This window comes from Sminthopsis crassicaudata, chromosome 1, assembly GCF_048593235.1.
Source record: "Sminthopsis crassicaudata isolate SCR6 chromosome 1, ASM4859323v1, whole genome shotgun sequence".
Classification (NCBI taxonomy): Eukaryota; Metazoa; Chordata; class Mammalia; order Dasyuromorphia; family Dasyuridae; genus Sminthopsis; species Sminthopsis crassicaudata.
Genome location: NC_133617.1, coordinates 700,325,409 through 700,457,191, shown reverse-complemented (window position 1 = coordinate 700,457,191; position 131,783 = coordinate 700,325,409). Strand labels below are relative to the sequence as shown.

The window sequence follows — 131,783 nt, the reverse complement described above, 5'->3', positions numbered from 1 at the left end:
AGAAAGAAAGGAGGAAAGAAAGAAAGGAGGAAAGAAAGAAAGAAAGGAAGGAGGAAAGAAAGAAAGAAAGAAAGAAAGAAAGAAAGAAAGAAAGAAAGAAAGAAAGAAAGAAAGAAAGAAAGAAAGAAAGAAAGAAAGAAAGAAAGAAAGAAAGGAGGAAAGAAAGAAAGGAGGAAAGAAAGAAAGAAAGGAAGGAGGAAAGAAAGAAAGAAAAGAAAGAAAGAAAGAAAGAAAGAAAGAAAGAAAGAAAGAAAGAAAGAAAGAAAGAAAGAAAGAAAGAAAGAAAGAAAGAAAGAAAGAAAGAAAGAAAGAAAGAAAGAAAGAAAGAAAGGAAGAAAAAGAAAGAAAGGAGGAAGGAAGAGAAGGAAATAAAGAATGGAGGAAAGAAAGAAAAGAGGAAGGAAGAGAAGGAAAGGAAGGAAGAAAAAAGAAGAGAAGGAAAAGAAAAAAGGAAAACAATCAATTGCTGTTACTCCCTATTACCTCCAGGATCAATCAAGGACTCTCCCATTTGGCTTTTAAAGCCCTTTATTATCTAACATTTTCCTACCTTCCCAGGTCTTCTCCTGGCCCTGTCTAGTCATCTTGCCCCCGCTAGTCAGTGCAAGCAAAGAAGATGGACTAGTTGGTCAGTATCTTACATCATTACCAGTTCAAAATTCTAGAATCCCATTACCAATGGCAGGATTAGTCTTTCTTTCCAAAGGAAATCAGTGTTCTAACAACCTTTACTTCATACATTGGAAAGAATACTACTAGCTTGCTAATAAAAAGGGGTTTCAACTCCCATCTCCTACAACTACAGTTAAGTTTCTTGTCTTGCTGTTCCTCATTTTCCCATTTGTCACAAAAGTGGATTGTACTAAATGGCAATGAAATCTCTCCAAATCCTTAGAATGTTCTCTGTTCTGTCCCTGATGTGTGTGCTTTTCACTGAGAAGGTAGAATTGATCCTTGTGAGTTACATCTTTAATATGATTTAAAAACCCTTCCTGTCTCAAAATGTCTTCTTCACCAACCTAACAATGTATCTTTAAAAAAAAGAAAAATCTCACTCAGCATCTTCTGGGGGAATGGGCATTCATGACCAGTTTGCCAACAATTATTGCTGCCTTGAGAAAGACCCTTTGACAGGGTAAGAGAGAGTGAAGGAAGGCAGGATGGAAATAATTGATTTACCTTCACATGCAACTTTTTTTTAAAAATAAAGTCATCTTATCAACAATTTTATGGGATAACTCAATGTAGCATTATTATATCTGTTTTACAGATACACTCACTGAGAGGAAGCAGATCCATACATTTTGATTTCACAAGTAAGTAAACTTGAGGCACAGCATGTGACTAAAAAGCCCCAAAGTCAAATTGAGTCTGGATTTGAATCCAAGTCACATGTCCTCCACATCAAGTATTCTTTCAATTATACCATGATGTGCCTAAGGTCACATGACTCTTTAGTATCAAAGCAGGTATACAAATCTAGTGTGTCTCATTCTCATATCAAGTGCCTTTCTCACCATGCCAAATTGCTTCTCAAGTGGAGCATGGAACTTAACCTTTGGCTTTAAGAGGTACACTTGAAAACAAGGAAATTTTTTTAAAGTGATTTCAGAAAAAGTGGGCCTATAATGCACTTACATGGTCAGTATTCCTAATCAACATTTCTATTTAACAAGAGCTATTTAACTTGACCAAAAATGCCCCATCTTTTAGCTGAAGGCCAGGGTGGGAAAAAGATAAAATTCTGTCTCACAAAAAGGGATGGGTAGAATGTAGCTCTTGACAGCTCAATCCAGTATTCTGGACCTAACACAGAAATGGAGGTTCCCAATCTCTAATTCTGCAATCTGGAAAAGGATTTCAGATGCCTGTTACCTCTTCAGTTTATGGCTAAACTAGGGCAGGCATTCACTTAAGGGCACATGGTGTACAGGATTTGGCCTGATTACTCGAGGTCCATGATAGAATACTATGAACAAAATCCAAAAATCACAGAACTTGGGTGTCAGGGAACCTATTCCAAAAACCAAAGAGGTTGAGCATCATGGGATCACAGAATCAGATTATGATAATTTTAGAATGGTTTGATCCTTAAAAGTTGGAAGAAAGCTTAAGAGGACACTTAAGACAACTTTCCATTAAGAGAAAGATCCTCCATGCGATGGGAGCAACCAGCATCTATTGGAATTTTCAGTGAAAAAGAATTCAAAGTAGAATCATGACATGAATGAAAAGTTACCTCCCTTCTCTACATGTGACATAGGGTCTTTCTACCTAGAATAGCCTCCTCTGACTTCATATCTAGGGCTAATACATTTTTCAAGACCCCATTCATGGAAAAATATGTGATATGGTATAAGAAGCTAGATTCAAATCTAGTCATTTGCCATGACCTCAAGCTTGGTGGACCTCAGTTTCCTCATCTAGCAAATAAAGGGCTTGGATTTGATGGCCTTTAAGGTATATTCCAGCTTTAAGTCTATGAGCTTAAATGCCTAACTCTTCCAATTTTTAGGCCTCATGGGAATGAGATACTTCCTCCTTAAGCTGACTCTTGGGCCAGGTGTTGCTGTTGTAAAGAGGAAAGCAGGATGGTACTGACCCTGATCCTATTAACATATGCTACCCACACCCATAACTCCCTATTTAATAGCAGATGCTCTGAAATAGAACATAAGCTTCTTTTGTTCCTTATATGCCTAAAACCTGGACCATGATAAGCATTTAATAATTGCTCGCTGAAGAGCAACTAGCTGGTGCAGTGGAATGAGCACCAGCCCTGAAGACAGGAGGACCTGAGTTCAAATCTGATCTCAGACACTTAACATTCCATATCTGTGTGACCCTAAGGAACTCACTTAACCCCAGTTGCCTCAGTAAAAAAATAAATAAATAAAAATAAATGCTTGCTGATAGATTGATTAGCTTTGGAGTTTGATTGAAAGAGTGCTACCTTGAGTCAAAAAGAGCTGCATTCAAATCCTACACTTCAGCTAATTGCTTGTTGGGCACATAATGTATTTATTCCCTTTAAGCTGCAAGCTTCATCATCTATAAATTTAAATAATAATAGCACCTACTTCATGGTATTATATGAGGATCAAATGTGAAATAATAAATGAAAATGTTCTCTTTGTTATTGTTCAATCATTTCAGACTTTTCATGACCCCTTTTGGGGTCTTCTTGGCAAAAGTACTGGAATGGTATGTCATTTCCTTTTCCAGCTCATTTTACAGATGAGGAAACTGAGGCATTCAACTGAACTAAGTTCTTCCTGACTTCATACCCAGTGCTCTATACACTTTACCACACATACCTTAAAGCTATCCAGAAATTTGAGCTATTATAAATAGGATTATTCTCTTCTGGAATGTGTTCTCCTGGAACACATTACCAAATATTGTTCTTAACCTGAGGCTTTATGGATTTAGCCACTGCTGCTCAAACACCTTAAGGGTGACATAGACTTTGAAGCCTTTCAAAGGTATTTATTTCAGTTGGAATAAAAAAAATTGATGGCAGGAGCCATCATCTCTCAAGTTGGAAGGGAAGAGGGTTATTTCTGCTTTACCATGTGCTGCTGGATCAGTAGAAAAGGGAGATATATCAGGAGCATGTAATGGTGGGAAGAGTTTAGGACCGACAATCAAATAGCCCAAGGTTCTCTAAACAGGCTTATACCAACTTATGGACTACAGGCAAGTCAAATTGTCCCCTCTGTGACTCAGTTTCCTGCTCTGCAAAATAGAATAGCTGATCTCCCTTTCTCTCAGCTCTCAAGTCCAACAGTTAATAACCATCCTTAAATGCATACAAGTAAATGGTGACTTTTCATTTTCATTGCTTCCCTAAAATATTCCAATTGACAAAGGTCAACAAAATGCCCATTTGCAAGGTTAAATATTTTGGAGCTCCACAGGATTATGGGAGGGCTGCTTCCAAAATTGATAACTGTGTGTCTGCAAATATGTATACACAAATATACAACTGCCACCTGGAATGCATAGAGAGCGTGTACTATTAAGGATGGTATGCTAAGTGTGGAGGGACTGGGAGAACTCTCCCCAGTTCTCCTCTCTGGCTGTTAGTCGTGTTGTGAGACTCTGGGCAAGCCTTAACTTTCCTAAATCTCAATTTACTCACTTTTAGCCCATAGCTGTGTTGTGAGGAACAAATGAAATGATGTGGATATATAGATTTTCCAAATTTATACATCAACTGTCATTGTCTAAGAAAGCATTGGCTTAGATGCCAGATGAAAAGTCCTATTAGATTAAATTCCTCACTAATGTGAGATTACTGTTGTCAGCTACAGAAATAACTAAGTTATGGGCAGAATCAGGCGATAACCACCCTGAATTTTCCCAATGTTCTACATTTCTCTTCCAAATCTTGATGTGACCATCCAATAAGTAGCCCTGGGTGAATTCCTTTAATCTCCCTAAATGTGCGCTAAGTGGTCCATGTGACCCGTGTATGTGTCCCAATCCTCAGGGATAAGGACTGGATTTCTATTTGTCTTTTCATGACAGACAGATTTGTCCAATCAGCAGATTGACAATACCAGCAACCAACCAACCAAGGTCACTTCTTGAGAGTCCTTAGGGATTTTATTCATACCAGAAGGCAGAACCAAGACCGCCGTCTCCTCTGTGGAATGTGCTTTATGGGGAGACTTCAGCTTCTTAATGGGATGAGATAGTTGAGCCCCACCACCCAAGAGGAGGCCATGAGTTAGGGGAGAGAGGTCACTGTTCCTGCTGTCCTTCCTAACTCCTGCTTCCTGGTATGGGGGTGCACTAGTGCCAAGTCTTTCACCCCCTTCTCTTCCACTAGCTCCCTGTCACTGAACAAGCTGCAATTTATCTCTCAAATGACTTCATTGTTTACAGTGGTTTTGTTAACTGCAGAATATTGTCTTCAGAGAGAGAGTTTATGGCAGCATCAGCCATTTATGCAGCCATAAAGCCGGCCTCATCTTCCACGTGGGTGGTTTGCTCAGACACCTCTAGAAGATAATTAAATCAAACATTTTCAACCAAAATGGATTGCAGAATCGCATATTTGGAATGGGAAGGAAACCTTCAGACTCTGTAGGATCATGGGGTTAGAACTGGAAGGGACCTTGGAATCCCATTTTACAGATGGAAAAACAGGTCCAGAGAGGTGAGTTGATTTGTCCAGCTAGGATCATACCAGCAAACAATAAAAGCTGATATTGAGGATTAAATCATCTTCTAGTTTCAAATCAGTTCTCTTTCAACTGTATCCATGCATCAGTGAGTTACTAGAGACAGATACTGCTTTTCTCATGATCTTCCAAAGAAGGGTCTATCTGTTTTTTATAGCCTTTTCCCCAATAGATTTTTGTAACAAATGAACTGTCCAGATAACTGATCTCACTAAGGGGGAGTGGTTAAAGGCCAAATAAATGGAATCACTTTTTTTGAGTTGGGGGCAGGGAAGAAGGTTGGGTGAGTGAGGATCAGGTCACAAAATTACCAAAAAAGCTTCTCTCTAGGCCTGAAAATCACTTTCCTACCTAAGAAGAGCAACACAGTATCATTGCTAATAGACTTTACTCATTTAACTGGACATTCAGGAGAGGTCATTCATGGAGCCTTTTGTAATCTGGTTAAGCTGATGCACTCCTCTTGTAATGATGTTTTAAAATGCACAACATAAAATATTTGTTTTTGCAATGAAAAAAAATGGTATACATGTGCCTGTGTGTTTATATACATATATGAATATAAAATTAGTTCATAGATCTCCGATTAAAAACCCTGTTGTTCTAGAGCACTTATCCTTAGATTGGTCAACAACAGCTGACACTTTAAAGTTAGCAATATCACCTTTGAACCTTGACAATCACCTTGGGAGTTAAATGCTATAGATTTTATCATTCCCATTTTAAAAGTGAGAAAAACTGAGGTTCTGAGAAGAGATGACTTGTCTGTAGTAATACTGCTATTAAGTTCCAAAAGCAGGATTTGAAACTGGACCTGTCTGGACCCAGATCCATTCTATCTACCACAGATCCTGATTTTCTCTTGATTCTCAGTTGTTAATGGGACTTCCAGCTCTGGGAAGGTGGTCAGTGTAACACTTGAGAATTCCACTCAACCTGAGCTTCTTGACTTGGACTAAGTGCTTTCTCAAGAGTTTTGCAGCTCACCTGGCCTCCTTTCTACCTTAGCTTCATGCTTTCTTGTCCATATCAAAGGAGCTACTATAAATTACTAACCCTGAGTCAGTCCGGATCTCAATGATCCATGTATTCATATAGCCCTTTATATATTTCAAAGGGCTCTCTTCTCTATTTTCATGTCTCATTCTCAGAAGGTGAAATGTGTCCTCTCGCACGCCCCACTGTGAGGAGCCAGGGTGGGAATTGTTATGAAAGAGAACATAACTGTTGTTGGAATTGTGAACTGATCCAAAAATATTCTGAAGAATAATTTGAAATTATGCCCAAAGGGCTGTAAAACTTCACATACTCTTTGACCCAGCAAAACCACTAGTAGGTCTGTATCCCAAAGAGATTTTTTTAAATGAGGGAAAGGATGTAAGTGTACAAGAATATTTAGAGCTGTGCTTTTTGTGATGGCAAAGAAATTGAAGGGATGCCCATTAATTGGGGAATAGCTGAACAAGTTGTGATATGTGATTGTAATAGAATACTATTATGCTTTAAGAAATGATAAGCAAAATGCTTTCAGAAAAAAAAATCGGAGACATGAATTCATGTAAAGTGAAGTAAGCAGAACCAAGAGAACAATGTATATAATAACAGCAATGCTGTACACTAATCATCTGTGAATGATTTGGCAATTCTTAGCACTACAATAATCCAAGACAATTCCAGATTAAAATGATAAAAAATGTTATCCACCTCCAGAGAAAAAAGTGATGGAGTATGAATGCAGTAGAAGCATACTATTTTTTACTTTATAAGTTTTTTTTTTTTTAATCTGTGTTTTCTTTCACAACCAATATGGAAATGACCACAGATGTAAAACCTATATTAAATTGCTCACTATCCCAAAAAGGGAAGATGGGAAGGAGAGAATTTGGAAAACAAAAATTTTTTAAATGAATAGTAAAAATTGCTTATAATTAGGAGCTAAGATTTCATTAAATAAATAAATTAAAGGGAGCGCTGTGCTATGAAAATGGTGCTAGATTTTAGAGGTAGGGTACCTGAGTTCAAATTTTATCTCTCTCATTTACTAGTTATTTTGACCTTGGGCATGGAAGTTATTTAACCTCTGTAGGTCTCATTTGCTTTCTCCTTAAAATAAAGGGACTCGACACAGAAGATTACAGATTTAGAACTAGAAGACCTTTGGATGTGCCTCAGTTTACAGATGAGGAAACTGAAGTCCAAAGAGTAAATGTCTGAGGTAGGATTCAAACTCATTTATTTTCTGACTCCAGGTCCAATAATCAATCTATTATTCTCCTCTGCCTGCCCTCTAAATAACCTCTAAAGTTCTTTCCAACTCTTAAAATAATCATTCCATGATCCAAATCTTAAAGAAGTATAAGTACTGAACTATCACAGGGCCCAGACTCCAATCCCAAATCACTAGCCCATAAAGGAAAGTATATAAACACTATTCTAAGCCACAGATCCAACAAGACATAGCTCTGTAGAAGAGAACAGAACTAGGAGTTGGGAAGCCTAGGTTCTAATTTCTGGCAGAATAATTGAGCAGATCTCTTCCTCTTTTGGGGTCTTTGTTTCCACATAGCTGTGAAATGAATGAGTTGAGTAAAATGATCACTAAAATTCCTATCCATCCTTAAGTCTATTTTCCTCTCAATGCTATCAGGGAACTCTTCCTAAGACTTTCCTAAGGTACACAGTGGTGTTCTTCAGACCCTGCTAAAACCAGAATACTCACCACTAAAAAGAGGGCAGATCTTCTCCCAGCAAGTAATTCCACCTTCAGAGGTATACTGGCCTATAACAACCTCCAGGAAAAATACAGGCAAGCCGCCTCCAAACAAGAAAATGAAGTAAGGTACAAGAAATGCACCTGTAGAGAAAACATAAAGACAGGGCGATCCCCATCAGCAGGTCACAGGAATTCTGGAAGTTGGTTTGAGCATGCCAGGGTCTCTTGATCAAGAAAAGACCACCTTACATGGAAGAGAGCCTGACATTTAGGGTTTATGAAAGAGTTATGAAGGCTAGCAAGTGGGCAGAATTGTTGAACATCCAACCAGGCCCACACTGGGGTTTGAAAGATTATGTAAGACTCTCCCTGAGGCAATCTTTTGCAAAGTTCAAGGAAGTCCCCAAAATGGGAATATTCTGCTTTTTTTTCTCCTAATTAGTCCTTGGAATACATAAAAACTCATTTCTCAATCAATAATGACCTCTGGTTTCCCAAGAGTACATCCTAGCTTGCACATCCATGGCATTTGGCGGTCTCTTACCTCAGAATAGCCAACAGTAAGTTAGTTGAGATAATTGTGAAGCATTTAACAAGGTGCCTGTCACATAGTAAATACTAGATAAATGTTAGCTATTATTACATTGCTATGATCCTCATTTTACCAATAACGAAAGCTAAATTGCCATCCCCAACACAACTGAACAAATGCCCAAATGGGTTGTTACATATATCTCACCTACGCTAACAAGGAGAAAGGCCTTTGCCTATATCAGATATGATTTAAGGTACACAAAAGATGCCCCTTGTCCCAGTATCTCTCTCTTCTTAGCATGTCTGACCTTCAATTTAAAACTCTACTATTAAAGGTCCTTTAAGTTAGCAAGCTCCTCTTTTAAAATGCTGATAACTCTAGGAAGAAATAGCACATTTAGCTGACCATTACTCATTTGTATTGTATTTTGAATTAATTTATTCTATCTTTTCTTTTCAAAAGTGAATTCATTTCTCTACTGGGAATATAAATTTTGAAGAAAAAATTAGAACATTGAGTAGTACCTCTAGAGAAATAACATTTATAATATTATCATCTCACTTTCAGATAACACAAAGTTAGAAGGAATACATAATGAAATGGATGACAAAATCCAAAAATATCTTCACAGATTAGGGCAATGAGCCAAATCGAAGATTTAATACTAACAAATATAAAGTATTCCACTTGGGTTCAGGAAATAAACTTTCTAAGTATCAGATGGGAAAGTTTTAGCCTCATCAATATTGATTTGTCAGATTACTATCTGGGGGGCTTAAGGGATTATAAACTTAGAGGGTCAACAGTGGGACAGGTCAATCAATAAAGTCGATGCAACTCATGGAGAGGTCAAGTGAATGCTGTGTTCAATCTGGCACATATTTTATTTACAAAGGCCAGTGGCTAGAAAAAAGCAGGGGAAGAGGGAAGGGAAGGGGAAGAAAGGCCTAGTTTTACACCAACATAATTTCTTTTATTTCTCTATTCTTCTTACTAAGGGATTTATTTACTACATGATACTTACCTCCGCCATTTTTATAGCAGAGATATGGGAAACGCCAGACGTTACCTAAGCCGATAAAACCACCCGCCACGGACAGCAGAAAGTCAATCTTGCTTGACCACTTTTCCCTCTGTGGTTGCTTCCCTTCAGCCTCATCCTCAGGCCGGGTTCCTGGACTCTTGCCAGGAGAAGGCTTTAAGATGTCCTTGTGAAAATCTTTCAAACACTGAAGCTTTTCCTTGGTGGCCATATTTTTATCGTCTAGAGGTGGAAAAAGAGAAAAAAAAAAGAAAGAAAAATATGTGAATTTAGCCAGAAAATGTGAAAAATACTACAGAACCTGATAATGGTATCTTCCCTCCCTCCCTACAATAGACTTCTACTCACCATATACATATATTCAAATAATTGCGAGTGATAAGGATTTTTTCAAAGAAATCTTAAGAATATATTATAGAATCCCAGAATGCAGCTCTTCTTCCCTATCTCTCACATGAACATAAAGCAGGATTTAGCCAGGACAGCTTCAGAGTGTTACGGAATTTCAGAACACCCAAGAATGCTCTCAAGCTACTAAAAATTGAAGTGGAGAAATAATATAATAAACGAATGCACATGTAAATAAATACTCTTGTCTATGTGTGTGCACACGTCTGGCTAGTTCATATAATAGTGTTCCTTGTCCAAGGTTACCAATTGTCTGCTTCCTATAGGCCTCCTATAAAATTCCATCTATACAATGTCTGCTCTATTACAGCCTTCAGGGCAGGAACTGTTTGTTTTTGTCTTTGTAAAACCTGAGTTTAGTACAAAGCTTCCTCCAGGGCCAGAGTACCAGGCACCAGGCTGCTTTCTCATCCGTAAATTCTTTCAGGGTAAGTTGGGGAGGATTTTACAGAAGGGCCCATGCTTACAGTTCCCCACAGTCCTACCATCCACCCTCCTTCCCATTCATCACAGGCAGGAGCAGGCCTTTGACCCAGAACTCTGGAACCTCAAGACCAATGGTCCTCAAACTTTTTAAATAGGGGGCCAGTTCACTGTCCCTCAGACTGTTGGAGGGCTGGACTATAGTAAAAACAAAAACTCACACTCTGTCTCCACCCCTCAGCCCATTTGCCACAACCTGGCGGGCCACATAAACATCCTCACCAAGCGCATCTGGCCTACGGGCTGTAGTTTGAGAACCCCTGCCAAGACTGTTATTCCTTCTAACATCACATGGCTTTAAGTCTCAGAGCATCCCTGCACAGTGGACTTGGTTCATGAATCTGGAGTAATAAAGGACCTCAGAGGATACTTCTAGTTTGACCCCTTTATTTCACTGAGGTCTTTTCAGCTCTAAAGTTATGATTGTGGGATGCTCTTAAATTCAGGAATGGGGAGAAAGAAATCAGTTCATTCCCTCTGGAAGGCTGGGAGTCAAAGGTTCAGAGATAAGCCTTGAGATTCACTGAATGACTGGTCAAAGGCATGAAAGATCAAACAAACATCAATTTAAAGGCCTGTGGCTCTGCAAGGGCATAAAGGAATAGAAAGAGTCATTTGGTGGGGACTGAGACTAAAGCTGTCTGTCTCTAAGGTCCATTCCTGATAATTATCTGCTGCAGCATATAAATTAACCAAGAAAATCAATTAGCTTCCCCCTTCCTTCCCAGCCCCCTTAAAATATTCCTGCATTTTATCACCCCATTTCACTGCATTTTTCTAATTTGTGAATTCTGGGCAGTTACAGCAGAGGACAATGGAAATGGGGCTATACAGAGTCACTGCTGAGAAGGCTTTGGGGAAAGACAGAAGAGCCATGTTCTAAAATGAACATTCTCCTCTGCAAACAGGGCTGAATTCAATGGGGCTAGCTCTCAATGGGCCAAAGGAGATTTTAGGATCCTGAGCAGCTTATACATCCTGGGCCATTGTGAAACGTTAGTGACATCCGAGTCATGTTCCACTGGTGGCAGCTACGTTGAAACTTGTTTGTACAGGGATCTCTAAAAAGGAAGTGAAGACCTTCACCAAGGACAGAAGGGAGCATCCTCACACATGGATAAAACTCAAAAAAAGACCCTCTTGCTTGTGAGAGTCAAGATCCAGAGGCTTTGCTGTTACACTAAATCACTCACATTCTCATTGGATTACAGAATCGGAGGTAGAAAAGTCTTAAAGACCATCTACTTCAAACCTCTCCACTTACAAGACAGCAAACAGAAACAGGAGGCTTAAGAGACAGTGACTGATTGGCCAAAGGGCACACAAGTAATGGGATTCTAAACCAGGTCTGTTTCCTCACCATACCATAATGCCTCTCAAGGCATTGAGATTTATTTTCTCTTTGAAAATATGGACTTCATTTTAAACTAGATGAGAGAAAACCAAAGCACTTGGGTGACTTTTTTATACTTACAGAATTTTAGAGTTAGTTCCTTGTCTTATTTTATAGAGCAAAAAACAGAGGTATTCTGAAGGTAATTTTTAAAGTATTGATAAAGACCAAATTTGAGTTCAGCTATTAAGTCCAGCCTTCTCTTGAAATACTTTGTTCCTTACAATTTTTTCTCCCAATCTCAATATCCCAGTTTTTCCTAGCAGCAGTGGGGATTCCCGACCCAGCACAGCGTCCCAAGCACCATACTGTCTCTTTGATTCAAGAACAGCAGTTTGTCTACAGCTCATTCTCACCAAAATTTGCCCTCCCAAATTAGTTTCTGAACCAAACTCTTGCTGAGTTGCATTACTGAAACATGAAGCCTAAGCTAATGGAGAAGAATGAGGGGTGTCTCTACTTGAGGTGATTGGGTGGGGAGAAAGAAGAAAATAGAGGTCATTCAATGAAAAACATCTTTATTATTAAGGACCTGGAGTCCCACATCCTCCAATTATACTCTATTGAGTAATGCCACAATGGTACTTAAGAGATAACAATCAAATGGTCAGAAGGAGATGTTAAAACAATGCTCCGACACCGCCCAGATCAGACCAGAAGAATGATGGGTTATTTTTACAGTATCAATTAGTGCAGGCAGAATCCAAAAGTCAAACTCCCTTGTATCCCCCCCAAGGGGATAAGGGAAAATAAAAGCCTGGGATTCCAAAGTGAAGTGATTCCAACACGGAGACACACGTCTGCCTTCCAGGAGACAAAGGTTTGGCCCCTCAACTTCAGGAAATCTTGCCTGGGTCTGCTCCACAGCAGATAGCAAAACAATCACAACCTCTATGTGCTCAAGAGAGCTTTGAAGGCAAAGGAAGAAGCCAAACTTCCCTACACAGATCCCTGAAACCCCCAGAGGAAGAAGGTGAAAGGGGGAAAATGCGATTCTTTTTTCTATTTTTCCTCTTTCCTTCTTTCTCAGTACGTACTCCCTTTTCCCTTGAGATTTTACCAAGTGTTCTTTCCTCACTTCCCATCTCCTCCCTGACTGCTCTCACTAGGGCCCAAGTCTCCTGTCTAAGAGACTTACTGCCATTACTACAGAGCCACCACCTGTGATTTCTGTACCTGGACCAGAGCAAGGGCAGGAGAGAGGGACAATGTCAGGCTTACCTAAGAGAGGTGAGGGGCTGCTAACTGGAGATGATAGAATAAATGCTGCCATTGCCGTCAGCTCCCAAGATGGTGCCATCAGCATCTCCTAAATTTTCTGCCCTAATCCCCCCACTGTTGTTCTGGCTTGATACTACCATTTCATTGAGACTCAGAGGATGCTGACTTAATCCATTGTCTCCAGAGCCATTTCCAGTGATCTTGAACTATATCTGGCCACTAGACCCAGAAGGCTCTGGAGGGGAAAATGAGGCAGGAGACCTTGCCCAGCCCTCCCTCACTTAGAACCAACTCACTTGCTTGACATGGCATCCCCTCCATGAAGTCATGGTCCTCTTCAAGAAAGAAGGACAAACAAAGATAACAATACAGGATTCTAAGATTAAAACCCTAGTGATCAAATCCCTGGAGAAGCTAGAGGGTATATTAGATAGGATGCTGGGCCTGGAATTAAGAACACATCTTATGGAGTTCAAATCTCTCAGACACTTAGTTGTGTGACCCCAGGCAAGTCACTTACCCCTGTTTATCTCAGTTTCCTCCTCTGTAAAATGAGCCGGAGAAGAAAATGACAAATCACTCTAGTACCTTTGCCAAGAATAACTTAAATGGGATTACCAAGAGTTGGACAGAACTACAAGGATGATCAAGTTCCTTCACTAATTTCATTTTTAATATAATCTTATCTTATTTTGCTTTTTTTAAACTAACAAGTATTCACTTACCCAATTCCCTCAAGTGGAAATCAAAATTTTAAATAAAATAACTCCCAAATCCTTGATATAAATATATGTAGTCGCAAGCAAAACAAATCCCCATATTGGTATTTCCAGAAATGGATGTGCTCCTTCAGTCCACTGAGTCCATGACCTCTTTCCCAGGAGGTGACCTTAACTTCATTTTAGACATGAAGTATTTAAGACCCAGTAAAGGGACTTCTCCAGTTGCACAGTAACAAAAATGCTCCTTTGACTCAAACTTCATCATTCTTTCACTAAATCAAGTTGCCTCCTTTTCTATTCTCAGCTAACAAGAAAATACAAAGCATCCACCCCTAAGATTCCCGGCCTTCAGGCCACTTCATTTTTAAGGTTCAACTTGAGACTTTCTGCTCCTCTCCTATCAGAAGATATTCAGAAAACCAGCATGCCCCTTGACCTTGGGCATGTTAAATTACCTTATTTCCCCAGGCTTCCGTTTTCTTGCCTGTAAACTCAAGCTCTAAAAAAAAAAATAAATTCAGGCTCATAAACTCCAAAGCTAAAAAGTATCTTAGGGGTCATTCAGTCCAACCATTTCTACAGTCAAAGAGAACAAAGCCCAGAGAGATTTAAATGCTTGGTCTAACTGGGATTCAAATCCAGAGGTTCCCACTCCAAGCCTTTTTCCTGTAGACAATACTGCCATTGACAAAGCGATGAAAAGAAACTGAGGCATCAGGCACACCAGCCTTCCCAAGGCTCATGGACTAACAAAACTAGCAGATACACTGGTGAGTAAATGCTAGAATTCACTGTGTTCCCCCACCCCTTAATAATGGGAAGTCATTAGGTGGTGCTGTCTGTGGATAGAACTTTAGTCCTGGGATCAGGAAGTTCCAAGTTCAAAGCCTGCCTCATATACCTACTTACTAGCTGGGGGACCCCTAAACTCTGACTGTCTCTGCTTTCTCAGTGATAAAATGAAAATAGCAGCAGCTACTTCCCAGGGTCATCATGAGGACAAAATATATTTATAAAGCACTCTGTAAATCTTACATGCTAGTTATTAATATTTACTAAAATCGAATTATTAATATTATTAAAGAGCCTGGGAAAGAATATAAATATAAAGCAAAATATAATGCTAAAATATAAAGCAAAAGAAATGCGTTCCTGTCCCAAGTGCTATGTGACTGGGCTAAGTCCCCTTTTCTCCTTTGGGATCAGTTTCTCCTTCTGAAAAGTGAGGCTCTCTAGGGACCTTACTAGGATTAACACTGATTGTATGCCATTTTTTACTTGAAAGACTTAACAAGACTTAAATTTTAAGTAATGACAGTTAAGTGGGTGCAAATTGCCAGCACCTTAGAGAATTGGAGGGAAAAAAAATGCCATCTCAATCATCCTATTTTCTGACTGCTCTCCCGTCAACACCAAAAATAGGTCCTTCTGTTACACAATGGTGGGCCCCATCATCCTCCTCCTCCTCCTCTTCCTCCCCCTCATACTCCTCCTCCTCCATGTAGTCAGAAACAAAAAGTAATTAAAAAGTCATCTTACTGCAGCTTCCCACAGCTCTGCTACTGATTTACTGATCCTCATAATCCCTGGGAAGAGAATAAAACACATGAGAGCTGGAAGGGAATTTTGAGGTCAACTAGTCTTAGCGCACTCATTCCACAAAAGTACAAATTGAGAACTTAAGGGATGTGACCCCCTTCAACGACTCAATGGCAGCACTAAGTTCCTGACTAAAAGTAATTACAGTTTACATGTAGATCACGCTTTGCAAACAGTTTATACACATGGATTACCTTGATCTTCACAATAAATGACTTTGAACAAGTTCCTTCGCCCTCTGAAGTCTAGTAAGGAAAACTGAGGCAGGCAGCAATCAAATAACTTGTCCACAATCTAAATCAGAATTTTATCTTCCCGACTCCAAACAATCCTAGCTGTTCTGCCCATTCGTTCCCCATTAACATATGCAATAGTTTCGAGAATGCGTTTTCCTTATTAATGATAGTACTGTTGTTTGCCATTGATGAGGCATGAAAAGACACAAAGTTGAAGCCATAAGTAAAATAATTTAAGCTCCCACCATTTGTAAAAATTAAAATCCTTCAGCTTTTTAATTTATTATTATTATTTTTATTTTTGTTGAGGCAATTGGAGTTAAGTAACTTGCCCACGGTCACACAGTTAGAAAGTGTTAAGTGTCTGAGACCACATTTGAACTCAAGTCCTCCTGAATTCAAGGCTAGTGCTCTATCCACTCCATCACCCAGCTGTCCCAAATCCTTCAGCTTTTTGACCAAATATCTGCATCTCAGGACAAAGTGATCCCATTGACAAAGTGACCCCATTACTAGTCCTGTTATTGCTAACAAGAATATTCATAGCCCAATCCACTTTTATTAAATGATCTATCTTGAAGTTGAAAATGGCTTCTAAAAATCTCTTCTTCAGGGTCCCACACTCCACCGTAGATGAGGATTTTTATTCTCTTTTGTAATACTAAGTTTCATATAGAAAAGGTTTTTTTTTTTTCCCCTCTTAGGAGGGGTAAAAGCCCAGGTTTCTTGGGGTTTTTGCATAACTACTACAATTCTCCAATTCACAATTTGATCTTTGGATATGTCTCTCCTTTCCATATCAGGGCCCACCTGACGAGTCCATCTGTTCGCTTCCAACTTTTCCTGCTGGTTCCTTCGACAGTATCTTACAGCAGTGTCTCTGAAATCTTGGCGAGGAAAGGCTTAGAAACAAGTACCCTTTTACACACATTCTAGAATCATGCCATTTCCCAGCTGTTCTCCAGCTAGAAACTGAGCTATTTTCCTTGGCAGAAATCCCAGAGTTACTTTGCAGTTACTAAAATATATAATTCTTCATTTTTAGAGTCTTCTCTCCATGTATTAGCATTCACAAGAAATTTTCAAAGAACCAAGAAAAAATTCAAAGGGATGGAGAGGGTAGGGAGAGCAAATCTCCTCATCCACTTAAAATCACAGTCTTTGGGCCAGGAGGGACCTTGGAACTCCTTTTGTCTAACTCTCTCATTTTAATAGAAAGGGAAATAACTAGACCCCAGAGGGATAAAGGAACTAGTTCAAAGTCACCCTGCTAGTTAATGTGAGATCCAGTTTCCTGATTCCTAAGGCAGTACTGTCTCTCTATACCAAGCTCCTAAAAAAAAAAAAGAGAGAGAGAGAGAGAGAGATCCCTCTTAATCCCTGCCCTAGAGGCTATAGCAATATTAAAAACTGCTTAATACCACTTGTCCTTTACGGTTCAGTTCAGTTGTTTTTCATTTGTGTCCAGCTCTTCATGACCCCATTTGGGTTTTTGTTGTTGTTGTTTTTGTTTTTTGGCAAAGATATTGAAGTGGCTTGCCATTTCTTTCTCCAGCTTATTTTTACAGACGAAGAAACTGAAGCAAATGGGATTAAGTGACTTGTTCAGGGTCTCACAACTAGGACGGGGGAGGTAGGATTTGAACTCAGGAAGATGAGCTTTTCTGACTCCAGGCTTGGCGCCCTGTGCACTATGGTGCACCTGGCTATCCTTACATGATACCATATAAATGGTTGGGAATGATGGAGTGAATGGAGAGTGATGTAGACTGCCTGTTTGAAGAGGTTAAGTCAAATTTATAGTGAGATAAATGAACTAAGGAATTTATAGAGTCTGGATTTATTCATTCATTCATTTATTCACTCAACAACTCTTCAATTAACATCTATGAATTGTTCTATGATTTACTGTTGCCACTAGTTGAGCTCACTGAAATAATCCTTTCCAATCTCCTTTTTTTAATAGACTAAAAAAAAAAAAAAAAACCAAAGCAAAAGAAAACCCACCAAGATTCACAGATGTAATATACATTTAGAGCTGGATGAGATCACCGAGTCCCTATATTTTATAATGAAAAAGACCCTCCCCCCTTTTTAATGAGGTAACTTTAAGTCAAAGTGATCTGCCTAAGATCATAAAAACTGATTAGTGCTGAGTCATGATTTACTTTTTCCCAGCATAGGCTGAGTTGGGTCTAGGACGCCATTCTCTTGACTCCCAACTACCTTCAATGAGCTAACTAATCCAAGCAAAGAGTGGTAGTGGTTTAGGTCTAATTTTATAGTTGGGTGCTATCTATACCAACTTGGCCACTCTGTACTTGTCCTTAATTTCAACCCAGACTTGTCTATGAGGTCTAACAAAAAAACCTGGCTTTATTTCTGGAGGAAAAAAAAATCAGTAACAAACACGTACATAAGCTAAGGATTTAGGTTTTACTGAACACCTTCACTCACTAAAGTCTCAACATTTATTGTCTATGAAATTCATCACATGTGGTCTTATGACATCTCATTCTTGAACTGCCATCTACATTTTTAAATGTTTTCTGGGTTATTTTGGTTTTTTGTGTTTTTTTTTTTAAACTTTCCACTTGTCTCAGTCACCTCTGACCAAAAAGAATGAAACTCACTAGAGAATCGGGTCTTTTTTGTACATTCTCCCAGCCCCTATAACAGATGTTTCCACATAAATAAGTGTGTATATATATATATATATGTATATGTATACATACATATATATTCATATATTTAAATATAATTTTATTATACATATATAAATTGTATATAAATTTATATATAATTTATAATTATATATATATATATATATATTTATATGCTTTATAAATAGGTATTTTGTGAAGACCTGTTCATTTGGTTTAATTATTTTAGATCACCATGGCCAGGTATCTTGAGAGTTCTTCCAGTGGAAGATTGGTTCAGCCTTCTGACTTTCGCAGAGATTCCAATAAATGCTGAGAAGGAGAGGATAACAAAGTTGGTAGTCCCCTCTTGGCTGCTGTGTGACTTCAAACAAGTCACTTCTCCATTCTTCAAGACTTAGAGCACCTACAGTGTTAGCTCCTTCAAATGAATGTCCTGGCATCTTGGGTATTTGTGGCTGAATCAAAGAGCACTGGCCAGCTCAGCTAACAATGAGTAAACAATGAGCAACTCATAGACCTGACTGCTAGAAGGGCTCTCCGTAGGCATTTAATATAACTCCTTTACTTTTTCATATGGAGAAACTGAGCCCATAGAGGAAAAATAAGTTACATAAAGTCCCACAGCTGTATATATCAGAAGCAAGATTGAATCTGACTTCTCTTGGGCCAAGATCAGTTCTCTATACTGTTCTACTACCTATCTCACAGGTAGTTAAAAAACAAAACAAAACAGGCTATAGGTCCAACGTCATTAACCCTGGAACAGTGGTTCTTATAGGAATGGTATTGTGTCCAGGGAAAGCTTTTCCAACAGAATCACTTTTTGCCTTTCATGGCTGATCTTAGTGCTCACTCAACTGAGTTCCTCTGGCAAGCAAGATTCTATAGCTATTGGGGCAGAGGGGAGAAATGCAGCTAAATCTAATAAAAAATCTGATTTTATTCAGAATTTCTTAAACAGAAATACAAAGACCTTTGCTGAACATGGGGACTGTACTCCAGAATCCACTGAAAATAGGAAATTTCACAAGTGCTGTACCATCTTGAGATTAAGATTCTCCCACACTCTCACCCCCATCTTTCAGCCCCCTCAGTCATTTACTGTACTTATATTTGTTTTTTTTTCATACATGGCACAAAAAAAGGGTGAAGATTTATATTCATCCCAAGAACTGGTTGAATGTGAGTAGCCAGGATGTGTTCTTCCACTGCCTGCCTCTCTCTTCCCTCTGGCTCTCTCAGTCTCTGCCTTACTCTCTGTCTCTCCCTTCTCTCTTTCTCTGTGTATGTGTGTCTCTCTCTCTCTTCCTCCCTCCTCCTCTTTTAGTTCTTCATTCTCTCCCTCCCTCCTGTGTTTCTCTTCTTTTCCCTCTGTTCCTGTCTCTCCTGGATTTCCTTTAATACATCTGCCTTCCTTCTGAGTTTATGTCCAGTTTTCTCTGCCTCTGTTTTGTTTATATAGAGCTGTTTACAGTGTTTCCCTCAAACTGAAAGCTCCTTGTGGGCTTTCTTTGACTTTTATGTCCCTGGCACTCAGTAGGTGACAAGCTAATGCTTGGTGATTGACAGACCCAGCTTTTTTTAAAAGGCCCCTTCTCAAGTCCAAGTACTTCCCTTTTTGAATCAGAGCTATACCTTTATTAAACATCTATTGTATGTCAGGCACTGTGCTACGCCTTGGAAATACAAAATAAAGGTGAACCAGTGCCATCTATATGGACTTTATAAGGGGAGAAAATATGACCATCAATAACTATACAAACAAGATCACTGTGGAGGGAGTGAACTACTAACCACAGGGATCTAGGAAGATTTGATGGCAAAGCTGGTATTGAAGTGAATCTAGAAAGAAAGAATTTCAGAAAATACAGGTAAGCCCACAGCAGACAAATGACTCAACCTGAATAACTGAAATTCACAGGAGCAGTCTGAAACCATAGACTCCTCCAGGAGAAAAGACATTTAAAGACACAACCTCAAGGTCGGAGCGGGCCTCGAATGACAGAATGTTAAGAACTAGAAAAAGTCCTAGTAATCTTCTTGTCCAATAGCCTTCATTTTTCAGAGATGGAAAATGGAGTCAAGAAGATATGAATCATTTGATCACTTCCTCCCGACCTTCTCCATACCTCATTTTTTATGACCTTAATCAACCTCTTCTTATTTTTCAACACTCCCATACTTTTCCTGGGGAGCCATTAGGGAATCTTCAATTCCAAAATTATATTAGATTTGCTTCATAGAAGCATTTCCCATTTCCCTTATCCCCATTCCCACTGAGTCAAGGCTATGTCTAATACCTGAAAACATGAAATAAGAAAACCCTAGAAACCCATCCTTACTTAACACACCAAGAGAAATGTACTATTTGATACTTTGGAGCAAATATGATATAGTTGATGTGAAGAGATTGTCTCATTATTGGTATTTGTAATGCTCCTCCACTTGGGATACAGTAGATGCTTAATAAATGCTTCTTGATTGTTTGCTAGTCAATGCCCTTAAAGAGTTTTGCAATACCCCCCTCAAGAGAAGCAAAGCATAAAGAGCCACTTAAATAAATAGCAGTCAAGTTAAATGACAACAGAAGTCAACAACCATAGAATATCAAGTGAGGTTCACGCCAAATAGGTGCAAATGGAATGGCAGGTGAGGGAAGGAAATGGTCAGTGAGGCTGAATAATCTGGGAAGGAGCAGGGAGAAAATGGGCTCTGAATAGGGACATACTCTTCCAGGGAAGAATGCTAGGAAGAAGATAAAAATAAATTCAGATGAGTTTCTTTTGTGACATGCAGGATAAAATTTAGGAGTATCTCAAAGTGTCTTTTCTTCAAACACACTGTAAGCCAACATTCTATGTTGACTATCTGGGGCATTTTGAGGCAAAGTTTAGGGCAAAAATATGTGGAAAATCTATAGCATGAGCCTGTCCTAGAGTAGAAACTGATTACAAAGAAAACATTCTTTGTTTTTCCAATGCTTATGAATTTATTCATTTGACATGTCAGAATTTGTGCTGAGCTCTTGGAGTGTAGTGATTGACAATAGTCTTTACCCCCACTATCCAAAGTCCAAAGAACCCACAGTTAGGGTAGGAATCTCTTTGTTTCCTCTGCAAAGAGACTTGCCCATATTAGGTATGCATTAATAAATGCTTAATTGATTTAATTTTCCTAAGTCCCACCTATTTTGTCATAAGTGAACTGAGCAACTAACAAGGATATTCAGGATTCCCTCACAGAGTTTGGATATGGTTTTATGGGGAAGATTATGTATCTTATGTATCCCACGCATGTATGGAAAGACAATTGGGCTGGGGTGCGGCAGGGATACATATTGTATATTATATATTACATTGTATATTAATAAGAACAGAATCCATGTTAATTCTCCCATGCAACCTTCCTTCTACACCCTCTTCCCCCAGAAAAGGAAAACAAAAAGCTCTAAAGGAGATGGGCTCTCAAGAAGCCATTCTTAAGAAACACTCAAGTCACAAAAATTAGATTTATTGCTGGAAAAGATCAACCTAAGCTTTCTTGTTAGAAGGGACCAACTTAGAGGTCACCTAGTCCAATAACTCTCTTTTTGCAGAAAGGGAAAACTAAAGTTCAAGTAAGTTAAATGGCAACCAAGGTCACCCACATAATTAAATGGCAATCAAGATTACTAACTAAAAAGAAATTGGAATTTAAGCCCCTTTCTAATGGACCACTCTGCTCCAGCATGAGCCCCACATGAATGCAGAAGCAAGCAGTTCTCCAAGGGATATGGCCCTGTTCCCAAAGCTACCTGGGAGTGGCCAAGGAGCCCAGGTGAAAAAGGTGTGGGGCAGCTACCGGATCAGAAGTCTCCACCAGAGGGCAGCATCACCGTGAGACAACCAAAGAGTGAGCGATTTTATTTCTGGGGGAAAATGGCAATCTATGAGCAGTCCTTCCATCAAAAGGCACTTGGACATAGGAACACGTAGATGCATGCTAACATATACAAGATACCACCTTAACCATCCTTTCCAGTCCTGTTCCCACTCATTGCAAGAAACAGTAGAAAAGCTGAATGCACCCATGAGAATGGACCAGGAAACATGGCAGCTCAAGGTCAGGGTGGTGCAAGACAGGCTTGGCTTTTGTGGGCTGTGGGGCAGTGACTTTTAATGATGAATGGTGTGACCTCAGAGCCTGTTGAAGGAGTCGATGATATGTTAGTGCTCAGTGTCCCTCACAGTTCTTGACCTTAAAATCCTCCACAAACATTTATTGGGCATCCAGTAGCCATCAAGCATACATGCAAGTTAGCAGGGTGGACACAGAGTCCTTGCTGTCAGGGAGCTGGAGAAATAGGATGAGTTTGTTCACTTCATTTCTCATCATCATTATTATTAGGCAGTTCATGAGGGATAGAGTTGCTGGGCTTGGATTCAGCAGCACTTGGGTTCAGTTACTGCTTCCGTGGCATCTTTACCAGTCATGTGATCCTGGGCAAATCACCTTAAATGCCTCAAGCAAACTCCTGGCACTACATGGAGCCAAGCTTTTGTTTTACTTTGTCTCTCCACTCCCAACCACAGTGCCAATGGGCACACATGGAATGCTTAATCACTGAAAACTGACCCTAAAATGATAGAACCATAGACCCAGGGTGTTCTAACCCTTTGAAGAAATCATTGATTCTTCACATAGTAATATTGTCTTGGGGAGAAAAGTCAAAGGAAAAGGGAGACACCAATGGATGGCAAATGAATGTCTTATGCCACATGAGGACTATTTGAAGGAACTAGGAACGGTTAGCCTGGACTGAAGGGAACACTCAAGCTTATGGGCATGAGTGACTTGGGAAGATGGTCACGGCACTTTCTCACTGGAGGATTAAAATTTTATGGAAAAAGCAAAAGCCAGTGAGATCATCTATTTTACCTTTGTTTCATACAACCTTAGGGGGAAAAAAAGTCTTCCCAAGAGCCTAAATTATCCTCACTGGGCACCTGATGGCAGCTACCCAGTAGGCATGGTGCCCAGAAGTAGTTAATCCACACCTCCACAGTGCTGGACTTGCACTCTTAAATCTATTTTGGTGATGAACACACCACATGACAAAATAAATTCTCTCCACCTCCCCAACCTTTTAGCCTCCCTTCCTCAAATAAAGCTATGGAAATACTAATATTTTCCTACTTCTATTTCCCTAAAGGATTTACAAAGTGCTTTCTTCCCAACAGCCCTATATGTTGTATAATAACATTACTTAATTATAACTATAATGATATTATTAATTATTTTTATAGTATTGTAAAGTTTGCAAAACACTTTTAAAATATTTTCTCATTTGATTCTCAGAACAACCTGTTTGCAACAATATCAGAAAGCACCTTGAGGTGATATCTTAATCCAGGTCTTCTTCCTGACCCTAAGATTATCTCTCTATCAAATATGCCCATATCTCCCTGTTCTGCCCCGACTTCTACCTCACTTTACAGATTCAGAGAGGTATAATCTCTTCTTCAAAGTGACACAGTAAATCAATGGCAAAGCTGGGATAGAATCTAGGTTTCTTGGCTTCTATTCTCCAGGGCTTTTTTCCATCACACCATGCTGAGTAAAAACTAATTCCACTTAGGGATTTCCTTTTTTGTTATTTTCCTCCTCCTCTTAGAATCTTACAGCCAGCCCATACTTGGATGGGGACACCTGGAGTGACCCAGAAGTAAGGCTTACAAATTTGCTGATCTCCCCATTCTTTGTACTGCCCATTCCCATTTCCTTTTCTCAAAATTAATCTGCCAAGTCCAGACTAATTCCCTGAGAGAGGGAGACGTGCACACTGGTGCACACTGGGAGACATTGGGCTTGTCAGGTGCAGGGACCGGATGTGGCCTCGTGTTTATGAGCTATTTAGTCTCTATGCTTAATACAGAAAGGAACAGAAACACACACATACACACACACACACACAAAACAGGAGGCCTATTAAAAGACCATTAGGGTGTTTCTAACATTTACCCGGTCCTTAAATGACCTTAAATCTAAAAGGCCAGTGGGAGTTCTAGCATGTTACTAAGCCAGGAAAAGAAATGTCTTCAATCCACTCTGCCTTTTTTATGCTTCTTGCCCCCCTTAGCATAAACTATAGTTCAGCTCAGGAGACCTTGAGGCATTAAAAGACAAACTAAGCTGTTGTTCTGTAGTCTTAGGTTTTCTTATAGTTTTAAAAAGGGGGGAGGAGGTCCTTGATTTTCTGCCTCAGAGAAATCAGGGTTCTGCCCCTTTTGTCCCTATCCTGGGGTGTGGGCCAGGATGGGAGTAGTGGATGGAGGCGGTGAAGGGAGTAACCATCAATTATTCTATAAGGAGGAAAGGGAGGAGCACAGAGGAAGTGTTGAATAAATGAAGACTTTGGGGGCTTTAAGATTTTTTTCCAGCTCTAAAAGGCCATATTCAATTTAACAAGTATAAATTCAGCAATTACAATGGAGAAGAACTGTGCTACTAATAAACATGAAAAACTATATAGTTCCTGACCTCAAGGACTTTTCGTTCTGGGAACTGGGTGAAGATAAAATAAAATGAAGGTGATTTAAGGAAAGACAACTCACTAATAATAGATATATATTTTTAAAAATTGAATCAAGGAAGGCTTCCTACAAAAAGTAATACCTAAATTGAGCTTTGGGGTTGCTAGGTATTACAGTGGATAGATAGCCAAGTCAGAAACATGAATTCAAATCCATCCTCAGATACTTACCAGCTGTGTGACCATGGGCAAGTCAATTAACTCTGTTTGCCTCAGTTTCCTCATCTGTAAAATGTGCTGGAGAAGGAAATGGCACACTGCTCCCGTATCTTTGCCAAGAAAACCCCAAATGGGGTCATAAAGAGACAGACATGACTGAAAAATGACTGAACAACAGAAATGAGCCTTGAAGGAAGTTAGATATCTATAGAGGCAGAGATGAGAACGACTTAGTGTATTTTAGGCAGGTAGGATAGCCTGTGCAAAGAAATGAAACCTCATACAAAAAGCAAAGAAGCCTCTTTGGCCAAAATGAAGAACTTATGAAGGCCTACACTATAATTCAGAAGAGGTGGGATGGACTCAGACTATTTAGGATTTGTATCTTGTCCTAGAGGCAAGGGGCAGACATTAAATACAGATTCTTAAGTTAGGCAATGGCATAGCTAAGCCTTTGCTTTAGGAAGATTATTTTAAGCAGTTATATGAATGATAAAGAGATTTGCAGAAATATGTAAGACCAAGTCATTCTTTTTCCTTTGTTTTGGAAAAGTTATTTTTCACTAAAAATATTAATTATATTAATATGATATGGATTTCTTATTTTTAATGAATTATTTTAATTATAATAATATGATTATATTATTTTAATTACTAGCACAGTAAATACTAAAAGAGATAAACAAAAGCTCTTTGGGGTATTTGAAAGTTTTTAATCACGTGGAGGGGTTTTTGGACCAAAAAGCTTAAGAACTGCTGAACCAGAGAGACTGACTATGTAAATGGGGAGTAGGAGAGAAGATTATTTGAATCCCTGCTATCTGTACTTACAGGCCTCAATTCGGTGAAGCTCAGGTACTGCAAGAGGTCTGTGACCCTATATGGCCGCCAAGCTTTGGCAATCCCCTCTTTCTTTAACTCTAATAAAATAAATGCTTGAGAATAGGCAAATTTTGCATCTAAGTTTCATATTAATTATGAAATTATTAATTTGATTAATAAGCTAAGTTTACTTAAATTTGTTACTGAATTCAGCACTTGTCACTGAGTATTTTTTCCACCACTGTATATCTACCATCCTATGTAGGTCCTCAAAAAATGTGTATATGTTAAAAAGGTCTTCATATTCAAACATCTGAGGACTATGGCTCTAGTCCCCCCCATCACACGCACATACACCTAGCCTTACAGATGAAGAAACAGATCCAAGGAATAAAATAGTCTTCTTCAAATTGCTGAAACAAGCTGGTAATAAAGTCAGCACTGTCTAAAATCTCCCGATTCCTAGCCCACTATTCTTTCCCCTTTATCCTCATGTTAATATTTTCTAACAATTATTTTGATTGTAGGAGAAAAAGAGATAATATTCCTTCTATCTCCCAGGCAGAGAGAAAGGATCAAACACACTGGGCTGGGGAGGCTGTAATTCTTGTCTGGAGAGAGGGAGAACAGTCTGTTATCCCCCAGGAACAGAGTCCACACCAGTATCATCATGGCTCTTCTGAAAAAGACCAGCAGAGTTCTGTATATAAGTCAGAGAACTGAGGTTCAAATTCCAGCCCAGCCTTTTATGATCTAGAGATTTTACGTAACTTGTTTAACTTCATGGGTTGATTAGATCTACAAAAAGATGGGGTTAGATTAGAGTTTCTTCCAGCTCTAAATCCACCAACTAATCAATAAGCATTATTAATCTGAGGGGAAAGGAGGAGAATGAGAATTTATATAATGCCTACTATGTGCCAGCACTGTGCTAAGTGCTTTATAAAGAGCTCGTTTGATCATCACAATAACCATGAGAGCTAGGTGTTATTAGTATTCCTATTTTAAAAGTTAAGGACACCGAAGCAGACCACCAGAAGCTTACATTCTAGGGAGGAGAGGCAGACACAAAGAGATAGAGAAAGACAAAGATTCTCATAATTTTATGTCATTTCTTCTATATTTTAAGTTCCTCAAAGAGTCAGGATGATGCTTTATTTTCCAAATATAAAAAAACACCAAGAATAGGGCCTCTCATACAGTAAGAATGACATGTAAGTAGGTATATACATATAGATACACAAAGAGACACACAGAAAAATAGAAAGATTGACGTGAAATGAATATTTCTGTGATCTTGAATAATTCACTTATCAGGCCTCTGAAGGCTCTCCCAGCTCCAAGACTACAGGACTGTGCAGAGTATAATAATATAATAAGTCTTCAGTAATTCTTGGTCACTTATTAAGTACTCAGGAACTAATGGGAGGTATGGCTAGGGTAAAGCAGACGATGACCGATCCAGCTATGCCCTGAGTGAGCCTTGGAAGGCCTGGGAGCAATGTGCCCAGCAGCTGCCTGGCAGGACTCTAGACTGTTCCCAAAGCCAATAAATACAAGTCATTTACTCACTACTAACAAGTCCCTCAGGACATTTCATCCCAATGCCAAGGATCATTCCCTTCCTCCTTAAGTTGCCCTCAGTGAAACCTGTTCCCCAGCAGGTAGACACTGCCCCTAATGGGAAGCTCCCAGTCACAGGCCCTTCAACCTTAGGCTAACTTAACTGGTCAGCCAGCTTCTCCCTATCCCCACCCCCTCAACCACCAACAGCTCAAACCTTCATCCCTTCTGGGCTCAGCTCAGAATTGAGCCCCATAGAACTCGAGTCTTTCTTAGTCACAGAATGAATATCAGGCCCTACACAGGGCATGTTATATCAAGACCCAGAAACTTAGGATATAAAATGTAAGAACTTGGAGGGGTTTAAGAAAATAGAATGTCATAACAAAGATCTTGAAAATACAGACTGTCAAAGATGGAAAGGATCCTAGAACATGGAATGCTGGAGCTGGAAGGGACTTAGAATATGAGCTGCCCTCCAAAAAATCATCCAGTTGAACTTCATCATGTCAGAGAAAAGGAAAATAAAGTGGGAAGTGGGAGAAGCGATGGACCTCAGGGTAACTGAAGCAGGGCTAACAATCCCAGGTGAGTGTTCTTTCCACCATCCTAGGTTCACCTCCTTATCCAACGATGATCACTCTGGTTAATAATGGGCAAATTGCTTATTGAATTGAAAACCAGCCTAATCTTTCCCAGGGATGCCCAGGACTTGGGAAGGGATCTCAGAGCCCATTTGGGCCAACTGTTTCATTTTCTTGTTGAGATAACTGAAGTCCAGGAGATGAAATGATGACTTACTAAGGTCACATTCATCTAAAGCATCAGAAAGAGATCCTCAGTCTACACAATCAATTGTCCTTCCATCCTAATATTCATCAGCCACAGGGAATAATGCAGTTTATTGGAAAACCATAGCCACAGATCCAGAAGCTTTGAATTTCAGCTTCAGTTAGGCCTCTGCTTTGTCATCCTGCTCCTGGGTGAGTACCTTCAGTTCTTTGTTGGGATGATGGCTATATCCCAGAAGCTGGAAAAGGGGGTCACAAGGAAATGCAAAAGGAATGCTGAAGTTAATGCAATATCTGATATATAGTTGGTGACTATTAAATGTTTATTAAACTGAATTTAAAGTCAGGCCTTGGGTGCTAATCCTGGTTTTATAGCTCGTGATAGGAAGCATGGCATATAAGCTAGAGTATTGACTCTGCCAGGAAGACTTCAGATTCAAATACTGCATAATCCAGCCTCTCATTCCCTTTAATAGAAAAATGTATAATTTATAATTATATACCATATAATTATATAACAAAATTAGGCAACACCAAGCAGGCACCTGGAGATTCTCAAAACTTGGGCCCACAGAAATGACATCACAAAATATGCTTTGTGTAGACAAAAAAAGACCAGGGCTTCAAGAGCTAACCAGAAACTACAGCGCACCCAAGAGAAAGGGAAAACACCTGTTGTAAGTCTGTTTGCATAATAACTTTCCAAAAACACTTTCATTCTAGTCTCCACTTAAAAGCCAGGGAGGCAGCTGTTCCTGCCCTAAATACTAACACCCACACTTTGCAAAGAAGGAGACTGAGAGTCAGAGGTCACCCAATCACAGCATTGGATCTTTGGGGACTATCTAGTCCAATCTTCCTATTTTACAGATGAGAAAACTAAGGCTCACCGGAGAGAAGGAACTTGCCTAGTCCCCTACCTCCTCTTTTCAGCTCTGACAAGGGACTTCTATGTCTCCTACCCCAGTCCTGTCTAAAAGTGTGATGTCAGGCAAGACTTTTCTAACTCTGGGCTTAATTTCCTCCTCTTTAAAATGAAGACTATGAAGTTGATGGCAGAAATAAGGGTCCCCATGACCCCAAAGAAGAAGCCAGCAACATTTCTTATGGTCACCAAGTGCCTGAAACAAAACAGTTGCCCATCGATTTGGAAATAGAGAAATGAGTTGGGCTACAAGATTGTAACAGAGAAAAAAAAGTGTAAAAAGATTCAAAGGAAAAATGTAGGGCAATATGGGAAAGCTTATTGGAACTAATGAAGAGTGAAATAAGCAAAAACCAGAAACACAATAGACCCAATAATTAGAAATGGAAAGAACGATGACAAAACAAATTGAATTTACTTATAGGACCAGTCTGGGCCCTGAAAATTAATAAAAAAAAGGTATGTACCTCCCTCACTTCCCAGCAGAAGTGAGGGACCAGGGGTACAGAACACTGCATACACTGACATGCTGGATTTATGTTAATTTTTGTAGAAATACAAACTTTGTTACAGAGATCAGCTATCTGAATAGGATAAAAAGGGATGTATATAGGTAATGAAATAAAGGTCATGGGAAAAAGTCACAGTTTAAAAAAAAAATAAGGAGAAATTAAACAATGCATGGTACTTAATAAATGCCTGCTGAGCAGTTCTTAGCTCTACTGTCCTAGGAGCTAAAATCTGGGTGGTAGACCTACCTTTGCCACCATCTAAATGGTGATACACAAGTATCACTCCTGACCCATCATTCAAATAATAGTTATCTTGACATTGCCAAAGAGTTAACCTTGGAATAGAATCCTTTTGCTCAGGTTTTATGACCAACCTTCAGCTTTTCAGAGGAAAATACATGACTAAATGGCTCAGTCTCTCCACCATACTTGCTGAAAATAACAGCCCTCAATGTCATTTTCTGGAGCTCAGATACTCATTCCACTGGATCTGCTGGTAATGATCCCAGTCCTCTTCTATGCAAGGAAATCTTTTAATCTGGGGTCCCAAGTTAAATTTATACACACAAACATACATATGTGTGTAAAATAATCGTGTCATATATGTATATATACATATATATATGTATATATATATACTCTGTAGTACACCATGAATACTATATATTTATATGTAATATGTATGTATACATGAGTATATAAATGTTTACATGTAAATATTTTATGTATAAAAATTTAACTCAGCCCCTCCTAAGCATAACGTAGATATGGATTTATGGATCTGTATACATATGCATAGAGATATATACATATATTACATTTGCTAATCTCTTAAGCCATACCAAAAGCCTCCCATTCCTTTGCTTATTTCAGGCAGGAAATGAAAGTCAAGACTGATTACTGATATGAAAACTAAAGAAAACCAGGAAATGTCTACCAAGCATCTGAAAAGCAGAAACTGATAAATCAGTAGAAGCTGGTAGTTGGAGCTGGTTAAAGGCCACTCCTCCCTTACAATCTGTTCTACTTTAAATTGCAAAGGGGGAGAAAGAAAGGAGAAAACTGTCTAAATGGCCAAGATCTGCTCATTCCATCCAAAATCAAGTGAGAGTTGTGATTTTCCTTTAGCAAAAGGTGGGGGAGGCTCCCAAAAGTCTCAGTGCAAGTTAATAATTGCTAACGTTTATATGGAGCCTACTGTGTACCGAGTACTGGGCAAAGTCCTTTTCTACAACTATTATTTCATTTCATCCATAACCCTGGGAGGTAGGTGCTATTATTATCCTCATTTTATAGATGAGGTGAGTGGTCACTACACTTCCATCCTCAAAAAGGCTAAGAGAGCCAGCCAGTCTATAAAAATAGGAGTAAGGGAGGAAAGGAAGAAGGGAGGGATGGAGAAAAGGAGAGAAGAAAAGCAGGGAGGGAAGAAGGAAGGGAAAAAAAGGAGGGATAAAGGGAAGGAGAAAGGGAGGGAGAAAGGGAGGAATGACTTTTGGACCAGTATGTAATTAATAGGAATTTCTATGAAGAACCTGTTTGATATTTAACAGAAAAATGTGCTAAGCCTCTGACAGAAATCTAGATAACATTCTAAAATACTTCCCAATTCCAAGATACTTCCCAATTTTAATCTTTATTGATTTTCCCAATTTGTAAAATGGATAAGAATACTAGAATGGTGGACCAAAAGGAGCAAAAAGATGCAAAGCACTTGGGTTATAGAAATACAAATGAACTATTATTAATATAAGGTAAATTCTGGCCTTGTTTGCCTTCTCCAAGACCAACGGGTAGTGTAACTGGAAGTGGAAGGTGACATCCTAAAATGCAGAGAAAAAAGACCTTGAGTTTTTCAACTATCTCCTTACACCCCTCTCCTGATTACTAGGCTCCTTTTCAATTCAGGTGCCTGGATTGGAACATTCTTCTGAGACCCACTCTCTCTGTGGGTGCAGGTATTTCTGGACTGTTGCAGACTGACCCTGGGAGTTCAGTCTTATTTATAATCCTAAATTTTGTGGCAGCCTCCACAAGACATATTGTACTATCACAACGGGGAAATTGGAGGCTGCTGTTCCTTTGAGCACTAGGTGGGGGACCAGTATTAAGCTTTAAAAATCTTGGCTGTGTCTTTGGAGATCCACGTGTAGTTTGCCTGTAGCTTAAAAAAAAAAAAAAGGAGGAAGGGGGGAGGATGACATCATTTCTGCCTGTGCATAAATTCATATGTGTATGAACTTGTAAAACTAACATTTCTATAGCAATTTAAATTTTGCAAAGTGCATGAAACACAATGATCTCATTTGTACCACATAAAATATCAAGATACATACCACAGGGATTATTATTATTATCATCCCCATTTTACAGATCAGAGGCTTGTATAAAATTTACCTGGAAGTTGATCTCTGACTCCTCTTTCACTATCACACTTCCCCAATTTTCTATTGGACTGCCTACTCCTCTGCCCATCTTCTCCAGGACTCCAGAAAGAAATAACACGAAAATAACAGAGACCTGACCCAATTCTTCTAACCTCCCCCCATCCTAAGAGTAAGGAGAAGATCCCAACTTAGAACAACAGGAATCCCCTGACAAGAGATGATCATCCACCTTTGTCTGCATCCTTCCAGTATGTCAATCCGTTCATAAATTTGTATTAAGGGCATCTTAATCGCATCTCTTTCATGTTCCTATAGATGCAGGATCCCTTCCTATCCTATCTGGATTTAGTCCTACTCTCTGATCCAGGTACTTTAGAACAAGAATTCAGTAGATGAATTTACATCATTGGAAAAAAAAAGAAAAGAAACAATTACCCACTCTCTCCTCCTTTCCTAACCACCACACACCTTCAGGACACCCCACTGATATCATCTGCTTCGGAATCCATTACCCAAGATAGACACAGACACAAGATAGACCATAGTACTTCCTGGGGTACATACAAGGGAGGGAGAAAGCCTCTCCAAATTAATCAAATCTAAGATGTACCCAATTCAATCCAGAAAGAATATAAGCATCTGCTGGGGGCATAGCACCTTGAAAAGAGTGGAGAAATTAAAGGATAAATGAGAAAAGGTCTCCACTCTCATGGAGATTATACTCAGATTGTGCCTTTCCCTGCCCTGATCAATATGCATTCATTAATGGATTTTGAGACAGAAATAAAATAATCACCATTGTCAGAGAGTTCACATTATATTGGGTGAAACAATTACACCATCTTACTGTTTTGTTAAGCACAGATGTGTACCAAGTTTTCTCAGAATATCTTTAAGACAGCATCAATATTTCAATACACATCCTTTATCTCCCTGACTTTTCCCTGGTATTTCCCCTCCTCCCCAGAGAAACCCCCAACGATACATTTCCCCTTTAAGAGATGTGTTTACGATGAAGATTTTTGCTGAATCTTTTCAGGACCAAGTGAGTTGTAAGGTACTTTCCACCCTATAGTCTTCCCCCTAATGGCTCCTTCCTCCTGGTTAATGGTGAATTCTGTAGGGAACTCATCTTTCCCCTTGTTAATTAACATTACAGCATAACTTTGTAATCTGTGATGGGTGTCTTGTCATGGTTGTTCCATGTCACAAACAATCTCTATCATGATATTATGATATTTTCATACAATATACTTTTTTTTCAATTTATTGCTTTCCCCAAACTATTTCTATTTACAAGTCCTGGCACCTATTCTGCCTCATCAGGTGCCTAAAGTGCTTCCAAGATGTTTGTTCAAATAATTTAGGCCTTCCTCTTTTATTATACTACAAGTCTTAGCTAATACAGATAGTGAAAGGGCTCAATTTTAACCTGACCCAGAATGAGCACAATCAGCACCAGTACGGTTTTACTATAGTGAAAATCTTTCAATTCTCTTTCTTATAATCCTCTAGTGGAAATGTTGTCAGTTAAGCTGCTTAGGAAATGGTGGAACTCAGAAGCCTCGGAACCTGATGGTGAATCAACAGCCACTAGCCATTACTGATTCAGAGCAAAATTCTGGGTAAGTCACATTTTCTGCATTGAGTTAGTTCCCCTTTTGTGAAACAGGGTCTGAGCCACTTACAGTATATAGGGTAAGGGAGGAAGGGGGAAAGGGGAAAAGGAAGATGGAAGTGGGAGGAAGGGCACACAACTTAAATCATGTCAAAATATTTGGGTGCAAGGATCAAGCTATTTTGAAAAGAACTAAATGAATGAACATAGAGCCCAGAGTTGGGAAATTTGGGTTCTAGTCCCAGCTGTGTGACTTTCCTTGTTCCTTCCTCTGTGGAAAAAAACAAAAAAACAACTTCAGTGTTCATCTTCACTCTTAAGTTCCCTCCCAAGCTGTACAAACTGTATAAAGTCTTTGCGTCTAAATAGAATTATAGTTCCGTTTCTGGCAACTTCCCCTTTGAGAAACCAAGGGCTACATCTCTCTCAATTCTAGAAAACAAACACTCTGATTCTCTATGTAGAAACTGGAAGTATAAAAGGCTCCACTGAATCCTTGACTTTGGATGCCTGGGACACATTTCAAACAATCCACCATCCAAAAAAACAATTCTTCCCAATTTTTTCTCTCACTTCTCCCCACCCAATGAGGAAATTTAGGTGAGAAGATTTGGTTTGGCTGGTTGGACTAGATTCATCATTATGGTCTTTCCCAAGCCATTCTCAAATTCTAGATTCCTAGGAACAAAGAAAATATCAAGTATCATGAACTACAGATATTCATTCTCTCAAGGCATCAACTTCTTGTCATGGTTACAGAAAATATGTTTATTAGTACCGAATGCCCTACTTCCCCAACTACCAGGCTTTTAGTAACTTTAATTATCCAGAATATAGACAAAATCCTAGAAGGAAATAGTGGGGATGAAGCTTCAGAGCATCTGAAATAGTCACAAAATTCATTAGTTATAGGAGAACCCCTCCAATATGGGGAGGGGTTCTACAGAGAAAACTCTGTAGCCAATTTTCTCATACTTCACACACAGTTCACACAATTTAAATCAATGGGATTCAGGTTATTTTTACCTTCCGAATCCAATTCTTCCTTTGCAACAACAACAACAACAAAATTCGGTTCTGCACATATATATTGTATCTAGGATATACTATAACATATTTAATATGTATGGGAATACCTGCCATCTAGGAGAGGGGGTAGAGGGAAGGAGGGGAAAATTCAGAACAGAAGGGAGTACAAGGGATAATGTTGTAAAAAATTACTGGTACAGTCAAAAAATGTCATAATTATAAAATTTAAATCAATCAATCAATGGGGTTACAGATGGTGTTTTCTTCTATTTGAATGTAAACTCCTAGAAGGCAGGGATTATAATGCTTGCTTGTCTTAAGTCTTCCTCAGGGTTAAGTACATCTATATGATGAACAGAAAAATTACCAAAGAAGGATGAAGGAAGATGAATAACAGGCATAATATCAAAAAAGAAATAGCTGATAATCTCCCACTTGAGGGAAGTGGAATAAAAACTATAAAAATCAGTCTGGGGACATTTTGTGTAGGGGCAAATTGCTTCTCATAGGCAATGAAGGGATTATTCACTGTAATTTAGCCCAATCCAGTCCTTCATTTTCATGTTGAAGGCCCCCATAAACCAAGAATAGATTCCATAGTCTTCATTACTCTGTATTTAAGAAGTCAGGAAAGTGAATGATTCACTAGGAAAATATCTTATCCAAAATGCTTAAAATTTAAACAATCTTGGCTTGAGAGAAAATGTACCTCTGTGGACCCTTCTAAGCAAGATCAGATAAATAAAATTCCTCTGGATATACTCTGATTTCCAAAATGAGTTTTTGGCCAAGAGATCTTGGATCTCATTGGTCATCTCCTCCTCTGCTAATCCTATTCCATCTTCTCCAGGAATAAATGGTACTCTCCTCCCTGGTTCTCTCCCCCCTCACTTCCCTGCTTTCCTAGAAATGTCTCCCTAAACTTGAACATCATCTTTCACTTTCATCACCAGTTTCATTTGTGCCAAACTCTAAGAGACTGAAACTGATACAGGGAACTCCCTCTACCAATATAAGATGGCACCATTACTACAACTGGTTGCCTAGAGCACCAAGAAGTGACTTGCTCTGAACCACAGATCCAAGATGCATCAAAAGGTAGGGGTCTTCTTGGTGCAGAGGTCAAATAGCTCTTTATCCATTATACTGTCAACCTCTTTTTCTTCAAGAACCCTTAAAGTCCAATTGAAATATTGGTTGATTAAACCTCCATGATACCGTCCTTCCCTTTCACTCTTGTTGCTACCACACTAGTACAGATCTTCATTAGCATCCCCTTCCTTGAACAATATGATACCATAACTTTTTAATATCCTTTGCCCTTCATGGTATTAACAATAATCTTCTTTGGCTCCCCATTGTCCACCAAATAAACTTCAAGCTCTTTTGCTTGGCATGTAAAGCCTTCCACCAATAAAGGACAATCTCTAGACTACTCTGGCTTTATTCCTATACACTTCGGCCAAATAGAATTTTTTTTGTCTGCCCTTTCATTTCTCCACACTTTTTGTAATCCACTGCTCCTTATGGCAGAAGATAGCCAACTGTCCTTTCTCTCGACTTGCTAAATTCCTGCTTACCTTGGAAAGCTCAACTTTAAAAAGCCACCTCCAAGAAGCCTTTCCTGATCTCCCCACCAAGTATCCTACTTTTGGGACAGCTCTCTATTTATCACATAAATGCTCTAATTATCGTTATTTTGGTTTTATCCTCCCCTACTAACTCCACAAGTTACAGTCTCTGTCTTAGAAGCAGTTTCTTGTCCCAGGACCCGGGACAATAGTAGCTTAATATATTTGTTGATTAGAACTGAATTACAACTGTGGTTTCAGATCTGGAGAGCTCCTAGGGGCTACTTTCCTATAAGTATTTATTGAATGCCTCTGCGTCTTCTTCTAGGTAGGAGATGGTAAGGGGTGGAAAAGTAGAGGAAGCAAGTTGACTCTCTACTCGTTAGACCAAATGCCACAATCCTTGTTGACCTTAACCTCACCATCATACACAAGTCACATAATACAGCCAGATTAAACTCTACTCAATATTGTTTTTCACAGATGGGATGCCATTGTCCAAAGAGTAAAATCTAAAGTCCCTTCATCTGACATACAAGGTATTTCTTTTGCAATCTGGTTGCCCACTCTACTCCTCTCACCTCATCTTCTAATTCTTCCCTATACTCCAAAGCCTTGAGTAGTCTCATTTATCTCTCTAACATGCCTTGTATTTTACCATCTCTGCTTTTTCTCAGAGTGATCCTTTATGCCCAGGATATTCTTACCAACTTCGAAACACAAGCTCTTGGCCTCCTGTGATGCCTTCTTGTGACCAATCCAGCCCATAGCAATCTCTTTTCAAAAGCCCCAAATTGGAATTAGAATGCCCAACTTCTACCTACTATAAGGGCTTCTTCTCAGTCACCCCGCACATGGGGACTTAGTTATTTAGTATCACACATAAATCTTATCTATGACAAGATTTGGATTCAGATATTCTTGATCTAAACTGGATAGAGCCTAGCATTTTTATACCATCTACAGCCTTGGAATACAGGACACTGTTGGAAGAAGACTTCATTTTATTTTTTATTGATGTTTTTTTATTTTCAAAACATATGGAATGACCATTTTTCAACATTGACCCTTAAAAACCCTTGTGTTCCAATTTTCCCCCTTTTCCTCCCACCCTTCCCCAAATTGCATGTAATCCAATATATGTTAAACATGGTAAAAATATGTATTAAATCCAATACAGGCATACTATTTATACAATTATCATGCTGCATAAGAAAAATCAGATCAAAAAGAAAAAAAATGAAAAAGAAAAAGAAAATTCAAACAAACCACACAAAAAAGTGAAAATACTATGTTGTGGTCCACCCTCAGTTCCCCAGTCCTCTCTCCGGGTATAGATGGCTCTCTCCATCAAAGATCATTGGAATTGGCATCAGCCAGGTCATTTTTGGAAAAAGCCATGTCCATCAGAATTTATTATCTCATAATCTTCATTATATATACAGTAACAAGATCTCCTGGTCCTGCCTTTTTCACTCAGCATCAGTTCATGTGAGTTTCTCCAGGATTTTCTGAAATCATCCTCTGGTCATTTCTTATAGAACAATAATATTCTATGACATTCATATACCTTAACTTATTCAGCCATTCTCCAATTGATGGGCAGCCACTCAGTTTCTAGTTTCTGGCCACTACAAAAAGGGCTGCCACAAACATTTTTGCACATGTGGGCCCCTTTCCCTCCTTTAACATTTCTTTGGGATACAGACCCAGTAGTAACACTGCTGAGTCAAAGGGTATGCACAGTTTGATAACTTTTTGAGAATAGTTCCAAATGGTTCTCCAGAATGGCTGGGATCTGTTCACAGGTCCACCAAAAATGTATCAGTGTTCCAGTTTTTCCACTTCCTCTCCAACATTCATCATTATCTTTTCCTGTCCTCTTAACCAATCTGAGAAGTGTGTAGTGATACCTCAGAGTTGTCTTAATTTGCATTTTTCTGATCAATAATGATTTAGAGCATCTTTTCATATGACTAGAAATGTTTTAAATTTCTTCACCCGAAAATTGTCTGTTCATATCCTTTGGCCATTTATCAATTGGAGAATAGCTTGAATTCTTATAAATTTGAGTCAATTCTCTATATATTTTTAGAAATGAGGCCTTATCAGAACCCTTGAATATAAAAATCAAACCCTTCATTTTATAGATAGAGCACCAAAGTCCTAAAACAATCATTTATCCATTGGAAGACCTGACTGATCAATTCCTGTTTAAGACAACCATTTATAGCTGTGAGACCTCTTGGTGTGCTTTAGTTTCTTCATCTGTAAAATGGGAATAATAGTACCTACCTTTAGACTTAAATGAGATTATATTTACAAACCTAAAAGGACAACAGAAATGCTAGCTATTTTGATATTAAGATCTGACATGTTACAGTTGATTCTATATTCTAAGTCCCTTCCTCTCTAACCTATTCTGTTCTAAAGTCCCTTCTCCCACATTCTCCCTGTTCTAAGGTCCCTTCCAGCTCCACATTCTAGGATTCTAAGACTAAAGCAGAAGATGTTGGCTAGCTGGGAGATACATGCCTCTGAGGACACTGGCTTCTGGTTCCTGTGGAGCTTGAGAAGCCAGTCTCCTGGCACCTTCCTTATATGGACTCCTGTGGGAAGGTGTGATTTCTCAAGCAGCTAGACTCAGGAAAGGGGGACCTGGGGGGAAGGGGAAGAGGAGGGGAGGAGAAGGCCAGCACAGAGCCCTGGACAGAAGCCTGCAGTGTCACTAACATGAGGATTGAGTAAGCTCTTGGGACTCGAGCCATTTACTGGCTGAGCCAGAGAGGGGAGAGGCAAGTTACAAAGCCCTGTCAAGGCCCAAACTTTGAAGAAGAAAAATTGATTTGGGTTTAAACTCTGGACTGATTAACAAATAGGGCAGACTGGCACCGCAGTTGCCAACAACATCCCAGCTTTTTTTTTTTTTTTTTTACTCCAGACACTGACATGTGTAACCAAACATCGGAGAGAGGTTCTTGTGAATGGAATTTTCCTTAAGTCTCTCTTGCCCGGTGCCTCAGTGACTTAAATGTGGGAGGGTTTGCCAGTTGTTGGGGTGTGTGTGTGTTTAGTATGTGAGTAAAGAGCACCTCATTGGGAATAAACACCTCATTCAGAAGCCTTACAGTCCCTTGACCCCACAGGAGACAATTATGTCTCTGTGATTTTCCCCTAACGTTGCTGCTGCTTAAGTTACATACAGGTAAATTCCAGGTGGGAACCCTATGAGGTCTTCTGTGCAGAAAAACTCCAAAGCCCCAACCCCCACAGAACAGAGCAGGTTCTTCTTAACTTACTTCCAAAGGAGATTTGGGGAGGGAGGAGTGAGGAAGGAAAAGGAAATAGACATTTCCATTGTATCTACTGTGTACGGGATGCTGTACATATATTATCTCAATAATTCCCACAACCACCCTGGGATGGAAGTGCTATTATTTTCCTGTTTTATAGTTCAGAAACTGAGGCAGATTAAGATTAAATAAACCTGATTCCAGGCTCAATACTCTATGCATTGAACCACTTAGCTTCCTCAAGCAAAGTTAATAGTGAATTTCAATCAGTAGCTGAAAGACACAGTGGGAAAAGGCTGGGCCTGAAGCCAGAAGAACTGAATTCAGATCTGCCTTCTGAAACTTCCCAGCTATGTGATCCTGAACAAGTCACTTAATTTGTATGTCTGTTTTTTGATTCTATAAAATAATCACAGCACTCATTTCCAGGTTTGCTATGAGAGTCAAATGAGATAATATATGTAAAGTGCTCAGCACAATGCCTGGCACAAAGTAGGTGCTATAAAATTGTTAGCTATTTTAACTATATGTAGAAACTACATCATTTGGCATGTGTGTATTATGGGGAGTAAATAGTCCTATTCCTGCATTGGTATAGGGGATCCCCAGTGTGGAAGCCCCTTCTACCAATTCAGATCAACAATGGCTCAGCAAGTTATTGGGGTTTGAAAAAGTTAGCTGGGGCAACTGACCTGCCCAGGGTCATACAGCAAACATATATCAGAGGCACAGTTCAAACTAACAACACTAAAGAAGGAACTTTAGAGATTATTTAATCCAATCTTCCTTCTTACACAAATAAGAAACTGAGGCTCAAAATGACTTGCCTCATCTGTAAAACAGACTGTAACCACCATTTTCCTACCTCACAATTGTTATAAGGAATGTACCTTGCAAATCACTACATAAATGTGAATTCCTGATCACCAGTAACAAGATAATTATCATTAAAGATGACAAGAATGGAATGCTAATAATAAACTCTTAAATTCTCCAACCTTTCTAAACCTTATGAGATCTGATCCTCCAAACGCCCGAGGGCTATTCTATCACTACTTTACAGATAGGGAAACTGAGGCTAGGAGAGTAAATAATGACTTATGGTAGCAGTCAAACTCATTTATTTCAAAGTAACAAGAGATTTTAGGTATTATCTAATCTGATTCCTCCACCTTATATATGCTGAAACTGAAGCCTAAATAAATTAGATGTTTTATTTAACTGGGATCTGAACCCAAAACTTCTGGTCAGAAATGGAACTCTCTCCATGCTGCCAACATTCTTTCCAATCTTTGACTTGGATGGGACATATCAGGAGATGATGAAAAATATTTGGGAATTTGGGACTAGAATAAACTCTTCTCCTTCCCAGAGCCCAGTCCCCAATCGCTACAGAGAGAAAGGATTCTTCATTCTGCCCCGATGTTTCTAAAGCCTCATTTGACACCCCCTTTGCCAACTCCCCTTTTAAATCTCACTTTGCTTCTTTTCATGCCTTCTAGTCTAGGCTTGGGGCCTGACTCCTGATTTGAGTATTTCTCTCATAAACACTATGAGGCTTCAAGGTAAAAGAAAAGGGAGAACTTTCAGCTCCCTTATTTAAAAGCTTAAGAAACTGCACTAAATCAAAGTTACTTACTCAACATCACTCAAGTAAATAAAGAACAGAATTTGAATCCAGGCCCCTTAATAACAAGCCTAGCTCCACTTCCTGGCATTACCCAGCATAACTCCCTATACCAATCCAAAGATTATTTTTAGAATGGTTCCTCTCCCTGCTGTTATAGAAAGACTGAAAAACGGCTAGCCCTTCTCTCTTTCTTCCCTAGAAGGCAAGGCTCCCTTCCTTTTCCTTTACCTCCGTTCTCCCTTCCATTCAAGACAACAATCTTGAATTATTAACATGTCGGTGCTCACTCACCCGACCTCCCTTCCTTTGGAATGCCCTCCTGGAGGTAGTGAAGCACAAACCAGCAGATTCCAGGGCATTTCTTAATCAAAAGCTCAACACAGCTTGACACCAGCCTTGTCTTCACTGCACTCAAGGAATGAACCAATTACTTCCCAATGACTCACCTTCCTTCAACTCAGAGCTTACTTCGGGCTCTATCGAGGAGACAGATGGACTTTGGACAGATGAAGCAGGAGTATCCATGGTATGGACTTGCCAAGGATTGAGTGCAAGGTGACAAAATTTTCTTAGGAGAGGGTCTCAGAATATCTCCTAAACTTTAATTAACTGAAGGGAGAATCAATTCCCAAAGCATCCATCAACAAGAGCTGGAATCCTGATTTTATTAGACCCTGGGAAAGTGAACTCAAGAAGGAAAAAAAATTTGTCTCCCCACAGAATCACTTCAGGAGCACAAGTTGTGGTTTCCAAGGTAACTATGAGGCTTATGACTTCACAGAAGTCAGAGGTCAGTTCTATAGGAAGCCCAGAGTGTTATTCATTAAGGGCATCAATCTCCAGGTGGTTTCAAGGTTATCCCTAGTTAAAAAACAGAGGAACTGAGTAATAGGCACCAAGGAACTTTACCCCAAGCCACAGGGCCTGAGTCTGTGAGGCTCAAACTCTAACCCTTAAAACAGTTCAAGCCACAGAATCATAATGCACCTTATTAATAGAATTTTATGAGGTGTGTGTGACTCTTCTGTGTATAAAAGGAGCTGGGCACCAACTGTCCTGGAGAACCCTCACTGACTGGGAATTAGTCCGAAATGATTCGGACAGGGCCAGGACTTCATCTTCAGAAGTAATCAAGGATGGGCTTCCTGGGGAAACTTGCTTACACAATTAGCATATTATAGAACAAACAGACTGCTCATGGACTCAGGCCCAGGCTGTAAATGATAAAAGAAGGAGGAGGTCATCAATAGTTCCTGACATCTTACACTTCTGGATCAGAAGGCAAGACCCTCCTTGTGGAAAAGTAGAAACATTCACAGGTATTATAGGAGAGCATTAATACCCTGTATGTTTTTGGCCAGATCATTGAGTCTCTTATAGTTCAGTGACTTCAATTAGATGATCTCTCTGGTCCTTTCCAAGGCTAAACCTGTGATTCTGAGAAGAAATTAAATAACATGGAACAGGCTAAAGCACTCAGGAGACAGTGAGCCTTCTACAAAGGCTAAACAGGTCTAACTAAGGATCACGCATGGACTTCTCATTTTATGAATAAGAAAAAGACTTGTCTCCCCAACTCTAGTCAAAGAACAGGGCTCAGATCCTGAGGTCCTTGGGGCTAAGTTCTCTAGCTCATCTCATCACTAAAACCTCCATGAAGGAGATGAGACTTGAGTGTTGGGATTTCATTCTGGCAAATAGACAAAAAGTGAAGACCCCCTAGGAAGGATGAGGAGAAAGCAGGGACCCTAATTATTACAAGGAAGACTGGGTCAAAAAAGTGCTTTTAAAAAGCAGAGAGAAAAAAAGGCAAGGCAAAGTGAGGTCAGACCCTGGAAGGCCTTTCAAGACAGGCAAGAGTTTACATTTGATACAGAGAACAAACTGTTTTCTATCACTTTCAAAGCTCCATCTACATGTAAACACTTGAAGTTGAAGTATAAGCAGAAGTCAGCGGCTTTGAGATGCTCATGAAAAATCACCTCTTCTATCTGTCAGAACATAATTTCTCCCAGGCGGCATCTTCCAATTACAATAATATGTACTTGGATACTCATGACAGCTGAAAGAGACCTTGGAGAATCCTCATGCTAGGGGATTCTGAAGTTGAGACATTGGAAGTGGCTTTTCCAGGGGAATGGCCTGTGTCTAGAACTCAGGTTTAATGACTGACTTTCCCTCCTGGGACTTTTGTGTGTACCACAGTATGGTTTAAAGAAAGGGCTTTATCTATCACTCCCCAAATAATGGGCAAGATGAAACTACCCACTTGAATGAAATCATTAAGATTATAAGATTTAAAGGAGGAACAGATTTTAGAGCTAATAATAACAACAACTGACATTCATATAGACCCTACTATATTCCAGACACTATGTTAAATATCTGCCAGGTATAATCTCATCAGATCCTCACAAGAACCCTGGGAGATGGGAATTATTATACTCATTTTACAGAGGGGAATCTGAGGCAGACAGGTCGTGATTTGCCTGTGGTTACAGTCAATGGGTGTCTAAAATTAAATTTGAACTTAGGTTCTATTGTCCTACATCCATGATCCCAACATAGAGCATAAAATAACTCTGATAGTTTGTCACTGTATTATTTCTATGAACCTTAAAGATATAAGATCTCCAGGGCAGCTAGGTGGTGTGGTGGATAGAGTACCAGTCCTGAAGTTAGGAGAACCTGAGTTCCAACACAGTTTCAGACACCTACTAGCTTCATGATCCCAAACAAGTCACTCTAATTGACCCCCCCAAAAAATCTCTAGGAGTAAAGAACAAAATATTTCAGAGACTGAATGTTGAGCTAGAATATCTGCCCTTTCCTAGCTAGGTTTCCAAAGCTGCCAATGAATAAAAATATTGGGTTTTTTGCCTCCTTTCTCATGGTGAGATTCAGTTCTTGGGTCACTTCCTCCCCTCTGCTTATGACCTTTCAATAAAGCGACAAGTCTCTCTGGAGCCCAGAAAATAATCAGATTACTTGTCTGCATCACATGTTGTCATAAGGAGATCTCTCTGGAAATCTCAAAATTCTCTCCCTCCTTACGGACAAAGGAGACAAACAAGATTTAGGCCATTCCTATAGATGGCTACCAAATCTGCAAATATTATTTCTATCAGTCTGGGAAGGAGTAAATAGGGCAGGCATTCATTGTCACAATTTCTATCTTAGCCAGGTTGTTTTCTTATTAGCTATTTAGATGGCCCAAATACAAGGTTAACTATCTCTTTGTGAACCCCATTTCCTGTCAAATAATAATATTAATGATACTGGCTAACATTTGTCTAATTAAACAAATATTTAAATACCTGCAATTTATGAGGTGCTGGAAATACAAAGACAAAAATAAAAATGACTTGACCCGCAAGGAACTTGATTCTCCCTACTGGGAGGACATTTAGAACAAAAGTTAACCAAATACAAAGTAAATGGCACTTCTTGAAAACTGGGTATGTTGTTCCCTTTCCTCCATCCTTAACACTTCAATTATTCTCCAGGTAAGTCTGTACAACAAAGATGAAGTCACATTGGGCCAAGTTTTCTCACAGCTTCATAGATTTAGAATTGAGGAGGACTCTTTAAGAGGGCATCTAACCCAACCGCCTCATTTTGCAGATATGGATTAAAGGAGTGTTCATAAAATCGGCAAAGCTGGATTTGAACACAAGTCCTCTTTTCTTAAAAAAAAAAAAAAAAAAAAGTACTGTTCCACTATCACTTAGTCTCCATCTAGAATTCTCCAACTATTATATTTTGAATGGTTGATTAGTTCATGTGCTTCTTTTGGTCCTTAGCAGAAACCAATCTAAAGAGTACTTTCTCCAAGCTCCCTGAATTCTTCCAGAAAGGTGGGTTCCTTTTCTTTTCTCCAAAACAAAAAAAAAAAAAGTTTTGGAGACTTAAGTTTTCTCCCAGGCAGATCACTGATTATCTATAGAATGATATAATTTATAGAACATTTTGCTTTACACAGATCATTTCATTTGACCGATAAGAAATATGAGCTGCTTGATGAACTGATTTTGCCTTTGTAATCCCCAGTACATCCTGGTACAGAGTGAACCCTTAATAAATTCTTATTGACTAACTGATCTTCCCAACATCCCTGTGAGGTAGGTACTATTATCTTACCCATTCCCCAGATGAGGAAGCTAAAGCTGATAGAGATCAAGCCCATGATGCCATTTGGCTGCTCACAACATGTCCTTCCTTTACAAAGGAGAAAGAGCATAAATATAGCTTAATTTGTTGTGGTAGGAAAGAAGCTATTTAATTCTCAACTCTTAGATGTTTGGGAGCATTTCAAAGATGTCTCCTTTGTGATGGAGCAACCCAGTGAGGGATCTCCAAACCACCTTGATTTAAAAGATGGGAAGACTTTTTATCTTTCTAAATAGAGACCCAACTAAAAAGAATTCTTCCCATACAGCAGAATAGAAGCTCCCACCCCAACTCCATACTCCACAAAACCACGCCTTAGGGATCAGCTGTGCCCTGGTCAGGCCATCTGCTTACTGAGATGACTAATAAACTTTTTCAAAACAGTAGCTAATCCCAGGCTTTTCTCTGGTGCATTGGAAACAAGCAGGCTGGAAGAACTTGACAGCATCAGGAAGCAACAGAAAAGGTTGCTTTTCTCAGAAAGGTTATGAAGTAAAGAGCATTTGGATCTGAATTTAGCATCTATCAGTCTACAACAAAAGACCTGTCCATCTCTGACTTTCCAAGGAGTTTTTAACTTCTTTCATTTGATTGTAAATTTAAATGTTCAAAACCTCACTGAATATTTGTGAGCAGTAGTGTTAATAAAGGACAATTCACTTTTGGAAGACATCTCTCACCAAAGGATCATGGATTCTGACTGGAAGGATTTTCAGAGATCATCCCATCCCATCATCTCATTTCACAGATGGGGAAAGGTTTGTCTAAGGTCCTTAAATGGCCAGAGACTCTTACTTGAAATCCAGGACCTCTCCAAGACCCCATGATGCCTGTCCTCCTGTCTTCTCAGAGAAGTTAAGGTGAAATCATTTATTGGTCTAAGTTCCAAAGTGACTCAGAACCGATCCTGAGAACCAGTGTTGATGTAATCTAAAATGTCATCCAACACGAGGCAGCAGAAAGTGTTTGGAAAAATACTGGGCTAGGAGTTGGGAGAACTGGGTCCTTTGACACCAGCTAGCTGTGCGTGACCATGGGTTCTCTATGGACTTGATTGCTAAATCTGGACCAGAGGAACTGTTAAGTTGCTTTCTAGCACTCACATTCTAGGCATATGGTCTCATTAAAAATTTCTGGAAAGAATCTTAGTATGAATATACTCTTTGATAATGATAGGGATAGGATACATTAAATATAAAAAGCTTCTACTCATATCTTATTCTGAATAGGACTCAACTTTTCTTCTATAAAAGAAAAATCTCTCAGCAGATTGGATTCACTCCTAGGTGAAATCAGTACATTTACACCCTCGGTCCAAAGGAATACCATTACTAAGAAAAAATACTTTAGTATCTACTTAGTAGCTTCTAAAGAAATTATTCCCCCTTTAAGTGAATCCTTGGCTAGGTGCAGGACTGCAACTAGTCCAAGACAAATGTGCCTTGGAACTAAAAAGGGGACACAGAAGGCTTAGTTCTTCCTAGGATCTCCCAGCTGCTCTCAACATCCACTTCACCTAGTACTTTCTGGACTGCTGAACTAACCATTTTCCCCTAGATTTAGTCACGTCCTCCAAGGCACTCTGGGACTACTTTGCTCTCCCCTAATTCTGATGAAGCAAAGGACAGAGTGCCTTCTCTAAATTGTACAATTGGATGCAAGATTGGACTTGCTTCTGTACTTTAATGCCTATCACCCTATCCTCTACCACTTGTGTCCCAGCTACAGATATTCCTCATTTTAGCTGTTTGAGAGACCGAGACTTTCACAGTTCTAACAGATTCCAAGATTTCTCCATGACCACAGTGGTGTTGACTACTCAACCTCCTTCAAAAAACACCAGTCATATGGAAGTTCCTTCCACTTGATCTCTCAGCCCTAGTATTCTCATTGATCCCCCCCCAATGTGACCAGGGGGCATCTGGTATTTGTGGGCAAAGCTTCCAAAGGTCATGCTCCATCCCTAAGGATCCCAAGCCCTCTTAGGGCACTGTGAGCAGAACAGAGGGTAATATTAATAGATGGATTTTCCTTCTCTAACATGGGAAAGAATAGCGCCTAGTAGAAAGAGGAACTTAACTGGTGATTAACCACTGGCTTACAAAATTTCCAGGTAAAGAAATGGGGTCTAAGGTTCAAATGTTTCAGACAGACTTTGATGGAATTTATAGTATAGGGAAGAAAGAGTTCCTACATTGTCATAAAGATCTCTTCTTCTACAAAGCCCTCTTGGAGAACCTAACCTAAGGCTCTTTCCTTCCTATAAAAAGTCAGAGCTCTTCTCATCTGCGTCTCTCAGTGGACAGTCTGTCACACATTGCCTTAACATATCTCTAGTCTTCTTAACACACTTCTCAATTCTTCACAGTACTGAAGACAGCACCTTAGACATAGAAGTATATTCAATGCTTTCCAATTAGAACTGAAATCCTTTCCTCAGCCAGTCTGTCAGCTCTCAAATAGGCAGAGACCAAATTCTCCCACTGAGCCACAGGCTAGCATAAGACTATGCACAGAATGGACCCTCTAGAAACAAGCAGTCTGTTGATTGAGACCAACAGCCAGTTCTGGTCAGGAAGGATCAGTCTTCAGGATTCAAGACCTTCTCCAGCACAGTTTTCTACCCTGATAAATTCATTGCAGAGAAACCTCAGATGATAGAGCTAGAAGGGCTCTTTCTGGAGCTCTTAAGTTTTGTTGTGGCTTAGACTCAGCAGGCTAAGTTTCATGAACCCTTCTCAGAAAAACATTTTATATGCATAAAATAGATTCAATTACAAAAGCAATTAAATTCAAATACAGTTACCAAAACAATTTTTAAAATCAAATCTCCCACATTAAGAGCCTTTGGTTTAGTCCACTCCCTCATTTTCCAAAGGAGAAAATTTAAGACTCCAAAATAGTTGTGATCATCCTAAAAAGCATTCATTAAGTTTTTCATGACAGAAGCAAGATTTGAGGCCTCTCTCCCTGAACCTGTGGGCACTTTCTCCATTTTATCACAATGTGCCCTCATCCCAAAAATCAGTAGAATCCCGATCCTTTAATATTATTCAAAGCTTTAGAAATAATCAGGAGAGATAACACAATTAGTTCAAGAAACAGAATATATGTTTTCCAGCATATAGCTTTTAAAGATTTTTTTTCCAAAGTACATTTGGAAATGTATACATGTAGAAACACGCAAGTGATATCTGACAGCTAGACAGTATAATATATAGTGCTCTAAGCCTAAATTCAGCAAGGATTCAGTTCAAATACAGCCTCAGGAGCTTAAAGCTACATGATTCTGGGCATGTCATTTCACCTGTTTGCTTCAATTTCTTCATCTGTAAAATGGGGACAATAACACCACCCCCTTCTCAGGGTGATTGTGAGAATCAAATGATATAAAATTTGTAAAGTGTTTTGAATAATGTAAAGTAAATGTCATTATTGTTGTATTATGTCTGTAAAGCACTTAGCATAGTGGCTATTGGCATGTAATATATAAATGCTTCCACCCCTTCATGAAAAACTCTTGATTTCATGAAGAAAACAGAAGATCCTTGACTACCATAAGCATGAAAGGAGTCCTTGGTATGGAGAAGAAAAGAAGGAAAAGAGAAAAGGGAGGAAGAAGAAAAGGAGAAGAGGAGGAAGAGAAGCAGAAGGAGGAGGACATCAATACGTCGACACAGAGACATAGAGATATGAAAGGACATAGAGACAGAAAGAGACAGACACAGACAGACAAACAGAGACAGAGAAAATTCAAGAATTTCAAATTAAAAATCTTTTATCTAATCCATTTCTCCTATTTTACATCAGGGGACACTGAGGCCCAGTATATTTAATTGATTTTACTAGGGTCATTAATAGCTAAGACAAGATTCAAATCTACGTCTTCTTGACTTCCAGGCAATCTTTCTGCTATACCTGACCCCATCATGGTGTAATCTTAGACAAGTCATTTCTCTCTATCTTCACTATAAAAATGGAGATTTTCACTGTCTCTCCATGTAAGATCATGAGGACTGTATTTTATAAGCTGCAGTTCAGTCATATAGATGAAAATTATTTGGTTATTACTAACCATTTGGAGTCTGCCAGAGGAATTTTTAAAAAGAGTAAAAAACACATTACACACAGGATGCTTTTTATCCACAGACTTTAAGGTCTTTTTTGGCAGATGGACAAAAAGACATGGAGGACAGGAAAGCACTGAGTGAGAAGGCAGGAGGAACTTTTTCTTGGGAGAGGGTCCCCACCCTCCATGCCCTAGCAAGAGATCAGGAGCCCATCTTTTTTAGTCATCATAGTTACTCTAAAGACAAGTCATGATGGACAAGTCAAATCGAGCAGGGATGGGAATGAAAGCATGAAGAACCAAGAAAAATAAAAGAATAAATACATCAAGTTTGACTTCAATCCAAAGAATTCCATCAGGGAACCATTCCAGATCCCATTTCTTACCAGGTCAACCCTCATGGGGCCATGTGTCACTCTAGAGTTAAAGGCAATAGCCACACTTAGAGCTAAGTTTTTAACCATATACAAAGTGTTCAATGATTTAAAATGTGCTTAACATCTTGTCTCATAGGAGCCTCACAAAAAAAAACCCTATGAGATAGGGTATGTGGGTATTACTAGGCCCATTTCACACTGGAGACCCACAGGGTCAGAGAAATTGTTCATTTGCCCTAAGGACACACAACTAATAAGTGACAAACCCAGAATTCAAGACTAGGTCTTTGAAGGCTTAATAAGCTTAAGTTTTAGAGAAATTTCATTTAAGTCAAGAGCTTTTGACAGAATCAAGATTTGAACTTAGATAAGAGACAACAATTACTGGGGAAACTAACCCATTAAACAGCTGCCCTCTATCTCCTGGTCATTATACCTAAGGGATAACACAGACAATAGGGAAGAATATAGGCATATTGTGAAAAGACCACCAATATGCTACTTTTGCTGTAGCACAAAATATGGACTGTAGGCAACAAGAGAAGATCAGATACAAAGAACACATCTAGCAAGCAAACTACAGACAAGTCTCAAATTGGTACCCTGGGGACTCGAGGAAGACCCAGGAAGCAGCCAACCCAACAGAAACTCTCAGTCTCACATACCCCTGAAGAATCAAGGACCAACCTTCCTTCCTTCTTCTAGGAATTCCAGAGAGAAATCAGGAGAGGAGAGATTCTGATCAGCCCCGGCCTTCAGAACCTGTTTCTCTCAGGGAAGCAAGAGGGGGCAGGAACAGGAAGGAGGAAAGTGGCAAAGATAAGGAAGGTAATTCAAAGCCAAGAGGGCATAAGGTGGAGGAGAAACCAAGGGAGGTAAATTAATGAGTACAGGAAAGAGTCAAAAGGAACAGAATTTCAGTCAAGGTATTCATCTAGATGAAAGGGAGGGGGAGGAACTGATCAAAAGACAGGAGGACAAAAAATAGTGTTTGAAAGCTAGAAGGAGACAGGAAGGAGGAGGCAGAGACAGAGAGATGAAGAAGAAGGGAGACAAAAAGAGAAGGAGAATGATAAAGAAGTGGAAGATAAAAAAAAGGAGCAGCGGGAGAGAGTAATGGAGAGACAGAAACAGAAAGAGACACAGAGAGAGACAGAGAGAGAACAGAGACAAAGACAGACACAGAGACACAGAGACAGAAGGCATAAAGGAAAAAAGAAGGGAAGAAAGGAAGGAGACAGGAATGGAGAAAGAGAGGGAGAGGGAAGGAAAAGAAGAGAAGTAGAGAAGATAAAGAAGGGAAGGGGGAGAGGGCATAGTAGGAAAGTTGTTCAGAGTTCAGCCACTGAATGAAAATCATTTAAGAAGCTCTAACTGTGAGCACTGTAAGAGGATAATAAAAGAATTCACAGAAATGATCTGACACTACTTATCCAAAACTCGAGAGAAGTTTTACCTTCTCTTGGAACATATGCTACTTTGGGACTCACAAGCAAGATGGAAGATGGATTTTTACTGCTGAAAGAGCTGAGGGATTTGGTTATCTAGAATTGAATGTATGCTTCTCGTGAGTGAGGATTCTTTTTGTCCCAATCTTTGAATGCCCAGCACTCAGAAGAGTTGCTTGACATGTAGAAGGTGCTCAAATAGATGTCCCTGGTTCAGATTTTAATACCTAGTCCTCAGATGATCATTATAGGATCTGAATGACTTGGTTTACAGAGATACACCTTATATACACCTTAACTCAAGGTAAAGCACCTCTTCCAAAGAATGACTTTCTGCATGTGCTCCACTCCTTATTTCAGCTTAAGTTCAACTGGGGTGGGAAAAATTCCCGAAAGTGACTACAGCCCTAAAACCTTAAAACTCCATGAAATATTAAGAGATTATCTAATCTGATCCTATAAATCTTGAACTAAATAACATGAGTCTCCTAAAAGATAAAAAATTCACTCAAGATGATACAACTAATGAGAGACTATAAATTATAGGATTTAAAACTCAAAAAGTCCTTCAAAATCATTCAACTCTGCTCCTTCATTTTATGGGAGGAAATAGACATCCAAAAAGAAGTGATTTGCTCAGTGTCATATAGCTAGTAAATAGCAAAGTCAAGATAAGATCCTTTTATTCCAAATCTGGTGCTTTTTCTGTGACACCATTCAATAATCTACACTGTCGTTCACCCAAGGGAAGGAATGAACTAAATTGGTCAGAAGCAACTAGAAGCTAATGAACTCAATTTTACTCCATGAAAAATGGGTATGTACACTCACAAGGTTAACTCTTCCAAGAAGCAATTATAAATCCACTAGCCAATTACAAACTACAGTCCCATTTCATTAAGGATGGGAAGGAAGAGGTTGTTTCTTCATGGGAGGGTTTGACACAAATGGAAAATAATCCCCTGTAGAAGTAACATCTTAAAATGATATTATTTTTCTCCTGTTTAAATCTTCTTCCTTCAAGGCCTACCTCAAGAACCATTTCTTCTATGAGGCCTTCCCTGATTCTGTCACTTATTAGTTGTGTGTCCTTAGGGCAAATGAACAATTTCTCTGACCCTGTGGGTCTCCAGTGTAAAAGGGGCATAGTAATACCCACATACCCTATCTCATAGGGTGGGTTTTTTTGTTTGTTTGTTTGTTTTGTGAGGGTCCTATGAGACAAGATGGCTGGATTTTTGTTTTCTTTTTTCTTGTCACATTCTACTTTTCATTATGTGTGTGTATATATATATATGTGTGTGTATACACACACACACACACACACATACACACACACATGTGTTCATCCCATATACTTACTATAAACTTCTTGAGGATAAGGATTATGTTGTATTTTTTTTTCTTTGTTTTGCCCTGGGTGGGTCTAGTATACAATAGGCACTTAATAAATGTTCCTTAAATTGAACTTCTAAGATAGGCTCCCATAAGTGGTTCTACCTTGTACTATTACCCAAAGTATACTCTTTCAGTAGGTATTACTAGAGAAGGTTTTATGATATGGTATCAAGAACACTAGATGTAGAATGAGAAATAGAATAGGATATGGGTTTGAACACTGATTCTGCCCCTTACTAGTTGCTTGGCTTCTGGTCCCTCACTGTTAAAATGAAGGGATTGGACTAAATATACTTTGGGATTCTTCCTAGTTTCTCAGTCTCTTTCCCCTCCCCTCTTCTCTCCTCTAATGCTGTGGACTCTTAAAAAGACAAAAGGGTGTCAGGAAGGAAGGAAGTGATAATTGTAGGATGTGACACAGCTCCCCAAATTCTGCAACCTTGGCATCTTTGCTGCTCCCTCAGGGAAGGGTGCTATGAAATCTTCAGCATGTTCAGTTTGGAGAGTAGGAGCTCCTGGGTTTGAGAGCTCACATCTTTGTGAAGTCCCATTCTGACAGTCAGCAGAATGTACTCACACCTTTCTGAGAGTTCAGAGCTAAGCAGCTTCTCTCTTCTGAAAGTTTACACCCCTGAGACTTGAGAATTTCTGAGAGCCTTATATCCTTCAGTTTAATCTCCCCCTCTCCCCACCTCTCTCTTCCCCTCTCTCATTCTCTTCTCCCCCTTCCTCTCTTCTTCTCTCTCCCTCTCCTCTCTCTCCTTTTTCCCTTCCTCTCCCTCCCCTCTTCCTTTCCCTCTCTTTCTCTCTCTCCCCCTTCCCTTTCTCCCTCCTTCTCCTAACTACATACCTGCTGGGAATAACTGGCTACCCTACAGATACAATCTAACCCTGTCCCTTCTTTCCAGAAGACAAGAAAATCAAAGCAAACTCAGAATTTGTTTTTTTTTTTTTTTACTCCTATGTATTACTTTTTAAAATCTGGGACTTCACAGAAGGGGGAGGAAGTATAACTTCCCTCCCCAACAGCAACCTCTCACACCTTATGCTTTCATTTGCCATAGTCAAACACCTTTGTGTCAAGCACATTAAAATTTCACTTCAACTTTTGAAACAGGTCGAATAAGTATATATAAAACAAATTTAAAGAGAAGAAATATAAATAAATACTCATTGAATTGGATTAGACTAGGATGAATTTACCTCCCTCTCCCAAGAGGTTCACATTTCAATACCTCACCTCCTTGAACTGGTTGTGTCTGAAGTTGATACTCACCTTAACAATCCCAGCTACCGGGTACTTAAGTTTTTCTGGGTAGGAAATAGAACTAGAAAATCATATGACTATTAAAAACAACAACGCCCTAGATCTTAACAACAGAGCCACATTAATGGCACCTCCTTTCTCCTTTCCCCACCCCACCTTTCTTAAAGGAATTCACTTTCTGCTGGGGTTTGTCGTAAGCATGTATAGCATTCCCTTTCTTGGAAACAATGGCCTAGAATCTGTGGTAACCAGTGTGGGTGTATCACAGACAGGAAACTTTTTAAGGGTACATACTGAACTAAATGGGTTCCTCTGGTCACTTCCACTATCTGTCCCTAGAGATGATGTCTTAGTTGGTGTAATTGTAGTTCTTTTAGTCTGTCTGACTCCTGTTGACCCCTTTGGGGATTTTCTTGGGCAAAGACAATAGAGTTTTTTCTTATTTCCTTCTCCAGCTCATTTTACAGATGAGGAAACTGAGGCAAACAGGGGAAAGTGACTTACCCAGTTTTCACCCAGCTAGGGTGTGCCTAAGATCAGACATAGGTGTCAAATGTTGCTTTTGCCATTTAACACCTGTGAACCATCAGGCAAGTCATAACCAGTCTGGGCATTATTTCCTAGGATAGGAGGGATGTCCTTTTAGGCCCCAGTCTGGGGCCCTATCTTCTGGCGGGGTGATCTGTAAGGTCCCAAATAGCTGTCATGTCTATGCTTTAGAATCTTTGCCTAGTCCAAGGCTCCCTTCAGATTTAGGAAAGAAAAAAAAATTCCCTCAAAAGAACAACAGCTTAGTTTGTTTTCCACAAAACAGCCAGCTGAAGAAGTAAAGGCCGAGGGGGTCTATTAACATAACCATCTTTTATCTAAAACCAGAAAGGAGCGGCATTCCAGTTCCACAATATTAAACTCACTTCTAACCACCAAACTATTTTCTTCTTGCTACATATTAACCAGTGGAGTTGCTATTCCAATATCATAACTGTCATCCAAGGAGGTAAATTCTTTGGGGAACAGGAGGGAGGGAGAAGACCCACAAAGAAATGCATGGGTTTGGGGGGAGGGGTCTAGACCATCCTGAGCAGTAGCGTTTTCCAAGCCAGCAAAATAATTCAGACTTAGAAGCTGTGCCAGGGAGGTCCAGGGCCACAAACAACACAGATATTTCCTTCCCTGTTGCCCAGAAAAGTACATTTCCACTGGATGAGATCTGCTAAGTATTTGTTCACTGTGGAGGAATCAAAGTAGAAGCTAACTGTTCAAATTAAGATTAAATTGGAGATCAGCTATTTAAAGAAAAAGTGGAACTGCATCGAAGGTCTGAAGGATAATTCTCTTCTCACTGAAACCTGAAAATACATATTGCTGGGTGACTTACTCTCCCAATTCAAGGAATATCTACCATAGATTTCATAACTCTCAAAGAATTTCTGAGCTCAAAGAAACCTCATAACACAGAATGTCATAGTCAAGTCAAATCAATAAGTATTTATCACTGTTGTTGATCATTTCAGTCCCATCCCACCCTCCGTGACCCCATTTCTTGGCAAAGATTGTCTTACCGTTTCCTTCTCCAGCTCCTCTTAACACAAGAGGAAACTGAGGCAAATAGAGTTAAGTGACTTGTCCAGGGCTGCACAGCTAGTAAGTGTCTGAGGCTAAATATGAACTCCTTTCCTCCAGACTCCAGACCTGGAGCAAGATCCACTTCATCTAGATGCCCCAAGCTTTTATTAAGTACCTACTGCATTCCCTAAAACAGAGCCAGATGCTAAGAATGCAAAAGAAAGTCCAAATACACTTCCTGTTCTGGACCAACTCAACATGTACCAACTCTGTGTAAATAACCATACCCCGGGAAAGATTGAAGCTAATTCTCAGGGGGAAAGTATTATCATTGAGGAACACATTAAAGCAAATTGACTAAGTTACTTGACAAATGTGTGGTAACATAATTAAAACCTATCATTCTTTATAGTTACAGTTACTCAGAGAATTGAAAGAAAACCAGGGTCAGATGGTGTAGGTTACCTTCAACTGTCTACACAATCCAGATTTCCTATATAACCCACAACTCTGCATTGTGTAGACAAAGGTTCAAGCAAATGGCTCTCATTGCCCAGCATATTTTTTTCATTATCTGAGAAGATGTAAAACATCCTTGGTTTGTTTTTGAACAAAGAAAAAAACTTGCAAAAAGTCATACAAAAGTCAAAGAAAAAATGGTACTTACATTTAGAAGTCTCTTCAGAATGAGTATTTTCTTTTTCTTCCTATTGCAAGAGAGGAAACAAAAAGAAGAAATAGGAGAGAAAAAAAAAAGATGCTGTCAGGATAATTCTACACATGTGATGTGTGTAATCACTAGCCATGTGACCCATCCCTTTTTTCTGAACAGTGTGTTCACACTAAGAAACTTACCAGCACCCTGGGAATTAGTGCCCCACAGAAACTGGGCAATGTACATCAGTCATCCTTCTGTCTTATGGGCTGCAGACTGTCCCAGAAGTTGTGCCAAGATTTGGAAAGCAGGCTAATTACAGCAAAAATATGTTCTTGCTGGGACCAAAATGAAATACTAAGGCAGCCCTTCCTTGCAATTAGATGGGAACAGGAGTCTTTAATTGCTTTCAAATTTGTGAACTCAAAACTTTTGGATTCTTTCTCACTGAGAGATGCCCTGGGGACTTGTATCCAGCCCAGAGCACCCAAAGATTCATTTATAAATCAACTAGCATTTAATTCACTTGATACTAGGCACTGTGCTAAGTGCTCAAGGTACCAAGAAAAGCAAAAGGCAGTTCCTGCCTTTGAGGAGCTTATAGTTCAAAGAAGGGAAAGAGAATGCTAGGATTGACAATTCCACAAAATCCTCAATCACTTTTCTTACTTTATTCTTTTTTCTCCCTTTCATCCACCCCATCACCCCTAAGCAGGCTACCATTAAGAAAGGATATAAGGCTCATCCCCCCAACATATCTGCTGACTTTGCTTTAATTCTGCTCCTTTACTGGCCTTGTTATTACTTAACCTCCCCACCCACCCAAGGATCCCTCCTCCCTTGTCTTCTTCCCTCACCCTTTGCTTCCCCATTCCATCTATCCTTCCCCCCAATTTCAACCTCTCAGTAGCAACATCTACCAGTATCATTACCCACCCAACCATTTCAGTGCGTCCTAAAAACTTTCTCAATATTTAAAATCTCCTAGGAAACATTTTGGTTAGATTATGAATTCATCAGTAAACTCCTAAAGCAGATGAGCAGCATCTTTGCTGCAATTTTGAGTGTATCCAAGGACATCGAGTAGTTAACTGTCTTACCCAGAGTATCATAGCCAATTAAGGCTCAGAGATAGGATTTGAACTCAGTTTTTCCTACTCAAAAACTAATTTTCTATCCATTATGCCATGTTGTCCCCAGAGAAAAAATGTAGTTTAAGTAAAGTAAATTATTATTGGAATAATTAGAGTTGAAAGGAACCTCTCAGATGTAATAATCCAATATCTAATCCCTCTCTTGCCTCATCCCACCACCATGGCTATTTCAGACATTAAAGAACTGAGGTCCAGACCAAAAAGAAGTCTGACCAGACTCGCACAGCTAGTGAGCAGCACAGCCAGGGCTACAAGCCAAGTCTCATGATTCTCAGACCGAGAGTCTTCCTAGTATGTCACAGCCCTTTGAAGAAATCATACTGACAAGTCTTTATCAATTTCCACCTGAGAGAAGAAGAAAAGGAATGGAGCACAAACAGAGAAAGCAAGAGAAGGAAAGAGTCGAGAATAAAAAGGAGTGAGAAGCAGGGTGGGGGAAGAGAATTAGGAACGAACCTCACCAACTTCCCTAACTTAGCTTCCGGTCTTATTGACATCTGTCTGCTTCCTCCTCTCTAAGCCACAAAGACCAAAACATGAGTCCTTTGAGCCCAAGAGTCATGCACTTCCCCAAAAGAGACCCAAAAAGACAGTTTCTTCAGGCACTTTAAACAACCAACAACAGTACATTGGTTCCCTGAAAGACAGGGCCCAAGTAGCAATTAAAGTGACAAAAATCATCTTCCCATGTCCAGCACTATTCTCAGTCACATCGCTAGAAGATATGGACACAAGTCAATAGCCCAGTCAAGGTGTGCAGTTAGTTCAACATGCCCAGACACCAAAAGTGCCTCTGAATCTGGTCTCACCCTACAATCAACTTAGCCTATGTTAGGTTTCACTAGCCAGTGAAATAAGAGTATGATTGCTCTGGGCTTTCCTGGGTCTGTATCCCAATCTCAGTCCTTACTAGGTAAGTGGAAAGCTTCTGTGAGATTCAGTTTCTTCTCTTGTAAAATGGGATAAATATTAATGTTGACATTGCTTACCTATGGGCAGTTATGAAAAAAATGTTTTCTAAGACCTGGAGAGTATTATATATGTATGAATTATTGTGAGGATCAAATGCGATCAAAAATAAAGCACTCGGTAAACTTTGACATTCTTAGAAAGGTACAGACATGACGTGTGTCTAGATTATTAACTTCCTGAGAGCAGGAACATTCTTGTTAGCTAAGCTTTGTAGTATCTATTTACAAAGAGAATTTACAAATCTCAAATACAAATATTTACAAATACAAAAATACAAAAATCTACAAAATCTATTTACAAATAGTCCAACACAGTATTTTGTATACAGAAGGCACTTGATAAATATCTGTCAATTTGTATTTGGATTAAGAGTTAAGAAATGATGTTCTAGCTAAAATAGCCCCTCTAATGTGACTTGTGTCTGTCTTCCTTTACTTGATGCAAAATGAAGGGGCTAGCCTGGATGACAGTCAGGTCCCTGACTTTAAGCATATTACATAATGAAATCAGTCAGAAATTCTTCCCCCACCCCAACACACATCTCTATTACATTTCCAGTGTGTCCGAACATCTGGCCCTTCCTTCTGCTTCTAAAAGATTGACGTGTGTAAAAAGGCAGGTCACTAGAGGTAACTACAGCTATTTTGCCCTAGGTCCTGGATATAGGAACACTATCATGGGACTTCAAGGGCATTTTTTTTTCTCCAAATGACTCTCAAATTGGGTCAGGAACATCACTGTGATTTTTCGCCACACTTCTGTAGTTGATCTAAATTATGCAGGGGGCTGGGTTCTTTCTGTTCTTTTCTCTCTCATAACTCATTCTCTGATCATACATAAACTGTCCTGGACCCCTTTTCTTCTGCATCAAACTTACTTTCATTGATCTCATCAGCTCCCATGGATTAAGATTTTTTTCTCAATGCAGCTGTTTCTTTCTTGAATTCTCTTCCCGACACACCAAGTGCTTGCTGACCACCCCATATGAGCATCTCCAACTCAACATGGCCAAAATGAAATTAAATGCATGAAGCTTTCTCTCAGACTCCCTCATCTTCCTAAATTCTATTTCTGATCTCTTGGAATTCCTAGCTCCCTTCAAGGCTCAGCTCAGGAGATGCTTTCTTCAAAAGGTCTTTCCTGATCCTCTAAATTGTTTGTGTTTTTCCCATCCCACCCCAATTGGAATCAGGAAGTCTCAAGTTCAGATTCTATCTTAGATACTAGTTGTGTGATCTTGAGCAAGTCACCTAGTTTCTATTTGCCTCAATTTCCTCATCTATAAAATGAGGATAATAATTACCTTTCTCCCAGAGTTGATGTACAGATCAAATGAGATAATATTTTAAAGGACTTTAATGTTATATAAATGTCAACTATAATTATTATTTGCATGTATGCTGTATCCCAAATAGAAATAAGCTCATGTAAATCAGAGTTTTTGTCTTTCTACCCATAGAGCCATCCATACAGGAAGCATTTAATACATGTTTGATGAGTCAACTGAAATGAAATGAATTGGAAGTTGGCTCCATGTAGACAGCCGCTCCCCCAGAAAGGACAGACACCATCCCCACACACCCCAGACCTCAAACCCAGAATAACCCTATGCTTGTGGCCAGCCAGAGGTCAACTCCAACATCTCCCTGCCTTTGATTTATATCTCCTTGGCCTCCTTCAAAAGTCTTTTTAAGACTTCCAGCTGTACTATGTAAATTTCTCAATGGGAAGATACTTTCCAACTCCCTATTCTCTCTCCAGCACAATGTGTAGACAGCCAAGACAAAGAGAGCAGGCAGGAGCAAAGAGTTACAGGTCATAAATGTAATGAAATTCTGTCTGTTGCTGCTGTCATTCAGTGGAAGTGTGTGTGGGGGGGGAGAGGAATGAACAGTTTCCCTACCCCCAAAAAAGGTTATATTTGGCCTTCTATTCAAAACTTAAAACTTGTAGATTTAAGAAATAAAAAAACAAAACATAATGAAATACCATTAGCCAGCAATACTGCTGCAGAAGGGGTTTCTAATTCTGATGATAAAGAATGAAGCCCTCCAGTTAGATTGATAGTATTATAATCGGACATAGGACCATCACTGAGAAGCTGTAAGGGGTCTTATGTAGTCTAATCCCCCTCATTCTGCAAATAAGGAAACCCAGACCCACAAAGATCAAATGGCTAAAATCACACACGTAGTAAGCATTAGAAGGGAAATTTAAGCCCGATCCTTGACTCTGGAGACTCAGTGCCCACCATTGTAAGTTAAGCAGACATGTATGTACATATGTTATGCTTCTCTCCTCTTCCCTACATTTGCAGATGAGGAGAAAACTTAGGCTCAAAGAGGTCACCAAGTGTGAATTCCAGTTCACATTAGGTCACAAGATTTAGCGCTAACAGAGAATCTGGAGATCATGCATGTAATTAATTTCCACTATCTTTCCATTTTTCAGAGGAGGAAAACTAAGGCTCCCGAAAAGGTCAACAGATGACATCCAAAATCAGAGGTAGTAAACACTAGAGCCAATTCTGAACCTAGGTCTCGACTCCAAATCCAGTCCTCTTTATACAACTCTACCATGCTTCCTATACCACAATGCTTCTCCCAAGAGGTCATATTTAAAACAACAATAACAGAAAACTCATATTCTTTGCTTTGTGCTAATTTCCAATTTTTTAAAGGTCACTCACTTTAATCTCTGGTACTTATTTCATATTCAGGCATTTGGTTCAATCACACACCAATGCCACAATTTTAGTCGTATATTTTCTAAGTTCAAAGAAACAAATTACTTTCTGTGTAGAGCAATCAACCTGGTCCTCAAGTTCCAGGGTTCTGAACTTCAAAGTACAAGTGGGAGTGGCCTGGTACACCTTCAAAGGCTACCAACCTTCCTAATACTCATACCCTAAGCTATCTGGCTATATTTTCAGAGAAGCTAGCTGTGCATACAGAATGATTTTTCTTAGATCTGATGTGTTTAAAATATTTCCCCAGCCATCGACTGGCTTTTGTGGAGTATAGCCTTGATCTGCACCCCCTAAAATAACTGTAGGTCAATGCTAAAAACAAATCACTACAGCAATCTTTGATCTTAAATTGTGGTCTATACCTATGATCTTAGCCAGATTGAAATCTGAGGGTTTTTTAAGGAATAAATTGTAGGTTTATGAATTTATCGTATCATTTGATCTTTTATATTAAAAAAAAAAAAAAACTTTGCTTGAGGAAGAGCTTTCTGATCTCCCCCCAGTCTTCATGTCTATCCCGTTCCCTATCCCAATACCAAGTTTTCTCCTTTTGACCTCTTTTAACACCTTGTCAGGACTAAGGAAACAGAACAGTATATTGGAAAGACTATTGAGAAAAAAGTCCAAGTACTGGTTCAACCTTGAATACACAGTATATAAACCTCCCTAAGAAAGATATTTATCCTAGATCCTCAGTTTCCCCATTTATAAAATGAAGTGATCTAGGTTTATCTATGAAATGATCACTATTAATGCTATGAAAATTCCATACTTTCTTCTGTAATAATCAACTTATGAATGTCTTATTTTTACATTTTTTTTAAACCTTGAATGCAAGGCGCATTGTATCTGAATTCCAATAGCATCTCATAAATAATTAGTGCTTTAAAAAAAATCATTGAATGAAGTTTTATTATTGTTTTTAGGAGATGAGATGATGGGATTGACTGCCCTCTCTTGTCAAAATGGCTTGTGTCAGAACTTAGTGTCACATGTAATTCATTATTTTTCTCTTTAAAGAAATGTTTAAGGTAAAAGTAGTCTCATTAGATTTAGCAATAAGGAACCTTGGTGATTAGTTACATTTGGGGGAATTGAGATCCAAGAATAGATATATTAGAGAGGAATTACATTTTACTTGTATAGATTCTCATGTTTAAAATCAAACTGATTAGTGAGCGGCAAAATTAGGATTCAAATCCAGGTCTTTGGAATCCAAAGACAGTCCCCTTATCCTTGTATCTCAATGCCTTTAATCAATTCAATCTATATTCAAATGGCATTTACACAGGACTGGGCTACAAAAACTCCTTTTATACCTAATCCTTCTGACCTGGAAGCAAGTACTTTGACCAAAAGATGCTCCAAGTCATTCTGCAGGTGATACAGGCTTTCAGGTTAGTCATGTTGTAGCCTCCATCAGTTATTTTCATAGAATACTGAAATGTCACTGGTCAAAAGTATCCTCCACTAGTCACTCTCATGAAATTCTGAAATATCACCTCATTAAGTTGCCTTAGATCTGATCTGGAATAGAAGGAGGTTTAGAATAAGAGAATTTCAAGAATTGACAGAATAAGGGGCAGCTAAGTGGCCCAGTGGATAGAGCACCAGCCCTGAAGTCAGGAGGACCTGAGTTCAAATCTGGATCAGACACTTAACACTTCCTAGCTGTGTGACCCTGGGCAAGTCATTTAATCCCAATGGGGGGGGGGGAGGAAGAATTGGCAGAATGGGAAGAGAATTATGGAAGTTATTAGGGGGGGATTTAAAGATTAAGACTTGTCCCATATCAGATTCCCCTTAGAAAATTCTATTGTCTGTGGATTTTTTTTTCTTAGAACTTGACTCAAACTGGGGCCACAGTTATGAAAGATTTACAAAGAGCCCTGTAAGAAACCTGTAAGATATCTGTCATGATTCGGATCTATTCTTACCAAAGGAGGGTCACTCCGATTGAAGTCCAGACCTGGAGCAGTCAGGTGGGTCCCCATTACAAGATATGAAAAGCAGGTTATTCAGCATTGGCTCTGGAATTTTTATAAAGTCTCTCCCTCCTCTAAGTGGCATTGAACCTTGGACTTCTACACAGTCCCCAGAAGAGGCCTCATTTTTCCTTTCAGCCATTGACCAGGGTTCAACAGACAAACATCTTAAGAGCTTGCATTCATTTTTAAACTTCCCAATTTTTTTTTTTAAGGTGAGACCAAAAGATAGGTTAAATGTGTCCTGGATTTGGGAGAGTGAGAAAAGAATCTGCTGTTTATTTTTTTAATAATAGCTCACACATAAATCTGCCTAGTTAGTTCCCTAAAGTAGTTACTGTCAAATCTAATAGGATCAATAAATCATAGATATTTTTCCAAGCTGCAAAAGTCCCTCAGAGTTCAGCTAGCAGAACCCTCTCCTTTTTTCCCAAATAAAGAGAGGGGCAAAGATTTGTCCAGTCACCCAGTTACTGATGAAATAGAGATTAAAATTCAGGTCTATGGGATTGTTCAGGCAAGGTATTCTCCCATTTTTTTCATGATTTCTCATTCATTTTTATTTACAAAACAGTTCAGATACAGTATTGTCAATGATACTGGTTGAGAAGAGGGACTCATTCTTGGAAGAAATACTGGAGTAGTTTGCCATTTGCTTCTCAGTGCTTAAGACAAACAGGCTAAGTGACTAAGAGCTACCTGGATTTTGAAACTAGATTTGAATCCAGGTCTCTACTCCAATACATCACTGACCCATCCAGCTGCTCCTCTGTAAAGGTACTACCAAATCCCTATACTAATGCAGGTCAGCAGCTTGTATGTCACTTAGTAGTCTTACTGAGGCAATTCCTAAAGCAATTAGGGTCGACTGCTAGGACATATTAAATATCTGAGGCTGGATTTGAACCCAGGGCCTCCTGACTTCAGGGCCAGTGTTCTGGCATCAGTTGTTCCCACTTAGTAGTCTTAGATCTCCTCCCAGGGCACTATGCCCAAGATCACACAAGAATTTTACTCCTAATCTTCCTGTCTTCAAAGCTAACTCTTTACCCATTAGGCCACAGTGCCTCTTCTGTTTTAAATAAAAATGGATATGCATGCTACTCATTTAAAATAGTCTATATCCACCATGATGGGGTGAGTCAAAGAGATACCAGATCTAGATTACATGAGGTGACTGGAGAAACTGAGCAAGATAGATTAAAGAACAAAGATTAACAAAGATAGATGAAAGAACAATTTATTAAGAACAATATAACAATTTATTAAATGGAGAGATTTACCGGGACTAATGGATCCATGGTTGTTCCCAGGTGCTGAACGAGACTATCGTCTCAAAGAATCCAGCAGTGAATATCAGATAATTTTTTTTATAGGGTAATAAGAACAATAATGGGGGATGACCTAATGGGGGGAGGAACCTAGGATAACATGATGGAGGCAGGTACTGGAGAGGCTCCTGCTATTCTAAAGATGTCTAAAATGGATAAAGACCTTTATCCCATCAAACATTAAGAGGGAATAAGACCTTTATCCTATCAAACATTAAGAGAGAATCATTATAACTTGAGGCAGAGTAACTGAATAGGACAATTAGGGAAACTGGGTCAGGACGGTAAAAGAGAACTGTGGCCCAATACACATAGATCTGTTCCACTCAAGGGTCAGTCTTCCTGGGTTCTAGTCTGAATCCTGCTCAACTGTAACCTTGGGGTGATTGCACTGGTTTGAACAATCGAACATTTACAGGTCAACCCTGATCAGTAATTGGATTACTGAGAGGCCAATCCGATTTGGTCATTTCAGCCAGGTTATTTTAGTCATTCAAATGGCCTAGGGCCTCCTAAGCTTGTCCGTGTTGCACACCAGCAAATCCTTGAACTTGTCAGAGAGAAGTTGGAAGGAGCCCCAAGTGAGGAGGACAGCTGTTAGCAGCACAGTGCCTCTATCAGTGTAGTCAAACATAAAGAGACTCCCACTAGGTCACTAAGAGACTTAGAAAACCATTAATTAACATTATCTATGTTATATTGCATTTTTATTTGTCCCAATGACATTTTAATCTTGTTCACCTTCTAGCTAAGAATTTGACACCTTTGCTTCTGATCAGAGTAGCTCACAGGGATCTTGGGAGTCATTGAAGCCAGTTCCTTTAGGTAGAAACTAAGATAAATGACTTGTACAGGGTGACAGTTAAGAAGTGACAGGGCCAGTATCAAATACAACACAAAACCCAGCTCATCTGCCCACTGTACTAATATTACTTTGTGGTGGAGATGCCATAAATCCTCATTGACTGAAAGAATCAATCAGACTGTACTTACCATTTCTTTTTATTTACAAAATGAAGTCAAAGTAGGCACCTTCATCATTTTATCTTCCCACGGGCAAATAAATGTAAATTCACTGAGGGCAAGCCCAGGTTCCTCTTTGAAAGTACATCCCTTTGCACATAGTAGGCGTTTAATAAACATTTCTTGAGTTTACGTACTACTTTTATGATCTGGAGTAACTTGTTGAGTCATTTATGTCATGTCTGACTCTGTTGACCCCATTTGTGGTAATCTTGACAGATACTGGAATGGTTTGCCATTTCCTCCTCCAAATCATTTTACGATGGGAAACAGAGGCAATCAGGATGAAGTGACTTGTCTAGGGTCACACAGTACATATCTGAGCCTGGATTTGAACTCATAAAAGGTCAGTCTTCCTGATTCCAGCCCCAGTGCTCTGTCCATGTGCCAAGTTACAATATTGCTTTGGTTCCAGTTTCCTCATCTATAAAATGAGAATGGCCTCTCAGAATCCTTCCAACTTCAAATCTGTGATCTTGTTCATTGAACTTCAGTGAGAAGATCTTATTTCAATGTATCTAGTTCTGCTGTAGTGCAAATAATGAATTTTGCGAAGTGGTGCATTAATCAGATTCACATGGCATATAGCCATTGGGCTCCTCACTTCACTTACTGAGGATTCAAAAATATGAACCCAGCACCAGATTCATTATTTGTATGAATGAGGGCCTAGCTGTACTTTAAAGGTCTTGTCTTACTGGGAAAGGGGAGAGAAAAGAGAGAAAAGAAGGTATAAAATGTAACTTCTTTGAGCCTGGATTGATCTAAGTTACCACATATATTATCGAACCAAATCCAAGCCTTTCCAGTTTGCTAAATCCTGGCAGAGCTTGAGTTCTGACAGCTCAAGGTCACTTCTACCCAATAAAGAGCCATTGGGAGAAGTCCTCAGTAGAAGTCTTACAGTAATCAATCCAATCATCACTGATAGGAAAAAAAAAAAAATGATGACCTCAAAAATTCAAGGCCTCCTAAATTGTCAATGGGAGATAAATTGAATTTAATCCAGCATAGTGTTATTTATTCTTACTCTCTGGAAACTTGGAAGCTACATAATTGATGCAGGAAGTCTTTAGGCTGAAATGCATTTCTTAGCATCAGAAAATTCATACTGGAGAAAAGCCTAATAAATATAATGGATGTTGGAAGGCTCTCTATTGCTTCTCGGGTAGAATACATGCTGCTCAGCCTGGCATTTAAAGCCTTTCATCAGGCACCTTACTCCCTTTTCATGTACTGTCCATTTCAGATTTGCTCTTCTCTGCACTTGACATTGCATTTCCTGCTCTCAAGACTTTGTATATATAGACTAAGCCATCTTGTCATCCTGAAATGCATCACCACTAAGAATTCCTAGCTTCCTTCCAGGATTACCTGTGGAATCCTTTCCTGATTCCCCCAGCTGTGGTAATCACACCCTCTTCCTAATTTCCTTGTATTTCTCATATTCCTTATACAGCTACCGAGTTGCTTCAGCGGACACTCAGAGGGCAAAGACCTTTTAAGGTTGTCATCCTTGGATCCCAGTGCCTCTAATAAGAGAGGGATTTAATTAATGATTATTGAAGGCACATGGCGCTATATGGCCACTATTAACCAGAATGTTGCCCGAGCCAAAAACGCCCATTTCTCCCGGCATCCCAGTGAATTGAAAGAGTTTCTTCCGAAGCCTAACAGTAATCACGAGTTTTCTGAAGTGAAACAGTAGCACTAAGTGGAAACAGAAGCATCGAGTGCTAGAGCCAGAAGAGACTTTGGGGATTTTTCTAATCTAGCCTCCCTCATTGGGAGGAAATGAGACTTAAGAGAAGGGGAAGTGACTTGCTTCAATTCAGCAATACAGTGAGGCTAGAGGCTCTTCCCCAATCAAGGTACAAACCCATCCCAGCCTGGCACGGACCAGCAATCCATTTCCCAAAGAGCAGCCACAGCCACAGATGGGCTGGGGGAAAAGAAAAGTCCTGCTTCCGGGTGGCCATAATTCACTTTAGGTACTTTTAGCCTTGTAACTCCTGGCTAAAATCAAAGGGAACAAGGGAAGCTAATTAACTCGAAAACTCTTAAAATGCATGTTTGGAGCCTGCCCATGGGGAGGTCTGGTAGCAGCTCATTATCATATTGAGTGCCCGCTACTAAGGACAAAGGGATGGCAGCGCCAGCTCCCACTAAGGGCATGTGCCAGGCTGGCCATTTTTCTCATTAATCTGGAAACCCACACCTGGAAGCCTCCCTGAGTCTTCCACAGAACAGACGCAAATGAATGCTTTCGCAAAGTCCAGTTGACAAACATAGCTGAGTCAGCTGTTGCCGGAAAGAGCTGTTTTCACTGTTGACGGGCTTCGGAGGGAAGTGACAGAAACTTGAGCTTTGCCAGTGTTGACAATTTCAGAGGGCAGCAGAAGCCCCTCCCGCCCCTCAGAGCCTCCACTGACTCAGCCAAGAGATACTTTATGCTTGTTCCGAGAATTTGTTTCTCCTCACCTGAGGAACTCTACCCCTTCCCTCCCATCACCACCACGGACAACAGCAGCATTAGTTTTTAAGTGGCGAATAAGAAGCAGTACAATTTGGGGAAGAAGCAACAGGTCTTCCAGAGGTTTCTTAACCTCTGACCCCTCCTTTTACGTAAGGTTTGGGCCAATTGAAATTGCCAGATCACCAGGAGCACACACACACACACACACACACACACACACACACACACACACACACACACACAAGAGGCTAAAAGTACCAGTCTAGGACTGCCGATCAAGAACATTATCTGGGAATGAGGAAAATTCAGAGAGGAACTCGGTATAAAACTGGTCTCTTAAGTCACTGGTTTTGCCACTAGCTACCTGTCTGACCTTGGTCAAATAAGTCCTTCCCTATTTCCCCAGTACTTGTAAGAAGCTTAGTTTTCTAAGCTGTTAAAAAAAAAGGGGGGGGGGAGAGGGGAGTAGACAAAATGGTACCACGGAAAGATTGTAGCTCTAAAGTTGGAAGAGTTGGCTCGAATCCTATTTCTTGACCTTAATTACCTGTGTGACTTTAGGCACTTATCTATCTCCCTTTATCTTTATCTTTAAATGGGGGGAGAAGAGAAGAGATTTTTAAAATATATAAAAAGAAAAAAAAAAAAAAGAAAGAAAGAAACCGAGGGGATTGAAATAGACTTTGAAGCCCCGTTTGACTCTAGTTCTAAGATTCTAAAACTAGATGTTCTCTGAGATTCTCGAGTATCATCTATTTTGCATTTTCTGATTTTTTTTTTTAATTCCTAAAAGGCAACCTCAATTCAACTATTAAGTCCTGACTGCCAGAAAAATAGAGTCCAGAGCTGCAGACTTGAGTTTGGGCTCTTCCATTCATGAATTGTATGACCATGGACAAATCATTTCAGTTCCCTGAACTCATTAATGAAAATGAAACTAATTAGTACCATAACTAGATGGGGAAGTAGTGAGAGTAGCCTACCTGAATCAGGAAAATTCATCTTCCTGAGTTCAAATTTGACCTCAGACATTTACTCAGACTAGGCAAGTCACTTAGCTCTGTTTGCCTCAGTTTTATCATCAGTAAAATAATCTGGAGAACGAAATGGCAATAATGGCTTTGCCAAAAAAACCAGAAATGCCCAAAGGATCACCAAGAGTCAGATGTGACTGACCAATAATTGCATCCCAAATACAGATCAATGTAGCCATATGATGTGATACTAGGAAGCACCAATTTTTTTTCCTGTTCTTCCCCAAGGAAATCTGACTGCTATTAATAAACTATGTGATTTTGGCAGAAAAAAAAATTTCCCCTTCCAGACCTCAGTTTCTCCATCTATAAATTAAAAGCACTGAATCAGATGACAACTTCTATTTCAACCTTCCATAAAACAGAATAGCACCACCATGCTCTCCCACTTCAAATCTCTAGGTTCTATCCTATTAAAGTCTCTTGAATGCCTTTGAAGCCAGAGGTTATGAATTTGAATCCCAGTAGTTTAAGCAACTTAGACTTTCTGGATCTGTTTCCTCATATAAATATGAGGGGGTTGTACTTAATGGCTCTCCTTGTCTCTTCTAGCTCCAATCTTTGATCTTCTGGATTTCATTAGGTTCTTTCACACTCTGCCTCCAAGACCTTTCTGTTCCTGTTTCCTCATCTGTAAAACTGAGGGGGTTGGATTATTGGACCTCAAAGTTTCCTTCCACCTTTCAAAAGCAAAGGATTCTAATATTTAATAAAATTGTATTTCAGAGCAGCAAAAGCATCCAAAAAATTCCTTGCTTTTTTTTTTTTTTAAATGTTAATAGCACTTTTCTTTCTATAATTTCTCCTCTTCCCAATTGGTCTTTTTAAAACTAGAGATTTTTGCCTTTGTGGGTAAACTTCTGGGAGCATGAAAGTGAAGATGGCCAGCCTTTCCATAATGTCCGCTTTTATAGCTATTGGCTATCTGTGGTAAGGCTCAATTTTCAGTTAGTGTCTGCAGCTCTAACCAGAGAAAGCACCATTCCCAGTCCCTCCAGCAGGCTGCCTTTCTTCCCAGATCTGCCTAATTCACTCTCCTGGCTCAACAGACTTCAATAAAATTCCTTTATTCCCCCCATCACCCACCAACCTCCTCCCTCTCTTCTCCTAATGCCAAAGGAAGGCACTGGTTGCTAGGAGCTAGCCATGTTCCTCTCACAAAAATAAACTCCTCCTCCCCTGAGTTTCTCTAAAAGATAGCCATCCTTTGGGAGAATCCTTCTCCCAGAGTTTAATTTGCACACACACATTGCCAAAAGTTGTCCAGCTTAATCAATTCCAAATCGAGAAATACAAATCCCGACAGCGGATCACAATGCCTGGAAAGCCTGATATCCCCGGTGTCTTGGGAGGTTTAATAAGCTGATGGGCATGGACACACACACTCGCACAAATCCTAAACTAGCAGATATCTCAACTAGAGTGGACAGATGGGCACAGGGCCTGCAGGCTGGCATCGTTGAGGTTTTTTTTTTTTTCTGATTCTTTTCCCATGATGCTTGTGAAGCGTTTGGAGATGTCCACCTTGCCAAAGGGACTACTGGTACTACCAAAATAGCGCTTACACCCGGGTGCCTCCTCCCCCCTCCTCCTCCTCTTCCTCTGCCCACTTCATTAATGCCTTCTCCGGGGCAGCTGAGATAAAAGTCCATCGAGGCCCTCCTCCCTCCTTTTCTGACAAAAGTGGCCAAAACCATTGAAATCTCTCCAATGTCTGGACAGGTTTATCCAAGCCCTGTTTCTACTGGCAAGGACTGTAAGTGTGACCTCCTTAATTCGGTCGCCCAGCACCCAGGCTGTTATTTGGAAAAGGAGACATCCAGGCTTAAACACGGACTACCGTTTCACCTTGAAAAACAGAAGTGGGGGAGGAGGGAGGAGAACAGGAGGAGGGAAGAAAGAGGAAAGGGGTGTCGTCTCCAAGGAGCGGCAGCCTCTTTTTACCTTCCCCAAAAGGGGAAGCGATTATAGGTGAGCGAAGAGAGGCAGAGAGAGCAGGAGAGCGAGTTCTGACCTGGGTACTTCATTTGCCACACACAGAAAGACACTTGCCAGCCTCTCTTGGCACCGGGAGCCCCGCTCCGTCCTACCCCGGGGTTACAGACCTGGATTCTGGTCCATCTGCAGCATGTATGCACGCACCCCTGTGTCGGGGTGAGGGGTGGGAGGAGGGAGGTACGGGCGCTAAGCGAGGTTCGCCTGTAAAAGCAGCCAGTGCTTCCGAGGTTCTGGGCTCGATGCTCCAGCCCCCTCCCCGCCAGCAGAGATGCAGGAGGGCAGAGCCCCCCACCCCCCGAGAACACTGCGGGCTTCCTCGAAAAGGGGAGCGGACCGAAGAGCTGTACTGGGGAGCGAGGTGGGGGTCTCTCCGAACCAGACCTAAAGGTCTGCCTTCCACTCACCCACACATACATCCCCGTCTTCTCCACACCGTGCCCCCCATCCCCAGCATCAAAAGGCATTTTTAAAAATTGCAATTTGCCAGGGAAACAAAAACACACCACTCCCAGCTCCCCTCCCTCCCCCTCCTCTCGCCACCGCTTCCACCCCCAAATCTAAGAGCCGCCGAGCCTAGGCAGGGGGAGGCAAATCAGCACCCACCTACCCACCGGGTACCGGGGGGAGAGGGTGATTCTCAAAGGTAATGTGAAGCTGGGGGGGGCGATGAAAGGGGGCTGCGGCGGACGGGAGGAGGGAAGGTGGGCTGGAGGGGGCGGGGGGCCACGGAGGCGAATGCCCACGGCCAAGGCGCAAGGCTAGCCCGGCCAGCCGCCGTACCTAACGGGAGGGCGAGCGGAGCGGAGCGGGAGGAAGGAGCCGGGTCGGACCGCGGCGTGGCCTGTCCGTGGCCGGGGAGAGATGCGGGGCCGAGCCGGGCCGGCAGCTCCGCACCTCCGCCAGGGTCACAAAGCACGCTTCCGCGCACGCCGGGGCGCACACGGCTATTGTCTGGTTCGGCTGATCTTCGTTCCGAGCCGCCCGCGGACAAGAGCCGTCCGTCCCGGGCGAGCTCCCGGGGTCTCCCTGCCCGCACGCCAGCTGCCCACGGCCCCTCTCCGCCCGCAGCGCTCGCCGCCTACCTCCCCGGGCTCGTCCTCCCCGCGCCCCGCTTCCAGCGGCCGCGACAATGCTACCTGCCGCCGCCGCCGCTGCCGTGACTGGTGCCGCCGCCGCCGCCGCTTTTGTCAAGGAGCCGGCGTCTGCGAGCGCTGGGAGCCTGGAGCGTGCGTCCTGCTCCGCGTCGCAGTCCGACTAGCCGGGCTGCGAGGGAGGAAACGGTAATTTATAAGCGGTTTCTTCCTGACCTCTCGTGTCTGTTGTCTAATGAGGGAGCATTTAGCATCACCCATCCTGCTGGGTGGAAAAATACCAGCTCGGCCTCTTCTTTGGGGAAGGGGCGGGGAATGTGCCGGGAGGGGGGGGGAGGGAGGGGCCAGGGTTCGGGCAACCCTCCCAGGCACACACGCGCGCACACAGGCACACATAGGCGCAGACACACACACACACCGCGATCGTGGCTGTTTGCACACACACACACACACACACACACACACTCACACACACACACACACACACACACACACACACACACACACACACAGCACATCACCGAGAGAAAAGCGGGCAGAGCAGCGAGCTCGCGTAGCTGTGAGCTCCGGGAACGAACCGCGAGCAGGACTCCCCCCGAGGGCAGCCTCGCCGTGCGGGGCAGCAGCAGCAGCAGCAGGGGCAGAGACAGCTGTCGGCCTAGCGAGCGGACCCTCCGATGTCTGCGTGTGTCAATAATCTGTCTGTGCCGGTCGGGCTTTCATTCCCTCGGCCTCTCCCTTACTCATTGTCTTTTCTCCGTCTCCCGTTCTAGCTTTCGTTGTCTCTCGGTCCGTCTGCCTCCTTGCCTCATTTTCTGTCTCTCATTCTCTTTCCCTCATTCTTTGTCTTTTCTTTTGAATATCATTCTAGAGCTTATTCTCTGTCTCTTTCATTGTTCTCTCTGTGTCTCTGTGTGTCTCTGTCCCCGTCTCTCACTGTGTCTCTGTCTCTGTCTTTGTCTTTCTATCTCTCTGCAGTTCTGTAATAGTCTGTCTTTGGGAATTGTGTCCCCTGGGACAATAAAAGGAAAAACATATGCACACACGAAAGCAAGCACACACACTTACATACACAGTCTCTGTCTCTGTCTCTGTCTCTGTCTCTGTCTCTGTCTCTCTCTTTCTCTGTCTCTGTCTCTGTCTCTCTCTCTCTCTCTGTGTCTCTCTGTCTCTGTCTCTGTCTCTCTCTGTCTCTCTCTCTTTCTCTGTCTCTCTGTCTCTGTCTCTCTCTCTGTCTCTCTTTGTCTCTGTCTCTGTCTGTCTGTCTCTCTCTCTCTTTCTCTCTCTCTCTTTGTCTCTGTCTCTTTCTCTCTGTCTCTCTTTGTCTCTGTCTCTGTCTCTCTCTTTCTCTCTCTGTCTCTCTTTGTCTGTCTCTGTCTCTCTCTGTCTCTCTTTGTCTCTGTCTCTGTCTCTGTCTTTGTCTCTCTCTCTGTCTCTCTTTGTCTCTGTCTCTCTCTCTCTCTCTCTCAATCTCTCTCTCTCACTGTCTATCTGTGTGTGTGTGTGTGTGTGTCTCTGTCTCTGTCTCTTTAGCTTTCCTTAAATGCATTATGGTGGGAAACCCCCTTCTCAGATGGAAAAAGGTATTGAACATCCATTACCCACACATTGGGAACATAATTTGGAGAGAGTGATGGGAAAGGGCAAAAGTCGAGGAACCCCAAGTCCACATCACAGCATCCAGCCCAGGAAAGTTCATGGCTGAGAACTTGGAGAACTGAGCCTAGAACAAGCTAATTATCAACCATGTGGCCTTAGAAAAGGAACTGAAAATTTTCTACCTTCTGAGTCCAAGGATCTTGTGGAGCCAGAAGGGGCCTCTGAGGCTAGCTAATCCAAAACCCTTTACAATGGAAGAAACTGAGGCTCAGGGAAGTCCAATGCTTTGCCCATTTGACAGTAAGCATCAGGGGAGGGAAGTCAGGTCCTCCAATTCCAGCTTCAATGTTCTTTCCATCTTACCATGCTGTTTAACTTGGCCCATCTTGTAGGGAGGGTTTGAGGGAAAATTTCATGATTGAAAAGTGGCAGGACCTAAATTCAAATCCTGGCTGTATTTGATATCCTCAAAATACTTGGAGAGTCTCTTACCTCTCTCTGAACCTCAGTTTCTTAAGCTAAAAAAATCACTGTCAAACAAATCACCAAACTAGTAATGATCCTCTTTCTACTCTAAGAATCTATGAAATGAAATGAAATGAAATCTATGAAATGAAATATTGGAATGATAAAGAACCTTGTAAAATATAAAACACTGCATAAATATGAGGCGTCACGCCCAAGAAAATGAAGGTCCCAATCTTTTTCTCCTTTTTTCTTTCTTTCTTTCTAGTCCAGCTTCCATCCTTCCAGTAGAGGGAGTAAGTCATATGTAAATCCTGATTACGATTGGAATGGGAGAGAGAGAGAGAGATCCTGTGAAGGAACCATTAAGACCCTTTCCCTCCCTTTCCAAGAAAGCTGCCATTGGGGATTCAATCCAAGAGGATGCCACATAGCTGTCTATTTTTTTTTCTTTTTCTTCCTGGGCTCAAGAAAGGCTCAAAGACATCCAGTGAGTCTAACCTGGGCCTGGGAAAGGCAGCAGAGAGCCCAGATGTCTCCCATGCTCACTGGACTAATAAATGCTTTGGTATACAGAGCCAGAGCTTCACAGGCCCTAGGTGAGCTGGAACCTAAGGGGGGGGGGGGAGGAGGACAAGGAGGGACCAAAGATGCAAAATAAACCAGTCAGAGAAACAGGAGGGGAAACTGAGGAAGCCCAAAGAGAAGTTTCAGAAAAAGTAAATCAACAGTGTAATAATTGACAGGAACATGGAGGAAAATCAGGATTTATTTACCTGACAGAAAGAAATCCATGGTGATACTTAATGTAGAAATCTCACTGAAAATAGAAACTCAAAAAACACCATCATTTTTATTTTTTAATAATATTTTCCTCAAAATTTATGTAAAAAAATTTTAACATCCCAGTTTTGTTTTTGTTTTGCATTCCAGATTTTGTTCTTCCCTCCTTCCTGCCCCCTCTGTCATTTTTTATCATATCAATAATTTAAGAAGAAAAAGTAATTGGTAGGTAGAGCACACAAAGCAGAATCAGGAGACTAACTTCTACTAAGTAATTCAATATCTGATCTTGAAAAAGTTTCTTCTTTTCTTCTACATAAAATCAACTCATTTGTTCATAATCAAATGATCTCTAACAAGACTACTTAAACTTTTTCCACTCATGAGCCCTTTTTGCTGAAAAATTTTACATGATACCAGGTATTTAGGTATATGAAAAATAGGTATACAAACCAAACTTTTGCTGATAATGAACCATAATTTTGAGGGGCTCCCCCACATTCACATATATAACCTATATATGGTGGAGAACCATAGTTCAGGAAAATGAAATCTCTAAATCTTTCAGTTGTGATGTAACATATTCCTGGTAATTCTCAAGCTCCATGTTCAAAATAGCTCAGGTGGTCCATATCTAACATTCCATAGTCTTATATTATTTTCTAAGATTCCTTCTGACTCTGATTTTCTCTAACTCTGTGCTTCCATAAATAAGGATCTAGAGCAATCAACAAACATATATTAAGTGTCTAGTATATACTAGACCTTGAGCTGAGGTACAAATGAAAAATAAAACAGCTCCTGCTCTTCAGGATGAACTTCAGAAGGTACCATATTTTAGACTTTAACAATCACATCCTTAACTTAATGGATTCATTGATTGGAATCTCTAAGGCAGCTGCCAGCACTTTAGAAAAATGGATTCAGGGCTTTAAACAAACCCTTTTGACTGCCAACTAAGGTCACATTTTATTCAATCGGTGGCTAAGTACTATCTCTGTGTACCCAGCCCTTGTGTATGGTGTCAGAGGGGAGCCAAGAGCAAAAAACACAGGCTTTGCCTCTCCTTAAGCAGTTGTTGGAGACTTATACAGTGGTAAATGACAGCTTGTAATCAAGAGACTTACAAACAACTACTAGAATGCAAACAGAAAGTGCTATGGGAAGCAGTTCAGAGAATTAAATGAAGTCTGGAGTGGTCTGAAGAGAGTTTATGAAGGAGGGATAGAAGCATGCAAAGGCAGGAGTGAGCAAGCATGTTGGGAAGATCAGGAGACCCCCCGCCAGGCAGCACCAGCACATCCCTCAGAGGTTTGCTTCTATAGCAACAGCCCTGGCTGAATTGTCTCTTCCCCAACACCCAAGATCTGGACAGAGCAAGGCAAAGATAGTATCCTTCTTGGTTTAGGATGAGGTGAGACAACAATTCCCAGGTTGGCCTTCTGTTCCCTTTAAAACATCCATATGACCCAAGGGCTAGAACTGAATAGAGAACTGGGAAATTTCAGATGAGACCCAGTAGAACAAATTCAACTTTTCTGGGATGAGACAAAGAACAGGGAAGGATTTGTTTGTCAAGGAGAGAGAAACAAATAAAGCCATATTATTTTATATTCAGGAATTTAGGTGTTCCTTCTCTTCCTCCTTCTCCTTCTTTTTCTTCTCCTTCCTTGTGGGTGGGAACTTTCTATGTAACCACAGAATGAGAAATCCAAAGATCATGTAATTTTCAAATAATAAAATCTCAGGTTTGAAAGTGACCTCAGAACTCATCTTGTCCCTCCTCCCACCTCATGTTAAGAATCTTGTTTAACTGTGCATACCCTTTGATCCAGCTGTGGCTCTGTATCCTAAAGAAAAAAAAAGAGAAGAAAGGATCCACACTCGCAAAAATGTAGCAGCTCTGTTTGTGGTGGTGAGGAATTGGAAAATGAGTAGATGCCCATCAGTTGGGGAATGGCTGAATAACTTGTGGTATATGAAGGTAATGGAAAGTTATTGTTTTGTGAAATATGATGTACAGGCTGATTTCAGAAAACCCTAGAGAGACTCACATGAACTGATGCTGAGTTAAGTGAACAGAACCAGGAAAACATTGTACACAGCAACAGCAGCCTTATGTGATGATCAGCTGTGATAGATCTAGCTCCTCTGAGTGATCCAAGGCAATTCCAATAAACTTTGGATGGAAAATGCCATCCCCATTCAGAGAGAGAACTATGGAGTCTGAATGCAGATTGAAGCGTACTATTTTCACCTTTTTATTCTTCTGGGTTTTTTTTTTCTTTCTTTCTTTCTCATGTTTTTTTCCCTTTTGTTCTGATTTTTTTCTCTAAATATGAAATAAGTGAATATATCTGTATAATCTAAAAATTTAAAAAAAAAGAAACTTGGTTAGAATATTCCTGTCAGAAGATGGTATTCCAACCTCTGCTTGAATACCTTCAATGATGCAAAGTTCACTACTGTTCAGTGTTGGATAACTCTTAATTGTGAGTAACTAGCTTAAATAGAGCTGAAATCTTCCCAATGCTACCCCTGTGGGGCCACTTAGATTAAGTATACTCCATCTTCCACATGACAGCTTTTCAAGTATTTGAAGACTGCTATCATGTTCCCTCCTCCCTAAGTCTTCTATTCTCCAGACTGAAACACCCTCAGCTCCTTGTATAATGTGGTTTCCAGACCCTTCCCTACCCCTGGTCATGCTTCTCTGGATCTGCTCCAGCTTGTCAATGACCTTCTTTTAAGGTATCTCCCAGAACTGCACCCATTATTCTTGGTGTGGTCAGATTTCAGGATCTCAAATTCCCGTTCATTCCTTTGTGTACAGTAAATGGCAAATCCCCCACCCTGTGCCAATGTAAAACGTTAAAGCTGGAGACACAGACCCACATATAATATTAAATTGTGGGTTTCTTTCTTTTTTTTTTTCTTTTTGCTGAGGCAATTGGGGTTAAGTGACTTGTCCAGGGTCCCACAACTAGGAAGTGTTAAGTGTCTAGAAGCAGATTTAAACTCAGGTCCTCCTGACTTCAGGCTGGTGCTCTATCCATTGCGCCACCTAGCTGCCCCTTAATTGTAAGTTTCTCATGAAATTGTAAGCTCCTTGAGGGCAGAACTCTCTTGTACCATTGCTTATTATAGTGGCTCATAGTGATTGCTTAATAAATATTGATTGATTGATATATAAACATGCACAAATGTCCAAGTCCACAAGATACAAACAGATCATTGTCCATTTAGTAAATGAGTGTGTGTAACACACATGAATGAGATGAGGTGAGATCTTTCAAGACAGTTGTGAAAATCGAGTAAGGCTTCATCTACTTCAGAGTTCGAGTAGGCCTGAAGGACTCTGAAGGGCATTGCCTTGCCCTCCTATGACATCTCCCTATTTCATCCAAATATGGGCAACTATGTACTTATTGGTCAAGTTCAATTTCATGGGTAGATCTCGCGTTTAGAATGTAAGACTCTCAGCCAATGAGGATGAGGGTCAGTGGTGGGAGGGGGCGTTTTGCGTTAGGGATTAAAGGTGCTGTCCTGCCCACAGGAGGCGCTTCCTCTCTTCGATAGTCTACTCGAAGAGTGGGACGCCCTTCTCGCGAGAATGTACAATAAACTTTGCTTTTCTCTAGAGCTCTCTCCAGCTTTTTTTATTAAATGGTGTTCCCTCACCATTTCCGTACCACACAGTTTGGGGGCTAGTCCGGATCCTTTACTCGGTGAGTAAGTGAACTCCTGGGTGCTAGTGGGGTGGCGCCCTGCCTTGATTTAGGCAGCCCGCCAGCTTCCAGGGGCTTCTCCTTGCTCCCTGACGTAGAGTGGACCCGAAGTGGAGAAACTCAGAGAAAAGCAACGGAAACTCCGCGGTGAAAATCCCAACCGGTTGGTGGAGGACAGATCAGTCAAGTAATTTGTTGCGCAGCAACCCAGTGGAGGTAAGCGTCCTGTGAAGCCCCTTGAGTCTAGTTATAGGTTCTGGAGGGGGCTGTAGACGGTAGACAGGAAGAGAGCTAGGCCTTCCTGGGTGACTGGGTTAACTGGTGACAGTTAGCGTGTTTGGGCGTTTAGGAGTCTGTTAAACTCCTTCCAAATTCAATGGGTGTGGCCTAGTCCCAGCCAGCCCTCGCGGAGAGAATTGAGAAAAATATCAGAAAATACCGGTAGATAGTCCCTTGGGAGATAAATTAAGTAATTGGAACAAACTGCCAAAATATGAGGAAAAATAAAAAGCAAGAAAAAGCGGATAAGGTATTGTTGTTTTGTTGCAGACTGGTGGTACCAAAAGGATTAAATGGTACCTGAAAGGAAGGACCTGAAAGGATTTAATTCCATTAGCCCTTCCAGGGGCCTTCGGGCGGGGAGGAGAACTAGGTCTTTTGAAGCAGGGGTTGTTTCAGCTGACCAGAAATAGCTGTTAGTAAATCCCATTTGGGATCAGAAACCCTGTACATGGGGAAGTATGTGGGATTGAGCGAGTGAAGATGGTGGCTTCCTTCCTCTTCCTCCCACGTGTCCTGACTGCAGCAGGGCCACATGGGCCGGGGGAAAGAAACCTTTAAGTTTTATGAAATTTGGGTCAGTTACGTGCAAACATTGAAGTGTAAAGTTTAAAAATATATACATATATATTTACTTAAAGGCGGGACAGGAAAGATTGATTTGTAAAAGTAATAGTTTAAATGGAGCTATGATATATTGGGTCGGGAAGCATGGTGGTGTGGGGGAAGGGTGACCACGTGGAGAGGTCCCTCCTCCCATTAAGTATAGTGGGGTTTTTTGTTTTTAATAACTGCACCTCCTTGCTGATTTAGATATTAATTATTTCTACTGTTTAAAGGAAAAGCCTACATTTATATGGTGTTGATAACTGAATGTTTTATTTTTATTTTTCAAGTCTATAACTGTTCTAAGGAGTTGGAACTGAAGTTTTCTGAAAACAAGTTATTCAATATTTATTTACATGCGTGATAGTCTCCTTGTTTAAAGATTATTTTAATCTGATCTGATAATTTGATAGGGTTATTTGCAAAAATTTTAATCCTGCTTCCTTTTTGTCCCCTGGAGAACAGAACTATTGCTGTATAAAACTGTATGACTATTGCTATTTTGGGAGATTTACTAGTCTGTTGTGTATAATCTGATAATTTCTGTAAACAGGGGGGGGAAGGGAAACTGAGATTTCAACTGGTCAGAAAATTGGGAAAAACTGATGTCTTATTTCAGTTCAGGCCTAATTGGAAACTACTTACTCTTTGCTTACCTCATCATTTTGGTTCCCTGATGAAGGACCTCGAAAATAGACATAATTTGGGTACTGAATGGAACTCTGGAAAAGGTAAAAGATTTTTTTTCTTTTTTTTGCACCGGACATCCAGGCTGCTTCTGGCCTGGATCGTTGTTAGAGCTCTATGCTCGGCACAATTCTTTTAAGAATTGCTGCGATTGACAAAAGGTCTCCTTTTGTCTCGCTCTCTTGTCTCTACAGATAAGGGAGAGGCTGCAAAAAGTTGAAAAAGCTCTTTACCTGTCCACTAGCTAGACACACCTGATTTTAGCAGATGCTGGGTTTGGAGAAGGCTGCAGAGACAAAAGGCCTTTACAGGGGACTCTAGCTGAAAATTTGCTAGACTATGATTGGCTAGCTTATGTTTTAACTTTGAATTATTGTCCTGACTCAGTCCTGCCTCAGTTTCCTTGCCTCTTAGTTCTGCAAAACCCCCCCCCTGCCTCTATCAGAATACTTGATAAGACCTTATGTTTCAGAAAAGCAGAATGTCTCTCCCATTACAAGTTAATGGGAATCTATTATCAAAACTTCTTGAATTCTCTTGTGTGGAATTAGACATTCTGTATATGATTGTATTTGCATTGGATGTTTTTAAAAACAAACTGATTTGTATGAATAATGTTCACTTATGAAAGATCTACTTGGATATAAACTCATTGGGACAAATTCCTTATTGTTATCAACACAAGGTTATGATAAATATTTGTTTAGAATTTATGTATGGTTCTTCTAGGATGGTAAATGGGAAAAGAAATGGGTTTGTTAGAACTTCCACTGTTACCAAGGGCAGTCTACCTGCCCATTGGTCTGCTCAAACTTGTGAATTGCTGTGAATTGTATGCTTTAAATCAAGCGTTAAAATTATTGTGTGACCAAGATGGGAATATATATACTGATTCTAAATATGCCTGGGGTGTGGTGCATGTATTTGGGAGGATTTGGGAGGAAAGAGGATATGTAAACAGTAAAGGTAAAGAACTGGTTCATCATACACTAGTCAGAGAGATACTAGAAAATATTCTGACTCCTAGGAATATAGCAGTAATACATGTAAAGAGACATCAGATGGGAAATTCTTTTGAGGTAAGGGGAAATAGATTAGCAGACCGGGAGGCCAAGGGAGCCGGAGATCAGGAAATCTCTCATATAATGGCTTTGATACCTGTACTTCCCCCTAGTCTACCCTCTCCTAGTTTTACTCAGGAGGAAAAAGAGAAGGCCTCAACTCTCGGAGCAGTTGAGAACTTGGAAGGACGATGGCTCTTACCTGACGGCAGAGAGGTACTGACCAAAGCAAGTATGAGGCAAGTCCTTCAGCAACTGCACCAGGGCAGTCATTGGGATGTCCAAAACCTGTGTGATGCTATACTGACAAGGTATGTTTCCCCCGGCCTATATACTATGGCTCGACAACTGGTGGACGGTTGTCTTGTTTGTCGAAGGACTAACAGGGCTGCCCAACGCCAGCTTCCAAAAGGGGGACCACCTCCTGGAATCAGACCATTCCAAAGCATCCAGGTGGACTTTACTGAGCTGCCACCAGTGGGTCGAGTTCTTGCTGGTCATAGTGGACCATCTGACCTCATGGGTGGAGGCATTCCCGTCAGGCCGAGCAACTGCCTCGACAGTAAGTAAGGTCTTATTAGAACAAATTATTCCTGGGTACGGAATGGTGGAGAGGATAGACTCGGGTCAGGGAACACATTTTTCTGCCCAGGTATTGCAGAATCTGATTAGGGCCTTAGAAATCACTTGGGATCTCCATACCCCTTGGCATCCTCCCTCTTCTGGGAACGTAGAAAGGATGAACCAAGAAATAAAACGGCAGCTGACTAAGTTATCTTTAGAGACCCAACTACCTTGGACGAAATGCTTTCCTCTCGCTCTGGTTAGAATCAGGACCAAGCCACGTAGAGATATTGGGCTTTCACCTTATGAATTATTGTATGGTCATGCTTTCCAGGCTCTCCCTATCCTAAGGGAGACTGGGACCCTATTTTAGAAACTAAGGATTTGTTTGTTAAGAGATATGTTAAATCATTGCTGGAACATTTGCAAGGACTTCAACAAAAAGGGCTAATAGCTCAGACTCCTCCTCTAGGTTTCCCTGTTCATAGAATTCAGGTTGGTGATTGGGTGCTGATCCGTTCCTGGAAGGACGAGAAGCTGACTCCGTGCTGGGACGGACCCTACCAAGTGATACTGACCTCAGATACTGCGATTCGCACCCAGGAACGAGGCTGGACACACCACACCAGGACAAAAGGACCTGTGGCGCCACCTTTATCAGAGTGGACAGTTGAAGACAGGGGAGACCTCCAATTACATAAGAGGAGGGGACCTCCACTGAATGGGAATTGTAACTGTATGACTTTTCTTACTTTGGGTCTCTTTGCCTGTTTGTGATTTGATATATTTTCCTTTGGGAAGTTCACCTTAACTTCACGGTGTTATAATAGTTGAACATTATGAGGCTCTCCCTAAGCTTTGGGTTTATCTATTTCCTTATGACCTTCTAGAGATGAGAACCAATTTCTCCTGCTCATGCAGAATATAGGGAGGACATTTAACTTATCAAATTGTTGGATCTGTGGTGGATCCCAACAATTGAACCAATGGCCATGGGTACCTGTCCCCCTAAGCCCAGCCTGGATCCTTAGCAACAGATCCCAAATTCATAATGGGACCGGTTTCTGGAATTTAGAAGAGAAACATCAGTGGTCATTGACCGAAGATAGGAAAGGGAAATACTGCTTAAATCAGACAGGACGAGGTTTGAAGCTGGGAATTAGTGTATGTGAGTGGACCTATTCGAGAACAGACCTGAGGCCAAAGACAATTGACTGTACAAAAATGTCTAGATATTGGCGGGATACGGGGAGGAATCCTCAATTGAGGAAGGACTAGAAAGACTGTACCTTGGATGTTCTCCCAGAAATAGGAGAGCAGGGATATTGCTATCAACAAGTCACTACTGCTGAGTGTAGTGAAGTAGAATGGGATGTATTGAGATGTATAAAAGAGAATAAGAGGAAAGGGAACATATACATTGGGTACAGTTACCAATGGGGTTGGTATAATGTCACCCCAGGGACACCCGGGCAACATGGGACTCTGTTTTCCACATTTTGGAGTACCTCTAATCTAACAGGCCAGTGGCCAGTTGCCAATTGTAGTTGGAGAAAAGAGCAAGGTTTGTGGGGGGAAGCCCCCTAGGGACGAGAGACCAACAATATTACCCTTTTACAAGGAATAGCTCAGACATATTTCCAAGGGAACAACCTGCTCTAAAGGGTCATTATTGGATCTGTGGTTTAACTGCCTATACTCATCTGCCTCTTAATTGGACAGGGAATTGTTATATTGGACTAATAAGGCCAAAAGTTTTCTTTCTTCCCGAACAGGCAAACCAATATTTAGGGATTCAGTTGTATGATAATTTGGGAAGGGAGAAACGGAGTTTAGATACCTCCATCACTTGGACTGGAGATGCAAATGGTTGGGGTGAGGCCTGGCCTCCAGAAAGAATAGTCAAAGAGTATGGGCCAGCGACCTGGGCTCAAGATGGAAGTTGGGGATATAGAACTCCAATATACATGTTGAACAGGATAATTAGGCTTCAGGCAGTTGTAGAGATTATCACCAATCAGACAGCTGAGGCACTACATCTTTTGGCTGATGAAGCTACTGAAACCAGAGAGGCTATTTTACAACATAGACTTGTGCTGGATTATTTGTTGGCTGAGGAAGGGAGAGTTTGTGCTAGACTAAATTTATCCACATGTTGTATAAAGATTGATAACAATGGTAATCTAGTGAAGGGAATCACTAAGAACATTAGGAAACTTGCTCATGTTCCTGTACAGACTTGGACCTCACTGTTCAATACTTCTTGATGGTCCTGGTTTGGGAAGCTGGTGGAAGCAGCTCCTTTGGTTTGGCCTTATAGCTCTTAGTGGTGTTATATTATTCCCTATCTACATCCCTTGTTTGATCAGATTAATAACCAGAATTGTCCAAAACTCATCATCTGGAATGATCAGGTTGGAAGAGAAAGCTGAAGGGTCTGTTAAATAGATGCTGTTAAAAGGGTAAGGCCAACAGAAACCAGAAGGAAGTGAGGAATTCATAGGGAATGTGAAATTATGTTACAAAAATTTGAAGAGATCTCAGTGTACAAAATAAGAGGAGGGACTGAATGAGATGAGGTGAGATCTTTCAAGACAGTTGTGAAAATCGAGTAAGGCTTCATCTACTTCAGAGTTCGAGTAGGCCTGAAGGACTCTGAAGGGCATTGCCTTGCCCTCCTATGACATCTCCCTATTTCATCCAAATATGGGCAACTATGTACTTATTGGTCAAGTTCAATTTCATGGGTAGATCTCGCGTTTAGAATGTAAGACTCTCAGCCAATGAGGATGAGGGTCAGTGGTGGGAGGGGGCGTTTTGCGTTAGGGATTAAAGGTGCTGTCCTGCCCACAGGAGGCGCTTCCTCTCTTCGATAGTCTACTCGTCTACTCGAAGAGTGGGACGCCCTTCTCGCGAGAATGTACAATAAACTTTGCTTTTCTCTAGAGCTCTCTCCAGCTTTTTTTATTAAATGGTGTTCCCTCACCATTTCCGTACCACACACACACATTCAAACAAAACACATATTCAAGAGCCAACACACTTATACAGATAAATATACTACTAGAACAGATATACACATGCAAAAACATGCATACATATACATATATTAAAATATCTACAAGTATTGTCTAAAAAAAATACATGCAAGGTGTTCATGCCCCAATCAGTTCCACAAAGTGCAGCTCCACAAGTTATCCATTCTAAAGATTATATGGAAAAAAAGGGATGAAAAAATACTAGCTGCAGGAAACCAGTAGAGGTAGTTAATTAAGTATTTAGCCTAAATGAATGGATTAAAAAGCCCTTATTAAATGCTTGTTAGTTGTTGAGTTCTGTTTCACTCTTCCTGGGTGAGCCCCATTTGGGGTTTTCTTGGCAAAGATACTGGAGTGGTTTGTCATCTTCTCTAGCTCATTTTACAGCTAATAGGGTTAAGTGACTTGCCCAGGGTCACACAACTAGTGCATATCTGAGACCAGATTTGAATTTCAATTCAGGCATTTTTGACTGGCTCTCTGAGTTCTATACCTAGAAGCCACTTAGCTGCCCCTATTAATTGTGTGCTATATGTCAATTATCTTGCTAAGTTCTGGGAATTCAAATACAAAATTAAAGATTGCCTCAGCTTACAAAGAATTTACATCCCAATGGGAAAGTAGAATATGACACGGGGTTCTGGTAAAGTTGGAGAGAATGTAGGTGAATGGATAAAATAGAGTGACTGATTAATAGAGTAGTAATATTCAGGAATTTTTTTTTTTTTACTCAGATTACCTGAGTCAAAATCTTTTTTCTTCCATTTACTTCCTCTGGAATCTTGAATGATTTATTTTCCTTTTTGGGGCCTCAGTTTTCTCCTCTGTAAAATGATGGGGGAGAAGTTGGAGTAGATGATTTCTCAGGTCCTTTGCAGGTCAAAAAATATCCTAGGGAAAGAGGGGAGAGAGAGAGAGAGAAAGAAAGAGGGTCAGAACAAAGGGAGGGAGAAGTGAAAAGAGAAAGAAGGAAGGAGAATAGGAAGAGAGAGATTTGTCACCTTTCCAAACTGTATCACCATATCAATAACCTTTCCTGCCCCATATTCCTAGCTTTCAATGGGTTGAGCTTCCCACTTGGATTTCTGAAATGCAGGGACAGATTAGACAGTCACCTGCTGGAAGTAAATGATGTCTGGTACCCAATAGGATCTTTATAAATGTTCATTGATTGGCTGATTGATTGGCAGTGATTAACAGAGTTCAAATCTCAGCTTCTTCAGGAAATTCTCTAATTGCTGGCTTCTCCTCTGAGGAGGATTGAGTCAATTGAGTCACCTGACTGTAAGGTGTCTTAGATGGTAGCAATTGCACCTTTCCCCTTCTCTACCTCCAGTCCAATGCTTGGCTGGATAATTAGAAGTAACTCCTAAAGGGATGAGTAAGTGGAGGAATCAAAATTTGACCCTAAGAATCCTGGTCCATAGGATATTTGGAAACTCTAACCTTGGAGGAAGAGAATTTGGGCTCTAGTTCCTAGTCTATGGCTAAGAAATTCCAGCTCTCAGTTTCTTCCCATATTAAATGAAGGGGGGCTGGTAGAGGTGAAGGGTAAGGCTTCTCAACAATCTCTTATTCTTTGCTTTTGAATTTGCTGCCTTTCTATCACTGGAGAAAAGCTGGAGGTCTACTTGGTCTATAAGGCTCCAAAATATTGTTTATCCTTTTTCCTTTTCATTCCAGGACTGGGCCATTCAAGGAAGTTACTTTTTTTTTTTTAATTTGGTTATTTTTTTTCCCTCCCCAAACAAAACAATTCAAAATATTTCTAGCACTCAGACAATAAACAAAGACCACAGAGGCAAATGCAGTGACAATTTTGTTCCCACTTATGGCCTGATCCTGGAGCCCTTGGCCCTGATTGGATCCCCAAAAGGCGTGTCTTTTGCAAGGGGAGAATTGGGAGAGCAGTGAACTGTGCCTGTACCTAGAATTGTATGGTCTTAGAACGTCAGGGCTGGAAGGATCTTTGGAATGTAGAAAGTTAGAGCTGGAAGGAGCCTGGGAACATGGACTTTAAGTATATAGACTTGGAGCTGGAAGAAACCTGAGAGATCAATCAGTCATCTCTAAGTTTAAGGTCTTCATTTTACAGATGAGGAAATTGAGCCCCACAGAAGTGAGGTCATTCATCCTAGATCATATAACTAGATAAGACAGAACAGTGCCTAGATCTCAGCTCTCCTGATTCCAAGTCCAGGATTATTTGCCATTCCTCCACCCCAGAGGAGTCTCTCTCAGGTCTCAGGGATCCCCTCAAACACTGGTTCTCTCTCCGTCCTAACTCTTGAGGGTCCGGGGGGAAATCTCTATTCTTAGACCTATGGGTATGCTAGTAAATATTCAACAATCAGGTCTGTAGAAAAGGGGGGGGGGAGAAAAGGTGTCTGGGACAAACTTTTAAGTTTGATATATATTATGAACATTTTCTCTATCAGTTTTAAAAATATAGATAAGGAACAAAACAATAAATCAAGCCCTGATTTGTAGCACCTGTCATTTTCTAAGGTATAAATTCTCACAATGACCATTTCAAACAATCATTTCTCTGGGTCAGCTGACTCCAGCACGCTTATGTCTTGACCAATCCTCAGCTTTTGTATTATTAGCTCAATTATAGATGGCATAGGTATATAACTCAAGGATATGATATGAGAGCTATGGAAAACCTAGCCTGCCCCCAGAGGAGTCCACACAAAGCAAATAAGCTTCTGCTTCCCAAATTGCCTTATACAATGTTTGGACCATCTATCTATCTATTGTACCAAAAGGGCAGAGGGGACTAAGTTGTGACCACCATTTTGGTTTGCTAGACTGTCTGGATCTGTTCCATCCATTCACTCATCCATTCAATGGTGTCCTAGAGGGGAAGAAGAAGCAAATTTAGATACATAGGGCCTGGGCTCAAAAATCAGCTCTCTGCTACTTACTGTGTATGTGATCTTGGCTTAACATGGGCTCAGGCTCAGTTTCTTTTTTTTTTTTTTTTTTTTTTTAAACAAAATGAAAAGATTGGTGCAATGACCTTTGAGCTTTGATCTGTGTTTAACCCTCTCATTCTGTCTCTAAGGTTCCTGTAATTCTTGAGGAATGTATTATAGTGGGAGAGACATTAGATCTGAGGTAAAGAGATGTGAGTTCAAATCCTACCTCTTACTTTTTTATATTTTTCTTTCTTGCTAGGTGACTAGGGTCATTTAGTACTTTGACATAGCTAGGTGGTACAATTCATAGAATGTCAGACCCAGAATCAGGATAAATCCAGCCTCAATGATGCTAGACAAGTCACTTCCCCTTTGTTTGCCTCAGTTTCCTCATCTGTCAAATGGAGATCATAATAGCCCTTACCTATGATAAGACTTGCGATTCAATATAATTATCTTATCATAATGCAATATAATTATCTTTTCCATATTAGAAGTTTCCCTATCATGCTTTCATTATATCTCAATTCAACATAAGAAACTAAATGGGAATTTGGGAGTAATTTTGTGGAAGCCACAGACAACAAGCAAAATTCAGAAAATAACACCCCAAAATCTTATGAACTCAGAAATACACAAACTATATGTATAGTATTGTTTACTATCAACCTAGATTTTACAATAAGTTATTGCAAACACCCAGTATAACAATCCAGACTTCTCTAACATGAAGAGAAAGCCACAATATTTCACAAGGATTTTCCAGATCACAGGGGCATCATACCGCTAACCTCCAAGATGTGGAAGGAATAAATGTCTAAGTTAAATCCCAAGTAATTGGTACAAGTGATTGCTCTGAGTTGTCTAATTTATGACAGTTTTGCAGAGCAGGAGATCAGTGAGGATCATAATGATTTGAGGGAGGCTTCATGGAGGGATTGGTAGTTGAGCTGGGCCTATAGGAAAAAAAAATCAAAAGACCTTTTAACTCATTTCATCTTTTTGCTTTTAGAAATATGGAAACTAAGAGCCAAGGGGATGCTTGACATGTCCAGGGTCACACAAATGATCAGAAACCCGGAAACTAGAATTTATGTGATGATGCCAGCCGTGGGTCTTACCAAGGGTTTCATAGAATTTTAGGATCTGGGGATCATGAATCTTTCATTTAGGATAAATATATGCTTGGTTATATGGAACATGTATCTTTGAGCATGCTTTCATTTCCTGAAGCACAGATGAGAGTAAACAGAACAAGCTAAAAACAGAACTGCCACACTGGGGATGTCACATGTGTCAGGCTTTGGACTATCCCTTTTCTCACCCCATCTAGGCACACAGTGCAACTTTTAAAGATATTTTATCACCTAGAAAATGATGATAAATAAACATAATCTTCCTAATCTGTTCATGATCTTCTGTGGCTCACTATTGCCTCTCAGAAACTTTTCTATTAGCAATTTAAAGACCTTCACAGGACCTCAGACTACCTTTCCAGTCTCATCTCCCATTAACTCCTATCCTTTCATTCTCTCTTCCACCCAATTGTCTCATTTGTTCCTGGACTTCATTTTTCTCTCTTCCACTCCATCTACCTGAAATGCACTTCTCCCTCCCTTCCAAATTTCAGATTCTAATTGTACTTTAAGGTAGTACAACAACATCCCACTGGAGGATGTTTTGATCCATCCACCCCATCCCCCCACACACTTGAGGACATTATCTCCCATTAATATGTATATGTGTATGGTGAAAACAATTTTAAACCTTCATATATTTTTTTTACAATTTGAAGTTCAAAATTCTCTCCCAGACTCCTTTCCCTCCCCCCTCACTGAGAAGGCAAACAATTTGATAAAGGTTATACATGTGAAGTCATGCAAAACATATTTCCATATTAGTCATGTTGTTAAAGAAAACACATACCAAAGAGAGAGAGAGGCAGAGAGACAGAGACAGAGACAGAGAGAGACAGAGAGAGACAGAGAGAGACAAAGAGAGAGAGAGAGAGAGAGAGAGAGAGAGAGAGAGAGAGAGAGAGAAAAGAAGGAAGGAAGAAAGGGTGGAAGGAAGGTAAATAGGAAGGAGGGAGGGAGGAATGGAAGGAAGGAATGAAAGAAAGAAAGAAAGAAAGAAAGAAAGAAAGAAAGAAAGAAAGAAAGAAAGAAAGAAAGAAAGAAAGAAAGAAAGAAAGAAAGAAAGAAAGAAAGAAAGAAAGAAAGAAAGAAAGAAAGAAAGAAAGAAAGAAAGAAAGAAAGAGAGAGAGAGAAAGAAAGAGGGAGGGAGGGAGGGAGGGAGGAAGGAAGGAAGGGAAGGAGGGGAGAAAAAGAAAGTAAAAGAACAGTGTGCTTTTATCTTCATTCAGAACCTATCAGTACTTTCTCTGGAGGGTCTCTGGATTTTTCATCATAGGTCTTTCAGAATGTCTTAGATTTTTATATAGCTGAGAATAGCTAAGTCATTCACATAGTACAATCATGGTACAATACTGCTATCACTGTGTATGCTGTTCTCCTGGTAGGACTTCATTTTTCATCAGTTCATGTAAGTGTTTCCAAGTTTTTTGCTCTATTCATCATTTCCTATAGTACAATAGTATTCTATCACAATCAAAGACCACATCTTTTTCAGCCATTTCCCAACTGATAGGTATCCCCTCAATTTCCCATTCTTTACCACCACAAAATTATTTCTGTACACATGGGCAACTTTCCTTTTTTTAAAGGCCCTTTGTGTTACAGACCTAGTAGTGGTATTTCTTAGTCAAAGGTTATGCACAGTTGTATATAGTCTTTGACCAGAGTTCCAAATTACTTTCCAGAATTGTTGGATCAGTTCACCAACAAGTTCACCAACAGTGCATTAGCGTCATAATTTCCCCAATGTTCCCTCCAACTTTTGCCATTTTCCTTTTCTGTCATATTAACTTAAGTGAGACTTATGAAATGGTACCTCAGAGTTATTTTAATTTGCTTTTCTCTAATCAATAGTGATTTAGAGCACTTTTTCATATGATTATAAATTGCTTTGATTTTTTCATCTGAAAACTTTCTGTACATATTCTTTATGAATTATAGCATTATAAATTTGACTGTGTTCTCTATATTTTTGAGAAATGAGAACTTTATCAGAAAAACATGGTAAATGTCCCATCCTCCCCACCCCTGTTTCTGCTTTCTTTCTAATTTTGGCTGCTTTGGTTTTGTTTGTACGATTTTTTTTAATTCAATGTAATCAGAATTACCCATTTTATATTATGTGATGCTCTCTTTCTCTTGTTTGGTAATACAGTCTTTCTTTATCCACAGATCTGACAGGTAAACTAATCCTACACGGTCTTGATTTGCTCATATCATTCTTTTTATGTCTAAATCATGTTCCTTTTGACTTTATGGTATACACGGTGAATTATTGGTTTCTGCCTAGTTTCTGCCAAATTCCTTTCTACTTTTCCAGAAGTTTTTGTCAAATAGTGAGTTTTTATCCCCAAAATCTGGATCTTCATGTTTGTCAAACACTAGTTTACTATGGCCATATACTACTGTGTTTTGTATGTCTAATTTATTCTACTGATCTATCACTCTACTTCTTAACTAGTACCAAATTGTTTTGATAATGAGAACTTTGTAATATACTTTGAGATCTTTTTTCATGAGTTTTTCCATTAATTCCTTTGACATTCTTGACCAAAAAAAAAAAAAAAAAAATAACAAAATTCATCTGGAAGAACAAAAGGACATTCTTGACCTTTTGTTCTTCCAGATGAATTTTGTTATTTTTTTCTAGCTCTATAAAATAATTTTTGATAGTTTGATTGATATGACACTGAATGAGTATATTAAATTAAATAGAATTGTCATTTTTATTATGTTGGCTCAGCCTACTCAATGGCAATATATTTCTAATTGCTCATATCTGTCTTTATTTGTATGAAAAGTGTTTTGTAATTATGCTCATATAGTTTTGGGGTTTGTCTTGGCAGATAGATTCCCAAGTATTTTATATTGTCTGTAGCTATTGTAGCTATTTTAAGTGGAATTTCTCCTTCTACCACTTGCTACTGGATTTTGTTGGTAACATCCTGCAACTTTGCTAAAGTTCTTAACTATTTCTATTGGTTTTTCTTTGAATCTCTGGGATTCCCTATATTTATTATCATATCATCTGCAAAGAGTTATAGTTTTGTATCTATCCTCCCTGACTATTCTAATTTTTTTCTTCCTTTTGTATCCTTTTGTGTTTTGTTTCCTCATCACCTACTCTAAAGTTTGATACATAGTAGATTCTTAAATTCCATAAAATCATGACCAATTATTATCATTCTTTTGAAGTTAGGAGGCAAGAGTTACGAGTTCAGAGTTTCAGCTTTGCCACCAACTATGTAATCTTAGACAATAATAATAATGAGGATGAGAAAAATAAAAGCTGACATCGATATAAAGTTTCAAAATATGCTTTTCCTATTTGTCTCATCTAAACCTTACAACAACCCTGTGAAATGGGAGTTTTTAGGCTAAGGAAACAAAGCTATTAGTCTGGAGTTCCACAATAAATGTCTGAGAAAGAAGCAGGTTTTTGTGACTTTTGTGGCCCCACACTGTCTTATCCCTGGGCTCTAGTTTCCCCCATCACATACAATGGCAGAGTTGGACAAGCTACTTTCTCTGAGCCCTTCAGACCTGCCCCCTCTCCTAAGAAGCCCTCCTGTTATAGTCCCTGTCCCTGAAGACTGTTCACCCTCAGGAATTTTTCCCTAGGGTCCAGTTTAAATTCTTATTCCATTACTCCTAACTACAGAGGCAGCTTGGAGGTTTTACTTTTTGCTTGCTCTATGGATGATCTCAGCTAAGCCCCATCCCATTAGCTCACTGCCTCAGTTCTCCTCGCCCATAAAAGGGCACTTGGGGAGACTGTGCCCGGCATTCAAGCAGAGCCCTGAGATACTTCTGTGTTTCTCCGGTGCCCCCCAGCCTGGCAGGAATCATGCACCACCCCCTCCTTCCAACCCTCTCTCCTAGATATTTTGAGACCAGAGGCACGTTTGCTCTGCTGCTATCGGCCCTTTCCTTAGTCATCACTCAAACTAGCGCGTCAGATTTAGTTCCTATAATCTTGCCTCATGAATCATTTCCCAGGTTTCCCTAAAGCATGTTTATGGCTCCTCTCAGCACTCACTCTGCAGGTAGGCAGGCGGAACCCCATTTTCTAAGTAATAAAATCCTCTACCTGGGGCACAATCTGAGGCAAGATTCTCTTCCGCAAGGTCAGCTGGAAGCGAGCACATGCCTATTGTTATTTTTTGTCCTTCACTCCTGGCCTTGACATCAGGGAGCTGATGCCGTGACATGCAAGTGAGTTGGATTGTTGGATTGGATGGAGGGAGGGTTGTGCAAGGTCACCTAAAGTAAGGAAAGGAAAATTTGAGCAAACATGAGACCCCTCCCCTAATTTTTTTTAAAATAAAGGATCCCAGATTAACAGTTGAAAGGGACCTTAGAGGCCATCAATTAAAGGGCACCTCATTTTACAGATGGGAAAACTGAGGCAGAGAATAGGGCCATGAAGGTCATAAATCTGAGGTTGGATTTGAAACTAGGTTTTACTGACTCAAGCCCACTGACTGCCTTATGTATCACACTATTCTGCTTCATCTTCCCATTTTACTTTTTACTGAGTTCCACAGAAGGAGGACAGATGCAGAAAGACCAGATGTCTGCTCTTAGAGATCTCTAGAGAAAGAAGTAGAATAGCTTCCTGGAAAAGTAATGGATTCCCTTCCCTTCCCTTCACCTCACTGAAGAATTCAAAGCATTACCAATCAGGTAAGTTCTACTGATGCTTCTTTTCAGGTATACACAGTACTAAAATTCAAATAAAGATAACCTCCTTGATTTTTAAGGAATAAGCCCATGTGGTTATATTTCCCCTATTTCTAAGGAGTACTAAAAGCTCATATTTGCAATAGAAATTTGAGAACCAAGTGTCATCCTGGGAGTTATAGTTCAGGGGGATAAGTATTGTCCAATCCTAAGAGCCCTAAGAACAATTTGGAATTGCCATGATCTTTGATCATGAAGAAAAAATTAAATCCTGCCCCAGAATTCTTAAAGGGACACACAATTGAAACAGATGGAAAGGACGGAATATATATATATATATATATATATATATATATATATATATATATATATATATATATATATATATACATATATATATATATATATACACATTACATACATATATATGTATATATATTAGAAAGAGCAGTGATATCAACTGTGGGGGACAGCCTTCCCATTCCTGCCCAGAATTGATGAGTGGAGCTGGCAGGAATCAGCATCACAGAAGCAATGGCAAGAAAGGAGACGGTGAGAAACCCTTGGCCTCTTCCTAGTGACTAATCAGAGTAGAAGGCTAAGGCCTTCTACTAAGGCTGAACTTATCAGTTGTACTAACCTCTTCAAGAGATGAGGGAAGTTCATTGTTAGTTTTTTCCCCAAAGTCCCTTCCACTTACTTGCTCTATCAAGCCATAAACATTCCAATATATTTTGTTTACTTCTTCCATCTAAACATTTCCTATATCCTGATTTTTTTCCTCAGACAAAAATAAACCTGCTGACTTCTAATTTAAGTTAGAGCTGAGAAACAAACTTTTGCCTGCATGTCAGGAATTTTCATTACGGCTCTGTGTAAATGAGATCATACCGCTAACTTTTAGTTTGATAGTGTATAAGAGGTCATTATATATTCCTCCTAAGCTAATTGTTATAATATAGTAGGCGTGTCTAATTAAATCTGCAGAGAAAAAGAAGTTGAGGAAAGGGGATGGTAATGAGATTCTATAAGCTAACTGTATCTGACACAGTTGTATAACAAATATGTAGTAAACACCTTATATGGGCAATGCCTTCTGTAAGCATTAGGAATACAAAGATATAATGTAAAACAACCCCTACCCTCCATCAATCAATCAATCAACAAACATTGACTAAGAACAGGGGCTACAGAAGAAAAGATTAAATAGTCCTGCCCTCATGGAGATTACAGTCTACTAGAAGGACTCCCACATGTCCCCAAAGTCAGTGTAATATAATTTAAGGAGGGAGCAAACAACAACAATGAGGAGGTGAGGAGAATCAGAGAACAGTAGCTGATATCTCTATAGTGTTTTGCAGACATCATGTTGCATGTGCTTCGAACCTTAACCTTTGTGAGGTTACTTTCTGTTCCTTTTACTGCTGCCATTTTGCAGATAAAAATACTGGGACTCCAGAGTCATTAAGTGATTTGCCCATGGCCACCTCTATAACAGAAATGGAACTCAGATCTGTTTGTCTAGAAGTGGAATAGATGCCTGGAGAAGTAATGGATTCCCCTCCCTTTCCTTCTCCTCACTGAAGAATTCAAAGCATTACCAATCAGGTAAGTTCCACTGATGCTTTTTTATACACTGTACTAAATGGCCATTGGAGTTCCTTCCAAATGCACCAAACACATCTACTATATCTTGCTTCATCCATGGTTAAAAAAGAATAGCTAGCATTTATATAATAACCACAATGTGCCAGGACCTTGACAAATATTATCTCATTTGATCTTCATAACAACTCTGAGGAATAGATATTATTATTTCCATTTTACATATGAGAAAATTGAGGCAGAATACAGTTAAGTAACTTGTCAAGACAATATAGCTATTGGAGCAGGATTTGAATTCAGGTTTTCCTGATTGGGCCCAGAACTCTATTCACTATAATTCAGTGGTCCTCAAACTTTTTAAATAGGGGGCCAGTTCACTGTCCCTCAGACTGCTGGAGGGCCAGACTATAGTAAAAACAAAAGCTCACACTCTGTCTCCACCCCTCAGTCCATTTGCCATAACCCAGCAGGCCACATAAATGTCCTCAGAGGCTTCATCTGGCCCGCAGGCCATAGTTTGAGAACCCCTGCATATCATGTACCTAAAATTCTATAGCAAGTGACTCCTGAATCGAGCCTTCAAGCTAAGAATTCCAAGGAGAGACACTAAGAAGTGGCTGCATTTTAAGCGTAGCCTGATCACAGCCTGGATGGCAGATAGTTGGTGTGAGTTTCAGAAAAAAGCCAGGATTTAATGCAGTGCAGGGGACACAGTGATTAAATACTTGTAGATTGATTTGACTGGAATGTAGTAAAGAGGAGGCTATGAGCCGAATCTGGTACTGGGGAGTTTTCAGTGCAGGAGAAAGAATCAGAATATCATTCCAGAGGCAATAGTTCAATGCCTTGGATTAGTTTTTTTACCTCCCACTTAATATTATTTTTTCTCAATTACATGTAAAGATGGTTTTCCACATTCACTTTTATAAGATTTTGATTTTCAATTTTTTCTCCTTTCCTACTCTCCCCCTCTCCAGTATGACAAGCAATCTAATATAGGCTATCATAGTACAATCATATTAAATATATTTCTATATCAGTTATATTGTGAAAGAAGAAGCGAAAACAAAGAGAAGAAAAAAATTGAAGAAAAAAAGTGAAAATAGCCTGCTTTGATCTGTATTCAGACTCCATAGTTCTTTCTCTGGATGTAGATATCTTCCATCATGAGTCTTTTAGACTTATAGGAAGATTATCTTGGCAGCTGCCCAGAGATATGGATTGGATGTGGGGAGACCAATTAAGAGACAAGTACAATAATCCAGTTTTGGTGTGATTCCAGGACTAGAACCAGGGGAATGGACAGGCGAATCAAGAGAGAAAATGTGAAGAAGGTTATAAGGAGACATTGTTGAAGATTTGGCTGTGGATGGGTTTGGGGAGTAGGGAGGAAAGGAGATAGATGACTAGAAGAAGGATTCTGAGGATACAAAGCTGGGCGAGGAGAGGGATCATGGCAATCACAATAATAGCCAATATTTAGTGCTCTGAAGTTTACCAAGTACTTCATATGGATTGTATTATCTGACCCTCACAATAACCCAGTGAGGTTGCTGATATTGTTATTCTCATTTCACAGATTTGGAAACTGAGACTTAGGAATTCAATGACTTATATGTCAGAATATATATGTCAGAAGTTATATTCTGATCCAGCTCTAACCAATTACTGTGCAGGCTCCCTGAGCATTGTGCCCTAAGCCTCATGAGGCCATTAGGAAGAAAGTGCTTTTAAACTTCAGCGTGTTGTAGACATTCTAGTTATTAAGTAGTACAAACTTTATTATCCCTATTTTACAGAAGAAAAAAATAAGACTGAGAGAGAGAAAAACTTTCCCAGAATTGCACAGGTCTTAGGATTTGCAATAGGCTATTTTCAGCAATAAAGCTGGAATCCATACCTAGGTCCTCTGACTCTTGGGGAGTGCTTATTTCACAGCTGCCATAAAGATGGGGTTACAGAAGAGATGGTGAGTTTCCTTCCCAAGGGAAGTATCAGAAAACAGCTAGAGTGGAAGAAGACTTTGATATTTACTTGAACTTATTCTCCCCTTGGGAAAATTCTCTCTTCTGTTCCCCCTCTCATGTGACCTTGAAAAAATCACTTACTCTCAGTTTCCTTATTTGTAAAAATAAAATATTTGTTTTTGAAACTAAATCTATGGGTAGGCAAGGCAGGTAAGCTGCCTAAAGTACAAAATTTTAGGTGGGAAGGAGAGTAAAAGTCTCAATCAATGAGTTTTAATAATGCTTTTTAAAATCAATTCACATCTTTAAATTGTCAAGTGTCTATGATGTCTTATCATTCTGTGGATGTGATCCTGAATCTTGAGGGATATCCCAGCAGACCATGGGACTTTGAGAAATGTCCAGTGGGAGACTGGGTACCTGACATCTAAAGACCAGTTGATTCCTATTCCAAAGAGCCTTCTTACTAGATTGGGTGCAAAGTGATAAATTATTCAGCCACTAAGTTATGGAGGGGTTGTGATTTGCATGGAGCAGGGACTGGGATGGGGATGGGGATACAAAGCTTCATGTATTTAAGTCCTGAATTATAAAGATACCTATTTTAAAGCCATAAAGTTCTATGTGTATATTTCTCACCATTTTGCAGATGAGGACACTGAGACTCAGAAAATTTAGATGACTTGTCACATCTGTAAGATGGGAATAAAAATATGTGTCCTTGTCATTTGTCTCCCTGACCTTCACTTTCCTCATCTAGGAAATGAGGAGGCTTAATCAGGTGCTCCCTAAAGCCTCTTCAACTGTAAATCCATAATCTTATTATCTTTAAGATTTCTTCTAATTCTAAAATTCTCAATAGAACTCCAGTTCAGGAGGCTAACTGGCACAGGGGATAGCACTGGCCCTGGAGTCAGAAGGATATAAGTTCAAATATGGCCTCAGACACTAGCTGTGTGACCCTGGATAAGTCACTTAATCCTGACTGACTTCTTCCAAAAATTCAATTTACAAAATTTTAAATTTCAGAGCTCTAGTTCATCCAGGGGAATTATCAGACCCAAGGGTTTTTTCTCTTCTGCTGCACACCCCTAAATGCATCCAGTCATCCCTAGATTTAGTCTGCTGGCCTATGTTTAGGCAAAGAATCATAGCAAATGATTCCCTTGTTTCTTCTCTTATCTCTCTGTCTCTCCTTATAAGAAAAATGATGGCTGGATCATGTAGGGGCTCTTGACTTAGGTGGGTTGTCCCTGACTTTCATAAGATCATAATTTCAATTTGGTCTTTGCCTGAATAAGATTTTCCAGGATCCTACCTGAAGAGAGAGATCCTGCAGACAGGTACGTGGTGGAGTGAAAAGCAAGTGAGGGAATCCCAGAAGAATTAAAACTGGGACCTTAATATTTCTGAACCTTCTAGGTGAACTGGTTTGTTTACTTCTTCTGGGGAGATTCAGAAGTCCTAGGAAAGCTGGATGGAAAATAAGATGTTTAGTTTTAGGTTTTGCTTAAGAAGTAGAGTAGAGAGAGGTTAAGGGAATGTATAAATCTCTGTCTCCCTCCAAAATATCCACAATTCCCACAAAAATTTATTTAAGTTTATGTCAAGGAGTGAGTGATAAGGTCCTTAAAGCCATAAGGGACACAGGAAGATGAACTAGTAAAAATGACCTGGAAAGACATTCTAAAAACTAGATGACTTGGTTTGCTTGCCTTTATTCTTTTCCCAGAATATCCAGTATGAGGTTGTGCACATAGTAGGTGCTCAATAAACATTTGAGGCCAGAAAATGTTTAGAACATGATTTGTATCACTAATGAGCCAAAAAGAAATGAACACATCCCAGAGAAGGCTCTCAGAGGATCTTTCACCCTCCCTCTACAGCCTTTCTATTTCTGTCTGTCTCTGTCTCTATCTCTGTCAGCCTGTCTCTCTTTCTCCCTCCCTCCGTGTCTCTCTTTCTTTCTGTTTTTTATCTCTGTCTCCCTCTATCTGTCTCTGACTCTCTCTTTTTCTTTCTCTCTCTCCATTCTTCATTGTTTGTCTCTGCCTGTCTGTTTCTTTGTCTTCCCGTATTTCTCTCTGCCTCTCTGTATCTCTCTGTCTTTCTCTCTGTGTCTCTTTCCTCCTGTTTCTGTCTTTCTCTGTATCTCTCTGTAACTCTGTCTTTGTCTGTCTCTGTCTCTGTTTGTCTCTCTCTACCTCCCTGTCTGTCTCTTTGTCTCCTTGTCTCTCTGTATCTGTATTTCTCTATCTTTATCCCTCTCTTTCTCTTTCTCTTTATCTCTCTGTCTCTCCTTCCCCATCTCCATCTCTGTCTCTCTCTCTCTCTCTCTCTGTCCTTGTCTGTGTCTGTTTCTGTCTTTCTCTCTCTGTCTCCATCTATACTCTCCCATTTCTTTTTCTCTCTGTATGCTTATATCTCTATCTTTCTCTCTCTTTCTCCATCTCTATCCCCTTTTATTTCTGTCTTTCTGTCTCTGTCTCCCTGTATTTTTCTGTTTCTGTCTCTTTGTCTACCTGTCTCTCTGTCTCTGTATCGTTCTGTCTCTCCCCCCTTCCCCATCTCTTTCTCTGTATTTCCATTTGTCTCTCCTTCTCTCCTCCCCCATCTTTCTCTTAAGTCATTTTGGTTGGGAACTGTTCACAGATGAAAGAGCCAACAGATTAGTGAGGAGAGGAAGCCTGGAATCAAACAGAGGGAGTAAACTGATCCTACATCATGAGATTTAAAAGGTTGTTTTTGTTTTTAAAAACACACCTGGCCTGCCTAGCCTGCGTACTTTCCATCTTCCTTTTGCCTCCTTCCCATTCCTTTCTATGCCGCCCCCTCTCCCCCATTCCTTTCCTCCCTAATAGGAGAATGACAAAACAAATTGTGTTCTGCAAATTTAATAAGACAGGATTATTCATCAAGAAATGGCGAATGTAGGAAATTTAGGGTTAGATGGGAAGATGTGCATGAAATAATCAGACTCAGAAGAACAATTGACAGTGACTCTAGCAACAATGTGAATGCCATCTGACTAAAGTGGGAACTCACAGTAATTAGCATGGCGGCTAGAGTATGGGATTTGCAGTCAGGAAGATTTGGCTTCAAATGCTGCTGTAGACATTGTCTGTGTGACCCTGGATAGGTCAATTTACCTGTCTGGACATCAGGAAAATGAAGGGTTTGAGTTCTATGACTTCTAAAGTCCTTTCCACGTCTAAATTTTCTCTTCTGTGATAATTTCTTTTTTTATTAAAGGTTTTTATTTTCAAAACACACGCTGAAATAATTTTCAACATTCACCCTTGCAAAACCTTGTGTTCCAAATTGTTTTCCCCCCTTCCTTTATCCTTATTCCGCTCCCCTAGGAGTGGCAAGTAATCCAATATATATTAAACATATATAATTCTTCTATACATATTTCTATACTTATTACATGCTGCACACACACACACAAATCATATCAAAAAGGAAAAAAACGAGAAAGAAAACAAATTGCAAGCAAATTACAACAAAACAGGGAAATGCTATGTTGTGGTCCACACTCAGTCCTCACAGGCTCTCTTTGGGTATAGATGGCTCTCTCGATCACAAGACCATTAGAACTGGCCTGAATCATCTTGTTGCTGAAAAGAGCCACGTTCATCAGAATTGATCATCATATAATCTTGTTGTTGCCATGTATAACGATCTCCTGGTTCTGGTCATTTCACTCATCATTAGTCTCTCCAGACCTCTCTGAAATCATCGAGCTGGTCATTTCTTACACAACAATAATATTCCATAACATTCATAGACCATAACTTATTTAGTCATTCCCAATTGATATCCATCCACCCAATTTCCAGTTCTTTGCCACTATAGAAAGGGCTATTAGAAACATTTTTGCACAAGTAGGTTATTTTCCTTTTTTCAAGATCTCTCTGGGATACAGGCCCAGTAGAGACATTGCTTGGTCAAAGAATATGCAAAGTTTGAGAGCTTTTGGTCATAATTGTTTAAATGGATAATTGCCCCAGAAAATAGTGAAACATACTGTCATTCTATACATATACACTTAAAACATAGAAGTAAGGGACTAATGCTAAAGGGGAAATAATGGATAAGGCAGCTGAGAAGAAGCTGGGCCTGGAGCCAAGGAGAATTGAAGTCAAATCTATACTCAAACATTTACTGGAGATGTGACCTTAGGCAAATCACTTAGTCCTGTTTGCCTCAGTTTCCTCATCTGTAACTAATTGAATAAGGAAATAGCAAACCACTTGAGTATCTTTGACCCCAAATGGAGTCATAAAGTTAACTGAACAACAAAAATTCCTTTCCTAAGATAATGATGAATGTTGGAGGGGATGTGGGAAAACTGGGACACTGATACATTGTTGGTAGAATTGTGAATAAATCAAACTATTCTGAAAAGCAATTTGGAATTATGCTCAAACAGTTATCAAACTGTGCAGGCCCTTTGACACTTAGCAGTGTTTCTATTGGGATTATATCCAAAAGAGATCTTAAAGAAGGGAAAGGGACCTGTATGTGCAAAAATGTTTGTGGCAGCCCTCTTTATAGTGGCCAGAAACTGGAAATTGAGTGGATGCCCATCAATTGGAAAATGGCTGAATAAACTGTGGTATATGAATATTATGGAATATTATTGTTCTGTAAGAAATGACCAACAGGATGATTTCAGAAAGGCCTGGAGAGACTTACATGAACTGATGCTGAGTGAAATGAGCAGGACCAGGAGATCATAATATACTTCAACAACAATACTGTATGATAATCAGTTCTGATGGATGTGGCTCTCTCCAACAATGAGATGAACCAAATCAGTTCCAATAGAGCAGTAATGAACTGAACCAGCTACACCCAGCGAAAAAACTCTGGGAACAGAGTGTGGAACACAACATAGCATTTCCATGCTTTCTGTTATTGTTTGTTGCATTTTTGTTTTCCTTCTCAAGTTTTTTTTTTCTTTCTTTCTAGATCTGATTTTTCTTGTGCAGCAAGATAACTGTATAAATATGAATACATATATTGTGTTTAACATATACTTTAACATTTTTAACATGTATGGGACTACCTGTCATCTAGGGGAGGGGATGGGGGGAAGGAGGGGAAAAGTTGGAACAGAAGGTTTTGCAGGGGTCAATGTTGAAAAATTACCTGTGCATGTGTTTTGTAACTAAAAAACTATAACAATAATAATAATAAAATTCCTTTCCTATCTAACACTGTATGATTCTAAGAATTAAAAATCCAAGCACACAAGCTGGGCCACATAAAGGGGTCAGCAACCACAAGAAGACCACGATATATATAATAATTAGACCCTTGTGCCCTAGTCACAGTGAGCTCTTTATACCTTAGCTGGGGTAGGAAACACTCCCAGACTTGGAACACATTGATTTGCCTGGCCTCGAGGTTCATTATACCAGGCAGCTCTATACTTCCACTTCAAATACCTGGAAGGGGCAGACACTATGGGTGCCTGTAGGTTGGGGTTAGGGAGATGAGAGCAGGAAGGTCAGGAGTCTTCCTATTTTGTCAGGTCTTGATGTATAATCATGGTGACAGATCTTGGCCTCCAGAATAAAAAAGGAAAAAAAAAGCATCTGGCTCCTCTCATTAGAGAAGTGAGAAACTACAGAATATGAAGCAAATGTGGTTCGATGTGGCGATATGTTGGCTACTTTTACAGACCTGTCTTCCCTTACCTTTTCTTCTGAGGGAAAGTTCACTGGGAAGGAGGTAGGACAGGAGGGATCTATCCAAAAATAACTATCATATAAAAGCAGTAGATGTCAGTATTTTTGAAAATGATGCATGCTATACTTCCAAGAGACTTAGGTTGGAGAATTGGGTATGAAGAGCATACAGTATGAGGTTACTATACTTCTTGGAAAAAGTACTAGTGTAATAAAGTTTGTTTTAGCAACTCTCACTTCTATTGGAAGTAATGAGAGCTAATCTACATTGAGGTACCTTTATCATACACGTCTCTAAGTAGGTATATCATCATCATCATCATCATCATCAATAATTTATGTAGTTTTTACAAAAGAAGGTAAGTGCTATAATTATCATCCCTTTTTTATATTGAAGAAACAAGTTAAGTGACTTGCCCAGGATCACACTGCTATTAAGTATTTGAAGCTGGACTGGAACTTAGGTCTTTTTGACTCCAAATTCAGTGCTCTAACCATTAGTCATTTATGTGACTCCATCAAGCCACTCCTGTTTCTGGTTTCAGTGTCTTTTTTTTTTAATTTATTTTTTTAATCAAATGAGGAATTGACTTAGATAATCTCTAAGGCTCTCTTTATTCTATAACTTCCTGGTCTAGGTTTTCTTTGTCTAGATCAGATAACCATTGGAATGTGACTGACAATTAAACAAACATTTATTATATTAAGGTAATGATAGGTCAGAGGTGAGTAGGTGGTACCATAGTACACAGATCTGCAGTCAGGAAGAACTGAGTTCAAGTCCAGCCTCAAACTCTTCCTAGCTGCATGGCCACATACCATAAATCACTTATCACTTATTTCAATTCTCCCCTTTGCAAAATCTAGCATAGAAAATTAGAATGTCCAGAGATGCAGAGGTTTTTGTTTTGTTTTGTTTTTTCCCTGATATGTGGGGAAGAGAGATGTGAATAAAAGGGGATATCTTGTTATGGATTCTATTACTTAGGAGCAGATTCTACAATTGAAAATCTAGAATGGGGAGGTTAAAAAGAATCAGAGACTGAGGTAAAATAGTATTCAAACAGACTGAGAATCGGGAACTGGATAGTAAGATAAATTGGACAGGGAAGAGAAGGACATTAGGAAAATGCAGGTGTATAATTCAGGTAATAGAAACTATAATGTCAAGGACACAGAATTAGGATCATAAAGTCATAGATTAAGAGTACAAGAGATCAGAGTCCACTCATTACATTTCCCTTATTTTACAGTAAAAACAAACAACAACAACAACAAAAAACAAAACAAAACAAAAATACAAACCCTGAAATCCAGAGGGATGAAGCAATGTGGGAGACAATCTTTTTTTTTTTTTTAATTTTTTATTATATATATATATATATATATATATATATTTTATAATATTATCCCTTGTATTCATTTTTCCAAATTACCCCCCCTCCCTCTGTTCCCTCCCCCCGATGACAAGCAATCCCATACATTTTACATGTGTTACAATATAGTCTAGGTACAATACATGTGTGTGAATATCATTTTCTTGTTGCACAATAAACATTAGAATCCGAAGGTACATGCAATCTGGGCAGACAGATATTAGTGCTAACAATTTACATTCACTTCCCAGTGTTTCTTCTCTGGGTGTAGCTACCTCTGTCCATCATTGATCAACTGGAAGTGAGTTGGATCTTCTTTATGTTGAAGATTTCCACTTCCATCAGAATACATCCTCATACAGTATTGTTGTTGAAGTGTATAGTGATCTTCTGGTTCTGCTCATTTCACTCAGCAACAGGTCATGTAAGTCTCTCCAGGCCTCTCTGTATTCCTCCTGCTGGTCATTTCTTACAGAGCAATAATATTCCATAACCTTCATATACCACAATTTACCCAACCATTCTCCAACTGATGGACATCCATTCATCTTCCAGTTTCTAGCTACAACAAAAAGAGCTGCCACAAACATTTTGGCACATACAGGTCCCTTTCCCCTCTTTAGTATTTCTTTGGGATATAATCCCAGTAGTAGCGCTGCTGGGTCAAAGGGTATGCACAGTTTGATAACTTTTTGGGCATAATTCCAGATTGCTCTCCAGAATGGCTGGATTCTTTCACAACTCCACCAGCAATGTATTAGTGTCCCAATTTCCCCACATCCCCTCCAACATTCATCATTATTTGTTCCTGTCATCTTAGCCAATCTGACAGGTGTGTAGTGGTATCTCAGAGTGGTCTTAATTTGCATTTCTCTGATCAGTAGTGATTTGGAACACTCTTTCATGTGAGTGGATATAGTTTCAATTTCTTCCTCTGAGAATTGTCTGTTCATATCCTTTGACCATTTATCAATTGGAGAATGGTTCAGTTTCTTATAAATTATGGTCAGTTCTCTATATATTTTGGAAATGAGACCTTTGTCAGAACCTTTGTTTTTAAAAATATTTTCCCAATTTGTTACTTCCCTTCTAATCTTGTTTGCATTAGTATTATTTGTACAGAAACTTTTTAGATTGATGTAATCGAAATCTTCTATTTTGTGATCAATAATGATCTCTAGTTCTCCTCTGGTCATAAATTCCTTCCTCCTCCACAAGTCTGAGAGGTAGATTATCCTCTGTTCCTCTAATCTATTTATTATCTCCCTCTTTATGCCTAAATCATGGATCCATTTTGATCTTATCTTGGTATATGGTGTTAAGTGTGGATCCATATCTAATTTCTGCCATACTAATTTCCAGTTTTGTGGGAGACAATCTTGAGAAGCAATCCAGTCCCTCTTCCTCATCTCCCACATTCAATAGATCATGAATCTGCCATCTTGAATTCTATTTGGACAGCTTCTTTCTCCTTCTCTCTACTCATGTTGCCACTGTCCCAATTCAGGGACACTGGCACAGGATCGCCCAGCATGGCGTGCCCTCCTCAGAGAAGTTGCTGTGCTCTATAAGCAAAGCAGAATTGAATTAGCCCAAAAGAAATGTGAGATACACAAAATTAATTTGTGTCCAACCTGGGGCATAGCACTCTGAGCTCATATTGGTCTGGTCAGCCAGTTAGACACACTGTAACTCAACTCTAACATAGTGATGTTATTTTGGTCCTCTTTGAAAACGAAGAACAACAACCAACCAGCCAAGTAAATCATTACCTGGACTGTCCCAGCATCCTCACTCTTCTCCCTACCGCCAATCTTGATCCTTTCCAACCTATTCTTTACATAAAAATCAAACTCATCTATTTCCCTACCCTTGACTGAGACCCTTGAGTAGCTCCTTAGTGGCTTTGGATAAGTTCAAAGCCTATCATCTAGCATCCTCCATAATATGGCTCCCATGTTTCACATCCCTCCCTTTTGCCACTCTGTGGTCCAGCTCCCATCACAACCCCATATAGGATCTTCTAACTGAATGTGTGTGTGTGTGTGGGGGGGTGAAATTATGATTTATTATCAGTAAATGTTCAATTTGTATATCTATTTAAATACTCCAGGTCACATAAAAATTTCTAAGGTGAAAAGGGTTTGTAAGTAGAAAAAGTTTAAGAAGCCTTGGTCTAGTCAAATTAAAATCTCTGTTCCCTGAACTTGACATTCCACCTCCAACCATCATCCATTTTCTAGGCTACTTGCCATGCCTAGAATGCACAACCTCCTCATTTTTGTCTTTCTAATTCTTTTCTCAAGGCTCAGCTCAGGTGCCCCCTTCTCTGGGAAGCTTTCCTTGATTCTTCTCTTCTTCCAGCTGCAAAAGTTGGCTCCCTACTCAGATTCTCTTACTATATCTGACCTTTGTTTCCATCTCTTTCTGCCTGAGGTCAGTGACTTTGAAAACTACAAGGCTGAGAGGACACAGTAATGATCCCCAGTTATCTGAAGATGAAATATTATTTCTGACTGTTCTATTTCTACATAGGACACAAAAGCTTGGAGGGAGCCCAAACTGAAGCAGGAGTGTTCAGTGTGATAAAGAGGAGTTTTCTGTAAGGAATCAGATCGTGGAATAGGTTGTAAATATCCCACCACAAATTGTAGTCAGTCTACCTATCTTGTCTTATCTACCAACTACTAGATAAAGAACTTTTTGAGGCAAGTGACTTGTTCAGGGTCTTGAAATCAATAAATATCAAAGATGGAATTTGAAATTGTGGTCTTCCTGACTCCCACCTCAGCCTGACTCTCTGCATCCTGCTACCTCGATGGGGTGTGTTATTGGAGAGGAAAAGGGATCTCTTTTTCTAGAAATCTTCCAAAGAAGGGTATGTTTTTGCTTGTCTCAGGGACTTTAGATGAAACTCCCAGCATGCCCAGGGAATGGAAATGATGACTTTTTCAGGAATCATTTGAGAACAATAAAAATGGAGCCAGATTCTGACCTTGGTTACTCAATCTAACACATGTGTCAACAATGGAGAGCTGGAAAGGGTCCGTGCACCTGTTTGTGAACACTGTCCACTCATTACCACACCCTAGAAAGAATGAGACCTGCTCTTTTGCCCTTTGGAGAGTGCTTTCATCTCTCGATTTTGCAGATTTTGGTCTTGAACTGATGGGGAGGTTGGAAAACCAAGAAATTAAGTACCTGCCTGGGATGCTTTGGATTAGAACAAAAAGTTCCCAATTCTCAAATTCTGTTTTTGGACCTGGAACCCATGATTTTCCTCCCTCCGGCTAATACTTTGGGTGACTAACACCCTGGTTCTGCTTTCCAGGAACTACATGGGTGGGGATGAGGGTGGGGAACTCAAATTATTCCATTGTCAAATCAACATGAGGAGTGTAACTTTTGTTCTAATTTAGCACGGAGAACTCTACAGCCGCCAGTCCCCCTAGAAGTTCAGTGCTGTTTTCCGAGTCAAAGATACCCCTGGAATACTCAGAATAGTAGGGAAATGGAGTGATTGAGCCTGTAGCAAATCTGAGACAGGTTGAGGCAGTGAGGCAAGGAATCATACCAGTACAAGCACATGGAGGACCACTGAGTTCGACCTTTGTTTTATGGAGGGGAAAATGAGAAATGACCTAGTTGCTTGTGTGACAAGTCACACAGCAAATTCACAGGAGATCCAGAACTACAACCCTAACTTTCAGCTTTAGCATTCTGTGTCCTGAAGTGCCTTTGAACTCCAACATTCTAGGTTGATCAGACTCTCATTCTGCATATATAGAGTAAGTATTCCACTTTGTGGATCAAGAATTATGAGAATTCTCTCTCTCTGACCTCCAATCCTTCCATCCCTCAATCTCATCTTCACCTTTGCCATGATCCCCATCGCTCAATATACTCCCCCACCATGATTTCTGCTGTAACTACTCTGCTCTCCACTCCCAGGCCTGAAAGCTAGTTTACCAGCCCTAATTTTACACTGTTTGCTACTTGCAAATCTCTTGCCCTTTCATTTTATTATTCCTCATGCCTTGTGTAATGAGAGACTGGCCATTGAGTCCGGTTCTCAAGAGCACGTGCACAGTGGCTCTGAGGCAATCCCCATTTGGACTTTAGAGTTTGCAAAGTTGTGGCATTAGTGGGTTCCAGTAAGCTTACCACTAGATGAAGAAGAGCTGTTTTGATTGGATAGTTAGTCTGAATGGCATTCAAAGGCACTAGGTAAATAGAACCTGCCCTCTTTTCCCTTTGGTGTGTATCCTTCCTGCCTGGTGATATTCTGATGAGAGAGGAGAGATCTTTCTAGAGGGAGGAGAAGCCTTAGCCACTCTCTATCCAAGGCTATTCAGGATCTGTGAATATGGGCCTTGATTCTTTTCCATGGCATTTTGTGTGTTTGTGTATTTTCTTTTGTTTTAGGTAAAAAAAGATTGGAGTCTATGATCCTGTGAATTTCTAAGGTCCCGAGAATAAGCCACAAGCAGCAGAGTTGAGGTTGGAGTTTGCAGCCAGCTGGTCCATCATTGAGCGACATTTGGGATTCATCCAAGTGGTACCTGAGGTACCAAGGTTCATGCAGCAATGATGCTGAATTTGGAAATGAAAGTGGCAGGATCAATGCTATGTAGAAGCATCATTAAGTCTGAGCCCACACTCTTCAGAGACCAATGGCAATATAAGTGCTGAGGAAAAAAATGTATTTCCATTATTGCCATATTTTTCAGATAAATATCTCTTTGTAAAAGCTATTTTAAATTTTTATTTGTTTTTTGGGTTAATCTGATGTTAATTGATTAAATGAAACTGGATTGCTAGTTAACAATAGGGAAACCATGCAGAATGGGGATTAAAGATAATATCATTAGAGAAGAGATATCCTAACTCCTCCAGGGTACCCCCTAGAAACTAGAGGGTAATATAGTAATCTTGCTCTGGAAGAATGAAGCCAAGGTATTCACCACACTTACAGAAGCCTAAACCTGTATTACACCCAGCTCCTACTTCCGCTACTTCTATTCACTGGGCTATTTAAGGCATTAGTATGCAGAGGTACTGACTGGATCCACAATACATTTACATAATTTCACCTGAATCCACCACAAGACAATTTCCTTTTGCTTAACTATTTTTCTCTCTTAGTTCCTATAGCCTGCTTCTCCTCAGATCTCCCACCCTAGTCCCTTCTCCCTCTATTAAAGACCTTGCCTGTATTTAATTTTTTATTAAAACTTTTTATTTACAAAACATATGCTTGGGTAATTTTTCAACACTGACCCTTGCCAAGTCTTGTTCCAAATTATCTCCTCTTTCTCCCCCACTCCTTCCCCTAGATGGCAGGAAGTGCAATATATGTTAAATATGTTAAAATATATGTGAAATCCAATATATGTATACATATTTATATAGTTGTCTTGCCCTGCAAGAAAAATCAGATCAAGAAAGAAGACAGAAAAAAACTGGGAAAAAAAACAAAATGCAAATAAATAACAATAGAGGGAATGAGAATGCTATGTTGTGGTCCACACTCTGTTCCCAGGGTTTTCTCTCTGGGTGTAGATGGTTCTCTTCATCACTGAACAATTGGACCTGGTTTGTATCATCTCATTGTTGAAGAAAGCCATGTCATCAGAATTGATCATAGTATATTCTTGTTGACAGGTGCAATGATCTCCTGGTCCTGCTCACTTCACTCAGCATCAGTTCATGTCAGTCTCTCCAGGACTCTCTGAAATCCTCCTGCTGGTCGTTTCTTATAGAACAATAATATTCCACAGTATTCATATACCATAACTTATTCAGCCATTCTTCAATTGACGGGCATTTATTCAGTTTCCAGTTTCTAGCCACTACAAAGAGGGCTGCCACAAACATTTTTGCACATACGGGTCTCTTTCCCTCCTTTAATATCTCTTTAGGATACAAGCCCAGTACAAACACTGCTGGGTCAAAGGGTATGCAGTTTGACAACTTTTTGAGTATAGTTCCAAATTGCTCTCCAGAATAGCTGGATCTGTTCACAGTTCCACCAATAATGTATCAGTGTCCCAGTTTTCCCACATCCCCTCCAACATTTATAGTTATTTGTTCCTATCATCTTAGCCAATCTGAGAGGTGTGTAGTGATACCTCAGAGTTGCCTTACTTCGCATTTCTCTGATCAATAGTGCCTGTTCTTTATTTAGAAGATTGAAGCCATTCATTGTAACTCTCTTAAAACAACAAAAATCTCTCCCTCAACCCTCGATATAATTTAATATTTTCTCCTTATTAATCTGTCTGATAAAGAGGTGATTCTCCTTGCCAAAATCACATATTCTCTCCCCATTTATGCTCTTGTTCCTATCATTTTCCTCCTTCCCTGGAAAAGTACTCCTACAATAAGCCCATGCCTCCCTTTTCTCATCTTCCTGCTCCCTAAAAATCTGTCCAATTCTTTCCTCCTCCATCTGCCTAGTTGGGCAGCACAGGAGAAGATATGAGGCTGCTCTCACACAATTAATAGTGCTCTGTTACCCAAGTACAATCTCTGTCTGCCTCAGTTTCCTCATGTATAAAATAACAATAGTACTTATATCCCTGGTTTGCTATAAGGATAAATCTGATCTTATCTGTAAAGCATTTAGCACAGTGCCTGGAACTTACGAGTCACATCACAAATCCTTGTTTCTTTCCTTTCTCCATCCTTAAAAATGTTCATTTGGCCATACCACCCTATATCTCTTCTGCCCTTCACAATCAAATTCCTAGAAAAAGCTGCCAATAGTGTCCCCTCCATTTCCTCTCCAATCACATCTGATTACTAATCTTATCATTCAATTGAAACTCCTCTCTTTAAACCATGGAACAATTAAACCCTTAATTGTCAAAATCTAATGACCTGTTCTCAATCCTCATCCTTTTCAACCTCTGAGTAAGATTTGGTATTGTTGATTACCTTTTCTTTTTGGACTCAAATTCCTCTCTGGGTTATCATGACATTACTCTTTCTTGATTCTCCTTTTCTGAACATTTCTTCTCAGTTTCATTTGATATATCTTCCCCCATCTCTAGCCCTTCTAACATAACTACATATGTTTGTACTCTATGGCCCATCTTTGGCCCGTAATCTCATTTACACATATTGATGGCTTCCATTGATTCAATGATTACCCTTATCCAAATGATTCTCAGTTCTGTATATTCAGCCTAGACTCTCTCCTGAGCTCTAAATCCATATCACCATCTCTCTATTGGGTAGTTCCAAATAAATGTCTCATGGGTATTTCAAATTTGAAATGTCCCAAATAGAACTCTTTGTTTTTCCTATAAAGCATACCTCTTTGACAAACTTGCTTATTTTTTCAAGGTACCCACCATTCTTCTAGGCAGTTTACAGTCTTGGAGTCATGTTCAACTCTTTGGTCTCCCTCACTTATTGAAGCTACCTTTCCAATCTTTTTCACTTCCCCTTCTCATTTACACTGCCCCCATGCTCACTGTGGCTCCCATTACCTTTCATCTAGACCAATGCAATAATCTCCTAATTGATCTCCTTGACTCTAATTTCCACTTCTCTAATCTATTCTCCATACAGTTGCCAAAGTCATATTCCTAAACTGCAGGTCAGACCACCTGGCCCCCATGCCCATTAAGCTTCCTATTGCTTCTAGGACAAATGTTTCTGTTTGACATTTTTGATCCTTCACAATCTGGCTCCTGTTTTCTTTCCCAGACTTGTTAAACATTATTCCTTACATCTTTTATGCTCCAGCCAAGTCAGCCTTTTTTTCTGTTCCCTTTCATAATGAATAATAAGTAGTATTTATATTAAGATTTTCAAAGTCCTTTACAAATGTTGTTTCATTTCATCCTTACAACAATTTGGGGAGATAGGTGTTATTATCCTCATTTTATAGAAGAGGAAACTGAAAGAGACAGTGGTTAAGTGGCATATATCCCCGAGGGTCACCCAGCTACTAACTCTGAAGCCAGATATTAACTCTTCTTGAAAGCTGTCTGAGGATCATAATACCAAAAAAAAAAAATCCTTTTGTTCACTTTTTCCAACTTCACCTACTCTCCAAACTCCTTTTTCTCTATGTTTCAGCAGGCTTCTTATCCTGGAAAGTCCTTCCACTCCTGAGACCCCTCCTTCTGACTGGTCATTTCCTCTTAGATCCTTCCTTTTTAGGATGGGCCCCCGGAACCAAACAGGTTCCCTGCCTCGTTTATCTTGGAGGCTCTACTGTTTTGTTTAAATAATAGCTTTTTATTTTCAAAATAATGTTTTCAACATTCATCCTTGTAAAACGTTGTGTTCCAAATTTTTCTACTTTCCTTTCCCTACCCACTACCATGGACAGTAAATAATCCTATATATGTTAAACATGTGCAATTCTTCTATACATATTTTCACTTTTGTCATGCTGCACAAGAAAAATCAGATCAAAAAGGGAAAAAATGAGAAAGAAAAAACAAGCAAGTAAACAATAACAAAAACAAAAAGGTGAAAATACTATGTTGTGATCAACATTCAGTCCAGACAGTCCTCTCTAGAGGCTCTCTCCATCACAAGTCTGTTAGAATTTCTGATTTCTGACTTCTTTCCCCACCTCCTCAGAGGAGTACCTCTCCCACTTTTCAGCCCTCCCCCTTTTTGTCATATTAACTCATTAGAATGTAAGCTTTTTGAAGGCAGAAACTTTCTTTTTACTTCTAGTTGTATTCTGAAACATTTAGCACAATAGCTGACACTCAGTAGACCTTGTTGACTTGACTTGAACACCATTCTGGTTAGTCATTAATTCTTCCGGTTCTTAAGTCAATTAGAATACTACTAGTCACTTCATAGTCCCTTAGTCACTCAAGGCTAGAAAGCAGATATAGCAAGGCCTCCAACTTTGGCTCAAAATGAGGTAGAGGATATTACCAATGCCATATATAATCTGCCAGGAGATTATACTCACATAGCACTCCCCAAGGACTGGGCCCTGATTGGCTAGTCCACCATCATATAAAATTGTTTCTTGTCTTACTATTCTAAATCCTAAAGTTCCTTTAAATGCTAGCATCTTAAATTCTAAAGCCCATCTTACTTTCAGAATTTTGTAATCTACACTATATTACACACCTCTCAGATTGGCTAACATGACAGGAAAAGATAATAACAAATATTGGAGGGGATGTAGGAAAACTGGGACACTAATACATTATTGGTGGTTCTGATTTGGAACTATGTTCAGAAAGTTATCAAACTCTCCATACCAGTGTTTCTACTGGGCTTATATCCCAAAGGAGGGAAAGGGACCTACATATACAAAAATGTTTACAGCAGCCCTTTTTGTAATGGCAAGAAACTGGAAACTAAAAGGATGTCCATCAGTTGGGGAATGCTGAGTAAGTTATAGTATATGAAGATAATGAAGATATTATTCTATAAGAAACAATCAGCAAGATGATTTTAGAAGGAAACTTACATGAACTGATGCTAGGTGAAATAAGCAGAACCAGGAGATGGTTGTACACGGCAATAACAAGACTATACCATGATCAATTCTGATAGACTTGGTTCTTTCCAATAATGAGATGATTCAAACCAGTTCCAATGATCTTGTGATGAAGAGAGCCTTCTGCACCCAGACAGAGGATCATGGGAGCTGAGTGTGAATCGCAACATAGCATTCTCACTTTTTGTTATTTGCTTGCATTTTATTTTCTTTCTCATTTTTCCCCCTTTTTGATTTGATATTTCTTGTGGAAATGTGTATACGTATATTGAATTTAACATAAATATATCATATGTCTAACATATATTGGATTATTTGCCATCTAAGAGTGGGGATGGGGGAAAGGAGGAGAAAATTTGGAACACAAGGTTTTGTAAGGGTCAATGTTGAAAAATTATCCTTGCATATGTTTTTAAAATAGAAAACTTTTTTTTTTTTTTTTTTTTTTTTTTTTTTTTAATGATACAATGATGAAAGTGCTGAATTTGGAATCAAAGGTCCCTGGACCTCAGTTTCCTCCTCTGCAGAAATGAGTGATGTCCTGACATTCTATGTTCTAAAACTTCTTCCAGCTCCAGCATTCAATGCTAGAAGGTCCTTACCAGCTCTGGCAATCCAGTGATTTTATGATTCAGTTCACGTCAATTCTCAGAAGAATTTAAGCTTTCCCCAATGAACAATAGGAGAAGCGGACACAGCCCTGGCCTGGAGCAACAGAAGATAGGATCTTCATTCTGTATGGGTGTGTTTAACACCCACAGACCTACTCCCTGCCTGATGGAAAAGCCAGCCAACTCTGGGCTTGCCTGTTGTTTATAACCTTGCTTCTGTACCAAGTTCCACCAAAGCTCCAACAAACCCTTCTCTGCCATTTTGTGTTCTGTGTATAAAGGTCACTGGCATCACAAAAAATATTATTGCAGCCTGAGCCTGTTAGCTTCCTCCCTGTCTCTTCCCTCTCCCCAACTCCCTTCCCCCCATCATTTTGTTATAAAAGCCATTTCTGGGGCAGGAAGTAGGAGGGGCAGTGCCCTACTGAAAGGAGAGGACCGGATATCTAAGCCTGCACACCACAATTGGGTTGGTGATGACAGACCTCAGTTTTAGTTCCAGCTCTGCTACTGACTTGTCTGGTGACCTTAGTCAAGTCACTTCACTTGTCTAGCTTTAGTTTCCTCCATAAATTTAAGGAAATTAAACAAAAGCATCTCCAACCTTCATATTCCAGGACAATTGATTTTATAACTCTGACATGTGGAGAAGCAGAAGAAATTGGGGGAAGGGGGAGAAAAAGATGCTTGAGCTAACCATAGAATGAACCATTAGGAATGGGTGGTGATAATCACTTATTTATTAAACACCCATTATAAGATAGGCACTGTGCTACAGACTTGAGAAATGTTCATTCACCCAACAAATATATCTTGATTTTGTTGAGTTTTTTCAATCACATCTGACTCTTTATGTACCCTTTTGGAGTTTTCTTGGTAAAGATAACTGGAATGGTTTGCCATTTCCTTCTCTAGTTCATTTAACTGAGTAAACTGAGGCACACAGGTTAAAGTGACTTGCCTAGGGTCACACAGCTGGGAAGTATCTGAGTTCAGATTTGAACTCTCAAAGATTCTGACTAGATCCAGCACTATCCACTGTGCTCTCCTCACAGCCATATATGTTGAACATCTGCTATGTAAAAACCCTTTGGTAAATACAAAGCTAGATAAAGTACAACCACTTCTCTCTTGGAGCTTATAATCTACCTGGAGAAATAATCACCAAGAGCTAGAATGTTAAAAATAAAGAGTATGAACTATTCAATTCACAATATTATAGTACTTTAAGATTAAAAAAAAATTATACAGTAGGTCAGAGAAGGGAGAAATTTGAAAATATTGACATTGATAGGGCCCTGAGGGAAAGGAGAGTAGATTCTTTTAATTTCAGCCCTTGGTTTTTTTTTTTTTTTAATTTTAATCTTAATTTAATATTTTATTTTCTCCAATTACATGTAAAAAATAATTTTCAATATTCTTTTAAAAATTGAATTTCATATTCTCTCACTTTCTTCCCTCTCCCTCATAAACAAGACAACCAATCTGATATGTTATATATGTGTTGTCATGTAAAACATTTCCATTTTAGTTATAGTGTTAAAGAAAACATAGACAATATAAAAACTCAAGAAAAATAAAGTATCCTTTGATCTATATTCAGACTCCCTTAGTTATTTCTCTGGGGATGGACAGTATTTTTCATTATAAGTCCTTCAGAGTTGTCTTGGATCATTGTTTCTGAGAATAGCTAAGTCATTCACAGTAGATCATCTTACAGTATGGTTGTTACTGTGTCCAATGTTATCCTGGTTCTACTCACTTTACTTTGCATCAGTTCATGTTAGTCTTTCCAGATTTCTTCTGAGAGCATCTAGATCATCTATTTTTATGGCATAATAGTATTGCAACACAATTATATATCCAACTTATTTAGCCATTCTCCAATGGATTGTCATCTCCTCAATTTCCAATTCTTTCCTATCAGGTTTTTCTACCTTCTTTCTAGATCTGATCTTTCTTGTGCAGCAAGATAACTGTATAAATATATATACATACATTATATTTAACATATTTAATATGTATTGATCTACCTGCCATCTAGGGGAGGAGGTGGGGGGAAGGAGGGGAAAAGTTGGAATAGAAGGTTTTGCAAGGGTCAATGTTGAAAAATTACCCATGCATGTTTTGTAAATAAAAAGCTATAATAAAAAAAATAAAAATTAAATTAAAAAGAGATGCTTTCAATATTTTTGTACATATAGGTCCTTTTCCTTGCTTGTTTGTTTTTTAAATCTCTTTTTAGATACAGACCTAGTAATGTTATTGCTAAATCAAAGTCATGGTTTTATAGTCCTTTGGGCATATTTCCAAATTACGCTACATAATCACAACTTTACAAATAGTGCATTGGTGTCTCTTTTTTTTTCCACATTCCTTCCAACATCTGTCATTTTACTTTTCTGTCCTATTAGTCAATCTATTAGGAGTGAGATAGTATCTCAGAATTGTTATAATTTTCCTTTCTCCAATAAATAATGATTTAGAGCATTTTTATATAACTATGGAGAGCTTTGATGATTTCATCTGAAAGCTGATTTCAATTTTTTTTCACAGTTTTGATTGTTAACTGTAATTTTGTCCATCTTATTTCCTCCTATATGTTCACCTTGTCCATCCTCAAAAATGTTTTACTTCTGATTAAATCTACTCTCTCGATTAGCATATATACCTCTCTTATCCCCTTTCCTTCCTACTTTTTATAGAGTAAGATAGGTTTCTATACCCAATTGAGTGTGTATTTTATTCCCTTTTTGAGTCATTTTTGATGAGAGTAAGGTTTAAGTGCTCCTGGCTATCTCCCCATCTTCCCATGTTTGATCTTGGGTAAATTAATTAACCTCTCAATACTCCAGGCAAGTTCTCTCAAATTATATATGTCAGAGGGGCTAAACAGCATTGTTAGACGGCATTTCCTGGCCTAGAAATTACATATATTAATGAAATTGCAACTCTAGTCTTTATCAATTTTAATTCTACTGCATTCCATTATCTGTAACTATGATAAGTTACTTATTTCTGGGCCTTGAACTACAAGATTTCTCAGGTCCTTTTAAGCTTTAGTAGTCAATCAACAAGCAATTATTTAGCATTTATTGTGTTCCAAGCATTGTGCTAAGTTTTTGAAATACAAAGAAAATAAAAATATGGTTCCTGTCCTTAAAGACAGGATGAGTTCTCAGTATAAGCTGAGAGATAACAAGCAAACACTTTGTAAATGTGAGGTAATCTCTGAGTGAAAGTGCTAGCAGTGTAGTTACCAAAAAAAAAAAAAAAAAAAAAAAAAGGCCTTTTGTAGAAGGAAGTTAGGGAAGCTAGGAGGAGAAAGTGAGGAAAAAAGGCCCTTCAGCTATAGAGATCAGCCAGTGAAAAGGCCACTGAGTTCCCAGAGCATTAGTTGAGTGTGAGGAAGAGCAAGGAGATTAGTGCTACTGGATATAAAGTCATAGAAGAGACTCACTGTCAGAAGAATGAAAAGGTAGGTAGAAAATAGGTCATAAAGGGAATTAAAAGACAAAAAGAAGATCTGATATTTGATCCTGGAAGCAATATTTGTGGAGTAGAGGTGTGATATGATCAGATCAGCACTTTAGGAAGATCAGTTTGACAGCTGAATAAAGTTGGGCTGGAATGGAGAGGGTGAGGACAGACAAAAAGAATGAGGGGGTTTTTCTGCCCACCTAGGAGAAACAATGGTAAAAGTGAATTATCTAAGACTGTCTTACTGGAGCTTTCTTCTGCTTCTAATCATTAAGCCCACCCCAACTACACTGTAGATTCACCCTTTGTTCAGAGGAGTCTAGGATGGTCCAGATCCATCCAATCTTCTACCTACTTTGGGGGGTTGTGTGTGTACACCCACCCATCTACCCCCCCACATGCATACATACATATACAACATATGCATATGTAGTAAATAATACATATGTGTTGTAAACACACATATCTACACATACACATGTACATTTTAATAGAATCTCTTTGGTTCATCTCTATCTCCCAACTGGCAATCCTAGAAATTAGGGAGAATTTTCTTCTGTGGAAGGATGTACCCTTGAAAAATAATAGCCTTCTATCCTACTGCTTTCAATTCTCCCTCCTTCAAGATACCAAGTTACACACACACACACACACACACACACACACACACACACACACACTGAATGATCTTAGAGAAATCACTTTCCTTTGCACTCAAAATAAGTAAGAAATTTCCAATAACCAGAGCAATTTCCCAATGGAGCTACTGTCTCTTGAACTTGTGAGATTCCCCCCATCACTGGGAGTGTTCTATCCAAAGCTGGATGACCACCTCTATAAAGAGGCTTCCTGAACCAAGATTTAAAAGTGGAATCAGATTTAGAAATGGAAAGGATCCTAAGGTTATGGTTTAGAATTGGAAGGGACCTTAGAGGCTAATCTAACACTCAATATATAGATGAGGAACTCAATGTTCAGAGAAATCATTTACCCTCAGATACACATGTAGTTAAGTGGCAAAGCTGGCTGGAAATGAGCCTGAGTACTCTGAGTACAAAATCCCCAGTTCTTTTCACTTTTCTATGTTGCTTCCTCTGTACTTTTTCATCTCTGTATCTCTGCACAGACTACCCCTCATTCCTGGAATTTACTATAAGCTCCTCAACAACTATTTCTTAGAATCTCTGGCTTCCTTCAAAGTCGAGCTCAGATATCATCTTCTATGGGAAGCTTTTTCTGATGCCTTTATTTGTTATGGTTTCTTCTTCCTTACTAAATTATTATCTGCAAATGAATCTGTTTATATGTTAGATTATAGGTTCCCTTCATCTAGCAGAGTGTAAACCTCTTGAAGGAAGGAACTATTTTTTTTTAATTCTTTTCCTCTCCTCCCTCTTTCTTTTTCTTTCTTCCTTCCTTTTTTCTTCCTTCCTTCCTTCTTTCCTTCTTTCCTTTCTTTCTTTCTTTCTTTTTTCTTTTTCTTTCTTTCTTCCTTTCTTTCTTTCTTCCTTTCTTTTTCTTTCTTTCTTTCTTTCTTTCTTTCTTTCTTTCTTTCTTTCTTTCTTTCTTTCTTTCTTTCTTTCTTTCTTTCTTTCTTTCTTTCTTTCTTTCTTTCTTTCTTTCTTTCTTTCTTTCTTTCTTTCTTTCTTTCTTCCTTCTTTCCTTCCTTCCTTTTTCTCTATCTCTGTCTCTCTTTCTCTATGTGTGTATATCTAAACATATATATATGCCTTGTACATAGAAGGTATTCATAAATACTTGTTAGATTGAAGGGATTTCCTCTTCATTGGAAGTCATCAAACAAAGCTAGATAACCACTTATAGAGTATGTCATAGAAAAAAGCATCCTTTTTTAGGAATGGGTTATCCAATGAGGTCCCTTTCCAACTCAACCTCTGTGGCTCTGAGATTCTTTCCAGTGACCTGGGAATAGAACAGAATGATCATGCCAGGTGTCCAGAACCAGCCAAGAGGTTTTTTTGTTTTTTTGTTTTTTTTTTTTGTTTTTTTTCTCATCCCAGCTTAGGCATTCAGCTTCCCAGTGGGCTTTTAGTAATGGCTGGATGACCTATAACCTTTGACCTCTTGGCTCCTTTGTTAATACTGAGCCAAGGAGGGGATCTGTTTGAACTTTAATGAATCAGCCTCATTCCCACCCAACTCACTTCTTAAAGGGTTGTTTGTATCCAAAGTTGGCTCAAGGGACTCATAAGGCAGTAATTTTCTCTGGATTGCTTTGGGCCAAACGGACTGAGAAACATGATCCCCAGGTTCAATTGCTTTCTTTCTTTCTTCTTTTTTTTTTTTTTTTTTTTTTTTCAGTTTGGGGACGATTGATCCAACACATAAACAAATCCTGTTCACAGCTTACTGTTGATCTTTCAGGGCCAGTGAACCTCTGCTGTGGAGTGAGGGACCTATTCTAAGTGGCAAAGAATTCCCTTGTAAACATAAGGGAGGGGCAATGCTTGGGTAATAAAGCAGTGGATTTGAAGTGAGACAATCTGCCTTGAACCCCAGGTTGTTACTTGAACCTGTGCTATTATGGGCAAATCCCTTCCTTTCTCTGGGAGGTCCTCCTGGTTTTGCTGTGAAATGTGCCACACCAATTCTCCTCCAACTTTGTTTTTTTAATGATGTAACCTTTAAGATGTTTCAGAAAGACCTGGAAAGATTTACAAGAACTAATGGATAATGAAGTGAACAGAATCAGGAAACACTGTATGCAGTAACAGCCTTATCGTTTGATGAAGAATGGTCAATGACCGTGGCTTTCTTCAACAATGAGATGATTCAAACTAGTTCCACTTGTGCAATGATGAAGAAAACCATTTACACCCAGAGAGAGGACTGTGGGAGCTGAGTGTGGAACACAATGTAGCATTTTCACTCTCTCAATTGTTATTTCCTTGCATTTTATTTTCTTTCCCAGTTTTTTTTCCTTCTTGATCTGATTTTTCTTGTGCAGCAAGGTAACTGTATAAATATGCATACATATATTGGATTTAATATATACTTTAACATATTTAACATGCATTAGACTACCTGCCATCTAGGAGAGGGAGTGGGGGGAAGGAGGAATTTGGAACAGAAAGCTTTGCAAGGGTCAATGTTGAAAAATTATCTATGCATGTGTTTTGTAAATAAAAAGCTTTAATCAAAAAAAAAATTGTCAATGACTTGGCTATTCTCAGCAATACAATGATCCAAGACTATCTCAAAGGACTAATGATGAAGCATACTATCTGCCTCCAGAGAAAGAACTGATATTGCTTGAGTACAGACTGAAGCATGCTATTTTTCACTTTCTTTTCTTTCTTTTTTTTAACTTTTATGGAGCCTTGTACAAAATAACTATAATAGAAAATTTTATATTATTGCATATAAATAACCTATATCTGATTTCTTACCAGAGGGAGGGGGGGAAGGAAGGATAGAATTTGGAATTCAAAACTTTAAATAAAAAAACCCTTAATATTTGGGGCTTAGTTAATACAGAATCAGTCCAATGATGATAGATTGTTAGAGATGGGTGTAGTTGTTTCTGTCCATCATTGAACAACTGGAAGGGAGTTGGATCTTCTTTATGTTGAAGATATCCACTTCCATCAGAATACATCCTCATACAGTATCATTGTTGAAGTGTATAGTGATCCCCTAGTTCTACTCGTTTCACTCAGCATCAGTTCATGTAAGTCTTTCCAAACCTTTCTGAAATCATCCTGCAGGTCATTTCTTACAGAGCAATAATATTTCATAACATTCATATACCATAACTTATCCAACCATTCTCCAATTGATGGACATCCATTCAGTTTCCAGTTTCTAGCCACTACAAAAAGAGCTGCTACAAACATTTTGGCACATACAGGTCCCTTTCCCCTCTTTAGTTTTTCTTTGGGATATAAGCCCAGTAGTAGTACTGCTGGATCAAAGGGTATGCACAGTTTGATAACTTTTTGGGCATAGTTCCAGATTGCTCTCCAGAATGGTTGGATTCTTTCACAACTCCACCAACAATGCAGCAGTGTCCCAGTTTTCCCACATCCCCTCCAACATTCATCATTATTTGTTCCTGTCATCTTAGCCAATCTGACAGGTGTATAATGATGTCTCAGAGTTGTCTTAATTTGCATTTCTCTGATCAATAGTGATTTGGAACACTCTTTCATATGAGCGGATATAGTTTCAATTTCATCATCTGAGAATTGTCTGAGAATCATATCCTTTGACCATTTATCTATTGGAGAAAGATTTGATTTCTTATAATTTAGGGTCAGTTCTCTACATATTTTGGAAATGAGGCCTTTATCAGAACTTTTTACTGTAAAAATGTTTTCCCAATTTGTTACTTCCCTTCTAATCTTGGTTGCATTAGTTTTGTTTGTACAGAAACTTTTTAGTTTGATGTAATCAAAATAGAAGATCTCTAGTTCTCCTCTGGTCATAAATTCCTTCCTCCTCCACAGGTCTGAGAGGTAGACTATCCTCTGTTCCCCGAATCTATTTATGATCTCATTCTTTATACTTAAATCATGGACCCATTTTGATCTTATTTTGGTATATGGTGTTGTGTGGATCCATATCTAATTTCTGTCATACTAATTTCCAGTTTTCCCAACAGTTTTTTTCAAATAATGCATTTTTATCCCTAATGTTGGTATCTTTGGGTTTGTCAAACACTAGATTGCTATAGTTGTACCCTTTTTTGTCCTTTGTACCTAATCTGTTCCACTGATAGACTAAACCTAAGATTTCTGACTTAAAAATGGAGCACACTATTCACTGGATTGTAATTCAGGACTACTATTCACCTGATACCTTTACATGGTTTCTGTTATGTCCCACTCATTCTATGTGACCAGGTTCTTCCCTTGTTCCTTGCTTAGCCTTTGGAAACCAGGACCGATAAATAGGCAATTACATAAATCTGGGCCATTGGAGAAATAGGTAAAAGAATTGTCAGCTTTGCTTAATATAATCCTTTTCTTACTAGAATAGAACTCCAAGTCTCTTTCTACAAGATGTTGGACATTGTATCAGCTGTAGACAGTAGAAAGAATATTGCCTTTGGAATTAGAACACCTGGGTTCAAATCTTACCAATAATACGTTCCAATCATGTGACTGGACAGCTAAAATTTAATCTAGCTGATTTAAATTGAATTCTTCCTGGAAGCATCTCTAACAAATAATTTATCATCAATGGACTGATTCTGTATTAACTGAGCCCCTAATATATACCCATACCAGGTACAAAGGGTTTAGAGGAATGGAATTGCTAAATTCTCTTGGCCCTCAAGGTTACAACACTCATGCTTTCTGCAGCTGTTTGAATTTATATGGATACATGGATACATGTATGCACAAAACATATTGATAAATGCACATATGTATATTCTGTGCATACATATATGCATGTATGTCTATTCATATGCATGAGTATGTGTGTGTATATATATATATATATATGTTATATATGTTATTATTAATTGTCTTTTGTTTTCAGAGAGGACCATTACATTACAGAATAGTATTTTGACTTGCCATGAATTGCATGTAAATAAGTAGAATTGTTCCAAATCATCAACCTCCCTCTCTCTTGAATCTTTGAGTCTGTGGCAAGGCAAAAGTCAGGATGGCTGGCGATGGCCCGGGATAGAGTGGATGATCTTGGGATTTCTAATGTCTGATGTCTTTAATTCCTTAGCTGCCTTCATGGCTCTTAGAACAAATTGTTCTCATCCGCCTATTCCAGAAATGGGGGGAACATTCACATTCTTGGGGGACATAGTCCCCTAACTCACCAATGAGCACGAGGTCCAGTTGGTTTAGCCCACCTATCAACATTTTTTTCCCAGGGTGTGGCTACTGCACATGCTACTGCTTCTTGGAGCCACATGTGAGAGTTGAGTGCCAGGTAGATAACCAAAGAAAGATGATCAGCCCTGAAAAGGACTTGGCAAACCCTCAAAGCAGAGGTACTAGTTCAGCCCATATGCCCAATATGAATATATACATGTGAGTGTATTTATATATACATATATTATAGCCCTTAGGAATGGTAATCTACTGGCAGTTCTACTAGCTGCTTTGCTGAATAACATCATTCATTCTTCCAAATATTTATTCATTTAATATCAGATGATTCTTCCTGTTATGGTTCACCCCAGTTCTGTGGGAAAGAGAGACAAAGAATGATGGTTCTCAGAGTAAGCAGGTTTCCTCAGCAAGGAAAGGGCAGCAGCTGCCATCAAAGGAGCTTCCTTCAAATCCCTCTTCTGCTACTTATTACTTATTTAATGGGTAAAATACTTCCTTTTTTCTGTTCCTCATATGTAAAAGGAGAGGAGATGCCCTCTCAAATCCATTCCATTCCTAACCCTGTAAGATGTTCTTCAGTGCTACAAGTGATTATTGAGCTTTTATTTAAAGACTTCTAGGGATGGGTACCTCATAATCCTCCAAGACAACCCATTTCTACTTTTGAACAGCTTAAATTATTAGCAAACTTTTCCTTACCTAGGGTAAGAATCTGCCTCTGGGCAGGTTTTACCCATTCCTGGTTAGGGCCAAGCTGTCCAAGTCTAATCTCTCTTCCTTTGAATAGCCACCAAATACTTTAAAGGCAGCTCTCAAATCTCCTTTGAATCTTTTCTTCCCAAATTTAAATATTTCCAATTTCCCAATTCTCAAAAAATTTCCAGTGGAGCTATTGACTGACTCTTAGAAGTGTCCAATCATAGGAGTGTCTTACCAAAAGCTGAGTGACCATTTTTATGGGATATCAATGAGACTTCCTGAATCGGGAGGTAGGTAGTCATAATATTTAGAAGTGGCAAGGATCCTAAGGTAAATGTAGAGTTGGAAGGGACCTTTGAGGCTACCTACATCTAACACCCAATTTGCAGATGAGGACCAGGGAAATGAAATCACTTGCTCTAGCACACCCCAGTAGTGAGTGACGAGGTGCTGGGTGGGAGTAAACCAAAACCTCTGATTACAAAATCCAGAATTCTTTTTACTGTTTCATGCTACCTCCCCTACACTGACATCATCTAATCCAATCTCTTTTTATTTATAGTTCCTCAGAAAGGAAATTACTTGAACAAGGTCATACAATTAATGAATAAGTAGACCTATGATGCAAAGACAAGACCTCTAACTCCAAAATTCAGATTCTTTCCCCATCAGATATCTCAAAAGAGTATATAAATACTGAAAAGTGAGACTTCATCATGGTCTTGGAGAGTAGGGAGGCTTTAAAGGAAATTCTCAGTTTAACTGTAATAATATAGAAGAATCTTTAAGGACAAAACACATGTTTGGAACCAAAGAAACCACCAGTTCTATTGTCCTGTTCATTTAAAAAATTAAATTAATTTCTGTTAATATGTTCTTAATATCGCCTATATTTCTCAATGTATTTCTCTCTTCTCTCCATCCCAAAGAACAAGTCATTATTATTCCAACAAGGAATAAAAAAGAAAGGAAAAAAAAACAATAGCAAAATTAATCATAATATCAGAAAAGCCTATCATCTATTCTACCTATCATCTATATGTCTATCTGTCCATCTGTCTATCTGTCTGTCTATCATCTATGTGTCTGTGTATCTATCTATCCATCTGACTGTCTATCTATCTATCTATCTATCTATCTATCTATCTATCTATCTTTCTAATATTCCACACTCATAGTCCCTTATTTCATCTTTGTGTTTTTATAATTTTTTTTTTGAGGGCCAAGCTTGGTCATTGTTATAATATCATAGAATTCAGTTTTAATTGTTTTGTTTTCATTATTCTTTGCCTCTGCGTTATCAAAGCCACTATGTATATCACTTCCCTGTTCATTTTATACTCATTAAAAAAGGACAGAAAAGTGATTATACCAACTGTCTACTTGGCCCTTGAATTGCAGGGTGATATACCATAAATTTCCATCACTGCAACCCCTTTGGTTGAGTTTGGGTTGTTATCCGATTGAGTTACCAAGATCAGGAGAGGTTAAGGAAATCATCCAAGGTCATTCACAGTGAGTCAATGGTCCCTATCTCCCCACGCTTGCAGCAGTCACTGGGCTTTTCTCGGTGCCTGCTATTACTGGCACAGTTAGGAGCAACAGCTCATCACAAACATGTGCTTACGTCATGAGCAAGGACAAGCTAAGGGATCAGTAACTGGAGGCCTCAGGAAAAACATACAGCCCTCTTTGGCTCTTTTTATAACAATTACCATCCAATGCCATCAGCAGTTTTAGAGGATAGGTTTCCCATGGTCCTATTCTCTTCTCTGGGATTTTGTCCTTCTACAGCTCAGAGGTTGTTACAGTTCAGAAGCTGTCCCATCCTTCTCCCCTGAAGCTTTCAAACAATTTTCCCTAGACTAGCTAGCATCCTGCTCTTGACATGATTAGAGAACTACACTCATATTTCCATGAGACTCAGGTTTGGGTGCAATGGAGAAATCTTGGATGAACATGGTGAAAAACAAAATAGACAGGGAGTGGGCAGAGATCTGGATTCTAGTTCTGCCCCTGATACCAAGTGTCTGTGTGATTTGGGTAAAAAAAAAAATCACATCACCCTTTGAAGCCCCATTTTTGTCTTCTGTAAATGAGGGATCTCTAGAATGACCCAAAAAGTCATAGATCCCACCAGCAACAATCCACCCTGTCGTCATTGCCGATCTAGAAGAGTCTTAGAGATCATCTCAGGCAAGCCCTTCATGTTACTGAGAAAAAAAGATTTGGAGAAATAAAGTTGACTTGCCCATGATTTCAGAAGTAGTCAGTGGTTGAGGTGGAATTTGAATTAAGGTCCTCTACACCGCTCTTCTCCATTGCCCTCCCTTGTCAGTAATTGATTGACTGAGCATCAGTGCTTACAAATTAAGAAGGAAATTAAAAAGCCAAGCAAATAACAATGTCTACCTGGTAACTTTTATTGTATTGTGGGAGGCTCAAAGGCTGCTTGTGAGTGAGTGTGTGTATGTCTGTGTGTGAGTGTGTGTGTGTGTGTGTGTGTGTGTGTGTGTGTGTGTGTGTGTTTGATTGACTCTATTAAAATGGGTAAAACCCAACAAGGTGAAAGCCCGTTTGCATTTGGAGCTGCCTGTGTTGCTAGGAAACAGCTTTGCTGCTTTTCACCCTCCTCCCTCCTCATGCATTCATTCAGCAAACATTTAGTGGATCTGATTGTCCCCTCTTTCTGGAAGAATGGGAATTGTGGAAAGAGAAATGTGGCCACCAGGTGAATTTAGGGCTCTGGGACTCCTAAGTCAGCCCAAATGACAGGTTTCATCTATATATATTTATTTAGCATCTATTGTGTTCATGGGCTGTGAGGGATTCTAAGGGAGACACTGTCACAGGCTTTAGGAATTTACTGTCTCCACCTTTTTGTGTGATGAGCTCCTTTACAATCTGATGAAGCCTGTGATTCTTGCCCAAAATAACATTTTAAAATACACAAAGCATATAGAATTACAAAGGAATTATTAATAAGCAATTGACAAAATACTTTTTTAATTACAGACCTCAATTTAAGACCCCCTAATTGATATTGATATCGTTTCTTTGGTTACAAAGCATTTAGTTATTTTTTCTCTTTTGAACTTCCCAATAACCAACTGTGTAAATTAGCATTATGCTTATTTTACACATCAGGAAACAGAGACCAGAAAACAGGGATATGGCCAAAGTTAGCACAAAAGTGGCAGAGTCCAGCTTCAGAACAGTCTTTTGATCTTCAGTCTGGTACTCTACCAGTCAGGGAACAATCATTTACTAAGTGCTCACCATATAGCTAGATTATCAACACAAAGACAAAAGTGAAAGTATCTTGACAGAGCTTCCTTCTGAAAATGGAAGACAACTTTCTACATAAAAGTGTACACAGTATATAAAATGAACAAGAGGAATTAGTTATGAGCTGCCTCATCTCAAGGGAGAGACATCTCCACCCTTCTTTAATTCCTCACTATGCATGGGGGTAACCCTAGGGACCCCAAACTATGGGTTCCCAAAGGCTGTGACTAAGCATGCAAGCTTTGGTAGACTCCTTCTAGTTGGAAAGTTTTGAATCCAGCTCCAGTCTCAAGATTGTGCCTGTTGTCAGTTGGGAAGGGCATTTGGGGTTCTCAGGGTTCTCTCTCTTCACCAGGTCTATTTGGGAACTCTGGGATTTTTATATATTTTCTAATAAAGAACTTTGTTGTGTCCCTAAAAAGTAAAATAAAAGATTGTGCCTGCTACCTGAGGACCAGCCTAGCTGAGCACTCAGGCTCATCTTCAGAAGGCTGACCACTAAATAAGGAATTATTTGGCCAAGGTGGCCTCCTGAAATAAATGAAAATCCAAAATGTCATCCCTTTTCCATTCTCCTACAGTGACTTTGGCAAAATAAAGAAAAATAGTGGTTACAATCCAGTCTTTAAGATATAATTTTAACAATTATTCATTTAACTGTTCAATTAATGAGTGGTTTTTGTAAAACAAATTGACACATCAATGGGGCCACTGAACCAGATGCAAAGTGATCTCACATCAAATTCTTCACCTGGATTCCATGAAAAGAGATAGACAGGCACATATATACAAAAAGAGTGAGAGATCATAAATGTGGCTGCAGAAATGCAAGTGCATTTATATTTATGTGACATAATAATACATATTATTTATATAGCACTTTAAGAGTTTTTTTTCCCCCTCTGAAACAATTGGGGTTAAGTGAACTTAGATCCTCCTGACTTCAGGGCTGGTGCAATATCCACTGCCCCATCTCACTACCTGATTTTAAAGTTTTATAAAGCACCTTACGGCAGTGAGGTGGTACAGTGAATAGAGAACCAGATCTGGAGTTGGGAAGACATTTTCTTGAGTTCAAATATGGCCTCAAACATTTCCTAAAATTGTGTGAGCTTGGATCAGCCATTTAACCCCGTTTCCCCCAATTTCCTTCTCTGTAAAATGACTTAAAGAAGGAACGTTACAAAGTAGTTAGCACACAACATTCATCCCAGGAAGTTTATTTCAAAATGAATACTTGCTGATTGATTGAATGACTGCCACCTATCTCAAAAGATGGATGAGAGGACAAAATTACATAATGTAGGAAAAGCAATTTGCAAACCTCAAAGCCTTACATAAATGCCAGCTATTAAAAATATTCTTTTTACCTGAGAATGGGCTCCTCTAATTTTGTTGCTGGATCTATTGCCCCATTTTATGCATTAGATCTAGGTAATATGAAGTCATGTCCAGTAAGGTCAATGAACACAGGGAGAATCAAGTAAGCTCTGCAAATTCAAATTGTTTGAAAGCACTGTGACTAGGCTAGGGTAGCTGGTGCTTAGTCCCAGGTGGATGAAATTTATTTGATACTGATAGTAATTTTACTTACTTCTTTATCAGGTTTTGACAGAAATTTTACTTACTCCTTTATCAGAGAGAAGTAACTGAGTGTAGTGCCATGTTAGCCAAAATAATTAAATTCTTCCCGCTCTGCTAACTCTCCCAAGAGTAACCTTCCTAGAAGCAACCTGATGGAGTTTTTAGGATTTCTACAGTAAAAGTTGATATCTTTGTCCCTTCTTAATGCAACTAGCTGGTATAGTGGATAGAGTAAGGAAAATGAGTTCAAATCTGGTCTCAGATAACTTATTAGCTGTGTGATTCTAAACAAGTCACTTAATCCTGTTTGCCTCTGTTTCCTCCTCTGTAAAATTAGCTAACAAAGAAAGTGGCAAACTATTCCAATATGTCTGCCAAAAATATCCAAATGGGGTCACAAAGAATTAGATACAACTTAAACAAGTGGTCATGTCCTGATTCTTTTTTCTCCCATCATGGCCTTGTGTTCCAAGGTTCATGGTCCCTCCCCAGGGTCTTCTTCCCACTCCAGCTTCACATGAATGTATCTTTCAGAGCTTTAAAAATTCCTTTTGTGCTGCTTGTGCTGGTGTAAATTTTGATTTTTCCTTGAGGGATGGCAGAATGATTAACTCTAGCTCTGTGGTGAATAGGAAATGGATAAGCTTCCTTTTGGCTTGTCAAAATTCTCTCTCTCCTTTAAAGCCCAACTCCTCCCTGAAGCCCTAGCTGTATTTGGTTGATGTGACTTTGTTTATATTTATCTTCTCTTATGGCTATTATTACATTCCTCCAAAGCACAGAGGTGACCCTGGGCTTTTTTTTTTTTTTCTTTTAAGACTATGCCAACAGAGCACAAGTCCTGGCAAGTCCTAATAAAATTAAAAGACTTTGAATCTAGGCCCGGGAATGGACTGTGTATGTTTGTCATCCAGGAACCAACCTTGCTAAATTTAGAGATGATCATTACCAGAAAATTGGTCACCAGGTGATGATTTATTTTTTTTTAGCCACAGCAACACATGAAGCCACCTATTCAAGGGATAAAGGAGTGGTCATCTCCATCAGTGGCAGGAGTAGCTTTAGTGCTTTAAAATACAGATATTTTGAAGTACCCAAGAAATGTCTTATTTAAATGCTGTATTCCCCTTCTAGAGGGTAAATTTTTGGACAGGGACAATGATTTATTTAGTCTCTTTTTTTTGTTCTTGTTTTTATTCTGAACTTAGTAATAAAAGATGAGCATTTTCCTAGACCAAGGTGAACAGAAACAGAGCATTGTGAATGCAGCGTCATGAATATGTACCATTTAGCTTGTTTTTCCCTCCAGGTATACATACAACAAATGTTGTTTTCCAAGTTGTCCTGCCAATCTTTCTTACTTTCTGACCTTCCTTCTGTTATCTTATGTGCATTTAAAAAAAAAATACTTCAATTTCCCTCTTTTTATTCTCTCATTTTTTTTTTTTAATTTTGACAAACCTATTTAATTCTAAGAAGAAAGAATGTTGACCTTGAAATCCAAAGAAACTGGGTTGGAATCCTGCCTCTGACAGTTTAGCTACAAGTCAGTTAGACAATAAAGTGTATTAAATACCTCCTCAGGGTCAGGGACTGTGCCAAGCACTTGGCATAAGAAAGGCATAAAGATAGTCCCTGTTCTCAAAGATCTCACAATCTTATAGTGGAAACAATATAAAAGTAACTCCATACAAACAAGCCAAGGAGACTTAGCTCTTCTCAAGAATTCAGTGATCCAAGGCAATCCCAATAAAGTTTGGGTAGAAAATGCCATCCTCATCCAGAGAGAGAGAGAGAGAGAGAGAGAGAGAGAGAGAGAGAGAGAGAGAGAGAGAGAGAGAGAGAGAGAGAGAGAGTGGTATGGAGACTGAATGTAAATAGAAGCATACAATTTCACCTTTTTTTTTCTTCTGTATTTTTTTTTCTTTTTCATGGTTTTTTTCTTTTTAATTTTGGTTTTTCTCTCTTAACATGATTCATATGGAAATATGTAAAAAAATGAATGCACATGTGTAATCTAAAATAAAATAAAATAAATTTGCAAATTATACATTGGATAATAATCAAAATTTGGATAATAACTAAAAAAGATAAATTAGAAATAATAACACAGGGAAGGCACTAGAATTAAGGGAGATGGGGAAAGAATGCTTATAAATACTGAGACTTATCTGAGATGTAAAAGAAGCCCAGGGAATCCCATAGAAAGAAATGAGGAGGGAGAGAATTACAGACATGGAAAGTGAAAGAATGAGAGAATTGAAAGAATTGAAACTGAAAGAGGGAGAAAATTACAAGCATAGAAAGCCAGTCAAAACTCCCAGAATTGGGAGATGGAGTGTATTGTGTAAGGAACAGCAAGAACTGTGTCATTAAATGGAAGAATTCTGGGAAGGGTAGAGGAAGTTAGGTGTTAGAAGTTTGGAAAATTGAAGGATGGGTTGTGAAGAGCTTTAAAAGCGCAAAGCACTTCAATTTGCTTTTCTCTTCCTTTTCTTTTTTCTCAAAAGTATTTTAGTTTTCCAAATATATGTAAAGATAGTTTTCACCATTCATTTTTGTAAGATCTTGTGTTCCAATTGTTCTTCCTCTCTTCCTTTGCTCCCCTATACAGCAAGCAATCTGATATAGATTAAACACGTGCAATTCTTTAAAACATACTTTCATATTTGTCATGTTGTGCAAGAAAAATCAGATCAAAAGGGGGAAAAACCACAAGAAAGAAAAACAAAAAGGTGAAAATACTATACTTCAATCCAAAATTC

At 39.5% G+C, this 131,783-nt stretch overlaps 1 protein-coding gene and 1 long non-coding RNA gene across 2 annotated transcripts in view; one reads left to right on the top strand and one right to left on the bottom strand.

Moving 5' to 3' along the window:
• SLC6A6 (solute carrier family 6 member 6) overlaps positions 1–56,083 on the bottom strand; it is a 115,743-nt gene extending 59,660 nt beyond the window's left edge. Inside the window, exons 1-3 of the mRNA XM_074282877.1 lie at positions 56,044–56,083; positions 9,465–9,704; positions 7,889–8,046 (exon numbers count right to left, since the gene is read on the bottom strand). Of these exons, the coding sequence (XP_074138978.1) occupies positions 7,889–8,046; positions 9,465–9,693 (387 nt within the window). The 5' untranslated portion in view covers positions 9,694–9,704; positions 56,044–56,083. The remainder of the gene's footprint in view (positions 1–7,888; positions 8,047–9,464; positions 9,705–56,043) is intronic.
• A 35,692-nt stretch (positions 56,084–91,775) lies between these two features.
• Positions 91,776–109,250, top strand: LOC141555770 (uncharacterized). Its single transcript, XR_012486339.1, has 4 exons — positions 91,776–92,929; positions 93,262–93,400; positions 94,836–95,005; positions 108,470–109,250. It is a non-coding gene; the product is annotated as an uncharacterized LOC141555770 (long non-coding RNA).
• Positions 109,251–131,783: the final 22,533 nt, after the last annotated feature.